We start from the raw sequence: 144179 nt of genomic DNA, 5'->3' as shown, positions 1-144179 counted from the left end.
TTCTCTTTTAACCCTATTTATTTTTTTGTCTGCATATATTATCTCTATCATGCTTGGGTCCTTAAAGACAAAATCCAATGTCTGAAGAACAGTGTTCTCTTCTGTAAAATGGGGATAATGTTATTTACCTTTTGCTGTGATTTGAATATTTTTGTTCCCTCAAAATGTATGTGTTGGAAGCTTAATTCCCAATGCAACAGTCTTGGGAGGTAGGGCCTAATGGGAGGTGCTTGGATCATGAGGATTCTGCCTTCATGAAGGGATTAATGCTGCTAATTAATTTCCTTCATGAATTGTAAAAAGCTTGTGTGAATGGATTCTCTCTATTTCAGTCTTCTGCCATGTGAAGACACAGTGTTCCTCCCTTCTGGAGGATGCAGTGTTCAAGGAGCCTTCTTGAAAGTGAAGACCAGGCCCTCAGTAGACACTAAACCTGCCAGTACCTTGACCTTGGACTTCCCAGCCTCCAGAACTATAAGAAATAAATTTCTGTTTTTTATGAGTTACCTAGTCGCAGGTGTTTTGTTATAGCAGCACAAAACAAGCTAAGATACCTCTAGAGATTTCATGAGAATTGGATGAAATAACACACATGGGTGCATAGCACAGCGCTTATCATATTGTAGATACACATGATGATTAGCTAGTCCTAATTCCCAAAACTGGTGGACGTTTATTGAGTGTTTACTATGCACCAGGTACTTTGCAAAGCCCTTTTTTATGCTTTCTCATGGAATCCTTTCAACCGTATTTTAAAGAAAGTAAGTATTCTCCCTCATTTAGAAATCAGGAAATTGAGTAATGTCACATAGTAAGTGATAGAGTCAGGATTTGAGTCCAGAACTGTTGACTCTACACCCTGGTTCTGAGATGGATTTTCACTCTTGTTGCCCAAGCTGGAGTGCAATGGCACCATCTTGGCCACCTCCACCTCCTGGGTTCAAGCAGTTCTCCTGCCTCAGCCTCCCGAGTAGCTGGGATCACAGGCGTGCACTATCATGCCCAGCTAATTTTCGTATTTTTAGTAGAGATAAGGTTTCTCCATGTTGGCCAGGCTGGTCTCAAACTACTGACCTCAGGTGATCCACCCACCTCGGCCCCCAAAGTGCTGGATTACAGGCATGAGCCACCGCACCCAGCCTTACAGTCTGGTTCTTAATGGCTCTGCTAGAGCACACTGCACAATGAAGTCCCTCAACCAATATTTGGTAAATTTGTATAAGGAATAAAAGCTTTTGGCTCCTTGAACCAAGGGTCATAAGCTCCAAGCCAACTCCAGTCAGGTAGATGATGTAACTGAAGGTCAAAGGCCATGCTAAGGAAACAATCTCCTCACTCCTTAATGTAAATTGGTCAAGTAAGTGTGATGATAAATGGCAGGTGACCTTCACCTCAGTGTCAAGAAGGAAAAAGGACAGATGGAGACTTGGGAGCTGGAGAGCACATGGCCCATCTTAAGGGGCAGAGGTCCCAGACTCCAGCCAGGATACATGGACGTGTCCACCCCTGTGGTTCCTGCCTGACATCTGTTCTGATTGGACAACACCAAGCCACATGTAGTGTTAAAGATTTGGAGTCCGACCTCTGGGAAGGTTGAACCAGTGTTGTCAGATCTGATTTTTCTAATAAAACCGGATATCTAGACTTTTATGTGAAACCCTTGATTTTTAAACACTGGCAAATAATTTATGTATTTTTAAAAGAGATACGAGCCAGGCATGGAGGTGGGGAGGAGGCAGTAACTAGATTATAAGTGCTGTCCTAAACTGTGGAGGTAAATCTTGACTGTTTCTTGCTTTTTGCTTGTTTGCTAAGTGAATACAGAAACAAAAGAGGAAGAAAAAAGGAAGAAGGAAAGGAAGGAAGGCAAGAACGAAGGAAGGAAGAGAGGAAGGAAGGAAGGAGGCTACTGACCATTTGAGTCTTAAGTAGTAGCTAAGGTGGCAGATGGCTTTCAGCTGGGGAGGGAAGAGAAGAGAGAGCAGAGGCCCTTGGTGACTAATTGTCCCAAGGGTCAGGGCCTCCAATGGGAAGTCCCTTTAACCTCCCAATTCCTCCAAGGCCAACCCAGCTAATCAACTTTTTATGATACTTTATTTTTTTAAATCACCTTGGAGGCCCTTTCTGTCTTTGTTCAGCTGTAATCTTTCTTAATTAGATAATTGAAATAATCATCCAATTAAGTTGGTTCCCATTGCCCCCCTCACTTGAGTACTAGCAGAATCCAGCTGGCTTCTCATTTACGCTGACTTCATTCTGTGCCTCATGCAGGGTCTGAAACAGGTTTCAAGCTGTTTTCTTTCCTCTTTTTCAGTTTGCCGTTGCAGTTCATAGGAGCTACAGCAAAATTTCAGTTCTGGCTAATGTCAAAATAGACTCCATAGGCAACTAAAAGCCAAAAGTTGTAACTGGCACTAACACAGTGGTAGTTGAGAGTTTCAGATCCACAGGATTTCAATCCCAGTTCTGTTGCTTACTAACTGGGGTGATATTGAATGCACCACACTGACTTGGAGCTACAGTTTCCTCATCTGTGAATTGGGGTTAAAAAGAAGACCTACCCAAGATGTGTTGGGAGATAAATATGTTAATAGAGATAAAACAAGTGAGGCCATCAGCCCTAGGCCTGGCATACACAGAGCACTCACTCTCTGAGCTTTGTAAATGTGGAAAGGATGTATTCCTAAGAGCTCAAATAGTTGATATCATTTATTTGTTATACACATGGGGAAAGAGAGGTAAATCATAGATATACCTAAGATGTAAACAGTTCTGGACATTTTGGCTGTTTGTTGCATTTATTTGGTGTTTATCTCTTTATCTAGTATGTCCATCCAGCCTTCCTTCTAATTGGTTCACTCTAGTGCCACCTGAAAGACTTAGAGACAGCAGGCTCTCCTTGGGGTGGATTCTCTGTGGATGAAATTTCAGTATTCCTTTCCTTGCCCACCAGAATGGAAGGTCCCCATGGTCAGGGCTGTACCTGCTATTGTCTCACAGTATCCCTTGGAATTTACCAAGGAATAATTGTTAAATAAAATGTCACACATGGAGGAACTGTTCTCTAAAAGGACATCCGAGCCAGTTTTAAGTGATAACAATACTTAAGACAAGGATATTACACATTGTTAACATGTTAGCTAAGGGCGGAGAAAAATCCAGAAAAGGGCTAGTATTCCCAGGATCACAGAGTAAAGCAAAGGTCAGTTGTGACTCCAAAACCCAAGTGTCCCAGATCTTACCTGAACTTGCTTAAAATGCTGATCTCACCAGGAGCCAGGCAGCCAGGAACTGCGGTGGATGCTGTCGGCCCAACCTGAGCTGCATTTCATTCCTCAGCAGGACCACAGACTCCCAGAAACTCAGCCTCATCTTCTTTTGTTTCAGAAGAGTCAGGTGTTAGAAGAGAATGGCAGCAACTCAGAGCAGGGTGTATTTTTCCTTAATGCTTTTTCATCCTATAAAACTTACATAAGCCATATATCAGTTTTTAAAATGAGAAAAATGCCTTCAAGTCGAAAGTGAAAATGAATTTAAAATGATGGTTTTTTAGTGTGTGTGTGTGTGTGTGTGTTTTTTCTGGAGTAGACTTATTAAAAGTGGTAATCTTAATCTCCTAGATAAGGCAACAATGTGCTTCCTATACAGTCCATTTCTCATGCTGGCAAAAACAAAATGTTTCCTCACACTTCACTCTGGAGTTCAGCAATGGAAAGAACTTGTAAAGGCTCATTTTGCCAAATGTGCCAGTGGGTCACTATTCTCCAAGACTGGATGGCTGGACTTAGGCTAGAGAGGACTGATTAGGGCTAAGGACAGAGGGAAGTCACTAAACATTCCAGACAAACTGCTCAATCACTTGTTCTCTGAGCACATGCTCCCTATTTCTGCCTCTGTGCTTTAGTGACACTCAGTGTGGGCGCCAGCCTCCATGATGGTCCCCAACGAGCCCCACCTCTTTCTATTTGCAATTTGTATAGGGCTGACTTACGTAATAAATGGGATGTTATAGAAACAATGGAGTGTGCTTTCCAAAGCTAAGTCATGAAAGTCACTGCAACTTCCGCCCTGCTCTCCCTTGGATCTCTTGCTCTGGGGGAGGCCAGCTGCCATGTTATGAGGAAGCTCAAGCAACCTGCAGAGAGGTCCATGTGGTGAGAGGCTCTGCCACCAGCCACCCCAATGAGCCATCACGAAAGCAGATCTAGCCCCAGAGAAGCCTTAGCTCAGCACAGCTCCGGCCAACAGTGTGACCACAATCTCGTGAGCAACCCTGAGCCAGAGCCACCCAGCCAAGCCACTTTCAAATTCACTATCCATAGAAACTGTGGGGGTCATATTTATTTTTGTTTTAAGCTCCTAAGTTTTGCAGTAATTTGTTATGTAGCAATTAGAAATTAATACATATATCCTCCTGTCTACAAAAGGTTACTCTTTTCTTCTCCAAATCACTGTCCCTCAAAATTCACATCAAATTCCTCCTTTGGCTTAGATTCTCCAGCCCAGAGGGATCACTATTCTCTCTAAGCATCATCACCAGGTTTGTACTTTTTCTTTTTTTTGAGGTGGAGTATCTCTGTGTCACCCAGGCTGGAGTGCAGTGATGCGATCTTGGCTCCCTGCAACCTCTGCCTCCCTGGTTCAAATTATTCTCCCACTTCAGCCTCCCAAGTAGCTGGGATTACAGGCGCCTGGCTAATTTGTGTATTTTTAGTAGAGATAGGGTTTCACCATGTTGGTCAGGCTGGTCTCGAACTCCTGACCTCAAATTATCTGCCCACCTTGGCCTCCCAAAGTGCTGGGATTACAGGTGTGCGCCACTGCACTCAGCCTTTGCCCTTCTTCCTTGGTGTTAACCAGAGCTAGAAGGAAGGGCTGTGCAGGCAGACCTGACATCTGTATATCATTATTAATAGGTGACCATATTATTCGTACTGAGGCATTTCTGAGAGGGGGAGTGCTATTAATAATAATCATGAAAATCAGCAAAATCTAGGACAGTTCCAGGACAAACAATAGTATTCAGCCACCCTACCTATCTGTAAGAGGTACCTACGCCTCCCAAAAAATGTAAGAAGAGGGAGAAAATTGTTTAGCAGGGATGTGGCTTTATTTGCCCAGTGCTTATATATGCAAAGAAAATGTAGCTTCTGACTGGGCACTGTGGCTCATGCCTGTAATCCCAGTACTTTGGGAGGCCGAGGCAGGTAGAGCATTTGAGGTCAGGCCACCTGGCCAACATGGTGAGACCCTGTCTCTACTAAAAATACAAAAATTAGCCAGACATGGTGGTGCACACCTGTAATCCCACCTACTTGGGAGGCTGAGGTAGGAGAATTGCTTGAACCTGGGAGATAGAACTTGCAGTGAGCTGAGATCTCGCCACTGCACTCCAGCCTGGGCGACAGAGTGAGACTCCATCCCAAAAAAAGAAAAAAAGAAAATGTAGCTTATTTTCTAAGTATTATTATTATTATTTTTAGATAGGGCCTCACTCTGTCACCCAGGCTGGAGTGCAGAGGCCCAACTACGGCTCACTGCAGCCTCGACCTCCCAGACTCAAGTGATCCTCCTGACTCAGCCTCCCAAGAAGCCAGTGCACACCACCATGCCTGGCTAATCGTATCCAGTCTCTGAGACCACCCAGTCATTAAGTGACTGAGGAGGGGGAGAAGTACGATCAGAGCTCTGAATCCCATCTCCCAATTCTCATCTCCTCCCAATTGCCCTCCATCTTTTTATGATGGTACCTAGGCATGTGCGAATTTGGGGTAAAATTTGGAAGTGGAAAGAGAAACAGAATCCACCCAGGCTCTGAGGAATGGCTGTTCTGAGAGCCTCCGTGGACTGACTGGGGACTATCATTCCACCCAGACTTTTGTAGTGATGTCCTGGAACGAGTGTCATGTCTAAGTAGTGTGGGAGTTATGCCCTCTCTGAGGGTGTCCACAGAGGAGCTGAAATCTAGCCAGTGCTTTGCCATCCAAGCCATGAGCCCATGGGGCTGTGTGAGTCAGAAGAGCAAGCCTTTTCCTCATTTGCACAAAGGCATCCCATGGGCTGGGGCAGGCCCTGGCCAGCAACCAGATTCCAGGTCATTTGCTTCTGGCCTTGCATTCCCTGCCTATGTCAGCCTGTTCATCCTGATCACCGGCCAGCGTTCTTTTGGCATCTCCCTGGACCCAGCCCAGGCCCATGGGAAATCTGGTGTCCCCCACAGTCCACGGACAGACCATGGAGGGCCAAGGCATCTTTCTCAGATTCCTCTACCCACATTCTTGCCACCACCTGCATTCCATTGCTCTGGGCCCAGGGAGGCATGGTGCTTAGCCAGAGGTGAGGTTCCCTGGGGCTGGCAGACTTCCTCACGCAGTACCCTTCGATGTGATCCACTTACCTTGATGTTCTCAAATTTTCCCCATCACTTCTTGGATGATTCTAAATTTCCCCAGCTCCCTAAAGACATCTGACTTTATGAGTGGCCTTGAGATTTTCCTTCTTCCTACCATCCTCCCAGGGTAGCATGAGTATGTTTGGGGTATTCCTGCAAATGGCAAAAGTCAAGGATCTCGGTCAGTTCTTTAACACCTTTTTCTTTTCTTTTTTTTTTCTTTTTTGAGACAGAGTCTCACTCTGTTGCCCAGGCTGGAGTGCAGTGATGGGATCTCGGCTCACTGCAACCTCCGCCTCCTGGGTTCAAGCAATTCTCCTGCCTCAGCCTCCCGAGTAGCCGGGATTACAGGCATGTGCCACCATGCTTGGATAATTTTTGCATGTTTAGTAGAGATAGGGTTTTGCCATGTTTGCCAGACTGGCCTCAAACTCCTGACCTCAAGTGATCCACCTGCCTCGGCCTCCCAAAGTGTTGGGATTACAGGTATGAGCCACTGTGCCTGGCCGACACGTTTTTTCATGGAGTGGCAAACGTAGAAAATAATAAGGGCATGATGCGCTCTGTGGCCTAGAGGGGATCTGGAACCTCAGTGGAGGCTATACCAGAAGACTAATGAGATCCCCTACTGCCCAGATCCTGCCAGGCTGCTTCAAGGACAGAGGGTATCAACTCTCTCAGGGAGTGGTGAGTCACTCTGATTGGGAAAGCTCTCCTTGGAGCTTTCAACTTGAGTTTGCTAGAAGGGATCTGGGGAGTTGAGAAATACCTTTTCTCCTCCATAAAGCCTTGCTTTCAAGGCCCTTGTCCCTCCACAGAGGTCAAGAATGTCAGCCTGGAGACGCTAATGCTGATCAATGGCCTCTTTATTCTCTGCTCTTTCTCCTTCCCTTAGGCAGTAAGCCTCTTGGCTCAGCCCTAGAGCTGGGACGTGGCAAAGAGGTACAGTTTAAAGTAGGAAGCAAAATTACTTGTAGGCATAAGGTTGGTGAAATGGGATCCCCATACAATTGTGATGATCAGAACTCCTCTGGGAGTGGAGGTAAGTATGGTTTTGGGGTTGGGGGTGAGACCCCAAGGCAGCAGCACACTTGAGTGCCAATAAATTGTGGCTTAACTGCCTTCTGGAAACACAGGTTCCTGTCACTTCCAAGAGCATTTGTTTTGCTGAGTAGTTTATGCAAATGTGGAACCCTCTGGGTGGCGTGCTGGGTGATGAAGAGGGAACTGGCACTCCTTCTCAGCCATCCCAGAGGGCTCCCTGGTACCTCTTCCCAGTCAATCCTGGTCACCAGATTAATTTTGCCCTTTTTTTTTTTTTTTTTTTTTTTTGAGACAGAGTCTCACTTCATTGTTCAGCCTGGAGTGCAGTGGTGCTATCTCAGCTCACTGCAACATCCGCCTCCCGGTTCAAGTGATTCTCCTGCCTCAGCCTCCAGAGTCGCTGGGACTACAGGCACACGCCACCACGCCCGGCCAAGTTTTGTATTTTTGAGTAGAGACAGGGTTTCGACATGTTGACCAGGCTGGTCTCGAACTCCTGACCTCAAATAATCTGCCCTCCTTGGCCTCCCAAAGTGCTGGGATTACAGGCGTGAGCCACCACGCCTGGCCGTTATATGTTTTGTTTGTTTGTTTGTTTTTTAGAAAACATTCTTGCTAAAATAAGTATGTTTGTTTCTCATAAAAGTAATACATGTTCATTTAGAAAATGGAACATCCAAAAATGCAAAGCTTTTAACAAGTCATCATCAATATATTCAATTTCGTAATTGGCTTTTTTACTGAAAATATCATGAGCATTTTTTCATCCTAACCCATGTGGAAGGAGTCTTATCCTCTTTTTAATTCCTTTTGGCCCCATTCCTTGTATAGGCTGTCAGCTAATATTTGCAATGATTCTGAGGTTTTACCCAGGAGAGACCTGGAGACAGCTGGTCACCTACCCCATCCGCCACAACCTCCCAGACAGCTGCGGGCTGTCTAATGTGAGAAAGCGCTGGGTCGAGAGGGCAGAGGCCTCCCTCCTTCACACACTGAACTATCACAAATGGACCTAACAGAGTGGAAGGACAGGCTGCAAATTGAGAAGAGAATGAGGAGTACGGCAGTGAAATTGGAAAACAGAGTGATAGTCAAGAGGAGGCAAGCAATGAGTTTAGAAAGCAGTGTCGCTACAGCCACTACAAACGTCTCGGACAGCTCCCCGTTGCGCATGAGCTGTTGCAGTGTGTCGGTTCAGGATCCACAGATTAATGTTATCCAAAAACAGAAAATTACAGGACAGAGATAGAACTAATGGCTTCTCTTTTCCTCCTACTCTTAGTTCATTCCAAATATTAGCAAACTTGGCCAGGTGTGGTGCTTCATGCCTGTAATCCCAGCACTTTGGGAAGCCAAGGTGGGTGGATCACTTGAGGTAAGGAGTTTGAGACCAGCCTGGCCAATATAGTGAAACCCTGTCTCTACTAAAAATACAAAAATTAGTTGGGTGTGGGTGGTGCACGTCTGTAATCCCAGCTACTTGGGAGGCTAAGGCAAAGAATCAACCCAGGAGGTGGAGGTTGCAGTAAGCTGAGATCGGGCCGCTGCACTCCAGACTGGGTGACAGGGAGACTCTGTCTCAAAAAACTAAAAACTAAAAAATATATGTATTGGCAAACTTTTCTCAATCTTTTGCTAAAACTCATTTTTGCTGATTATATTTGCTTATAAACCTAAGTATCTTGAAGTACCTCTGTGTACTTCTGTTTCTTCATCTGGAAAATGGGGTGAATAATAATCCCTATCTCTGAGAGCGGGACTTCTCATCCTGGGTGCTATTGACAGTAGGGCCTGAATAATTCTTCGCTGTGGGACAGTCCCAAGCACCATAGGGTATTTAGCAGCATCCCTGGCCACTACGCACTAAATGCCAGTAGCATCCCGCCTAGTTGTAACACACAAAAATGTCTCCAGACATTGCCAAATGTCCCCTGGGTGAGAGGCAAAATAACCCCTAATTGAAAATCTCTGGTCTGGGACAGTGGGTCATGCCTATAATCCCAATGACTTGGGAGGCTGAGGTGGGAGGATCACTTGAGGCCAGCCTGGGCAAACGTAGGGAGATCTTGTCTCTGTGTGAAAATTAAAAATTAGCCAGGCATGGTGGCTCACATCTGTACTCCTAGCTACCTGGGAGGCTGAGGCAAGAGAATCACTTGAGTCCAAGAATTTGAGGTTACAGTGAGTCACAACCACGCCACTGGACTCCAGGCTGGGTGACAGAGCGAGCAACCCTGTCTCTTAAAAAAAAAAAAAAAAGAAAGAAAGAAAGAAAGAAAGGAAAATCACTGGTCTAGAGTTCTAGAGTTCCTGTAAGTATCACATGAGATGATTCAGGTAAGGTGCTTAGAAGAGTACCTGACACCAAATAAATGCTCAGTAAACCTCAACCATCAGCATAGATGAAGAGGCCCTAGAATGGTAGGGACCATGGCCCGAGCTACTTCACAAACTGATTTGTTTGTTTACTTTATCATTACGGTTTTGTGCATCTTAGGTTCTCCCTTCTTGAGTGCCATGGTTTAAAAAGCTCTTTTATGAAAGATGCCTTTCTTTGTAGGTACAGAAATAAAGCTCCGAAGTACTGGCATTTGCAAGTGGCTTTTGAAACTGGAGAATGTCAAAGAAATGTAAATCATACTCTTTCAAGAGCACAAGAATGTATCTTTCTCTAAAAGCTTTCACAACTGTTAACTCGGTGGCTACTGAGACAAAGTGTTCTAGCGGGGGAGGCACCTAAACTGAACCCTGAGTTTGTGGAAGGACCATGCTGGTGAGACCACAGCGTCAGTTCACACAGGCATTTTGTTTCTGGCTGATGAAGAGAGGAGACTATTCTGTGAACAGCAAGGACTGAGAAAGATAGAAAATGAGGAAGAGGGTGAGATGGTGTCATCCCTTCAAGCAGGTATTTGAATGACGCGGGCGGGGTTGGTTAGGGCCACCTTACAGGAAAATGCTGGGTAGGACCAGAGGAGTTGGGGACGGCATCCTCACATCAAGCCCCTCTGCTACAGACACTGTCAGCTCCAGGAACCTAGGAGCTGGGTACATGTGGTTTCAGGTCACCCTCATGCCAGACCCCACTGCCACCAGCAGCCACAAAACACCAAGATGTGTGATGGAGACCTCTTCCCTAATCTTTTTTCAGGCTCCTCAGGGTCCATGGCCCAAGTAGGTACAACCTGTCGCTGCCTTTGGCTCAGTTTCCTCCGACTCTGCCGAAAGTTCTACTGGCGTAGAGGGACCAGGAGCACGAATCTTTGAGTGATGCCACGTGGTCACTGAGATGAGGCCAGTTAGCAGCTCCTCCTTTTGTTACAGCTACTGCTGTGAGGCTGGCGGCCACGGCCATGGCCACAGCCCCACTCCCAGCTACAGACACAGCCACAGCTTCATAGCCCAGCAGTCCCAGCTACGGTCACGCCCACACAGCCACTCCCGTGACTGTGGCCACCACCGTCCCCGACCCCCCCATGGACATTCCTCCTCACAGCTGCCTTCAGCCAAGTGGCTGCCACCAAGTTCCTGAGAAATGACTCACAGGAGATTGCTAACTTTGGGGGAAATCTCGTGCTTGCTTTGTTTGTATGTTGCAAAAACCGATATGATGACGGACCAACAGATTAATACCTAGATTCCAGACTTTTCGGAACTCTACATTCAACGTTTTTCATTTTACTGGCTCCTGAGCCCCCTCTGTGTGAGTGCCTAGGCCTGGCTCCCTCTTTGCTCTCTTGGAGGAGGAGACAGACCAACGCTGAGTACCCTGGCACTGTTGTCTAGCATGGCATTTCAGAGAGGACTCAAAGGACCACAGGACCTCCAAACTGATCTGTGCAGCCCAATAAAACTTAATTTCCCATTCTGTCCCTCTGTCCCTGGTATCCTCCCTTAGAACAAGCTGTTCTAGAGCCAGTTTAGCCCTGAGAACCATGCCATACTGCCTTGAAAGACCTCAATATCCATTGGGACTGGCCGACCAGCTTTTTCCCTCCAGAACCTGAGTTCACCGAGGTCACAGACTGTGTCTGATTCACCCTTGTTTACAAGACAATTATGAGCCTACAAATGTTCATATTTCTTCTATTACCCCACCAGAGGCAACCTTGTCATTGACAGCCCATCTCTTTCTTCTTGCTAAAGAGGAGGGATTTGTTTAGGCTGGTGAGAGACTAGATTGATCTGTATAATAAAGAAATGGAAGGCCGGCACGGTAGCTCACACTTGTAGTCCCAGCACTTTGGGAGGCCAAAGCAGGCAAATCACTTGAGCCCAGGAGTTTGAGACCAGCCTGGGCAACATGGTGAAACCCCATCTCTACAAGAAATATAAAAATTAGCTAGGTATGGTGGTGTGTGCCTGTGGTCCCAGCTACTTAGGAGGCTGAGGTGGGAGGATTCACCTGAGCCCAGGGAGGTCAAGGCTGCAGTGAGTCATGATTGCACCACTGCACTACAGCCTGGGCAACGGAGTGAGACCCTGTCTCCAAAAAAAAAAAAAAAGAAATGGAGAGAGGAGGAGAGGAGAGTGTATCAATGAGTGATTCTTAAACTTCACGTGCATCAGAGCCACCTGGGATATTGTTAAAATGCAGATTCTGATTTGGTAGGTCTGGGGTGAGGTTTGAGGTTCTACATTTCTAGCAAGCTCCCAACTTGCTAGTTTAAGTCAATTAAACTTCTTTTCTTTATAAATTACCCAGTCTCAGGTATGTCTTTATTAGCAGTGTAAGGAATGGACTAATACATTATGATACCATTTCACCACATTGAAGCTGAACCCATGGGCATGCTGGTTTTATACAGATTACATTTGGAGATTATAAATGTTGCTGGTCCTCAGAATACATTTTGCACAGCCGGGGTATAAAAGAGTGGATGCTGGGTGAGGTTTGCATATAACTGTAGAGACAGATTCTGTGGAGCAGCTTCAGCGTGTGAGAGAAATGGATAGAAGAGAAAGGGGGATTTTTTTATAAGTGTTGTCATAGCCTCAGTAGTTGGCTGTCATCATTCTCAAGAAATGCAAAGACCTTTGTTGTTTGTCATCTGCCCAGCTGCTGGTCCATCTTCTGCTACTAGCTCTCCAAATTGTCTAGTGGAATGGTTAGCCAGGCCAGCCCTCCCTCCCCAGCACATGACTGCCAGCAAGGCCAGTGGGGGCTCCCTCCCTGAAATCTCAATCATGGATTCAGGCCCAAAGCAGAGAACATTTGGAGTGTTCTCATTCCAGCCACAGCAGCTCAGTGAGATTGTTGAGCATTTTCTGCTGCCAAGAACCTTCTGGAGATGGTGGGTGCCTAATGGCTCCAAGCCTGACTCTTTAGCCATTCCTTTGCTCTAGCATGCTCTCTAATATCCTTCCAAGAAATTCCCGTTCTGCCTAGATCAGCGGAGGCAGTTTCTGTTGCTTGCAATCAAAGCACCCTCACAGATATAGCCAGTATAATATTTTGAGCTATTTTGAAATAATGTTTCATTTCCAGATACACTGTGTGTGTGGTGTGTATGTGTGTTGTATGAATTATGTGATATGGTTTGTCTGTGTCTCTGTATCCCCATGTGTCAAGGGTGGGGCCAGGTAGCGATAATTGAATCATTGGGGGCGATTCCCCCATACTGTTCTTATGGTGATTAACAAGTCTCACGAGATCTGATGGTTTTTTTGTTTGTTTGGTTTTTGTTTTTTTGTTGAGACAGGGTCTCACTCTGTCACCCAGGCTGGAGTGCCGTGATGTGATCTTGGCTCACTGTAACCTCCTGGGTTCAAGTGATTTTTATGCCTCAGCCTCCCGAGTAGCTAGGATTATAGGCATACGTCACCACATCTGGCTTATTTTTTGTATCTTTGGTAGAGATGGGGTTTCACCATGTTGGCTAGTCTGGTCTTGAACTCCTGACCTCAAATGATCTGCCCGTTTCAGCCTCCCAAAGTGCTGGGATTACAGGTATGAGCCACTGCACCCAGCCTGATCTGATGGTTTTACAAAGGGAAGTTTCCCTACACAAGCCCTCTTGCCTGCCACCATGTGAGACGTGACTTTGCTGCTCATCCACCTTCCACCATGACTGTGAGGCCTCCCCAGCCATGTGGAACTGTGAGTCAATTAAACCTCTTTCCTTTATAAATTGCCCAGTCTTAGGTATGTCTTTATGAGCATACTTTATGAGAATGACTAATACATTATGATATCACTTCACCACTTTGAAGCCCCCATGGGCATGCTGGTTTTATACAGATTACATTTGGAGTATATGCTTAACACTGTACCTGAGAGACACACAGTAGGTACTCAATCAATGGCCACAGAAAGAATGAGCAGTCACTTTACAGAATCTGTGCTGAGCCCCAGCACCTGTCAGCTCCCCCATGCCCAGGGACACTTTAGATGTCCATCAAGCACTAAAATAGCAACACTTATAGGAAAGCATGGGCAAACTTGTAATAGCACTGGTGAGTACACTTATGACCATTTCCTCCAGTTTCCTTTCTCCCTATATATTCTTTAAAGCAAAGGGTTGCAGAAGGTCAGAATGGAGCATGATCTTTGTTCCATGAATATGTTGTGCTTTGATTAAAATATTCCCAGTTACAGGCTCGGTGAGGTGGCTCACGCCTGTAATCCCAGCACTTTGGGAGGCTGAGGTGGGTGGATCACTTGAGGTTAGGAGTTCAAGACCAGCCTGGCCAACATGGTGAAACCCCGTTTCTACCAAAAAATACAAAAATTAGCCAGGTGTGGTGGTGCACGCCTGTAGTCTCAGCTACTCGGGAGGCTAAGGCACGAGAATCGCTTGAACTTGGGAGGTGGAGATTGCAGTAAGCTGAGATTATATCACTGAACTCCAGCCTGGGTGACAGGGTGAGACCCTGTCTCAAAAATAAAAAAAAAATTCTCAGTTACATGAGAAGCAGGCCAGTATTTCCTTCATGGCATTCCCAGTTGAAGCACTCATCCCTAAGGAGTGACAAACTCTATACATACTATAAAGGTTAATAGCTGGCCAGGTGTGGTGGCTCACGCTTGTAATCTCAGCACTTTTGGAGGCCGAGGTGGGGGGATTGCTTGAGCCTGGGAGTTCAAGACCAGCCTGGGCAACACAGTGAGACCCTGTCTCTATAAAAAGTAAATAAATAAAGAGTTTGATAGCCCAGCCTGTGGAAGCAAGATAATTTTAATTAAAATTCATCCCAGCTGCTTTATGAACCAGCTGTTCTTGGGACTTCTCAGAGCCTCAGCATCCTCATCTGTAAAATGGGCATGGTATTAATAGCTTTCTCAGCAGCTGTTGTGAGGATTTAAAAAAGCAATGAACATAAATGGCTGACATTCCACCAATGCACACTGAGTAAAGTGCCTAGAACATTTTCGGCCCTCAATAAATGTAACCTATTAAAACACATGTTCTACTGAAGCCAGAATCTATGATTCTTCCCTCTCGCTCTTAAATAGATTTTTTAAAAGCATTTGATCTAATTATGATAAAAATATATATACAAGGGGAAGATAGAAAGAAAACATACTGTGATCTTTCCTGTTTGTCTATGAGTGTGACGTTATATATAATTTTTATTTTCTTCTTTCAGGCCTCTTGTGTTCCAGATTCTTTTGCACTGAGCATATATATTAGTTTTACGACCAGAAGATAAGCCTTGACAAATGCTATCTTTAAAAGAGAAGAAAATATCGAGGCAAACTACAGCATGATTTTATGGAAATTCAGTGAAAAAAAAAAAAATCCCAGCTAGATGGAGAATTAGATGTTTTCTGGTCAAGAGCTTATTGGGAGGGAAATGACATCAATTTGGGTTCGCATCAGCTTGAGTGAAAAATCATAATGCAAAATGAAAGTACACGGGGTGGGGTGGGGGAGGGGCGCTGAACCCACGCTGGAATTTTGCCATGTGAATCATCAAGCTAGAAATGACCTCAGGAGGGCGTGTGGCCCCTCCCCCACCCCTCACCTCGGGAAGGTTGCCCAGCGACTTTTCAGGACAAATGAGCAATGGTCCTATTTATAAGCCCTCTAGGAACTAAATCTACACACATTTCCTTCCTCCTAAGCTTCAGGCAGGCTTGATTTAGCTTTTGCAGGTGCCCTCAACTAGCATTCTCCAACCTAGTTCTCCTTCTGCCTGGAAGAGGCCTGGGAGTTGTCCCAGATCCTTCCTACCTACCCCTGAAGGACCCTGGGTCCTTGAGCAAAACCAAATCCCCCGGAAGTCAGTTTTGTCAGCTATAAAATAGGGATAGGAAGGATTTGAAGAATGCCTAGCTGGGAGTGAAAAGGAGGACTTACAGTGCCAGAAGTCGTGTCTTGAACCATGTCTATACCTCCCTGGTGGGAAAAGGCAAGACACAAACAGAGGTAGCTTGTTTACAACAAAGTGACAGGAACTTGGAGTTGGGGGTGGCAAACTTGTGAGAAGGAAGCCAGGGCCACGGAGATGGGAAGCAGGAAGGGATTGAGAGGAGAGGGTCCAGAGAAAAACAGAGGCAGCTCAGGAGAGCAGTGATAAGCAAGGACATCTCTAGAGCAAGAGAAGTCCCAGGTGTAGGGACAGGCCAAAAAACTTAAGAACCAGGATGCTATATTGCTTTTTAAATTTTTATTTATTTTTTACTTTTTAAAATATTTTGAGATAAAGCCTTGCTCTGTCACCCTGGCTGGAGTGCAGTGGCACCATCCTGGCTCACTGCAACCCCTGCCTCCCAGGTTCAAGTGATCCTCCTGCCTCAGCCTCCCAAGTAGCTGGGATTATAGGTGTGCACCACCATGCCCAGCTGATTGTTTGTATTTTTAGTAGAGATGGGCTTTTGCCATGTTGGCCAGGCTGGTCTCAAACTCCTAACCTAAAGTGATCCACCTGCCTCCCAAAGTGCTGGGATTACAGGCGTGAGCTGCTGCACCCAGCCAAGAACCAGGATGCTATGTTGCTGTAATTGACCAGATATGCAGGACTGCAATACCCCTTCCGTTATCCACAAACACTTTTGGGAACCAGCTTTGTGTTCATGATGCTACGAGGCATAGCAGATGTGAGGTGGTCCAGGGTAACAGAGATAGGGAGAGAGAATGGCAGCTTCAGGAACAGGATGATGGCTAAGGACCAGATGACAGTGGTGACCGAGGGTGTAACCCCCACTGACCAGGAGAAGGCATGTTTTTCTGGAACTCTGTGGAGTTTTTGAAGATGTGTCAGAGTGCTGCAGTGGGGCTGAAACCATTTTCCTTGTTTGTTAAAGAGTGATTACTGAGTTCTGAAAAACCTGGGGCTCTCCAGGAGGGAGGTATCTGGGTGACAAGTATTAGCAGTGTTAAAATGAGTATTAGTGAAGAGCATTGCTAGCAGTGTTTTTTTTTTTTTTTAAGACAGAATCTTGCTCTGTCACCCAGGCTGGAGGGCAGTGGCAGGATCTCGGCTCACTACAACCTTTGCCTCTTGGGTTCAAGCGATTCTTGTGCCTCAGACTCCCGAGTAATAGCTGGGGTTACAGGCACATGCCACCATGCCTGACTATATTTTCAGTAGAGACAGGGTTTCACCATGTTGGCCAGGCTGGTCTCGAACTCCTGGCTGCAAGAGATCTGCCTGCCTTGGCCTCCCAAAGTGCTGGGATTACAGGTGTGAACCCCGTGCCCAGTCTGCTAGCAGTATTGATGTTGGTATTGTATTAGTATTAGCATCTGTCTTAGTCTGTTTGTGCTGCTATAACAAAATACCACAAATTGGGTAATTTATCAATTTATTTCTCACAGTTCTGGATTCTGAGAAGTCCAACATCAAAGCACTGGCAGGTTTGGTGTCTGGTGAGGCCTAGTCTCTGCTTCTAAGATGGTGCCTTGAATCCTGTGCCCTCCCACGCAGAAGGCAGAAGGAAAGGCAAAAAAGAACCAAACTGCCTCCATCAGGCCTTTTTATGATAGCCTTGATCCATTCATGAAGGCAGAGCCCTCCTGATCCAAATACCTCCCCAAAGGTTCCACCTCCCAAAACTATTGCATTGAGGATCAAGTTTTCAACATATGAATTTTGGGGGACACATTCATATTACAGCAATATCCATATTCTTTCCCCTCCCTCAAGTCCTGGATGAGCTCCTACATGTATTCTCCTAGGGCCAAATCAATGAACCACTGCTCAGACCCTGCCTCCCTGCATGTTGATGAGAGTGGCATGTGGTATTGAATTAAAAGCCCTCCAGAGGCGAGGAGATATACTTATTGCTCCCTTATCCACATGCCAGGTCACTTCATCATGAGAGGAAATTAAATTGGCTTGGAATGAATTGCTCCTCCCAAAGCCATGCCGGTTCCTAAACCTTCCTAGATGGTTGCAAAGCTGAAGGGTTGATTTTGTCTATTGCAGCATAACAGATTTCTGCTCAATTAAATAGCCCAAAGTAACAATATACTCACAGTTTATTCTCTCACACAGTTTATGGTAGGCAGGAAAGAGGGAGTGGCTGCATTGCATGGTTGTGGCTTGGGGTTGCAGTCAGGAGGTCACCTGGGGCTGTGGTCATCTGAAGTTCTGGGCTGGAGAATCTGCATCCAAGATGGCTCACACATGCTGGCAGGTTGACAGGGAGGCCTCTGCTCCTTACTTGCAGGACCCCTCCATAGGGCCACTTGAGTGTCCTCATGACATGGCAGCTGGTTTCCTCCAGAATGAGTAACCCAAGAGAGAATAAGGCAGAGTCTCAATGTATTTGTATTAGTTTACACACTGCTATAAAGAACTGCCTGAGACTGGGTAATTTATAAAGAAAAGAGGTTTAATTGACTCACAGTTCCACATGGCTGGGGAGGCCTCAGGAAACTTACAATCATGGCACAAGGTAAAGGGGAAGCAAGGCAAGTCTTACATGGCAGCAGGAGAAAGACAGCGAGAGGGGGAATTGCCAAATGCTTTTAAACCGTCAGATCTCAAGAGAATTCACTCACTATTATGAGAACAGCACGGGGGAAATCACCCCCATGATCCAATCCCTTCCCACCAGATCCCTCCCTCAACAATTACAATTCAAGATGAGATTTAGGTGGGGACACAGAGCCAAAGCATATTAGTATTTGATAACTCAGTCTCAGAAGTCACGTGCTGTCATTTCTGCAACATCCTATTGGTTCCATAGGTCAGCCCTCCTCACCATGGAAGGACAGGGCATGAATACCAGGAGGTGGGAATCATTTGGGGCTGTCTGACAAGGGCCACCTCCTCTATGCTATAATTCTCAGAACCACTGTTTTTTCTTCTTTCTACATGAGTATAACATTGGCCAATTTTCAGCTACTTAAATAGTTATAATAATATTCCCTCTTGACATTTGTGCACCAATTTCATCTCCTCAGAGCGATTACTGCCCCATACTGCAGATGAGAAAATGAAGGCTTAAAGAAGTTAAATGACATCCCCGAAGTCCCACAGTTAAAAAGGTCTGCAGGGCTGGGAACCATGTTGTGGTTCCTAGTTTTGTCCTTTCCATCACACCTCACAGCTGCCATGAAGCCACAAAGACACCCCATGCCTGCTTATCTTCCAGGGCAAATGGGAATTAAAAAGCAGCTGTAGTGTAGCAAGATAAATCTCACTTTTCTTTAGATTTTTGTAGTTCACAGGTGACCCATACTCACTATGGAAAAGCTATAAGATAGAAATAATTGAGGGTTAAAGAAAAAGAAACTAAGAAAAGCCATTCCCCCATACTTCTCTCACCCAGATCTACCACAGTTAATATCTTAGTATGTGCCCCTAAAAACAAAAGACATGGTTTTAAAATACATTACATTAACAGCATCTCCAGGGCAAACTCTGAAGGAAACCCCATCCACTCAGCTTCGCCTGTGGGGAGGAAGGATGTGAAATATGACCTCGAGCAGGCAGTAGGCTGTGCATCTGTGTGCATGTGCAGGTGTGCACACATGTGTACACGCCTGGTGCTTCTCTGCCCAGATGGAGAGAGGCTCTGCACATCAGCAGTTAGCCAAGTTGAAGGAGAATTTATTGCAACCTCAGTAGAGAGTGTTTCTTCAAATGAGAGGCAGGGCAGTTCTGGCTCCAGGTGGCAGAAATAGCTTGCCCTCTGGTTTGGTTTAAGTTCCTCTAGGCAGGGAAAGGTTAATTAAGTTTAATTCAATCCATTTGGTCTTCTGAGCTGCCTGCTGAGGTTGGGTCCTTGTGTGCCCCCTTTCATCATATGCCTTACACATGAAATGTCTTGTTTGTGACCAGCTCCCCTGGCCCGCCATGCCCCAACCAGATCAGCCCCAGAGAGGGGGCCTCATCTGCCTTGTTCACCTGTATCTGCCTCTCAGCACCTGCCTCAGAGTCTGGCAGCTCATACTTCTCAAAACATGTTTGATTGAATTGAGTGCACTGTTTGGGGGATTGTCCACAAGAAAGTTACTAGGGGCATCCACAATTTGTGTCCAGAAGGAACTAGACCCCACTCAAGGGGTATAGTCAGGGTCCCAGGCACCTTCTCTGTGTCATCTATTTGTAACTCGGGAACCCCAAGGTCAGGTTGCCACCACCTGGAGACAGAAGAGCTAGGTCCACATTAAAAAAAAAAAAAAAAAAAAAAAAATTACAAGAACTGCAAGGACTATTTCAAAGTTTTGGGCATCTGTTTTGTCCTGAACTAGAGAGATGAAATGAAATTCACTCCATTTCATCAATCTCATTCAATTTCAGCTTCTGTGGATTCTTTCCAAGTGCTGGGTGTGGAGGCAGTGAGGTAATATTAAGTGTGATGAGCATCAGATTTGGCATCAAATGCCAGGTCATCTACATTTGAGCTGTGTGAGCTGGGGGAGTTTATTTCTCTGAGACTCAGTTTCCTCATCTATAAAACAGGAATAATAACACTAAATTTGCAACATTTTGGTGCTTGAATGAGATAAAAGTGACAGTCGTCAGCATGATGCCTTGACACAGTGTGCCTAAGAATATGTATATTTTTCTCTGGGAATATCTCCCTTAACCTTGAAAATCTGAAAGCAGTACCAGCCACACGACTCCCAAGGTTTCTGCCCATGAACGGCCTCCCGTGAGATTAGGAGATGATGGAGCATGACTCGAGGCAGTGGGGCACGGAAGCCCACTGAGAAGTCCCAGCAGCACAGCACCAGCATCAGTCAGGCCTGGAAAGGATACCTGGGCCCTGAAGGGAGAATGTGGGTAGGAGGCAGCTCCGGACTCCGCCTGGAGCAGGGTCTCCTTTCTTCTCCTGCTTGGGTGGTAACAGGGGGTCCTTCTCTAGTAGGAATCCAGGTTTTGGGGTCTGAAGCTGACATCATAGGAAAACCAAGGTTTCAGATGATGATCCAAGGACTTGGACATTATCAAATGGGTTAAGTCTGTCTCCTGTGGCTCCCTGCCAATCTCCTGCTAGACTTCTTCCTTCCCTTTTGGCATCTTTCTCATCAGAGTAGCTCTTGGTGCTTCAGGCTCTCTTGTTGCAACTTCTTTCCCCATCAAAATGCATCCACTAGCACTTTGAGAATGTCCAACTCTCTTGAAATCTAATTGCTTTGACAATCAGATCCAGGGTCACAGTTTGAAGTATGTGACAATTTACAATTAAGTGGGATGCTTTCTGAAGATACAGCCTGCATGTTTTGGGCTGGAGGACCAGTAATTACTCCCATCTGGCCTCCAGGATCTTCTGTCTTTCCACAGCATCTGAGAGAGCAGTGACAAGGACTAGGTATTTGTCATCTCTGATCTAGACCAATCCAAAGGCCCTATTTTTGGATAAGAAATCTAAGGTTCTGAGGGGTGAAGTAACTTCTCCAAAGAATCTTGGTGACTTTGTGGCAGAACCTGTGGAAAAGAAAACCACAGATCTCCTGACTTCTTTCCTACTGCCTGTCCCTCGTTCCAGAACTTTCCATCTCAAAATGTGATCTGTAGACCAGCAGCATCGATGTTACCTGGGAGCTTGTTAAAAATGCTGATGCTAAAATCCAACCCCAGCCTGACTGAAACAAAATCTGCATTTTAATGCAAGATCCCCAGTTGATTCACATGCACTTCAGAATTTGAAAACCACTGGTCTAGAACTTACATTTTTCCCTCTTGTTTCGTTTCTTATCATTACTTCAACCCCAAGGGTCTATGAGCCTCCCAGGCTGAAATTAACCCAATCTCAATATATAATGTCCAAGGAGTCCTGGTATCATTAAATACAGTGCAGTTTTCCCGGAGAAAAGATTTCTGCCCTGTTTTCTGACATTTTTTTTTTCATTTTCCGTAATTTCAAATTCTAAAAAGAAAAGCCTCATTAATGGAGTCATTTTTAGAATGGACAGGAGAATCCATCACTTTGAACTTAAGCAGACAAGGTATCATAGAAACTTAATAAATAATCAGACCTGGGTGGTGAAATGTAGGTGAAAGTGTGTGGTAAATTATAAAGCCGCGCACAAATGTTACTTACAATTTCCAGGCTGTATGATCACAGAATGGTATCCTTCATAAGTCCATTCTGGGTGAAAATGTTTCTCAGGAATATTATGTGAAATTTAAAGTTTTCTAATTATTCTCATTTTATTAGCTATCTAAGGAGCTAGAATAGTGGTTATCAACCCTGGTTATGCGTGAGAATAACGGGGGAACTTGGTTTAAAAATACATGAGCCTGGGCCCTGGACCTAGATTTTATTTTTTGAGATCCTGCGGGTCAGAATTGGTGAAGGGTATATTTTTAAACACTCCCAGGTGATTCTAATACAGAATGAGATTGGAGAGCCACTGAGCTGCAAAGTTGTTATTTTCCAGGTTTATAGTAAATATATGTGAGTGAGAATTTTATCCATATTGATGATATATCTGATGTCCAAATTTTCTAGTTTCTGAATTTTAACAATAATCAGATCACTGGGAGATATCACCTGAATTGAAATACTAATGGTTGCTGATTCTAAATAGTATTGATATGGCAATGACAATTTTGTTAATCATTCGCTCTTTCAAAATTTGACATTGCCCAGCTACTACCCATGGTATCAAAGACTGACCTACATCTAACAGTGCTGCATTTGTGTACAGGCTTATACCCTGGTGTCAACAACTGAATTCTTAGATTCCATATAGTATTTACTCTAATGATTAGAAATTTTTGACCACACAGGCTTGAAAGAATATTCATGCGGACCTAAAAGCCCTAAGTTCTAGGTAGCGCTCTTTCCCTGAGTTGGCTGACGCTGGGTCAATTTCCTGCTCTGAAAAATGACAGTGCTGGCCCAGTGGAGCTCAAATCTGGCTGACCATCACATTCACCTGGAGAACTTTTCAAAGCTGCAGATTTCAAGGTCCAGACTTTGAAGGGGAAGGGGGAATGTTGGAAATCTGGATTTTCAAAAGAATCCTTGGAAGATCAGCTGTGTTTGGGAGCCACTGGACAAGACAAGCTTCCAAGTACTTTTCTGCTCTAAGAGTCTATGGCATTAGATCCACTTAGTTAAATTCTTATATAAGAAAAAGCTGATCTGGGAGCAGGTCTGCCCAGCGGGCAGAGACAGAGAGAGAGAACAGAAAACAGGAAAAACAGCAAAAGTCCTCTTCTTTGACTCCCTCCTCTGTGTGTCTCAAGGTTTTGTGTTCGTGTGGTTTCTGTTCATATCTTTTCATCATAGTTATATTGCTAAATGTTGAACTGTCATTTCATCACATGATCTTTAAAAACTGTTGGAAATCCTGTTCTCGGAGGCAATAATCAGTTTTCCTGCCACCCATTTCACCTCACTTCCACTCCAAGACTAAGTCTCAGTAGGCAAAAGAATCTCCCTGGGAAGATTGTTCAAAATACAGATTGCTTCCCAGCATGGTGGCTCGTGCCTGTGATCCCAGCACTTTGAGAGGTCAAGGCAGGCAGATCACTTGAGCTCAGGAGTTCGAGACCAGCATGGGCAACATGGCACAACCCCATCTCTATTAAAAATACAAAAAATTAGCCGGGCATGGTGGCATGTGCCTGTGGTCTCAGTTACTCAGGAGGCTAAGGTGGGAGGATTGCTTGAGCCTGGGAGGAGGAGGTTGCAGTGAGCCGAGATCACACCACTGCATCCAGCCTGTGAGTCACAGCCAGACCCTTTTTTTTTTAAAAAAAAAAAAAAAAAAAAAAAAAGACAGATTGCTGGGCTTTCCCATGATTCTAATTCAAGAGATTTGGAGATTTGGAATTTGGTCCAGAGACCTGCAGTTTTACAAGCATCCTAGGTATCCTATCTGCTTTTGATCTCCCTGTACAATTTAGCATGCAGCCTTTCCTAAGTTTCCTTTATGGTAAGAATCCCATAGACCCATCAACAAATAAATGAATAAATAAAATATGGTATATCCATACAATGGAATATTATTCAGTCATAAAAAGGAATGGAGTATTGATATACAGGACAATGGTAGATGAACCTTGAAAACATTATGCTAAGTAAAATAAGCCTGACACAAGAGGCCACATATCAGATGATTCCACTTTTATGAAATATCCCGAGTAGGCAAATCGATAGAGACAGAAAGTAGATCAGCGGTTGTCAAGGGCTTGGAGGGAGAGAGGAATGGGGGTGACTGCTAATGGGTATGGGTTTCTTTATGGGGTGATGAAATATTCTCAGATGGTAGTGGTAGTTGTACAACTTTGTGAATATACTAAAAACCACTGAAGTGTATAAAAGGGTGAATTATATGATATGTGAATTATACGTTAATTTTTTTTAAAGGCAAAAAAAAAAAAAATATTTCCCTGGGCAATTGTTTAGAAAAACAGATTCCTAGGGCCCACTGAAGCCCACTGATTTACCACTTCCAGTGGAGGAATACAAGAATCTGTTTTTTAACATCCACCCCCCACCAAGTGAATCAAACGGGAAGTTTAGGAAACCGTATCAAAAGGGAAGTCTGGCACACTGAAGGCCTGAGCCATCTTTCTGCATGGACCCTTCAGTCCCATCAGTGCCCACTGATGGATGAATGGATTTTTAAAATGTGATATATACACATGCCTTAGTCCATTTTGTGCTGCTATAACAGAATGCCACAGACTGGGTAATGTATAAAGACATTTATTTCTCACAGTTGTGGAAGCTGGGGAGGTTAAGAGCAAGGTGCTGGCAGGCTTAGTGTCTGGTAAGAGCCCTATCTCCACCTGCAAGATGGCACCTTGACTGCTGCCTCCTCTGGAAGGAAGGACCACTGTGTTCCTCACATGGCAGAAAAGCAGAAGGACACAGACAGAGAACCCACTCCCCGAAGCCCTTTTTAAAAGGCACTAAACCCACCCATAAGGGTGGAGCCCTCATGGCTTAATCACCTCTTCAGGGTCCTACTTCTTCATACTGTTCCAATGGCAATTACATTTCAACGTGAGTGTTGGAAGGGACAAACATCCAAACCACAGCAACATACAATGAGCTATTATTCAGTCTTAAAGACGAAGGAAATTTGGACACATGCTACAACGTGGGTGAACCTTGAGGACATTATGCTAACTGAAAAAAGCCAAACACAAAAAGACAAAGACTGTATGCTTTTATGTATATGAGGTCCCTAGTATAGTCAAATTCATAGACACAGAAAGTAGAATGGTGGTTTCCAGAGGCTGGGGGGAAACAGAAATGAGAGTTGTTGTTTAATGAGCACAGTTTCAGTTTTTCAAGATGAAAATTCTGGAGGTCAGTTGCATAACAATGTGAATATATTTAACACTATGAAAGTGCATACTTAAAATTGGTAAAGATAGCTTTCTTTCTTTATTTTTGAGATGGAGTCTCACTCTGTCGCCCAGGTTGGAGTGCAGTGGTGTGATCCCAGCTCACTGTAGCCTCTGCCTGCCGGTTCAAGCAATTCTCCTACCTCAGCCTCCCAAATAGCTGGGATTATAGGTGCCCGCCACCATGCCTGGATTAATCCCAGCACTTTGGGAGGCCGAAGTTGGTGGATCACCTGAGGTCAGGAGTTTGAGACCAGCTTGGCCAACACAGTGAAACCCCATCTCTACTAAAACTACAAAAAGTAGCTGGGCATGGCGGCACACACCTGTAATCCCAGCTACTCAGGAGGCTGAAGCAGGAGGATCTCTTGAGCCCGGAAGGTGGAGGTTGCAGTGAGCTGAGATCATGCCACTATACTCCTGGCCTGGGTGACAGAGCAAGACTCTGTCTCAAAAAAAAAAAAAAAAAAAAAAAAAAAAAAAAAAAGATTTTTTTTTTTTTTTTTTTTTAAAAAGACTGTGGCTTTCATCTCGAGCTCCCTCACTCTGTCTTGCTGTGCTTACTCTGTTGTTCACTGGCTCTCTCTTTCAGATCACCAGCTGCCATGCTGGGAGGACACTCAGGCAGCCTGTGGAGGAACTCACATGGTGAGGAGTCTGCCAACAATCAGATGGGTGAACTTAGACATGTATCTTCCCAGGCCTGCCAACATGTGAATAGGCTGGGAAGTGAATCTTTGACCCCTATGTTGAGCCTTCCACCTCAGGTCATTAGGCATTAGAGTTTCATAAGGAACACACAACCTAGATCCCTCTTCACGCTCCTATGAGAATCTAATGCTGCTGCTGATCTGGCAGGAGGTGAAGCTCAGGCGTAATGCTCACTTGCCCACCGCTCACCTCCTGACCAGTACCAGTCTATGGTCCGGGGATTGGGAACCCCTGTCTTGAAGTATAGGTACCCAGCTGAGCTGTGGAAGATTCTCAACACAGGGAATGTGTAGAATAATGAAGATTTATTGTTTCAAGCCACTAAATTTTGGAGTAATTTGTTATGCAGCAATAGGTAACTAATACACCATCAAATACATTTTGCTCAGTCAAATTGCAAGGCAGACCCTACTACAGCTCCAGCTGCAACTCTGTTTTTCAGGATATAAAAGTATCTATATTGTGGTAGACCAAATAATGAGCCTCCCAAAATGTCCACATTCCTAATTTCCTGGAATATATTGTGAGTTACACCACAAGACAAAAGGGACTTTGCAGATGTAATTAAAGTTACAAACTTTAAAATACATTAGCTTAGATGAGCTGAGTGGGTCCAATCTAATTACCTGAGCCCTTAAAAACAGAACTTTGGCTGGAGGGAGGAGAGATTTGCCAGAAGTGGAAGTTGCAAAGATTCAAAGTGTGAGAGGACCTCACTGTTGCTGGAAAAGGCAACATGTAAAGCATGAAAATTAAGATGGGCAGCCTCTAGGAGCAAAGACCCCACCCCAGTTGACAGCCAGCAAAAAGACGGGGACCTGGACTCTGCAACTGTCAGGAATTGAAGCAACCCGAAAAAGCCTGAAAGTAATTCAGTGCTGGAGTCTCCAGAAAGGAATGCAGCCCTGCTAACACCTTGATTTTGGCCCTGTGAAAGCCAGGGAAGAAAAAGTAGTCGCGCCAGCTGGGAGTTCAGAGCTACGGAGGTCTAAGATAAATAAATTTGTGTTATTTTCAGTTCACTAAGTTTGGGGTAATTTGCTGTGGCAGCAATAGAAAACATATCTATATATGATATGTATTGGTTTTCAGTACTTTGCAACCAAGTATCATTGCTATGCAGATGTTGCACAATGCTGTTTATCATTTTCCACGTATTCTGCTGAAGCAATCATTCACTCTCTTAGCGTCTCTGAGTATTGCAGGGTTGAGTGTTCCATGCATTGTTTTTAAGGCTCTCTTGGAAAGACACTTCTTCTTTGGGAGCCTGGCGTCTGGCTGGAGAAAGACTGAATGCCTGCTGGTTGTTTACGAGGCTACTAATCAATACTTACCATTAGGATGACAACTCCATGCATCACTAAACTTTGACCTTTGGGCCCCAGAGCAGTCCCAAGATGCCAATTGATGTACGGGCGATATACATATTCCATGAACACAATACCCCTTTCATAGACTTTCCTGAATTAAGTTTTAGAGGCGCTGGCAATGACAAAATAATGTTGCTAGTGCACCAGCAAGCTCAGGATCTTTAGAAAGAGTGCTTAGATTAAAGTAACAGTGTGATTTTTTAAAAGATCTTTTGGATGGATACTTTGTTTGGAATGCTGACTAGATGTCCCTGTCTTCGGCATAACAGGGTGATGTTGGCATCAAGTGTCCCTTAAGCCAGCCTAGAAAACAAGCACATGCCTATAGGCCCAGGAGCTGAAAGCAAGCAGGTTACACCCCCCCTCAGAAATCAGAAAGCAGGCCCCAAAGAACCTTAATTGCACTTCTCCTTTATCTACAACTTTCAGGATTTTATTTCCCCCAAAGTATGCATGTTTCAGGGAACTCTTCACAATGGTCTATCATCATATAACACTGTGGTATTCCCAGTAAAAGGTGTTGATACTTCTGTTTTCCTCGATCTCTTCAAATGGGATCAATTGCCAAACAGCCGTTTGGACTAAAACCAAATGGTTAATTTAATTAGGCTTTCAAGAGGCAGTTATTTTGATTAAAGGGACCATATATGAATGGCCTTTGGCAATTTCTTAGAGCTAGTCAGTGAGGTCCACACACTCAGCCCTTGTGTGGAACCAGTGGTCATGGATAGCTCAAGTCAAAAAGGGTTTATCAGAAAAGAAGAGGCATGGAGCCCCATTAAAGAAAGCGTAGCCGAGACTCATAGGAGTTGAAAAACCATTAGGAACAAAGGAAGGCTATTCCTCCCATCTCTTTCTCTCTCTCTTTGTAGCTACTTAGCCTCTCATCATTGCTTTCCCCTGGAATTCTCTGCTTCTTAATGCCCAGGGCTGAAAATTCCATCAACTTTGATTTTATATCACTTTCAACTCTGTGGAACTGATTCCACAGACTAACCTCATTCTGAGTCTGAATTCATTATTTAGTTTTCATTTATTTATTTATTTTTGAGATGGAGTCTTGCTCTGCTGCCCAGGCTGGAGTGCAGTAGGGCAATTTTGGCTCACTGCAACTTCCGCCTCCCTGGTTCAAGTGATTCTCCTGCCTCAGCCATCCAAGTAGCTCCACCGTGCCTGGCCTGACTCTGAATTCAAATTCACCCAATTTTAAATTCCCAGGAGATAATCTGGTTGGCTTAGTGTGATCTGGTGTCTACGTGTGGTCCAATCAGCTGTATCCAGGATGAGTCAGGGGACATATGACATGGTGGGAGTTGGCTATTCCAAGTGACAGATGAAGTAGGGAAGAGATGACAGAACACCTCCAGAATATTTTCTGAACTGATAATAGCAGATGCCTCTTTGCTACTTCTATTTTTCACCCATCTGCAAACCTGTTAAAGGGAAAGAACATCTTTGTCTTCACTACCATACTGAGCTCAGTGCCTCAGCCAGAGAAAATGCTCAATAAATTTTTAAAAAGATATAAAGGTGGTCATGTCTTTTTCCAATCATACATACTATTTTTTCTTTCTTTTTTAGGAGTCAGGGTTTCACTCTGTCACTCAGGCTGGAGTGCAGTGGTGTGATCTCAGCTCACGACAGCCTCGACCTCCAGGGCTCAAGTGATCCTCCTGCTTCAGCCTCCCTAGTAGCTGAGAGTATAGGTGCGTGCTATCACACCTGGCTAATTTTTTTTTTTTTTTTTTGTAGTTTTTTAGAGACAGGGTTTCACCATGTTGTCCAGGCTGGTCTCAAACTCTTGGACTACAGTGATCTGCCCACCTCAACCTCCCAAAGTGATGGAATTACAGGTGTGAGCCACCACACCTAGCCCAATCATGTATGTTTCTAATAGTGCTAATCATAATCTAACTTGGTATTGAGGCAAAAAAAAAAAAAAAAAAAAAAAAAAAAAAAAAAAAAGAAAGAAAGAAAGAAAAGGAAAGAAAAAGAAAGGGGGTCATATATTTTGATCACTCCTGAGTTCTTTCTTCCAGCACAGCTTGGGTTAATAATGGCTATTATTTACTGTTCATTTTCCACGGGGCAAGCATTGCATAAAGTGCTTTATACGTTATTATCCCATTTATCCACTACAATAATCCTTTGAGGAAACCAGAGCTCACAGAAGTGAGCTCAACTTGCCTAACTACACACAATTCCAAAGTACTGTGGCCAATTGTAAACCTAAATCATAGCCCAGTCCTCTTAAGCACTGTATTGTCTTTCCTCCAGTGCTATGAGGAATTGTGAACGAGGCTGAGAGATGAGGCTAAGAGGAGAGGTGTTGGCTGGGTCAATGCCAATTTTGTGGAACTAAACAAAATTGTTCCGTTCTAACAGTTTTTGAAAGCATTTTGAACATGGCCTTGGGCCTTTCATGGTTCTGAGGATTTCCTACAACTCCTCTTAATTGAGTCTTTCCAAGCTGAGCTGCAGGATTTAAGTAATTCAACAACCAAAAAGTTCTCAGAATTTCCCTCCTTTTCCTTTTAGCTGAGTGAGAATGTAACCTCCACCTTTCTGCTTTTAACCAGTGAAAAACAATCTGGAAATCTGAGTCAAGACCTGGGTCAAACCTGCCGTTTTTTATTGTACCTTGCACAGTGAGGGCTGAATCGAGCCTGGCCTCCACCCGCCAAGTCATGTACTCTGGCACAAGGCTGTCTGGCCCAGGGGAAGAGATGCTGTGTTCTAATTTACATCCTAAACCACCCTGTGGGTGCCTTGTGGGCTAGGGGCAGCCTTGGATGGATATAACATTGTTTCAGATATCCCCTGCTTTAGATTTTGATTATGACTTGTGACATTCTATTTCTGGATAATATCTCCAATCTCTATTTTGGAGAGAGGAATCCAAATTCTGGAAGTCATTCTCAAGGGAAAGAGGGGCTGATATTGGTACCTAGAACTGGGTTTTCGCATGCTCACGGGGGGGTTTTCTTCTTGTCACCTCCTGGCTTGTCTCCCATATACCCCTAGTCCCATCCACAGAGGGCAATCTGAGCAGCTTTGGGAATGGTGGGGAAAGAAACTGGAACTTGGTTTAGTAAAACAACTCAGTGAAGATACAAACTAAGGAAATCCAAAGTTATTCCTGAGAAAGCCTGATTTGTCTTAGAGGTTTTTCTCTTTTTTTTTTGAGACAGAGTCTTGCTCTGTAGCCCCAGGCTGGAGTGTAGTGGCGTAATCTTGGCTCACTGCAACCTCTGCCTCCTGGGTTCAAGCAATTTTCCTGCCTCAACCTCCTCAGTAGCTGGGACTACAGGCGTATATCACCATGCCTGGCTAATTTGTTTATTTTTAGTAGAGACGGAGTGTCACCATGTTGGCCAGGCTGGTCTCGAACTCCTGACCTTGGCTGATCTGCTTACCTCAGCCTCCCAAAGTGCTTGGATTACAGGTGTGAGCCACTGCGCCTGGCTGTCTTTGATTTCTTTCTAAGGAAGGTGAAAATCCTCTATCCAACCCACAAGACACTATGGGCACAGCTAAAGTGTTACACAGTATTTTGTTTCTAGGTACTGTTAAAATGCCTTTCCAACATGCTGCCATGATTTTAATTATGTATGTGTGTATACAAAATGGGTATATACATTTTGGAATATATGTGGAATGGAATTTGGATTTTAAGGAGACAGAAAAACTGAATTTTAAGATCTCCTTCCTTCTGCCCCAGGTGTTCATTTGATACCTAGAGATATTTATGCATGGCAGTACCTAGGGAGTACCTAGGCAGTAAAGTGTAGGAGTTAAAAATGATCAGTCTGGAGGGACAGATCTGGGTGGGTTCAAATCTCATCTCTGCCACTCACTAGCTGTGTCTCCTTAAACAAATTCATTAAACACTCTAAGCCTCATTTTCCTCAACAAAGATGGTAAAAGCTTCTTCTTCAAAACTTCATTGTGAGGTTCAGTGAGCTGATGCATGTATAATAGAATGCTTAGCATAGAGCCAAGAACATAGCACCCAGAAATGCCAGCTCCTCTTCTCAGAAATTGAGATGCAAACCTCAACTCTGGTTGGAAACATGTTGAACATCCAAGACAGTTTTTGTACCCTTGTTGGGGGCCCCCTGTTTCCTCAGTGTGAATCCCCTCAGAATTTGTTCACTGTCCCCCAAATCTCATCTGTGTGACTGCTCCAACCAAGGAGAACCTCTGGTTGCCATGGCATGCATTTATCCTGTGAGCGTGCTTAATGATCTCGTTCTCCAGGTCCCTGGAGTACAATGTAAGACTAGTGAGCTTGTTAACAAGGGTGCAAAGCTGGTAAGAATGGGCTGCCCAATGTATTTGCTCTAGTTACAAAGTTGTGTGGGAAAACAGAATTGCTGAAAACTCAGGACACTCCTAGAGAATGCTCATGGCAGCAGATTTTCCATTCTCACATGCAATTGCTTCCACCTCCAGGGTATAACAAAACCTTCCAGCGACTTCTTTTTATGTAGGAAGATAGCAGAATGTAGTCAGTATATGTGCTGAGGTTGGGCTGAGAGAGCTGTGGGTTGGCTGCTGCTAGCTGAGAGAGTGGGCAAATTATTGGACCTCCGTACACCTCAGTTTTCTCCTCTGTAAAATGGAAATCCTTCTGTAAAATAGCATCTATCTCACTTGTGTTTTGAGGATTAATTAAGATAATGAATATAAAGTGCCTGGCACATAGTAAGCGATCAATAAGTAAACTTTATCATCAGCACCATCTTCATAATTACTACCTAGCTCTTGGCGTTACTGGATATAGAATATAAGCTCTGCAAAACAATCAGCCTTCTGTCCGACATTGGTATGCTATTAATGGTGGATATTAGAATGTTTCTGCTGTGAATATCAACTACAGAAGCAAATTATTCTTTTTGAAGCTCTCCAAGGGCTTGCCTCATTCTGTAAGGCCTCTGGTTTGCCCTCTATAGCTTGCTCTCAACCTATGAAAGGATGATTTCCTGCGGCAGACACCATTGGTGGCCACCCCCACTGCAAGTTCCCCTTCTTCCTTGTGAACAGAACACAAATTTTGCTTACGCAGCCATGTGCCTAGCCCCAGGGTAAAAAGCCTGATTAATGCAAGCCATTTATGGCAGTCTCATTCGGATTTACCTTAGTTGTTCTAGGTGAGGGCATGTGAATGCATTCTCGCCACTGAGACATAAGGGAAAGTGTCATAATAAAAGGAGAGAGGAGCATGAGGTGAGCCTCATCTTGGTCCCTGCCCTCTTCCTCCCTGCTTTAGCTACTGTCATGGGATGCTTGGAGCTGCAAGTTGCTATTTTGGGACCATGAGGGAGGTACCAGCATGAGGACAAAAGCCAACACTGCTAAGATGGCAGAGCAGAAAAATAGGAAGAGTTCAGATTCTTAATGACATTGCTAAGCTGCCAAATCAACTTGGAGGCTGCTGCTCTCCAGACTTCTTTCTTAGTATACAATAACTGTTCTTATGATTTGGGCTACTGTTAATCTGGTTTTCTACTAATTAATCAGTATACTCCTTTTCTGTTTGCCAAGCCTGGAAAATGACTGCTATTCAAATTCTGCTGAGATATAAAGACATTCTGTTCTTATTTTCTTCCTCTACATTTGGGTAGTCAAGTGTCTTTAAATAAATTCCACCCTCACTATTAAAGTGAAACTGTTGTTGAAAAGGTCATCAATGACCTCTTGATTGACATGTCCAATAGCTCCAACTGATTTTGCATTCTGCTGAACCTCTATTCCATTAAACAGCTTGACCATGTTCTCATTCCTAAAGTGAATCCTTCCCTCAGCGGGCCTCACTGCTCTTTCTTTCTACGTCTCTGGCCCTTCCTCTGTGGACCGTTCTTTCTGCCTCCTTACCTACCTATGAACCCTGACATTCTGCCCTTTGCCTTCTCTTCTCTCACTCAGCACTTTCCCAGCATGCCGCCTTCACTTCTAAGACTTTGGTTACCATCTGTGGGTGCTAGCAATGGTCCCATTCATATTTCATAGGCAGATCTTTTTGCAGCACCAGAGGTGAGCAGAACATGCCCAGTTGGATGTCCTCATAGAACCGTCAACACTGCATTTCCTAAACTGAACTGTGTCCCTTTACAAATTACTTCTCTATAACACACTTTACCACTCATACTAGCCCACAGCTAGAAACCCCAGAGTCATCCAAAGCAATTCCTTCTCTTCCAATATCCAATTAATCACCAAGTATAAAAATTTCTCTATTCTCAGGAGTCTATTGCAGCTTCCGCATGTTCACTGCAACAGCCTCCATTTATCATTTCTATAGTGCACAAGGCTTCACCTGCCTCCAATCTCCCCCTCTCCAATCATCTGCATTGCTGGTAGAGTGGGTTTTCTAAAAGCAAATTGAATCATTTCACTGGTTTAAAAAATTTCCAAGAGGGTATGTGTGTATGTGAGGGGGGTATGGTTTAGAGACTGTATTAGCTATCATGCCCTCCAAATAAAGTCCACATTTCATAGCACAGCATAGAAGGCCCTCTAGTCTCTCCGAGTACACACTAATTTTTGTATTTCATCTCCTATGACCTCCCCTCACTGTCCCTGAATCCTGAGCTCAAGCTCCTGTGAATTCCTCTTTCCTTCCACTACTTCCTCTGACTAGATGGTGGAGATCAATTCCCGGCACTCTGAACTCCTGTCTTCATTCAGTTTTCAAGTCAAACTGCACTTCTTCCCAAAAGCATTACCTGACCCAAGGACCAGACCTGAGTTTCTCAACCTCAGCACTACTGGCCTTTAGAGTTAGATAATTCTTTTTGTGGAGGACTGATCTGTGCCTTGTAGATGTCTAGCAGCATCTCTGGCTTCTACTTACTAGATGCCAGTAGCAACCCCGCCCACCCGTGTGACAACCAAAAATGTTTTCAGACACTGTAAATGTCACCTGTGGAAAGTAATTGCCCCCAGTAGAGAACTGTGAAACTAGACCAGCTCTCCTTCTTATCATCCATGGCTTCCTGGTCTTCCTTGATCACCACACTTACGGCACATTTTTATTTTATTTTTTGAGACAGAGTCTCATTCTGTCACCAGGCTGGAGTGCAGTGGTGTGACCTTGGCTCACTGCAACCTCTGCCTCCCAGGTTCAAGCAATTTTCCTGCCTCAGCCTCCTGAGTAGCTGGGATTATGAGCACCCACCACCATGCCTCGCTAATGTTTGTATTTTTAGTAGAGACGGGCTTTCACCATGTTGGCCAGGCTGGTATTGAACTCCTGACCTCAAGCGACCTGCCCACCTTGGCCTCCCAAAGTGCTGGGACTACATGCGTGAACCACCACTCCCAGCTCGTGCCACATTTTTGAAGTGACTTGTCTGATTGTCTCATCTGCTTCCAAAGGCTGTTATCTAGGAGGGCACCTCCCAGGGCATGGCACCCAGTAGGCATGCAGCCTAGCTTCATGGAAGAGTGGGCTTTGTGATGCAAGCAGCTGTCATCTTCGTCATGATAGCTCTAGTAGCCAGCGTGGTGCTGGCACATAATAGGTGCTCAGTAAGTATGTGTTGGATGAAGGAATGATTGAATGCTCCCATTCAATCACTTCTTTCTCTCTAACCGAAGTATCCTAGTCAGAGTTTTGAGCCTTGTCTTCTCTTCCCCCATAATATTATCACTCATGGCCCTGTTCCCTAGTACTTAGTACACTGGATAGCAATGACAATCAAGACAATAGGTGAAATCATGTTTGTGGGAAAAAAATAATGCTCTATCTTGAGGCCTCTGTCTAAAAACAGAAAAACCAAGTCCAGTGCTGTGCCCAGCAACCTCATGGTCTAACTTGTCCCTCGACTGCCATGCCTGCTGTGCCCCTGGCAGCTCTCAACCACACCCACCACACACACACTTACCCGAAGCAGAGGAATCACTCAGGGCTGCTGAGATTTGAAAGCTCACTTCCACTCCAAAGCATCATTGTGCCTCGCTCCTCGCTCACTGTAACCCCAGCCTCCTGCACTGCATTCTGCCAGGGGGTAATTACATGGAACTCACTTGCAAGCCTCTCCTGGGCATGGGAACAGTCCTTTCTGCAGCGTGCTTTCCACCTGATGACCTGAAATGAAGAGGCCAGTGAGGGCTCCACGGCAGAAGGGAGTCGCGATACAATTCAGGCAAACAAACATTAAAAAACGGTTGGTAGAAAGGAAATCTGCCTGCTAGGGAGAAGAGTCTGGTACTCAGAGTAGAGTTGGGTAGCTCTTCATGCACAGTAGATGGTGAATATGCATCCTTTATATGCATCCTTGAGTCACAAAGCCTGCGGAGAGAAGATGCTGTAGTTAATATTAATACTTGGCATCCAATCTTCCACATAAATAACAGCACCAAGGACTGGTGTTTGGTTTAAGGTCAGCTCCGTTTAAACAGCCTGGCCAGGTGCAGACACACATTCTGGACCTTTGAACTCTGTGTGTTGTAATCCAGATGTTTGGTCAAGGTGATGAACTCGGGTCACTGACGGTGAGAGAGTGTGTGCTGCTCTCTTCTAGCATCTTCCACAGGGAGCACTGGACAGAAGGCCTGGCCCCAAGCCCACTTTCTTCGCCAGAGTCAAGAAACAGTAGCAGCTGCAGTTGTTGCTAGGGATGAGGGATCATCCACTTGGGAGTTGAGATAGCCGGGAGGGGGAGGTGGGTAGCAGGAAGGAGGTCTTGAAATTGACCGTGCTTAGCTGCTGCCCACGTTTGGATTACTCGGAGACAGTCTGCAATGGGGAAAATATTAGGCTTTTAATGACAGCCCTGACAAACACGATCGGTATGACCAAATCAATCTCAAATGCAACTGCTAGCATTTATTAAAGGAGGATTTGCCAAGTTGCACGGTTCTCCTAGAGTTTTCCTAGTCCCACGCTTTGCCTCGAACACGTACCCAGAGCGAGGGGTTTGAACTTTCTGAGTTTCATGCAAAGCACGTATGTTGTTTGGGTTTTGTTTTGTTTGTTTGTTTTAATTTTTGCAAAATACGTTATATAAGAAAGACGCATATGTCAATAAAATGGTAAATACAAACCCTCCAAAAAGATGTAACATATTTCTAATGAAAGGAAACAAACACCTTCGCTTTATCCACAAAAAAATGTAAAAGGATGAAGAGGGGCCATTTTCATTCACAGATTGTGGAATCCTACTGTTTACTGCTCTCTAAATGAGTATTTTTGAGGCATGACTTCAATGGGGATTCTCAAAACGAAGCAGCTCCTGGCATAGCGAAGAGAACACTGATGTTGGCAGCCAGGCAGTTTGGATTCCGGGCTTGACCACTGACCCCGGCTTCCTGGCTTCCAGCCCCAGCACTCCACTCAAAGTGTTCTTGTCAAGGGTACCAGTGATCTTCTAATTGCTAAATCCAAAGGGCATTTTTCAGTCCTCTTCTGACCTGACCTCTCTTCAGCCAGATGACATAATTGCCCACTCTTTCCTCCTTGAAGTTCTCTTACCCTGTGGCTTCAATGACACCATGCCATCCTGGCTATCCTCCAGCTTTCTCTATCACTCCTTCTAAGACCCTCTCCTAGGCTGCTCTCTTTTTTCCTCAACAGCTATAGGGTAGCAACTGTGGACTGAAGTTGTGCTTAGGCTTTGTATGCATCTTCGTATCAACAGTTCATAGCATTCCTGAGCTTATTGGTTCCATTTTAAAGATAAGAAAACTTCAGGCAGCGATGGCTCATGTCTGAAATCCCAGCACTTTGGGAGGCCAAGGCAGGCGGATTACTTGAGGTCAGGAGTTCGAGACCAGCCTGGCCAACATGGTGACACCCCATCTCTACAAAAAATACAAAAATTACCCAGGCATGGTGGTGTGAGCCTGTAATCACAGCTACCTGGGAGGCTGAGACCCAAGAGTCACTTGAACTGGGGAGGCGGAGCTTCCAGTGAGCTGAGATCACGCCACTGCACTCCAGCCTGGGTGACAGAGTGAGACTCTGTCTCAGAAAAAAAAAAAAATTAAATTATTATTAAAAAAAAGATAAGAAAACTAAGGCTCTGAGTGATTTAAGGGATCCTCACCCAAGGTCACATAGCTAATAAGTAGCAGGAATGGGAATCCCAACCTAGGTCTGTTTGAATCCAGAGTCAAGTTCTCAGCTATTAAACTCTAATGTCGCCTTCTCAAGTAGCCCCTCCCTTAAATAGAGGTGTTCTCCAGAGTTCTGTGTTTTGCTCCTTTTTCTCCTCTCTGCCCCTGTCTCGGCTAGGGCTCCTTCTCAGCCTTGCCTGCAGTTAACTCTTCTATGATATCTGCAGCCAAATTCTGTCTTCTGATGCTGGTTTCCAACTGTTTTCATGCTATCTCCATTTGCATGTGACACAGCCTCCTTATAGAGGTGGGGTGGTGGACTCCCCAACTGCCGTTTCATTCCTGATGGTTGGCTAAAGCCAGTGATTATTTTAGGAGCGAGCTCATGACCCACTTCTGCCAGTAAGACATGAAGGGGAAGATTGCTGGGGACGTCTGGGAAAGGTTTTTCTCCCTCCTAAGAAGACACATGAAAAAATGGTACCTCTTGTTCCTTTCAATGCTGAACCTTGTAGTATTGGAGTGGTGACAACTGTCTGCAGCCATGAGGAGAACCAATGTCAGGTTGAAGCCGTAAGAAAAGGATGGAATCTGTGTGCTTATGAACAAGTTGATTGTACCTCATCTAGGACTGGGGCTTTAGACTATGTTGACTATTAATAATACATTTTCTCACGGTTTGTATGGGTTTATTGTTGCTGTGGTGGTTGTTACTTGCAGCCACAAGCGTCCCAAATAACACATCAAATTCATCACATCTATAACTTAGGTCAATATTTCCTCCTCTAAACAGCCTCTCCTTCTGTAACTCTATGTCTGTTAATAGCACTATGATCCACTCAGTCACCCAAGTCGGAAACCTGGGTATTATCCTTGACTCCTCCCTCTGCCTTATCCAGAGTGTCCAATCATGAATTAAGTCCAGCAGCTTTTACTGTTGGAAATCTCTTCATTTTTTCCAGTAACCCTTTCCCTGTCTTTTTCAGTTATTTGTCATTTTTACTCATCTTCTCTTCCCTTTCTCACTTTGACCCAAGCTACTACTATATGCATTGTTCCTAAAGACATTTTTTTTTTTTTTGAGATGGAGTCTCGCTCTGTTGCCCAGGCTGGAGTGCAGTGACGCAATCTTGGCTCACTGTAAGCTCCACCTCCCGGGTTCACACCATTTTCCTGCCTCAACCTCCTGAGTAGCTGGGAGTACAGGCACCCACCACCACGCCTGGCTCATTTTTTTTTTGTATTTTTAGTAGAGATGGGGTTTCACCATGTTAGCCAGGATGGTCTGGATCTCCTGACCTCATGATCTGCCTGCCTCAGCCTCCCCAAGTGCTGGGACTACAGGTGTGAGCCACCACGCCCGGCCCCTAAAGACATTTTAAAATTTCAATGTAAATTCCATAAATTTCCCGATTATAGTCTGTGAATAGGCCATCATTGTCTTCACAATAAAATCCAGCTATAGCTTGTGAATAGCCCACTCTTGTCTTCAAGATAAAATCCAACCAATCAGCATGGTTCATAAGATGCTTCAAGGCAGAGCTTACCTCTCTGGATGCTCACATCTACCAATCCACGTGCACTCCAAGTTCCAGCACACTGGTTGCCTTGTAGTCTACAAGACTCCTCTCTTTAGTGTCACTGCATGTGCTGTTCCCTGACCTTGAATGCCCTTCCTGACTTGTTTCCCTGAACCATACTGGTTGGCCAGTATGTTCCCATGTACTTTGGTTTGTGTATCTTATAATATAGCAGGTAGGAATTTCAGGCATGCCAGAAATGTCTTACCTTATTGTTCTCTCTCCTTGATTTTTATTTGGAACCCATATCCTGACTCAATTTCAGTGCTAAGGGGGTTATCTATCTGGTCTCAGGGCATGTGTTAATCACAGGTTGCCATAGAGATATCCCTAGTTTCCTCTTCATGGCCCTTTCAAGTCCTGGAGTTGTCTTGGCAATGCCCAACCCAGGCTAGAGATCCTGGAAGCTATGCACAGTGGCCTCTGCATAGACACAACCACTGCCACTCCTGCTTTGGGATCCGGCCACCTTCCCAGAGCCCATTTATAGGCAGGCTCCCCCTGCTCTCTGGCCCACAGTCCCCTCTACCTTATGAACTCTTCATCTTCTCTCCTTCCGCAATGCCTAGAGGAAGCACTCCCGTGACCCCACTTCTTCCAAACATTTGTCTATCCCCCACCTCCTCTCAGTTCCCCTACCAGGGACTTTGGGAATTTAGAATTCAGGGAACATGAGAGGCAGGGATTGACGGGCCTTTTTTGCTTCTCCTCTGCCACATTTCCTAAGACAGGGAGATCAACAGTCAGATGGAAAAAGGGGAAAATACCGGCAGACAAAAGAACATAGGGTGACAGTGACCGATCACCTGGCCACCTCTCTGTTCCCGTCACCTGCTCATGTGCCTCTTTCTCCCAGACTATGAGGCCTGCTGTGTCCGTGATCCTTGTATCGTCAGCATGCCGTATCTGGCTCATAGTAGGTACTTCATAAATATCTGTCAAGACTAAAAATAAAAGTAAGAAGAGAATGGAGTTGGAGTCAGGAGACCTGAATGCATCCCGCCAACTGTCTTCCTAGTTGTGTGACCTGAGGCAAGATACCCTACCTCTCTTCTCTTGGCAGTAGCAACAGGGAGGAGAGGCTCTGAAGAGGAGGTGAGGGATATGGCACTCTTCAAAGCTCTGCAGTTGGTACTTCCACCTCTTCCCAGACTTCTCAGATTCTGGCTCCATCTTACCATCTCCCTGTCATGCTTCAAGTGGCCCAAAACTTCAAGTGCCTCTTCCCCTTGCAAAGCTATTTTGTGCGTAAATAGATTTTTGCTCTTCCTCCTCCAGGTGGGCCCCTTTCCTTCCTTCAGTTAACAACTTTCAGGATTCTTGCATTCCAGGGATTCGGTTTGTGATGAAGTACAAAGAACTGGAAATTCTGGTTCTGCCACACCCTGGCTGTGGGTTGGACCAGTGTCTAAGTCTTCGTTTCCTCATCTGGAAGATAGAAATGGTCATAACTGACTAACTGGTTCCTTCAGAGCCTGGACTCTGGAGCCCAAGCTGCCTCGGTTCAAGTCTCAGCCCAGTCACTTTCCAGATGTGCGACTCAGGGTAAGTGACTTAACTTTACTGCTTCTTAACTTCCTAATTTATAAAAGGGGCACTGTAATATAATCTACCTCATATGCTTATTGTTAATATTCATTGAGTTATCAGTTCTTATTTAACACCTGAAATGCTTAGCACCTTGTCTGAGTAAGCACTCCGTATACGTTGGTTATTATTATCTCATAGGCAGCCTCTCTCTTGGGTTTTTGTTTTTGACAGGGTCTCACTCTGTTGCCCACGTTGGAGTGCAGTAGCATGATCTCAGCTCACTGCATCCTTGACCTCCCTGGCTCAAGCAATCCTCCCACCTCAGCCTCCTGAGTAGCTAAGACTAGAAGCTTGCACCACCATGCCTGGCGAATTCTTGTATCTTCTGTGGAGACAGGGTTTTGTCATGTTGGCCAGGCTGGTCTTGAACTCCTGAACTAAAGCCATCCACCCACCTCGGCATTCCAAAGTGCTGAGATTACAGGTGTGAACCACTGCACCCGGCCAGGGCAGCCTCTCTTTAGCTACCCACAAACTCATGATGTATGGATAAGTTTGCTAGGTCTGCTGTAACAAAGTAATTCAAACTGTGCCACTTAAACAACAGAGATTTATTTCCTCACATTTCAGGACCTAGAAGTCCAAGATCAAGGTGTCGGCAGGTTTGATTTTTCCTGAGGCCTCTCTCCTTGGGTTGCAGACGGCCACCTTCTTGCTGTGTCTTTATGTGGTATTTCCTCTGTGTGTGCATTTGTCTTCATTTTTCTTTTCTTTTTTTTTTTTTTGAGACAGAGACTCGCTCTGTCACCCGGGCTGGAGTGCAGTGGCCGGATCTCAGCTCACTGCAAGCTCCGCCTCCCGGGTATACGCTGCCTCAGCCTCTGGAGTAGCTGGGACTACAGGCGCCCGCCTAGTTTTTTGTATTTTTTTTTTTTTTTAGTAGAGACGGGGTTTCACTGTGTTAGCCAGGATGGTCTCGATCTCCTGACCTTGTGATCCGCCCGTCTCGGCCTCCCAAAGTGCTGGGATTACAGGCTTGAGCCACCGCACCCGACCTGTCTTCATTTTTCTATGTAGAGTGTCTAAATTTCCTCTTCTTATAGGGATACCAGGCAGATTGGGCTCACCCAAATGGCATTATTTTAACTTAATCACCTCTTTAAAGACTCTATCTTTAATACAGTCATATTCTGAGGTAGCCAGGATTAGGGCTTCAACATATTGATTTGAGAGTGGGGGTGGAGACACAGTTCAGCTCGTAACAATGTGTACATAGACCCTAACATTATTAGATGTTCCTGTGGGTAAGTCTCTTTCTTAATCTTACTCTTCATGAATGTCAGGATATTTAAGTTCTAGGGATTCCATTTGTGGCATAATAGAATCTGCAATCAGAAAAGCAGGTTTTGAAGTCCAGGTACAAAACCTGGTCAGTTGCAGGAATGAACCTGGATGAGCTACACAGGCTGCCAGTGTCAATGGCAATTCACACAGAGGCAGCTGTGGGAGGCAGCGACGTATGTGAAGGCCCTCTGTGATCTCTCTGCTCATGGGTTTTTGCCTCTGAACTAAGACAGTACTAGATGGATGGTCTTAACTCTTCATTCCATCTTCAACATTCTATGACTCTGACTCTAAGGGTGGAAATTCAAGTATCAAGGATAAGCTGCCAGTAGCCGAGCCCAGTGGTGTGTGCCTATAGTCCCAGATACTAGGGAGGCCAAGGCAGGAGGGTCTCTTGAGCTCAGGAGTTCGAGACCAGCCTGGGAAAAATAGACCCCGTCTCAAATATAAAATAATAATAATAAAAGAACAAGCTGCTAGGGAAGCAATTTCTGGGTCCAGGGCTTTAATAAACATTGCAGAACTGGCTAGGTGCAGTGACTCACGCCTGTAGTCCCATCTCTTTGGGAGACTGAGGCAGGTGAATTGCTTGAACCCAGGAGTTTGAGACCAGCCTGGGCAACAGGGTGAAATCCCGTCTCTACAAAAAATACAAAAAGTAGCTGGGCATGGTGGTATATGCCTGTAGTCCCAGCTACTTGGGAGGCTGAGGTGGGAGGATCATTTGCGCCCAGGAAGTCAAGGCTGCAGTGAGCTGACATCACGCCCCTGCGCTCCAGCCCTGGGAACAGAGTAAGACCCTATCTCAAAAAACAAACAACAATAATCACAATAACAACAGAAAACACGGCCGGGCATGGTGGCTCATGCCTGTAATCCCGGCACTTTGGAGGCTGAAGCGGGCAGATCACCTGAGGTCGGGTTAGCCTGAGAAACATGGAGAAAACCTGTCTCTACTAAAATACAAAATTAGCCAGGTGTGGTGGCGCATGCCTGTAGTCCCAGCTACTCAGGAGGCTGAGGCAGGAGAATTACTTAAACCCGGGAGGCGGAGGTTGCAGTGAGCCGAGATCACGCCACTGCACTCCAGCCTGGGCAACAAAGAACAAAACTCTATCTAAAAAAACAAAAAACAAAAAACAAAAACCCAGAAAAAAGTTATAGAAAAAACGAAGGAAATCATACCATGATAGGGAACCACTCACCTGAATATTCACAAGGCCCAAACTGGAACAGTGCTAAAGCTCATCATCCATTTCCTGGGCTCTGGCACGCGTGGCTGGACTGCTTTGGCAAAAACTCACAGGCCCACAAACTAGGATTGAACAAAGGAAAGTCCCTGTCCCAACAAATACTACATTCTACTGGATGAACCAGGCCAAAACACACACACACACGCACACACACACACACACACACCCCCCATCATACAATGCTAGGCCATGCTAAGGGTGTAAAGAAAGATAAAACAGGGTGAGGGTGGCAGTGACTGGGGGTTATGCTATGTAAGATGTCCTAGTCAGGGAGGTCCTCCCCGAAGAAGCGGCATTTAGCATCCACCTGGACCATGAGAGCAATGTAGCTGTGGGAATATCTAGGGGAGAGCAGGCAGAAAGGCCTTGAGGAGGGGCTGGGCGTGGCAGGAAGCACCAATGGGCTCGAGTTCCTAGAGCTCAGCTGGAGGTGAAGAAGCCAGGGGTGGATGAAGTTAGCAGGTCTTGAAGGCCAGGGTCAAGATTCTGGATTTTCTTCTAAATGTCATGAAAGTCATTCGAGGATTTTGTGCAAGTGAGTCATCAACATCTTGAAAGGATCTCTTGACGTGGTTTTGAGAGAAGATTTTAAAGAATCATGGTAATCACAAAGCCGATGGCCAAATATCTCTTGCTGTCTACCTCCTGGGCACATACTGGCTTCCTGTTTATGCTTCCTGTCATGGCAGTGTGGCCATGAAACTCTGACCAATGAGTTGAGAGCACAGGTTACTGTGTCACTTCCAGGCCAGGCAGCTGATTGCCAGAATGTGTGCCTCCAGAGCTCCTTTACAGCCACCAGTGATGTTCAAGCCAGATGCAGCTCAGAAAGCCTGGGTCTTTGTTTGTGCTGCTGTCACAAAGTACTCAAGACTGCCGGGTAATTTATAAAGAACAGAAATGTATTGTCTCACAGTTCTGGAGGTAGGGAAATCCAAGATCAAGGTGCTAGCATTCATTGAGGGCTGCTCTCTGCTTCCAAGGTGGCACCTTGAACACTGCATCCTCCAGAGGGGAGGAATGCTGTGTCCTCACATGGCAGAAGGCAGTAGGGCAAAGAGGATGAACTCCCTCTGCCATGCCCTTTTATAGCAGCATTAATCCATTCATGAGAGTAGAGCCTTCACGACCTAAACACCTCTGCAAAGGCCCTACTTCCCAACACTGTTGCATTGGGAATTAAATTTCCAACACATGAATTGTGGGGGACACATTCAGGCCATGACAGCCTAGGTCCAAAGAGTGAAGAGAGACAGGGTGGAGGTGTTGACCTGCAGATATGTGGTTTCAGCAAGAAATCCCTTTAATCACTTTGTTGGTATAAATCACGAAGATTTGGGAGGGTTACCATAGCATAACCAAGCATATCCTGACAGTACAGAGTGCAAGAAGAGAAGACTAGAAGTCCTCCTCTTTTCAGTTAGGAGGCTGAGAAGTAATTCTGTGTTGGACTGGAGTGACAGCAATAGAGATAATGGGAAGTGGTCAGATTCAGGATATATACTGAAGGGCAAGTGCAAAGGCTGGACTGATGTGGGGTATAAGAAAAAGAGAGAAGTCAAGAAAAACTCCAAGGATTATGGCCTGAGTAATTGGATAAATTACTGAAAAGAAGAATACTCTGGAAAGGACAGGAGTATTCACAGTGCCAGGCACACAGCAAAGCTACAAAATGCTAGGTCTTATGGTTATTACTTTAAGAGGGGAAGGAATATGGAATGTAGATGCTTAGGTAACTTTTCAGTCCAGAGTTATTGAGATGTGACTTACATACAGTAAAATGTACTTATCTTTTTTCAGAGACAGGTTCTTGTTCTGTCTCTCAGGTTGGAGTGCAGTGGCGTGATCATAGCTCACTGCAGCCTCGAACTTCTAGACTCAAGCAATCTCCCTGCTCTGCCTCCTGAGTAGCAAAATTTACTCTTTTTGGTGTACAGGTCTGAGTTTTGACAAATGCATTCTATCTTGTAAGTACCTCCATAGTAAAGATGTAGATAACTTCCACCCCCCGCATTCTTTTTTGCTGCCACTCCTTTGTAGTCAAATACTCCCTCCACCCCTAATCCTTGGCAACCACTGATCTGTTCTCTATCCCTCTAATTTTGCCTTTTCCAGAAAGTTACGTAAATGGAACCACACAGTATGAGACCTTTTGAGACTTTGTTCTTTCACTTAGGATAATGTATTTGAGATTCATCCACATTGCATAGATCAGTGGTGTGCTCCTTTTAATTGATGAGTAGTATTCCACAGTATGGATGTGCCACAATTTGTTTATTGTATCGCCAGTTAAAGGGCATTTGGGTTGTTTCCAAGTTTTGGTGATTATGAATAAAGCTGCTATAAATATCTGAGCACAGGTTTTTATGTGAACATATGTCTTCATTTCTCTTGGTAAATCCCTAGGAGTGGGATTGCTGGCTCATATGGTAAGTGTATGTTTAACTTTATAAGAAACTGCCAAACTGTTTTTCCAGAGGAACTGTACCATATTGCACTCCCACTGGCAATGTGTGAGGGTCACTCCACATCCTCCCCAGCACTTGGGATTGTCAGGTGTGTGTGTGTGTGTGTGTGTGTGTGTGTGTGTGTGTGTTTTGCCATTCTGATGTGCAGCGGTGTCTCTTTGTGGTTTTAATTTGCATTTCCCTAATGAATAATGATGTTGAGCATCTTTTCATGTACCTATTGTGCATTCGTGTATCTTTTGGTGGAATGTCCACTCCCATTTCTTGTTCATGTTTTCATTAGGTGGACTGTCTTCTTATTGCATAGTAAAAGTTCTTCGTGTATTCTGGATATAAGTCCTTTATCAGATATGTGTTTTGCAAATATTTTCTCTGTCTTTGAGTTGTCCTTTCATATGCTTAACAGTGTCTTTCAGAGAGAAGTTTTTAACTTTGATGGCGTAGAAGCTATCAACTCTTTCTTTTATGGATCATGCTTTTTGTTTCATATCTAGGAAACCTTTGCCTACCCAAGGCCAGAAAGATTTTCTCCTATATTTTCTTCTGGAAGTTTTATAGTTTTATAGGTTTAGGTTTCACATGTTGGTCTATGATACAGTTTGAGTTAATTTTTGTCAAGGGTGTGACGTATAAGCCAGGACAATTTTGACTTGTGATATTTCCTACTATAGAAGAGGCAGATCAATGAAACTTCACATTTCTGATAAGCACGTGCACAGATGACACTGTAAAATGTCACCAGGTTGCAAAATCTGGTGAAGGTTCAAAGCAGATGGTCAGGGAAGTTCCATCTCGCTCTGACTCCAGGAGAGCTTCTTTAGAAGTTAATCTTATCTTCTGCATTAGTTTCCAGATGTCCCTAGTGATACCAGCACAAGCCTGAGGCTTTAAGTGAAATGAGCTGGGTTCTCCCCAGTTCCTAAGACCCTCCAGCTCCAGGTAGGTAGTTGCTCCAAGCAACAGTTTTCTCTCTTAAGCCACTGAAGGAACATTATGTGCAAAGTAGGGCATTAATTCCTAGCGATTAGGATTGACATTTTAGCCTTTCTGGCTTCACTCCTTCTTGGGTGGCTTTTTCAGTCACCTCGTGATACTGTTTTCTCCCTCCTCTTCCCCTCAATCACACATAACTCAGAAAGCTTCATTAAGATCATTTAGGTCTTGGTGCCCTTAAAACTTAAAGGATAAAATCAGCGAGGGGAGAGAATTGAGAAATCAACACCAGATTGCCAACTAGTGATTTGGTCAATTCAGGACATTTTAGGAAAGGCAACTACCACATACTATCGCCATCATTCCATTAAAGAAGGGATGCTTAAATTACCCAAACCTCTGAGGAAAGAAAAAAGGGAAAGAACGTAATCTCAGAATAAAAACTAGTCTTTCCTAAGAATCAACCATTGGTAATTTATCTCGTCATAGGAAAGTACTCATACATTTACCCCTTATTTTTCTCATTTCACAGCAGATTGTTGAAAATGTCACCCCAGATCACGGTGTGGGACTCAGACCATAAGGAGGTGTATCATGGGTGGGGCAGAGGTAAGCACTGAGGTGTTTGCAGCAAACATTTTTTCTCTCACTTGTTTATAATACCTTCATTGGGGATTCCTAAGGTTCAAAGTCCTAGGCTTAGTGAGTATTCAGGTTTCCCTCTGGGGAGTAGCACTTGCAAATTTAACGGCAGGAGGAAGTCTGAGTTGATAACTTTCCAGCCCTTCCCATTGGCAAGCCTCAGTGGCTTTCACTTCTTTCTTGAGCTGAAGATAGGAGGGAAGCCCAACCAAGCTGCCCTTCATGGTCTGAATCTGGGCCATTTTAAAGGTCCTTCCACTACCTCCTCTCCTTCAAGGAGTCTGCTTCTCCCAGCATCTAATTCATTAAGGCAGACACTGACAGTTCTAAGTAGACATATTCTTGGTAAACTCATCCATGGCTTCCATGGCATTCAGGATAAATACCTCACTCCCAACTCACTCCCTACCCTGCCATATGGATCTATCCAGCACCTGCCTCTCCAGCCTCATTTCTCCTCTTTTGTGGGACTCTGGCCACAGCTGCTTGCCTTTAGCTCCTCCAAAGCGCCAGACACCTGACTGCTTTTGCCTTTTTTTCTTGTGGGCAACTTAACTTTTTCTGGGGAGCTTCCCAGTTCCACCGGCTACATCAACACCCTCCCTCTCTTAGTACCCTCTCACCTCTCATCTCGTATTTGGTCTTTGTAGCAACTGTCACAATTGTGATTACTTGTATAATGTCTGGCTCCTCAACTAGGATGTAAACTCCAAAAGATTAGGAATGAAGTCTATTTTGTTTATCTGATCTTCCAGTCCCTGGCACGAGCATGATAGCTAGTTGTTACTCAATATATTGTTAATTGAAAGTTTTTTTCAACGAATGTACACTAGTCACTGTTGGAGGCACTTGATATATACCAGCGGTGGGAGGTGGTGGGGGAACACAACAAAAAGATAAAATCCGTGCCATCATGAAGCATGTATTCTACTGGGGCAAGGATCTGCTTAAACAAGATAACTGAACTGTGGGGAACGTTAGAGAGAAAGTCTCCTCATTATAACAGCCAAATGTAGGGTATGCTAAGGAGAGAAAAGTAGAGCAGGACAGAGGGACATGAGACATCATTTTGTGGGTTGGTGTATGAAATTTTTAGATTGGGCCGGGTGCAGTGCCTCATGCCAGTAATCCCAGCAACTTGGGAAGCTGCGGCTGGAGGATCACTTGAGCTCAGGCGCTCCAGACCAACCCCAGGGAACATGGTGAAACCCTCTCTCTACTTTAAAAAAAATACAAAAATTAGCTGGGTGTGGTGTTACATGCTTGTAGTCTCAGCTACCCGGGAGGCTGGGGTGGAAGGATTGTTTGAACTCAGGAGGTTGAAGCTATAGTGAACCATGATTATGCCACTGCACTCCAGCCTGGGTAACAGAGCAAGACTCTGTCTCAAAAAAAAAAAAAAAAAGAAAGAAAGAAAGAAAGAAAAGAAAAGGAAAAGGGAAAAAACGAAACAAAACAAAACACATGTAGATTGCGTGACCAGGGAAAATCTCAGTGAGGATGTGACTTTTGCGTAAAGACCCGAAGGAATTGAGGCAGCTGACAATGAATGTGGGTATCTGCGCAAAGAGCATTCCAAGCCAAGGGAGCAGTAAGTGCGAAGCCTCTGAGGCCCTGAAGGTAGGGAACTGTTTTAGGAACAGCCAGGAAGCCGGTGTGAGTGAAGCGAATGAGGGGAAGAAAGTCAAAATGTAGACTTCGAATGTGTCTTTTGTATCTGTGGAAACAGTTATACAGGACATTTCTTGGCCAGTGCTTCTAACCAGCATCTACACTAAAACCATGGGTTTCAAACAACTTTTTTTTTCTCTTTTACACAGAGGCTTACTCTGTTGCCCAGGTGAGAGTGCAGTGGCGTGATCTCAGCTCACTACAACCTCTGCCTCCTGTGCTCAAGTGATCTTCCCACCTCAGCCTCCCGAGTAGCTGGGACTCTGGAGCACACTGTACCAGAAGTAGTCCCATTTGGCTCATACACCTACACGGAGACTTTCAACAGACATTTGCCTCCAACATCTGAATGAAATTACAGCCTCTAAAGTTACAACCACATGGTGATCCTTAGGTCTGATAAGTTCCTAGAGATTAGTTCTCTACTCCAAAATTCTTTTTCTTAAACACTTTTTTTTTTTTTTTGAGACCGAGTCCTGTTCTGTCGCCCAGGCTGGAGTGCAATGGCGTGATTTTGGCTCACTGCAACCTGTGTCTCCCTGGTTCCAGCAATTCTCCTGCTTCAGCCTCCCGAGTAGCTGGGATTACAGGTGCCCACCACCACGTCTGGCTCATTTTTTTTTTTATTTTCAGTAGAGACAGGGTTTCACCATGTTGGCCAGGCTGGTCTCAAACTCCAATCTCAGGTGATCCACCTGCCTCGGCCTCCCAAAGTGCTGGGATTACAGGTGTGAGCCACCATGCCTGGCCCTTCTTAAACACATTTTTAAAAACTTTTACTTTTTTGAAAAGATAACACAAGATAAAGATACAAAAAGATATACTAAAACAGTCAGTCTCCTGTGGATAAATTACAGTGTATTTGCAATGGAATTCTACACACTTAAGCAAACAAACAAAAATGAACTATTGATGTAGGCAACAACGTGGATGGTTATCACAAATATTATGCTGAGCGAAAGGTGCCAGCTAGACACAAGAGTACAGACAATATGACCCCTGCATATGACCTTAAAGAACAGGCAAAACTAATCTTCGGTGACAGAAGTCGGAATTGCGGTTACCTAAGTGAGGGATGACTCATTGGGAGGATAAAATGTTTTATTGTTCTAATGGTGGAAAGAGGGGTGTAGATGTATGCACTAAGCTGCAGTGTGAAAATCTGTGTATTTTATTCTATGTATGGAATAATAATAACAAAGTCTCCTTTCCACTACATATGGCTCCCAGCTACCTCCCCGGAGGCCACTCTTCCAGTGGGGGTTTCTTAGTGCCCCGTTTCTTTCACGACCTTTATGCCAGGGGCAGAGTCCTGGGAGCATGCCAGGGAGACACCAGAGGCCAAGGCTGCTCCATGGCGCAGCTGCACTGGGCCATGGCTTGTGTACATACCCTTTGGCTTTCTACGGCTCTTTTACCCCTAGAACCCTTTCTCTCTCTCCTCCTCTTCCTTCTTTCATCCCTCCCCTAAGGAGGCAGCTGTGGCATTGAGGCCTTGAGAGGTTGCTGATCCTTGCTAAACAGTGTTGCTTCTCCTGGCCCTCCTGGGTGCGCCTGCCTGGAGAGGACACTGCGTGCTGATCAAACTTATTGTTGACACATTCCTTCTCTCTTTTATTCTCTCCCTTCTGATACCTGGACTGATCCCTAGGACTTCCTGCTCCCTGGGTGCTCAGTCTCAGTGAGCTTCCCTGGTCGCAAGCCCTGATATGCTTCCCTTCCACGGGGCAGTCTTGATAACAATCTATTTTGTATTTGCACATAAACCGGGCTGAGGGTCTGTCTTATCTCCAACCCCCCCATCCCTGGGGCCCAACTCCTAGCAGCATTCTAAGATTCCGTCCCTCCCCTAACCTGGGGCTTCAGCCCAGCCCCATCTGTGTCTTTTATCTTATCATCTGGGGTCCTCCTCCTACCAGATCTCCCGGCCTGAGGACAGAGGTCCTGAGTCACGTTCAAGACAATTTGGCAAGCGTTTTTGGAGCAAGGCAGAAAGTGAAGGGCACTACCCTGTTCCTCGACTTCAAAAATCGAACGCGGGAGGAATGGTGCACAATTCAGGCCCAGTTATAACAGCTCCTAATACCCAATATCTTGTTTTGGTCCTTCGTGAATACCAGGCATCCATCAGCGAACCTTCCATGCATGATTTCTCTGCATTTTCAAAACAACCCTGTGAGGATTAGCCCCATATTGGAGATGAAGGAGCTGAGGAACGAGGTTTTAAAGCGGGCATGTGGTCGCCAGAATTTGAATAGCAACTTCCCTAAGGAAACGCCCTCTTTAGACTCCAGGGGAGAGGAGGATCCCAGTAGGAGTCCGCCAGCAGGAGCTGAGTCTGGCCTGGGGCATTTAGTTATGCCACACCCTTTCTGCACAGTTCTCTCCCGCGTCAGGGGCCTGACAGGGAGGGGGGCTTCGGGCTAGCGTCTCGGCCGGAGGCAGGGACTTCAGAAGAGGCAAATACAAAGCTCCGCGTGGCAGAGGAACAGAAGGGCGCGGGGGAAAGCGGTCCAAAGGAGGACCTTGTCGGCCCCCAGGGCACTGCAAGCCTCGAGGCGCTGCGAGCGGTGAGGTTGTTGCAAGCTCCCGCGGCGCGCGCAAACTGCGTGGAACTACTTCCCCGGGGCGGCTTCGGGGCCGGGGTCCCAGCAACAGCCTCACGGGGCGGCTGTGCGAGGCCCGAAGCCAGTTGCCAGCTCCCGGGCGCGGCCACGTGCGCTCCGCCGGGCTTGCACGCTCCGCCGCGCCGGGCCGCGGGGCCACCGACAGGCACGCGCGCCCCCAGCGCGCACACACTCCCGGGCACGCACACCGACGGCCCGGCCCACGTCCGCCACGCCCCGCCTTCCCCCGCGCCCCGCCTCCGCCCTCGCGGCGCCGGCCGCCGCCCTCCCATTGGCCGCACGGCGCGTGACGCGCGGCGCCCGGCCCCGCCCCTCGTCAGTCACTCGGCGGAGGCGGCGCTGGCGGGGACTAGTCTCGTCCGGAGACTGGCAGCGGCGGCGGCGGCGGCGGCCGGAGCTCGAGCCCCAGCGGCTGAGGGCGGGCGGGCGGGCGCGGGGGAGGGAGGGGGGCCGGTCCGCGACGACTCCCCGGACGGCGTTTCTCCTCCGAGCGGCGCCGGTTTCGGCTTGGGGGGGGCGGGGGTACAGCCCATCCATGACCATGGGCGACAAGAAGAGCCCGACCAGGTACCTGCTCCGAGCGGAGGGGGCGGAAGGGGAGGGAGGGCTGGGGGCGGGCGGGGGCCGGCAACGACTAGGCCCCGGAGCCACCCGGGGCGGGGGGAGGCGCTGCTAAGATGGAGATCCGGGGGCGGGGGGAGGCGGCGGGCGGTGGCGGCGGCGGCGGGAGGCGGTGTCGCTCCCGCTCGGGGCCGGCGGCCGTGCGCGCCGCAGCCATGGCGGCTCCTCCTCAGCCGCCCTCCGCCGCCGTCGCCGCCGCCGCCGCCGCCGCCACTCCTCCCAGACAAAGGGAGATTTAACCAGGTGGGGAGGGAGGGAGGGCGCGAGCTTGGGAGGGGAGAGGGAAGGAGCCGGCCCACTCCCCGCCGCCGGCCTCGGGCTGCCCCTGCGCGCCCCCTCCAGATCCGGCCCGCGGCTCCCCTCCCGGCCCCCCCAGCCCCACGCTCAAGTCCACAAGTCCGCCCGCTTCCTGCGCCCGCCGCGGCCCTTCCCGGGGCGCCGCCGCCACCGCCTGGTGTGCAAGGCTATCCGGCCTGGGCCCGGGGCTTGCAGGGTGCCAGTGGGGGCGCCCCCTTCCCTTCCTCGCTCCCTCTTCCAGTCCCCGGAAAGGGTGGGTGGGTGGTCTCTCGAGCGAAGTTTCCAGCATTGGATTCCTGCGAAATTACGACGGCTCACCCGCGCTTGTGTTTTGCTGTCTCTCCCCCGTTTTCCTGCTCCCTGCCTCTGCCCTCCCTTTCCCCCCACTCTCCACTCCTCCGAAGGCCAAAAAGACAAGCGAAACCTGCCGCAGACGAGGGGTTTTGGGATTGTAGCGTCTGCACCTTCAGAAACAGTGCTGAAGCCTTTAAATGCAGCATCTGCGATGTGAGGAAAGGCACCTCCACCAGGTACTTGAAGATCTGTGTTACCTTTTGTTAAAGGACTTTTTTTTTTGTTTGTTTTTTAAAGTGAGGGAGAGGGTAGTGAGCCTTACTTTCTGTCCTCTTTCCAACTTGTTGATTAAGGCTTTTTTTGCATTTGGGGGTGGGTTGTGTATGTTTTTGGGTTGAGTGTATTATGTGTTGGGTGAAAAGCCTTGTGTTCACTAAATGATTTATGGGAGGGAATTTTCCCAGGTTTTCATCTTATTTCAAACAGACACTGGATTTATTTGACACTTGTGTCTGTTGGCTTATTGGTATTGACTGGGGAAGAGAGGAAGCAGTACTATCGCTATGGATTGTAGGACATAGACCTTTTATATTTTTGCCATGTGTAGAGTGGTTTTAATTTGCCTGTCCCGAGTTATTTTTCTCTTGTCTGAGAAATTTAGTGGGGGTAGTAAGGCTGGCTGTGCTTTTCCTGTATTGAGCTGCAAATGTCTGTTACTTTCTTGCACTGGAAAATAAATGTCGCTATTTGATAAAGTAAGTGCATTTTGTGGGAGGCTGAGCTGTCAGTTTTGTTTTGTTTTGTTTTTTTTCCTTTGACTAGCTTATGTGGCGTGGTGATGGGGGACGATTTTGTACAATGGTGAAATGGGCGTAACTATATGGAAGTTTGTGTTTAAAGCTGTATTATGATTAAAAGAATGTTGAAAGAATTCCTTTCCATTTTGATGAAGGTCGTAAACTGCATGTGATATTAAAATGAGTTGAACTACTTTAGATTTAACATTCATAAATACTTGGATAAAATGTCAAGACTGATTTTGTAGTCTTCCGGTCATGTTATAATTTGTGTCTGGAATTTGTTTCATTGACGTTAGAGTTTGAAACTGTTCTTGGTGTCATTTAGTGAACAGGCATTGGCTTGTGTGAGACAGAATGAGTTTTTGGTGAATCCTTTAAAACATTACAGTTGATTGCCAAAAGTCTCATTTTATCAGGTACTGTTTTTGAATTGGTGACATTCCAGTATGACTGTGTAGTAGTACTTCACAGTGCCAACTGGATATTGTTCTTTGATTAGATGAATATGTCATGTTAAGATTTCATTGGTTTATTTATACCTGGGATTAAATAGGATTACTGGGCAACCCAAAATAATCTTAACTCTGGGATTAATTGGCCTAATTATTGTTTCTGTGAATTGCACTCTTTGAATAATGAGACCTTTGAATAAAAATACTCAACTAAAAATATTACCCCATACGTTGTTTTAAGTGCATTTTTGTATTATCATGGAATATATCTAAAGTAAAAAACACGCATCAGTAGTTTCATAGATTTTGTTTTGCTGTCTAAAATAGGGAATTCCATCAAATGGCATGAAAGTTTTTAGAAATGTATTTGTTACTTAAAGCAGTAGTGATTGTATATTATTTATGAGTAATGTTTTTTACATGTAGAATCCCTCAGAGGCCAAACCTCTTTATTGTGGTTTTGCTTTGAGTGTTACCGTAGATGATGTTCAAGTAAATGACTAGGAAACTCCTAAGAACTTGAGAATCTTACTGGTGAAGAGAAACGTAAACCAAATTCAAAAGTTTATGTCTGATTTATTGCTGGGAATGATTATCTCATAATGAAATGCATTTCAGTTTTTAACATGCATTTAAAAAAACCTTACTCATCAATTTTTCGGAAGCACATGGAAGGTTTTGACTTTTGAAAACAGTATATATGTTTAAAGTTTTTTTCAGAGCCACAGATGACAGTTGAAACTTCGCTTACAAATACTGAATTATTCACAGTGAAAATATTTTAGAATCTATTCAGGAACAAGGAAAGGCATGTACTTTAAGGGTCTTCGAGTAATTTTCTGATGCCATTTAATAGGATTTGAGTACAGATTTAACAGGTATGAGGACTGAAAACTGTGTCCATTCATGACACTCTTAACTGGCCACAATTTGTTTCAATTTGGTTATTGTCAATATTTTGGTGTTCTAGAGCTATTCAGAAGTCATCATTGATTGGAATACAAATAACGTTTTGGTTTTCCTACATTATGAACAGGTTTTATGTGGAGAAGTGAGTTTGACAGGTTTTCATCCTATCCTGTCTCGTGTGTTAACTGTTGGTTAATCTCTTTGTGATACTGGTTACTGCCATGTTTTTTTTTCTTGGGCTTCTTGTATTTTTTTTGTACCTCAAAGGTTTGAATATGAACTTGACATTTTCTGTCTTGTGTAGTTTTAATCAGACTTGGTATTGAATGATGGCAGTAGAAAACTTGTGTTTTGAATGCTGGATAATAGGCAAATATTTGTGATTTTTAGAATAATTTGTTTCGGGGCACAGAAATTGTGTTTCATTGCTCTGAGCTGGTGTTATGTATTTTAAGAATTCTAGCTAGTTGGCTAGCCGGTGGTTATTTGGCAGTTTTTGATCATTCTCATCACTGATCATCTACCAGTCAACCAAGGAAACCACCTATGACTTAGTGGTAGGCCGGTATGATAGAGAACTATATTTGCCCTTTGAGGGTAGAGTTGATACTGCTGATTTGATCGGGAAAATACTGCCATTCGTCTAAAGAACACTTATTAAATTCGTAGGATATGAAAGATGCTGCTGAAGGGATTGGAGAGAGTCGAGGGGAGTGTTAAAAGGTTGATAAACCATGTATGGGAATGACCATAATTCCAATTATAAAGGCTCTACGGAAGGAGGGGTCTGGCTTAGGGAATCAGTTAGAAGGATTCCTTCTTCTCCATTTCTTTTGGACAAGGATAGTTAGTTTTTACAAAATCACCTGGCCCCATTTCACTGTTACCATGTACATCAGATATTTTTAATTCTGCAGGTGGAAGTGTTAAGGTGATTGAGAATGAAGTCTTTTTTCTTCTTTTTGGAGCAGCAATAGAGCCGAATGAACGATGAGATGGTCTTAAGGAATCTGTTAAGGGAAGAAGGTGACCTAGGCTGTGTGGAGGTTCAGGGGCAGCAGGAGAGATCTGTATGTTAGATGTATTGTCAATACGTGTTGGGTTTCTTTGGTTCTTTGATACACTTGTTTTTCTAACTAGACTGTCTACTCTTGATGCCTTTCTGGTTATGTATATCCTTTTTTTGGAGACAGGGTCTTGCTCTGTCATCCAAGCTAGAGTGCAGCGGCTTGATCGTGGCTCCCTACAGCCTCAACCTCCCTGGCTCAAGCGATTCTTCTACCTGAACCTCCTGAGTAGCTGGGACTATTGGTGTGCACCACCTTCGGCACATTTTTGTATTTTTTGTGGAGACAAGGTTTCGCCTTGTTGCCCAGGCTTGTCTTGAACGCCTGACCTCAAGTGATCCTCCTGCCTTGCAGGCGTGAATGATAATTTACTTATAACACCCATTATAAGTGTGCAAATCAATGATTTCTAGTCATTTTGAAGAGTTGTGCAGCCATCACCACAACCCAGTTTTAGAACATTTCCATCATGTCAAATGGTTTCCTCATATCCATTCTGTAAGTCTTTAACACAACAGAATGGAGACGTCATGGGCAACAGGTGTTGTTTCCCTACCATGCTGATGTACTCTGAGCCTTTCAAGGTAGAAAATAAAAGAGTGTATGTTAGAATGTGTGTGGAAGGTGGCAAGTGGCTGGGGGAGAAACACTATCCGTTCCTTAAATGATAGCTAAAGTAGTATTTCCCATCCTGCTTTGCCAGTCTCAAGAAAGAGGATACCAGCTTCCAAAAGTAGAAAAAAAACTGCAAATGAATGAATGTACCCAACTGTGTTTTTGTTTTGTTTTTTTTTCTTTGTATTTTCTACCTTCCTACAGTTCCAGCTAATTTTTTTTGTTGTTGTGGTGGTTTTTTTTTTTTTTTTGGTAGAGACGGGGTCTTGCTGTGTTGCTCAGGTTGGTCTTGAATTCCTGGCCTCAAGGGATCCTCCTCCTTTGGCCTCGCAAAGTGCTGGGATTTGCCCACCCCCTAACTGTTGTTTTGTTAAGTTGTATTTCTCAAGGTTGGGCAGAGTAGCTTCTTAGACTTGGTGATTTAATTTTACTTTTGTGGTCTTGTTATTTCTCTGCATTCAATGTTACCTTAATTGTAAAATAAAAATTACCAAGACATTGCTGAATATAGTTGTTGATTAGTGTTCCCTTGATAGTAGTCCTGCATTTTTACTTTCAGCTACTGCTTAATCACAGTCACTTGCAAAATTGGAAAACGTTTACTTTGGCTAATTACCGTAGGTTTAGAACTTTCTGGTCTTCAACTCCAGAAATGTATCACTGTATTGAGATCATGTTTTATTTCATCCTTGTTTATTTGAATACTGCCGCTCTGAAAAAGTTGGCTGTTTTTGGAGCTTTTGTAGACAAGTATGAGTGAGAAAATTAGGTGTAGAATAAAATTGTGTAGAAATAATTATCTTTGGAAAAAGTTGGTATTCAGGATATTGAATTGCTTCTTAGCAGCTGTTTTATATGTAATGTTTCCCTTGTTTGAGAACTTACCAGTTTTTCGCAGTTGTAACTTTGGACTGTCCATCCCCCCCTTAAATTGAGATACCCTGCAACCCAAAATCTCTTGAACAGTCATGAAGTACTTTAGAAGTTTTATGGAAAAACATGACATAGTTATGATCTTTGCTGGAATCTTCAAAAAGGCATCATCTTGTGATGCTTTTTAGGTAGAAAAACTCCCAGAATAAGATAAGATACCTGCACTGGGCAAAGCCAAGCCTCTTACTCATGTTTCCTGGTAATCCACAGCAGTGGTTTTGCTCCTTTCGTCATATTGTTTTTGTTGTAGTGTTTGTCTTTCATAAAAATTCTCCATAAAAATACGTAAAAATTACCTGTCTTCCAAATGAAACTTTATCAAACCTTTCAAGCTGAAAACTGGTACAATTTTAAGATCATTCTTACCCAGGAACAGAGTAATAATTTATTTTGTGTTTACTGTTGCATTGGACTTACTGATTTATTGGTATGACTTGATCTTATGTGTACTTGGTGACCTTAAAGTAAATTACCTGAGTAGTTGTGGTCATTTGACAAGTTTTTATTGAGCACACAGCCATTTGTGCTCTTGGTGTACAGTGGTGTAAAGACAGACCAGGTCCCTGTTCTTATGGAGCTTAAAATACTATGGACAGGAAGAGAAAGTAAACAAATGAACAGAAAAATAAGAATTTCAGCTAGCGACAAGTGTTATGAAGAATTTAGAACAGGATAAGGAACTACACAGAGTGATGAGAACTGGGTGGAGTGACTGCTTTATAGACAGTGTTGAGATAATGCATTTACTTTTTTAGGAAAAAGTAAGGCTACTTCCTTTTGGAGCCAGGGATAATTCTTAAGTAGGTTTACCTGTGCCATTTAGCTCGTTTGGTTGGGGGGACGGACAGCTTTTAGATTTGGAGCCCTTGTGCATAGGCTACTAAACTGGTAAACTTAGTTGCATGTTGTAGACTAAGCCCAGGCCAGCTAATTTACTAGTATTTTTATTAGTCATTAAGGTGGAAGATTATGAATGGATTCACTTACATATTATTTATTCATGTGGCATATATTTGTTGTGTATTTCAGTAAGTGCTGAAGAAAATTCTAAGATTAAGAAAAACTTTCTCAAGTAGCTGTAGTTTGCCAAAATAGTTATTAGAACTAACTCAGTTCATTAGTACTTTCAGTAAATAGTAGGTCTCTCGTGTCCTAAATGACTTGAGCTAATACATTCTACAGTCTTTCTGGCCCTTGTTCTCTCTTTTGCCTCATTACCCATGCTTTTTCTCTTTGTGGCATCTTTTGTGTTACTTTTCATAACTAGTACTCCCACTTCCCTTTTTACCTGTAGGTACAAACTTTTCCTACTGTAGCATACACAGAAGTGCACAAGTAAGTATAAGGATTTGATAAACTTTTGCAAAATGAGCACACTTTGCAACTAGCACCCAGATAGATTTTTTTTTTTTGGGAGACAGGTTTCTGGCTCTGTTGCCCAGGCTAGAGTGCAGTGGTGTGATCACAGCTCACTGTAGCCCCAACTTTGGGGCCCAGGTGATCCTCTTACCTCAACCTTCTGAGTAGTTGGGACCATAGACATGTGTCACCATGCCTGGCACATTTTTAAGAGCTTTTTTTTTTTTTTTTTGTTTTTTTTGAGCCAGGGTCTCCCTATGTTGCCTAGGCTAGTCTCGAATTTCTGGGCTCAAGGGATCCTCCTGCCTCAGCCTCCCAGAGAGGAGTTATTATAGGCATGAGCCACTGTGCTGGCTTGCACCTAGATTCTTAATCAGATTCTTAAAGAGAACCTTACTAGAACATTACTGGAAGCCCCTTGTACATTGTCCCCTGTGGACCACCTCCCCCACCCCCATCCTGTCTTTTAATACTAGAGATCAGTTGTGCTTGTTTTTGAACTTTCTGCAAGTGGAGTATACTATGAATACAGTACACAGTAAGTACTGTATGTACCACTGTGTATATATGTATATACAGTATACTCCACAGTGAGTGAAACAAGCCAGACTCAGAAGTGTATATACTGTATGTACCACTTTGCTTAGTAGCCACAGTGTATGCACTGTGGTACATACATATACTTCTGAATCTGGCTTGTTTTACTCATGGTCAGGTGTGCAGGATTCATTCATGTTGTTGTGTGCAGTTCTTGCTTATTTTACCAGTGCTGTTCTATCCTAAGAATATCTTAGGCATTCAACTCTGCATGCAGACCCTTCCTTACACGTTCTAGAGGGAGGACCTGTCTTCACCCTGTGTTTATTACCCACATACTTGAACAGCTGTCTCCTCCAGGCATCATTATGCAAAAGGAATGAAACACGGTGTGTACAACTTTCTAGAGGACGTAAAAGGAGTCAGCTTTTGCCTCTCATCAATAGTATTGTTTATCAGTCATTTCTTTTTCGAGGCATTGGTTGAATAAATGGGAAAATTCCTGCTTTCAAGGAACTTAGCAGACCTGTTGACAGATGAGACCATAAGAGGAAAGCCAGTGAAGCACCCAGTGATGTGAACGCTATGGTAGGCATGGAATGAGCAGGTACATAATAGAGACTGCAAGTGCTTTTTAGAAGTTAGAGATTCATTCTCTGGGGCTTCATCGGGAAAATCCTCACTGAATCTGGGATCTAAACTGGGCCTTATGATTCTTGGATGTAGGGTTTATTGTATAGGTTAATACAAGTTACTTATTAATAGTTGTTTGCCCACTTCCCTATTGACTATCTTCAGGTGACAACATCCACATCTTCCCACATCTCCCCAGGAGCTGGTGATTCCCAGATACTATTCGTTAACTAGCGTCACCACTCCCATGCACACACAGTACAAACAAATCCAGCTGCTCCCTGGCATCTCTACTTGACAACTTAAAGGCAGTTCAGATCCCACAGGGTGAAAAGCTGAATTCATCTGTCAGAGTGTTTTCTAATATCCCAAATTGATTATGTCCCATTCCTGCTTAAAATGATCTCCTGATTCTCACTGCCTTTTGGATAAAATCCAATCCTGAGTATCATAAGGGGCTTGTGATTTGGTCCTTTTCTGTGTTGTTCTTTAGAATTTCTGGAAGCAGCCTATCATCGCTCCATCTGCCCTCCATACACAGCGTTTGTGTGTGTTACGCCAAACTGCTTGGTGTTTTCCAGTAGTGGACCATGATATCTCACTTCCTTACCTTACCTTCTTATACTTTTCCTCTGTGTCTTCTTCTGAAATGCTTCTTCGTTTTGTCCAGGCCGACTCCTGTTTGTCCTTCCATGTGTCTCAGGAAGCCTTTCCATTCCCCTCCAGTCATTCATACCTCTGTCATAACACATAGACTGTATTTTTTATTTGATTTCCAATCTGCCTCTGTTAGGTTGTCACCTTTTTTGAGGGCAAGACCTTTTTGTTGCATAGCTTTAGTTTGCTGTGTCTGTTACAATGCCTGGCATTTGGTAGTGGTTGAGTAAATATATACAGAATAAATGAAGACTGGGAGAAGGAGTTCCAGTTAAGAGTTCTAATAAATAACTGTTTTTTCAAAGTCTTGGGGCTTTCATCTTGTGTGTTGAAAGTTACTGGATTAGGGGAAAGTTGTCTTTATGAAGTGTGCCCTTAAAACTAGTTTTCCTGTTTTTCTGTTGCAGTTCCCACCCCCCATAGCCCCCAAAAAAACAAGTACTAGAAGTTAAACATGGAACTGTAGTCTTGGAGGCTGTAGGCAATGCATTTAAAGTACTTCTGGAGTGGTTTTGAGCTTCAGAGCATTGACACACTTCCCTAAATAACTGTGACAATTCTATTTGCTGTTGCCCATTGGTGATTTCAGTGGTCAGTAGTCATATTGGGAAGTCTAATAATAAAGCGGGGGATCAGTCATGTGCCAAACCAGTTGTGGGGAATAAAAAATAAGATGTGATAAGCAACTACATTCCCATTTGTAAACTGGCATCTACGGCAGTTTAAAAATGGTGGCAAAACCATTCTGAGTATTGTTGGAAATGTTACGTTGTCTGTTCTGCCATGTTAATATACCTTTAAGTTGATAGTTGCATCCTGTACCCTTGGTAGTCATACTTTGTACGTTGTGTATGCCACTATCCTCTTGAGTAATTTGGATTAATTAGTTTGGTTAGATTGAAGTCTTGACTCATTCACTTCACTCATTTATTTAGCTGTATTTTCAGTTCCATGCAGTGAGTGACACAGACTATGGTGCCAAAAAGGAATTCTCAGTAAGGGCAATGCACATAAATTACTGTGTTACTCAGAAATCATGAATAGTTGAAATCACAAGGTAAATGGTGAAAATTTTGTTTTCAAATAGGATTAGATATGACTTTCTTCCCTCCTTTCTTCCCTCTGTCAATTTAGAAAATCTACTTAAATTATCCTGTGGTTGGGAAAAGAAACTAGTGGAAGGAATATGTTAAAAAAACCTCTTTATTAAAATGTATTGAAAATATTTTTCTCTACAATTTAAGAGCATTAGCAAATACAACCTAGGATGAAACTTTAATAGCCTTTGAGAGGGACGAGAAATGAAATTAAGGGTGATATATGATGCCAGTATCATTGATGTATTGGGTCTCATAATACATACAATGCATGGTAGTTAGTCATAGGGAGAAAACAAACCTGGTGACTGGTTTTTAAGAACAAATCAGATTTCTTGTGTATCTATGTGGTTTAACTGTTCTTGTCCTTCTTTTACAAAGAACCTTAAACCTTAAACAGGTTTAATATCGTAAGTGCTACAAAAATAGTCAAGATTGTAATAATTAGGAATCTCGCTCAAACTACCTTAGGTCAAAAAAGCCAAAAATGTACTGGCCACGTAGCCAATGAGAGAAGGTTGATGTTTGAACTCAGGGAAATGGGAAGAACTGCAAGAATCAGGACTCCTGTCACTTGACTAGTCCCTAGATTAAAACAGAAAAACAAATAAACCAAGCTCATCCATCATCCCGCTATTCAGAATTATTTATTGAGCAGTTTGTTCATTGGACCTCACATACTTGAGTAACTACGGTTTTTTAGGTACTTTGCTTTTATAATGATATTTCATTGAATTTTCAAAGTGATGATTCCCTGTGGGAGTGGGAGAATTATGCCATGTGTTATATGAAACAAATTGAGTTTGATTTTTAAAGGCATGTATTCTGGCTTGTTGGTTGATAGAGTTCATTTTGGTTTCTTCTTCTAAGGGAAAAGTTTTATGAACACTTAATGGTTTTAGAGTTCTAATTGTAGAAAATAAAGATAAAATCTAGATTTCTTTCAGGATTATTTTCATTTTGGGAAGAACCAAAACATTGGATTCTTATAGTATAGTTAACTTTGCCCAAATCTTCCATTAAAGAATAATTATGTATACAAGGGAACTCAGACTTAATATTTTTGTTCTAAATTTGTTTAGAGTGCTGGTTCTCAAACTTTTAGCATGTTATCAGAATCACTTGGAAGCCTTCTTCAACACATTGCTGGGTCCCATTCCCAGAGGTTCAAAAAATTAGATGTTGGATTTTTTTTTTTTTTTTTTTTTTTGAGACGGTCTCGCTCTGTCACCCAGACTGGAGTGCAGTGGGGTGATTTTGGCTCACTGCAACCTCCACCTCCTGGTTCAAGGGAGTCTCCTGCCTCAGTTTCCTGAGTAGCTGGGACTACCGGCACCTGCCACCGCGCCTGGCTACTTTTTTGTGTTTTTAGTAGAGACTGGTTTTCACCTTGTTAGCCAGGATGGTCTCGATCTCCTGACCTCGTGCTCCGCCTGCCTCATTGTCCCAAAGTGCTGGGATTACAGGCGTGAGCTACTGCGACTTGCCGATGTTGGCATTTTCAAAGTAAACTTAAGTGGTCAGCATTTATAGGAACCATGTTTTTGGCATTTGAGGTGATTCCTTAATTGATGAAAACATTGTGCAAAGTATAGGCGTGTTTATAAATTAGGGAACCATATCAATTAAATTCGTATCTTTTTGCATTCTAAAATCATCTATCTTGCATTATTAGCATTTAGGGTTGGATTTCAGATATGTTTTAAAAAAATCTCATTTCTGGCTGGAATGTGGTGGTTCATGCCTGTTATTCTAGCACTTTGGGAACCTGAAGCAGGAGGCTTGCTCACAGTCAGGAGTTTGAAACCAGCCTGGGCAACAAAGTGAGAACCTGTCTTTACAAAAATAAAATTAGCTGGGCATGGTGGTGCACATCTGTAATTCCAGCTACTTGGGAGACTGAGTCAGGAGGATCCCTTGATCTCAGGAGTTCGAGGCTACATTCATCTATGATTGTGCTCCTACACTCCAGCCTGGACCACAGAGCAAGACCTGGTCTCAAGAAAAAAAAAAAAATCCTTTTTTTGTGTGTGTGTGTGTTGCACAGTAGAGAGATGGAACCAGGTCTTATAATCAGTAAACAATATTCCAGTAAAAAGCCGGCAAAGAATGCAAATAAGTAATAAAAGAACTACAAATTAAGCCAGTAAATATGAAAAATGTATAGCCTTCCCATTACTCAAAGATTACAAAATAAGATAACCATTTTTTTGGCAAATCAAGTTTTAAAGATTAAAAAAAAAAAAACTTTAGTGAGACTGAGAGATAGGCATTCTTATAGACTCTTTGTGAGTATGGGAGTTGATTTACATTTTCTGGATGCCAATATGGCAGTTGGTATCAAATGCCTTTAAAATACTTGTACCCTGTGATCCAGCAATATAACTTCTAGGAATTTGTTTGACCTGCACATAAAAATTTCTGTTAGGAATTACATCATTATTATAGCAAAAAATTGAAAATGACCTTAATAGGGATCATTAGGGAATTGCCAGAATTATGGAACCACCATGATGGAATATTTTGCAGCTATTAAAAATGTTTTGTAGGTTTTCATGCCTGTCTTTTTTTTTAAAAAAAAGTTTTTCAGATCTGCCACACACTGCTGGCAAGAATGTAAAATGGTACATTCCACTTTGGAAAATAGTTTGGCAGTTTCTTACAAAATGAAACATATACTTACCATATGACCTAGCAGTTGCCTCCTGAACATTTATCCCAGAGAAATGAAAACTAATGTTCACAAAAAACCTGCCCACAGCTTTGTTTGTAATAGCCCAAAACTAGAAAAAACGTATGTGTTCTTCAGTTGGTGAATGGTACCTTCATACCATGGAATACTATTCAGCAACAAAAAGGAACAAACTATGAATACATAGAATAACTTGGGTGGACTCCTGGGGCTTTATGCTAAGTGAAAAAAGCCAATCTTAAAAGGTCTCATACTATAGGATGCCATTAACATTCTTGAAATGACAGAATTACAGAGATAAGAGAACACATTAGTGGTTGCCAGGAGTTAGGACTAGTGGCGGGAGGGAGGGAGATGGATATAAATGTAAAAGGGCAGCAAGAGGAAGATCTTTGTGGTGATGAAGTAGGTCTGTATCTTGATTGTGGTGGTAGTTACACGAATCTAAAGGTGATAAAGGGGACATGCATAACTACCAGTGTCAATTTCCTGGTTTTAACATTGTGCTATCATCAAGAAGGTGCACATGTTGGGAAACTGGGTGGAGATTACATGGGACCTCTGTGTACTAGTTTTGCAACTTCCTGTGAATTTATAATTATTTTCAAAATGGCTAAAAATGTTGAGAATATGTGATGAAGGAAAAGGTTCATAATCAGTAAAAGTTACAAAATGATAAAATTATATGAAACAAATATTTCATACCATTCATCCTAATACATATGCCTGGAAGGAATGACTGATAAAAACCTTAACTCTGAGATGATGGATTCTTTTTTGTATTTCTGTAGTGTATGTGTAGATGAGTCTGTATCACTTTCATAGTTGGAAGAAAGCAATTTTCCTAATAGGAAATTTTTAGAATTAATCTGGAATATTTAAGTGACAATGTGTTTTTACATTAAGGGATTAAAATTTTTATTGGGCACACTACTAACTTAGTATTAAAACAGCTGTTAAGATTGGAAAGTATCTGAATGTATTCTTTTAAAATGTATTTGTAAATTTAAAATTATTTTGTACTCTTCATATGTATTGTAAGATGTATTATGTGATGTTCTAAATCAGTGCTATCCAAAATAAATATATTGTAAGCCACATGTAATTTTAAACTTTCTAGTAGTCACAGGAAGACAGTAAATTAAGCAAGTGAAATTAATTTAAGAATATGTTTTATCGAACCAATTATATCCAGAGTGTTATTTTAACATGTAATCGGTATAAAATTACAGTGAGACAGTTTACATTCTTTTTTTCAAACAAAGTTTTTAAAATCTGGTGTACATTTTAGGTTTACAGCAAAGTTTGGTTTAGACCACATATCAAGTGCTCAGCCACCTGTGGCTAGTGGGTACCATATTGAAGAAGAGGATGAGTAGTTGGGAGTGAGGGCTTTGATGTCAGACCCAAGTTTGAGTAACAGCAGCTCTGCCATTTGCTCACCTTGTGACCTTGGGTATGTTACATGAACCTGTGCTTTCATTTTTCATTTATAAGATAGGGATAATAACTTCTCCATAGTGGTATTGTAAGGATTAAATGAGTCAGTGTAGGTAGCATGCTTGGCACAGGACTGGGCACAGAATATGTAGTATATGTAGTATATATGTACTATAAGTAGTATATGTTATACAGTGGTAATTTTTAAAATTCCAATATATTGTGTACTGAATTGAAGGACTAACCATTCTAAAAGTGTGACTGATTTCTTAACAGTAGTAGTGAGTAAATATATAAGCAGTTCATGAAATAATCTTTACTTTTTACAATTAAAGTTTTGGGTCCTTTTAAGTTATGACTGATCGAATGGACAAATGTTTAGTACTCATGTGCAAAATATGGTACCAGCCACTTGAACATTTAGAAGGTAGGTCTTAAGATGGTATCCTCAGATAGTGTATATTTACGTAAGTAACTTTACATTTTGCATGCCACTTTTGTGTCTTTTTTTTTCAATGTAATATTCAAAGTCAGGACTGCTCTGACTTTAACGGTTGAAGACGTTGAGTTTCAGAAAAGTAGCTTACTTGATGTCATACCCAGTTAGTAGAATAGAAGACAGGTGATTTAATTAAATGGACAATTTAATATGATGTTTAAAGTGTTTCAGCTACACTCCTCTGATTCTTTCTTCCAACTTTGCCATCATTTCCAGGAACATTTAAATTAGAGGAGGACAATATGATGTCACTTGAGGAGTTACCTTGCTCCAAATTATCCTGAGGTTATTAACCTATTCAGATAATCTATAATGTAAAAAGTTAACATAAGCCTGCATAGATTAGATGATTTATTTTGCTCGTTGCAGTGTTTCTCTTTATGAAGTTGAGTATTCTTCATCCTGTCTTTTGGATACATATACCTATAAAAACGGGCCAAGAATATGCGTTCTGTGCTGACTGCCTTAAAGTTGGATTCTTTGAAGTGTGGTTTGTCGCTTCACTTATTCAGAAAATTACACAATTCTTTTAAGGTACTGCGTGCCACCATTAAAATCGCTAGTGAAAGGCAGTAAGTTTGTGAGTAATTGACTTTCCCAGGGCAGGGGTGCAGTGGAAGGCACTTGTTACCTGGGCAGAGTTAGATGGAGCTATTTCATTAGGTGTTCAGGCTCTGTGTTCTAATATGTAGATTTTGTTTGCACTGTATGCGTTGCTGGCTTTATTTCCAGTTTCTTCTCCAGTTAAAATATGGAGGAAGTCACAGGACATCCAGTTTGTTCTTGGGTACTATGGGACAAAATATATGACAGTAAACTATCAGCTCTTCTTGGCAAGTACTTTCGGTATGGACCACTGAAGCAAATTTGTAAGAAGGGAATTATATTTTGTTGCTTAGGATGGGAGTGATGATAGTTTCAAAGATTTCTATTTTGGAAGAGGGATCTCAATGCCTAGGATTTCTGAAAAATTTCACTGTACACAGTTTCTGCTCCTGCATTTATGTTATAAATGCTTTAATTATAAGACACAACTTTATGTATGTAAAGATGTATATGCTAGGTTGAAATTTAAAACCTTGGGTTGCAATTAAAATAAAAGATTCCCTGAAATTCATGGAACTGGACGATGTCTTTCCTTCTTTATGTTTTTTAAAGACAGAGTCTCACTCTGTTGCCCAGGCTGGAGTGCAGGAACATGCTCATAGGCCACTGTATCCTTGAACTTCTGGGCTTAAGCAGTCTTCCCACTTCAGCGTCCCAAGTAGCTAGGACTACAGGTTTGTGCCACGAGGCACAATTTAATTTGGTTAATTATTATTTTTTTTGGTAAAGATGAAGTCTTGCTATGTTGCACAGGCTGGTCTTGAACTCCTGGCCTCAAGTGATCCTGCTGTCTTGACCTCCCAAAGTGTTGGGATTACAGGCATGAGCCACCGAGCCTGGCCAGAACTAGATGATGTCTTTGTCCTTTCCAGTTCTGAAATACTGTGCTATGTCAGTTTGGGCAATTTATCATACAGTAAGATGACTCTTAAAATTTTACAATGCCAAATTACTTGTCTGAAAATCTATAGAGAAAATAATTTGTCATTTACTCTCCCACAGTGTGTTGTATAAATATTCATGCATTTGGGGATGACTTCTTTTTCTTTTTCTTTCTTTCTTTTCTTTTTTTTTTTTTTTTTGATGGAGTCTCGCTCTGTTGCCCAAGCTGGAGTACAGTGGTGCGAGAGTAGCTGGGACTACAGGCGTCTGCCGCCACGCCCAGCTGATTTTTTTATTTTTAGTAGAGATGGGGTTTTGCCATGTTGGCCAGGCTGGTCTCAAACTTCTGACCTCAGGTGATCCACCTACCTCTGCCTCCCAAAGTGCTGGGATTATAGGCATGAGCCTGCGTGCCCAGCCGCATTTTGTGACTTCTGAAGAGGAAAGCTTTATCTTAAAATTTTTTGGTAGTGTTATTTATGTGTAGCTGAATGGTTTTATTTAAGTTATAATTAAGGTTTTAAATTTGAAATCTTCATTCAGGGGTTAACAAATCCTTGCCCCATTCTAAGAAATTAGACTCAATGCCGACTGACCAAAGACCAGATTCAGTGAATCTCCTTTTCAGGATCTCTGAGATGAGGGCTTCAGGACAGAACACCTGGTGTGGAAGGCTAGTGTTTTCAAGTAGAAACAGGTGTACTGCAGCCCTAAGGCTGTTCTTACTTAGACCTTGGTTATATTAATTAAAAGAATGACACTGATAGATCTTTTTTTTTTTTTGAAAAGTGTTTTTATTACTGAAATTGTTAATACTGAATCATGCTCCACAGCAAAGCTGTTCTAATAGAACAGGGTGTACATTGGCTGTTTTTCCTGCTTAACATTTATTGATAACCATTCCTAGTATTCAGTCTGACACCAAGTTCTGCTGACTTTGTCTAGTATCCCTGCTGCGATTACCTTAATTTAGGTTCTCATTATATTTCATTTTTTATTTCAATTGTTAATTACAAGCCTGTATTGCCCAGACCTGTACCATTGCACTAGTCTTGAAACTGTTCTGCCAAGTCTAGTCTGTTGTGCTGCCTAGAGGATACCTCTAGAAAGCACATAGATCATGTAGTGTGCTTAAAAAACCTTGGATACTGCCTCATTGCCTAAAGAGGTATTGCCCTTCTTAGCATGCACTTTCTGGTCAAACTGTTCAGTGATCCCTGAACATGTTCTTTTATGCCACTGTGTTGCCTGCCACATGTGTTCCTAGAACTGCTTGAAGACTTACCTCTTTGCTACCTGGTAAATGCTAGCTTCTGCTTCAAGACCCAGCTCATGTTAACTCTTAGGGGAAACCTTCCTTGATTCTTTTGTTTCTGTGACAGGATCTTGTTCCTTTGCCCAGGTTGGAGTACAGTGGCATGATCAAAGCCCACTGTAGCCTCAGAACTCCTGGACTTAGGCAGTCCTCCCACCTCAGCCTCCCAAGTAGTTGGGACTCTACAAGCATGTGCCACCATACCTAGATAATTTTTTTCTCTTTTTTTGAGAGATGTCATCTCCCCCATGTTGTCCAGGCTGGTCTTGAACTCCTGGCCTCAAATGATCCTCCCACTTTGGCCTCCCAAAGTGCTGGGATTACAGGTGTGAGCCATTGCTGGGCCTTGATTTTTGTCTTTTGTGATCATTGAAGCACTTTGTGATACATTATACCACACAGTCATTTTGTACTAGAATTTCTTGTTTACATTTGCTGCTCCACATCCGCCCCTGTGTGAGGCTCTCAGGGATAGAGACTGTAACCTGATGTTGAATCTTCAGAGGCAGGGTCTTACTGTGCTGCTTTTGTGTTCTTCAAATGTATTTAGAGTGCATTCTGTTCTTCTGATTTCTTATTTAAAATGTTTTCTTTTTAAAATAATTGTGTAATATATTGGTTAACCCCCTCTGCAAATAGGTTTATTCACTTAAAACCTTTGGGAAATGCCTTGGAAATACTGCTACACTATTTCCCTTTTCATTTCAGTTTCCAGTTTTACTCTGTGCATCATCTCTGTTGTTACTCTTAAGATGGTTCCCTTGATTATCTGTCTCTCTTTCAAGTTCATGCCTACTTTTCTGTTCATAGCTGATACAACAGTTGATTGCTAAATAGGATGCTTCTGAAGCAGGGTCTGTTTTAAAACGGTGATCCCTCTTAGGAGGGCTCCCATAGAATGCCTTCTGAAGTTCTTTTCTGCGCTCTGCTCTCTGGCTGAAAGTTTTAGAAACAGAGCGACTGGAGTGGTCTAGAGTTAGAATACAGTGTAAGGAAGCAAAGGGGATGAAAATTGAGAAAATCGTGAAGTCTGTATTCTTCATGAGATTTTGCAGCTGAATAGGACTCAGAATAGTTGTAGTTCTCTTGGGCTAGATAATTGTTTGAACTGATAAATAATTTAGATACTGGAATTTTTTCTCTTCTTTTTCAGGAGCCACCTCCTAGATAATCTTTCTCTTCAGCTGGTACTGTTTTATAAATAAATGAAGCCTCTGAATTGTTCATTAGTATTTTCAGAACTCTTTGATCTAGTAAGTTTTATGAGAGAAGACATTTTTCCTGATGAATTGGAATGTTTCAATCAAACTTTTTTTTGTTTTAAGTTAATTTATTAGACATTAGTAAGCATTTACTTTTTGGGGCACAGTACGTGTGGAGACTATGCTCAACTACAAAGTTAGTTTCTCAGTAGATGCTATGTAGAAACTTCTGTAATCTCAGTACCTAGTTTAAAAAAAAATAAAATTAGGAAATGTTCTATATAGAAGTGAATAAATTTAGTACACAGTGACCAGATTGATCCCTAGATTGGGGGTTTTTGCTAATTTAATATTAGATTTAATCCTAATAGTTAAATCAACTGGTGATGCCATGAATAATTTTGATCCTTTTGTGGTTTTGAAAGATGTATTTTCAGAATTAATTTTATTACCCTCATAACATGCTCAGAGAACTTTGGTGTAAAGATAATGCGTTGTTTTTCTTGGTGGCCAATATAATCTTTTAAAATGTAGTTTTTAGTTTAGGTATCCCTGGAAGTTTTTGTTCTCAGTTTAATGATCTTGTCAAGTAAATACCACCTAATTATTCCTATTCCACTATCATTTATCCAGGCAAGAGAGTTTTATATTGAATAATGCTTTAGGAATGAGCAATTTATTTGTAATTCCTGTTCAGCTATCTTGTCTATAAAGCAAAATTCATACTTACAGTAGTTTTTATTCTCTAACTTCTCAGTTAATAGGCAGCGTGCTGAAATTGAAAAACCCTGCAAAGTAACACAATGAAAAATACATCTTGGATATTTTTGTGTAGTTCTCTTGTCATTTTAACTTTTCTAATCTGCTAATGAATCAGACTTTAGAGGAAAGAGGAAGAGCTGACTTTCTGATGTCCTCCGTATAACTGAGTAAACCTATCTGGATTGTAGATTCCATTTCATTTTTTTTTTTTTTTTTGATACGATTTTGTTGCCCAGGCTGGAGTGCAATGGTGGGATCTCAGCTCACTGCAACCTTCACCTCCTGGTTCAAGCGATTCTCCTGCCTCAGCCTCCCGAGTAGCTGGGACTACAAACATGCGCCACCATGCCCGGCTAATTTTGTATTTTTAGTAGAGACGAGGTTTCTGCATGTTGGTCAGGCTGATCTCAAACTCCCGACCTTAGGTGATCCGCCCGCCTCAGTCTCCCAAAGTGCTGGGATTGCAGGCGTGAGCTACCACGCCCAGCTATAAATTTCATTTTTAAGAGAGTGATACTTGTGGTATTCTTGTGTTTATACATTTTTTCCTCTAAGAAAGTGGGCTTTTTGACTGATGACTTGTTCTTTAGAGTCAGAATATCTTTAGTGTATAGATAAACCAAAATTCTTCTATATTTCTGTGACGGAGGACATAATTTGACCTTCAGGTTAGTGAATATTTGCACTGAGTTGTGCATTATTTCTTCATTGTATATGAATGAACACATTTTTTATTCTTGTCACAGGCTATTTAGAATCAGAGGAAGCAAGGCTTGTTGGTCTCTGCTGCTTTACTGTAAAAGCAATGTGAGAGTGATGAATGCAGAACAGTTAGTGTAGCTGCCAGTTTTCAGTTGTCTTATATGATTGGAAAGTTCCTCATGTAAACACAATAATTTATTTTAATCATTAACCTTTTCATTATTTTCTCCCTCAAAGACGTACCCCTCCTCCCCCTATCAAAAACAAAAACCCACCCAAGCCCTAAAATTAAACCAAAAAAAGACTCTGGCAAATAAAGTTGATTTACTTTTCTTTCCTTACCTCTGGCCTTTCAAGATTCAGACTCAAAAGTGGTGAAACAAGTCACACTTTTCCCTATATCCTGCCCACAGAAACTTTCACATGACATGAAGCAAGAAAGGACTAACTAGATAGTTGACTTTTGAGTAAACTCAGGCTTTGTTTCTTCTCTGTCTTGTGGTAGATAAGAAAGACTTTGGACCAGATACTGGTATGAAGATAAGGAAGAAGAGTAGGATTACTTTATTGTTGGGAATATGGGAAATATATTCAAAATATATGAAGCTGTGTTCCAGTGTAGATATGCTAGGTTGATTATCTCTTCCAATCACCACAAAAACCACTTCATGCCTTGGTGAAACTGGCAACATGGGTTATTTCTGAAGAGATGCATGTTATAATTTATGGGGTGCATTTTTTGTGTATGTGTGGGTAATGATAATGATGGTATTCATACCAAATTTACTGCTACAGTGTTACAATCTATTGCCAGTTAAAATTACCTGGAATGAAGATAGAGCATTTTGAAAATACAAGTTTGTGGTAAAATACTTTGCTGTACAACAATAGAATTTTTTTTTTTTTTTTTTTTTTGAGACAGTCTCACTCTGTCACCCAGGCTGGAGTTCAGTGGCTCCATCTTGGCTCACCGCAAGCTCCGCCTCCCGAGTTCACTCCATTCTCCTGCCTCAGCCTCCCAAGTAGCTGGGACTAGAGGCGCCTGCCCCCACGCCCAGCTAATTTTTTTTTGTATTTTTAGTGGAGATGGGGTTTCACCGTGATAGCCAGGATGGTCTCAATCTCCTGACCTTGTGATCCGCCCGCCTCAGCCTCCCAAAGTACTGGGATTACAGGTGTGAGCCACCGCACCTAGCCTACAAAAATAGAATTTATTTGTTGTATTTCTATACTACATCATCAAATAATATGAAACAATTAGATTTTATCTCCTGATAAAACTTGTCTAAAGTAAATGCTGTAGACTATTGTGTAATTTTGAATTAGTCTCTGTGTTTAAGAAAATCCAACAAGTATTATACTGCAACCATCATAAAAACACAGCATTTGCCATCCTCATTTAAATTTTTTCAGGTTTATTAAAGTGTAATTGGCATGTAAGTAACTTCACTTTTAAAATATTACCTGGGAAACTACCACCGTGAAGATAATGATCACATCTGTCATCCCTAAAAGATTTCTCCTGCCTTTTGGTAGTTCCTCCTTCCTGCTCCTTTGTCACAGGCGGCCACTAATCTGCTTTCTGTCACTATAGATTAGTTTGCATTTTCTTGAATTTTATATAAATGTAACAGTGTATGTGTTCTTTTTTTTTTTTTTTTTTTTTTTTTTGGTTTGCCTTCTTTCAGTCATCGTGGTTATTTGAGGTTGATCCGTGTTTATTTTGTTATTTTTGAGTAATATTCCATTGGGTGAACAATCTGCAATTTAACTGTCCCTTCACCTGTTGAGGGACATTTGAGTGTTTTTGCAGTTTCTAGCTCTTACAGATAAAGCTGTTGTATACATCCCTGAACAAGTCTTTGGACATATGCTTTCACTTCTCTTGAGTAAATACCTAGGAGTGGAATTGCTGGGTATTTTTAACTTTTTAAGAAACTAACAAGCTGTTTCTCAAAGTGGTTGTATCACTTGAAATCTTGCCAGCACTGTATGAACTCCAGTTTCTTCGTATCCTTGCCAGCCTTGATATGGTCAGTCTGTTTAATTTTAGGCTGGTGGCAGGTGTCTAGTGGTAAGATAGCTCATTGTGGTTTTAGCTTCTGTTTCCCTAATAACTAGTGATGCTGAGCCTGTTCTCATGTGCTTATTTGCCACCTGTATTTTTATTTGTTTATTTATTTACTTATTTTGAGACAGAGTCTCACTCTGTCGCCCAGGCTGGAGTGCAGTGGCACAATCTTGGCTTACTGCAACTCCCACCTCCTGGGTTCAAGCGATTCTCCCACCTCAGCCTCCCCAATAGCTGAGACTACAGGCATGCGTGACCATGTCTGGCTGATTTTTGTATTTCTAGTAGAGACGAGGTTTCACCATGTTGGCCAGTCTGGTCTCAAACTCCTGGCCTCAAGTGATCCGTCTGCCTTGGCCTCCCAAAGTGCTGGGACTGCAGGTATCAGCCATCGTGGCTGGTGGCCCCCCTGTATATTTTTTAAATGTCTTCATATTGTTTACTCATTTTTCAATTTGGTTGTTTGACATTACTGAATTGTCCTTTATCCTAGATTCATGTATATATTTTAAGAGTGTCTTTTGAAGAGCAGATTTAACTTTTGCTTTTTGTGTCATAGTTAAGAAATCATTACCAAACCCAAGAACACTAAGATTTTCTCATAGCTTTACCTTTAGAAGGTTTATAATTTTAGCTCTTATATTAAGTACTTGGATCCATTTTGAGGTAATATTTGAATACGTATTTCTAAGGGTGAGGTAAGTTCATTTTTTCTTTTTTAAAAACATACGGCTATCTAAATGTCCTGGCACCATTTATTGAAAAAATTACCTTTTCTTATTGAATTGCCATGGTATCTTTGAAACAATCAGTATATGTGTGAGTCTCTTCATTTTGTTTCATTGATCTTTCTTTACACCAATACTGTCACTTAAAATAATGTAGCTTTATAAGTCTTGAAAATTAGGAAGAGTAAGACCTTCAGTTCTTTTTAGAGTTATTTTGGATATTCTACATCCTTTGCATCTCCTTTAAAATGTTATAATTAGCTTGTCAATTTCGACGTAGAAGGGATGGTCAGGAATTTTTATTAGGATGCATTGCATATATAGATACGTTTGGGAAAAACTGACAATCCAAAACATTGGACTTAGTATTCCAATCCATGAACATAGGTATCTCTGCTTTTATTTAGGGCTTCCGTCAGCAGTGTTTCATAGTTTTCAGTCTCATTTGTTAGATTTATCACTATTTCATGTTTTCGATGCTGTGTAAATGTTACTGTTAAAATGCCAATTTCTGGTGGTTTGCAGGTAGTTTATATACAGGTTAGTTTTGTATATCTTGTTTCCTGTAACTTGGCTAAATTTAATAGGTTCTAGGAACTTTTTTTGTAGATTCTATAGAATTTTCTCCACAGACAATTTTGTCTGTGAATTGAGACAATTTTTACTTTCCTTCCAATGTGGATGCCTTTTCTTTCTTTCACTTGCCTGTTGGGCTGGCTAAACCCTCCAGTACAGTGTTGAATAGAAGTTCTGAGAGTGGACATTCTTGTATTAGTAAGTGTGATGTTAGCTGTAGTAAACATTTAAATAGGTGTAGGGAATTCCTTTCCGTTTTAATTTGCTGAGGGGTTTTTCTTAGTCTGGGTCTTGCTCTGTGGCCCAGGCTGGAGTGCAGTGGTGCAGTCACAGGTCACTGTGTCCTCAAACTCTTGGGCTCAACCTGTCCTCCTGCCTCAGCCTCTTGAGTGGCTGGGACTAATGTATCGCTATGCCTGGCTAATTTTTGGGGGGGCCAAGGGGTAGAGATGGGATCTCACTGTATTGACTAGGCTGGTCTGGAACTGGCCTCAAGCCATCATCCCACCTGGCTACAGCCTCCCAGCGTGCTGGGATTACAGTTGGGAGCCATCGTGCCCAGCCCACTGAGCCTTTTTATTAAGGAATAGAAGTTGGACTTTTGTCAAATATCTTTTCCTCCTGCATTTAGTAAGACAGTCATATAGTTTTCCATATAATGCTGGGTTACATTGGTTGATTTTTGATTGTAGGAATCCTAGACCAACTTGGCATTCCCGGATTAAATCTCACTTTGTCATGATGTATTTTCATGATGAATAATCCATGTTGGTTTGTTTTGTTAAGAAAATTTGCTTCTGTGGTCATGAAGAACATTGGTCTGTACTTATTTTTACCTTCTAGGCTCTTTGTCTGGTTTTGGATTCACGGCAATGTGGGTCTCGGAATGAGTTGGAAATGTTCTGCCCTCTTCACTTTTCTGGAATAGTGTGTGAGGAATTGAAATTATTTTTTTCTTAAATGCTTGGTAGAATTTACTAGTGAAGCCATCTGGGCTAGGATTTTCTTTCTGGGGAGGTTTTACTACAGATTCAATTTATTTAAAATACATAAAGGTATTCAAATTATTGATTTATTCTTGAGTGAGCTTTGGCAGTTTGTACCTTCCAAGAAACTTAGGAATTTGTTTTATTGAAATAATGTTCATGAGATTTCCTTATCTGTACCTGTAGAATCTGTAGAGATGTCACTTCTCAGTTTTCATTGGTAATTTATGTCTTTGTCTTTCGATGAGTCTGGGTTGTCAAGATTTTATTGATCTCAGCAAGCTTATGATTTCACTGTCTTTTTTGTTTTGTATTTCATTGATATCTGACATTTATTATTTTCTTTCGTTTATGTTGAGTTTCATTTGGTCTTCAGTTTTTAGTTTCTTAAGGTGTATGTATACTTTGCTCCTTGTTTTGAAACTTCGTTTTTTCAAGTGTGGGTGTTTGGTGCTAAAATTTTTTCCCTCAAGTTCTACTTTAGTTGTAACCCACGGATTTTGATATTTTTGTGTTTTCATTTTCATTCAGTTTCAGACGCTTTCTAATTTTTCTTTTAATTTTTTTTAATCTTATGGATTATTTAGAACTGTCATTTAGTTACTAGATATGTGAGGATTTTCCAAATACCCTTCCGTTTTTGCTTTCTAATTAAGTGATGTTCAGCTTTGTTACTTTGGTGCATAAACATTTAAAATTATGTCTTGATGAATTGATCCCTTTTTCATTCTGAAGTAAACCCACTTTATCCCTGGTAATAGTATTTGCTCTGAAATGTACTTTGGCCATTATTAATATAACCACTCCAGCTTTGTTTCAGATAGTGTTAGCATGGCATCCCTTTACTGTGTTTGTGTCTTTGTATTTGAAATGAGTTCGTTATAGGCAGTATGTAGTTGGGTTTTGTTTTTCTAATCAGATATCGTAATCTCTGCCTTTTAATTGTGATTTGTAGACGATTTGTATTTAAAGTGATTATTGACATGATCAATTTTAAATCTACCATCTTGCACTTTGTTTCCACTTTTGGAAACAAAACATATTTGTGTGGATATATGTCCTCCGGGATATATGCCTTGCAGTGGAATTGCTGAGTCAAGTAAGAACTGCCTTTTAACCTTTTGAGGAACTGCCCCGGTTTTCCAAAGTGGCTGTAGCATTTTATGAATAAATTCCTCCCAACAGTGGTTTCCCATTTCTTGCCCTCGTTTCAAAACATATTTTCAATGTGTATAAAATTTCCAGGTTCAGTTTGTTTCTTTTAGTTGTCTTAAAAGATGTTACTCTATTGTCTCCTGGGTTACGTAATATTTGATTATCATTCTTTTTTGTTTTGTTTTGTTTTGTTTGGGACAGTCTCACTCTGTCACCCAGGCTGGAGTGCAGTAGCGCGATCTCTGCTCACTGCAACCTCCCTCTCCTGGATTCAAGCGATTCTCGTGCCTCATCGAGTAGCTGGGACTACAGGCCTGCACCACCGCGCCTGGCTGATTTTTGTATTTTTAGTAGAGACGGGGTTTCACCACGTTGGCCAGGCTGCTCTTGAACCCCTGACCTCAAGTGATCCGCCGGCCTCCCAAAGTGCTGGGATTACAGGTGTGAGCCACCATGCCCGGCCAATATTTGATTATCATTCTATCATTCTTATCTTTGTTCTTTAAAATGAGTCTTGGTTTCTCTGACTGCTTTTAAGATTTCACTTAATCACTGCTTTTTTAGCATTTTGATTATAAAGGGCCTTGGTATAGTTTTCTTCTTGGTTGTTGGACTTGGGGTTTGCTGAACAGCATTTTGCCTTCTTATTTAAAGCTTATATCCTATTGGGAAATACATAGAATTTTTATGAGAATGTTAAATCCTCATTCATATTAAGAAATATGCCATAGCCTATCAGACCAAGAAGAGCTAGACTCTTTTAGATTGCCCTTGGTTGCTACTGTATCCTTCTCCTTGGAAAAATTTCTTTAAGACAGGTTTTAGAGATATTGTCCAACCATTAACTAAAATCCAGTGATTGGCACAAGGTTATGGAGCACATTAATAGTAATAGAGCCTGCACTGGACTCCTGGTCTAGCCTTGGGTCTTCCCATCAAATTACACCACCTCTCTGACAAACCAAGTACTAGGAAGATGACCAGAGATACTACTCTGGACCCTGTGAGTGTGACTGCTGCTGTGCTTTATCTCAATTTCCAGCTTTTTGATTTCTCCATACAAACACTTCTGTGAAACTATTTTTTGTTATAGTCCACAAACAATGATAACTATCTCAGACTTCCAGTTATGTTACTTTAGGAAGTCTATGATTTAGGTTGGCTTGCTATTCTCAAGCAGCAGTTAGCTTGACCAACTTTTTAATTTGGTACGATGGGCTTTGGGGTGTGAACTTGCTTTCTCTTGACATATGTTTCTGTTCTTCTGCCCACCTGATTTCCCCCTAACGGGCAGTATGTATGAGTGTGGGTTGGTGATTTTAAGTTACCATCTGTATCACATCCATAGCACTTCCTTTCCCTTTGTAAGATTTCCTTTGTTTTTAGAATCCTTTCATATTGGTTATTTGATGTTCTTTGTAGATAGTTGTGGAGTACCTGGAGCATTTTGGCTGAAGCGGAATGCTTTACATGTCTTTATCCTTTTTGAAGCTTATCTGATTGGTTGTACATTCCCATGCATTAGAAACAGATTGTCTAGTAATATGGAACATCCAGTCACCTTATCTTGCAGAGTTCAGGAAGTACATGTATCTTCCTGAAGTATCTTCAGGAGTTCAGGAGGAATTTTCTAATGGAAAACCAGAATGTTGTAATCGTGAGAAATCTTTTTAAAGTTACATTTATTGAGGTGTGATAATATAGTAAGAGTAACCCTTTTTGCTGTATAGGTTCTGTGAATTTTGATGAATTTAAGTCCTGTGATGACAACCAAGAAAAAATAATGTAGTTTTAATTTTCATTTCCCTGATGACTAATCATAAGCATCTTTCCCGTGCTTAGATGAGTCATCTGTATATTTCTTTGATGAAGTGAGTTCAGAGTTTTTGCCACAATTTCTAAACTGTGTTGCTTTCTTATTACTGAGTTTTTAGAGTTTTCTGTATATTCTGAATAATAGTTTTTAATTAGGTATTTGTTTTGCAACTGTTTTTGCTGAGTCTGTGACTTTCCATTTCATTTTCTTTTGATTTTGGCTTTCCATTTTCTTAATGGTGTCTTTTGAAGAGCAGAAATGTTTAATTTTTATGAAATCCAGTATATCAATTTTTCTCCTTAATGGCTTATGCTTTTTTAGTTCTTCTATATGGAGAAAGATATGGATCGAGGTTCTTAATTTTGATGAATGGATACCTCATTTTTTTTCTGCACCATTTGTTGAAAGACTCTCTTCTCCACTGAGTTAGATTGGCATATTTGTAAAAAACCTGATTACTATTAATATATATGTGTGAGTTTATTTCTGGACTCTCCGCTCCATTGACTCTTAAGTGTCTTTTTGCCAGTACCACGCTGTCTTAAAAATTGTAAATAGGTAAATCATGAAATCAGGTAGCATCAGCTCTTCAAGTTGGTACTTTTTTTTCTAAAATTGTTTTGACTTCTAGGTGTTCTCTTTTTCCATGTAAATTTTAGAGTCAGCTTGTCAATTTCTATGAAACTTGCTGGAATTTCGACAGGATTGCATTGAATGTGTAGATCAATACTGTTCAATAGAGTTATCTGTAATGATGGAAATGTTGTGTATTTACACTGTCCAGTGTGTGGTAGTCACTAGCCATATATGACTGTTGACTACATAAAATGTTGCTTGTGAGTGAGCGGAGATCGCGCTACCGCACTCCATCCTGGGCAACTGAGCAAGACTCCGTCTCAAAATAAAAAAGAAAAAAAAAAAGAGAATGTTGCTTGTGAAATTGGAGAAATGAATTTTAAAGTTTATTTCATTTTGATTTATTTAAATTCAAATATAGTCACATGTCACTAGTGGCTATTGGACAGCATAACGTAGATTATTTTGGGCACAATTATATATTATTTTGACTTCTGAAAGTCAGTATTAAGCCTTAAAGCCCACAAATGTGGTATATCTCCCTATTGAGTCCAAACATTTGAGATTGCAGCATACATAAAACATCTTATGGTATATATTTTGTTAAATTTTTCTTGGAGTATTTAATGATTTTTGGATGTCATTGAAAGTGATATTTTTTCTTTAATCTTTTAATTGTTCATTGCTAGTATGCAGAAATAATGATTTTTATATATTGACTTTGTATCCTGTGCATTGCTTAGCTTCACTTATTCTAGTAATTTTTTGTATGTTCTTCGGGATTTTCTGCATAGACAGTAGTGTAAACTGTCAGTAAAGAGTTTTATTTTTTCTTTTCAGTCTGTATGTGTTGAGTGGATATGTAGGAATAGATTGCTGAGTTATATAGTAACGAGATATTTTAACTTTTAAAGAAACTGCCACGCTGTTTTTCCAAAGTGGTAATTTTATATTACCACCAACATATGAAGGTTCCAGTTTCTCTATATTGTCACCAACACTTGGTATTTTTTTAATTATAGACTTTTGAGTTGGTGTGTTGTGAAACCTCATTGTGATTTTTAAAAATTTGCATCTCTCAAATGACTAATGATATTTAGCACCATTTCTTGTCATTAGCCATTTGTAGATCTTCTTTGGTCAAGTGTCGTCTATTCGTATATTTTACCATTTTAAACATTGGGTTGTCTGTCTTATTTATTGAGTTGTAAACAGTTGAGGAATGGGCTTTACCAGATACCAGATACGCTGGTGTCTTGATTTGGGACCTCCAGGGCTCCAAAATGTGAGGAGTAAATTTCTGTTATTTATAAATTACCCAGTATCAGGCATTTTGATGGACTAAGAGTTCATTTTATAATTCTATAGAAATGTGTTTTTCAAGAAGGTAATTTTATCAGTGAAACAATGAGGTATACTTCATGAGCCTTTTTTAGTTAGTTTCTAAAACCATGTTGGGATACTGCCTTGATTCTTGGTTTTTAGTTTTCTTATCCCAAAACGAAAAAACCATTTAACGTATTTGTATTTCTGTTCGGAACCTTCTGGATGTATACTAGTCTTCCCTGCCCCATTAGTGGGAGATACATTTCAAGACCTCCCAGTGGATGCCTGAAACTGTGGATAGAGCTGAACCCTAGATAAACTCTGTTTTTTCTTGTGCATACATTCCTGTGATAAAAGTTTAATTATACATTAAGTACAGTTAAGAGATTAACAAAAATAACCTCACTACTCTTGCATTTTGGGTCATGATTAAGTCAAATAAGGGTGACTTAAACACAAGACTGATACCACCACAGTCAAACTGAAATGGCTATTGACAGGCAGATGGTGTCTACAACATGGATATCTTGAACAAAGGGGTGATTCATATCCCTTGTGGGACAGAGTGGAACAGTGAGGGATTTTATCACGCTGTTCAGAACAGCATGCAGTTCACGACTTAAGAATTGTTTATTTCTGGAATTTTCCATTTAATGTTTTTTGGACCATGGTTAACTTCAGAAAGCAAAGTCTCAGATAAAAGGAGATTACTGTATTACAAATCTGTGAGAAGTTTTCATTGTATTACTTTGTAGTGAAAAGCAATAGATATTCTCTCAGCCTAGGCCTGCTCAGGTCTTTTTCTTGAAGAACAAGTAATCAAGCCACAGACTAATTTAAAGTTACAAAAAATAGTAGAAATTTATTTCTCACAGTTCTGGAGGCTGGGAAGTCCAAGATTGGGATACCGGCAGATTGTCTGGTGAGGGCTGCTCTCTACTTCCAGCTTTGTTGCTGTGTCCCCACATGGCAGAACGTGGAAGGGCAGAAAGGCCTTGCTAGTTCCCTCCAAGCCCCTCTCTTTATTTTAATTTTTTTATAGAGATAGCATCTCCCTATGTTGCCCAGGCTGCTCTTGAATTCACGGCCTCAAGTGATCCTCCCACCTCGGCCTTTGCAAAGTGCTGGGATTACAGTGCGCCCGGTCCCCCTTTTAGAAGGCTCTGATCCCATCTATAGGGCACAGCCAGAATGGCCTAATCACCTCTTAAAGGCCCTACCGCTTAATGCTGTCACCTCAAATGCTGTTGCCTTGGGATTTTCAACATGAATTATGGAGGGGACACAAACATTCACATCATAGTAGGAGTATACATTTTCCAATTCATACATATTTTTTGCCTGCAAAAGAAAAATTTTTCTTGCTTAAAAAGTAAAAAAGTAAAAACTCCCTAAACTGGTGGTTAGATGGGGAAAAAGTTAATAGGGATTTCGTTGGTGCTTTACTGCGAAGCTTCTTAAATGAGAACTCTACGAGGGAGAAAGTGAGTGACTTGGAGTGTTGGTGGATTCACATATCAGCTCTGGTGCAAGATTATTCACATCAGAGAATTGGCTATGCCTTTTTGGAAGATCTCTCTTTTATTTTGTATTTTACAGTTATGTGGAGATTCATGTAACAGATGAAGCACCTGCTTCATGCAGACATTAACTTAACACAATATTTTTCCAGCATAGTTGATGCACAGAAGTGCTAATATGGATAATAAGGACAGCGTTTTACTAAGCATGTTGCAATCTTTTAAACATACATTATCTTGGAGCTTGCCTGAAATGGATTTTGAGTGTTTTCAAGTCTTCTCTGGTGATGATGGGTACTGCTGAGTTAACCACAGTCTTTTAGTTAGGCTACAGTTAGTTAGCAAAGAGCTACATGTGGCCATGTAGGTAGTCTGATTTTGTCCTCTTACCAAGCACTGCCTAATAAACTGAATGGATTGTCCAAGCTGATTTGGATGTTTTCCCTCAGTTACAAACCAGGAAGCATGTTTTGCAGGCTGTTGAAATGTGGATAACAGGTGACTGGACTTGATTTCCTTCTTTAATTCTTTCCCAAGCATGACAGGTTTTGCCCTCATTAGCTGCATTTTCACTGTATGGTTTAATTACGTTTTCCTTACAAGATTCAGCACTAATGATGCTTTTTACTTTTCTGTTTTTGAAGCGTATTCTCTGACACTTTTGTTTATTAGTGTCTTTGGGAGTGGGGAGGGAGGGCATTTGGGGAAGGAATGCTGATATGACTGGGAGACTTGTGCTACTACCTCAGCTCTAGGCTGCTCTACTTCATGTGGGCATAATGTGTATAAAAAGGTAAACCTCCTGACAAATAATGGAATCTCATTTGGTGCAATATAAATGTAGTATCTCTTGTCTCTTATTCTCATCATTAGTATAGCTGCAAAAGAGGATTGATTGGAACCCTTCTGAATCTTTCGAGACTGATAAGAATAAACCAACTTCACTATTGACCTCCCTGCAGATCGTGGCTGTTAGTACATCTAAAGTGCATCTGTAGTTCTTGTCACCGATGAAATGGCTTCATGGGATATGGGGGATCCCATTTTTTTTTTTTTTAAAAAAAACATTGATTTCCATAGATAAACATTGAGATGGCTTCTTATAACCGATTTATGAATTGGCTGACCCATCCTTAATCTTTGCTATTTGTTGGTTTAGAACTTGTTATCTGGGCTAAAGTTGATTTCTCATTCTCTTTATATGTATGTAAAATGTCCTTAGGTTTGTGTTCTGAGATGTCTATATAGTTTATAATATACTTTAAAATTTCTGAATAGCTTAGAGTAAAAGATAAGTAATTATCTGATAAGGCTTAACAATTAAATTATTTGCACATTTTTATAGATTGTGGAAAATAGCATTACTGCTTTTGTAATCACAGTGAAAGTTCCTTACTGTTTACTAGCTTTCAGATAAGAGCACAAACCTCAGGACAGAGTTCTGTGTGTTCAGTATTTGGGTAACTGCAAAGAGTTCTTATACCCATCAGCCTTTCTTAACCAGCTCTGAGAGAATTAAGCCCTCCTGCTCTAAGACTTCCATTGTAGACAGTTACTTTTTCTCGTATGCATTCAGAATGGTACTGGTTATAATAGATACTTGGAAGAATTGAGAAAATAATCACTGTCATCATTTTTTGGGTGTTCCGTGGTTCAGACTGAGAAGGGTCATAGACCTAGAGAGTACACTGTGATATAATTATTATTTCTCATTCAGATTTACAAATGCAAAACAAAACTGGCTGCAGAGTTGTTCTTAGTACTTTGAGACATCACCTGGCATATGCTTTTGGCTTTTCAATAACCCAAATACTTAGTGAACTTCCTGTAGTCCTTTCTTTCACGGGCAGTAATGTGGTTTGGCTGCTCAAATTATTTGGAATTCCTGTACTTTTTATTTGTCTCTCACCTTACATAGGTTTTCTTCTCTGTTGGGGATGTTCCCTTTGTTCACCTAGTTCACTGAACTTGAAGAGTCACTTCCTTTGTGAAGCCCTTAGTCATCTGCCAGCACAAGGTTGGTATTCCCTCTTTTGTGCTGCAGTACCTGCACTTAAAATCATTACCTATCACATTTAAAAATAATATTTTACAGAATTGCCTCACCATTCCTATTTCTATCCATCCCTGGAAGGCAGGGACCGTTAGATTTGTTAACGCATAATGTGTGTTGGTTGAATGTTGAATGAGTGGTTGGTACACGTTTGCTGTATAAGGTAGGCATTTTACAGTAAAGTTTTGCAGTATTAACAATGGCAGTGGCCGGGCGCGGCGGCTCATGCATGTAATCCCAGCACTTTGGAAGGCTGAGGCAGGCGGATCACCTGAGGTCCAGAGTTCAAGACCAGCCTGGCCTACATGTTGGTGAAACCCCATCTCTACTAAAAATACAAAAAAATTAGCCGGGTGTGGTGGCAGGTTCCTGTAGTCCCAGCAACTCAGGAGGCTGAGGCAGGAGAATCGCTTAAACCTGGGAGGTGGAGGTTGCAGTGAGCCAAGATTGTGCCACTGCATTCCAGCTTGGGTGACAGGGCGAGACTCCGTCTCAAAAAACAAACCCCCAAAACCCAGAATGAACCATTCAGAGGGCACCAAACAGCAGAACACGTTGGCCTTTGTGGAGATAGAAATACCATCATGGCTTCATTAAAATACCACGCTCAACCCAGCTGAATCCGTAACCATAGCCTGACTGGGCATAAGAACATTAAAGCACATTCTGAGTGATGTAAAACCATAATACTTCAAATGCAGGTATGTAATTAATTGCAGTGAATGAGCCGGCATAGTATTTGATAGATTAGATAGATAGATAGATAGATAGATAGATAGATAGATAGATAGGGCTTCAAAGGAGGTATGTACCCAGAAGACCTAGATGAGATTGCCTGCATTGTCACCACCTGATATGTTGAAAGGTCACCACCATCTCTGGGCTTCTCATACCATTTTCTCATTTGTAAAATTGTTGTTTTGGGAGAGTTTCTTGAATATTTGAGCAAGTGTGTTGAAAGTGAGATGGCAACAAAATAGATGCGTGAACTGCAGTGAACAAATTCTAAGTGGATTGTTGAGAGGTTTCTATCACTTCTCTTGTCAGTCAGAGAGACTAATATATAAAGTCTGCCATATAGTGGATGTTCAGTAAATGTTTGTCGAGCCAATGAAAGAAGTGAAATTCCAAGATAGAATTAACAAGAATGACACTCCAGGTTGAATTGGGGCCCAGAAAGAGTAGTCTACGCAAAAGGGGCCTCTGGAGAATGTCTGGAAGTACCAGTGCTACATGGGAATGGATTGTGAAGTTAGTTAAAACCTTAGATCTGGCCTGTAGTGCATTGTGGTAACCCAAGCTGATACTTCCAAGGTAGCCCTACTTTGATCTGATGCAGGAGGTGGGATACTTACCATTTATTGAATGACCGTTGTATGTTAGACCAAGTACAAAGCACCTTATAGATGATTTTTATCTTGACAGCAGCTGAAGACACCTGTTTTTACCCCCATTTAAAAGATGAGGATAGAAATAAGCCATCCAGAAAATACATAGAAGGTAGTATGATACAGTAACTTAAGTTGCAGATGAAGTAGTTACATGGAAGAGAGAGGGGAAGAAGAAAGCAGGAGGGATGGTAGTTGTGGTGCTGCAAGGGTTGCCCTTCACACTGGATCTCTCAGACTTTGCCTTTACAGATTTGGTGGGGAACAAAGGTGAAGCAGGTTTTCCTTCTTTTGGAAACAGTTACTTGTTTTTGTTTTAATTATTTACTGAAGGATTTAGTCAGACTTTTACGTTTGTTCTGTTTCATTGAACATTGCTCATACTGTGAGGAAGGGTCACACTTGATAATGCTTATTACATATTTTTAAAAGATCAAGTGATGAATGAGTAGTAGCAGTGTATTGTGAAAGCTCTGAATTTGCAGAGGAAAATAACAGTTGAATTTTCTTGAAAGTTAAAGCTAAGAACTGTGTGTAGTAATTTAACTTCCCACGTCAGTAATTTAACCATATTAACCACCCAAAGAAGTAATGAAAATAAAACTTTTATTCAAATATTTGGCTGTATACATTATATCGTTTTACATTTCAAAGCTACCTTTATGGAATGGACAACATTTTTTTCTCTCACACTTCTTTACCTTCTGTAGAACAGATAGAGCGAGTCACTTGTTTTTAATTCCTACCTGCAAACCTTCTTCGTAATTACATGTATTTCTGAAATGCCTTAGAGCATCTTGTCAGCTTCCTCCCCTCGGCCCCAGAGATTTAAATCAGGTAGATTCATATGATATCAAGAAGTGTTTAGTTTCTTCTATAGAAAGTCATGATTTATTACAACATACTGCTATAACTGCTTTGCCAGTTCATCCACTGCGAATCCACTGACTGTACTCTCTAGTGTACATCTTAGTACATTTTGTGTTGCTATAACAATACCTGAGACTGGATATTTATAAAGAAAATAATTTTATTTGGCTCATAATTCTGAGGTTGGAGAGTCCAACATCAGGCAGCCCCTTTGGTTGAGGGTCTTGTGCTCCTTCGGTTCATGGCAGAAAACGGAAGGAAGCCAGCATGTGCAAGGAGAAGGAACAACCCACTCTTGGAGTAATGAATCCAGTCCTGTGAGAGCAAGAACTCACTGCCACAAGATGACATAGTCTTATTTATTAGGTATCCCTCCCATGACCCAAACACCTCTGACTAGGCCCCACCCACTAACACCGCCACATTGAAAATCAGATTTCAACATGAGTTTTGGTGGAGACAGACCACATCCAAACTATAGGCGCGTGCATCAAATATTTTTGCTTTGTGTGCTCTGAATATTTTGTGGTGTTCATAGGTTTAGCTCATAATCTCCAAAAGGGAAATTGTAATAACTTCTAACTTGTAATTGAACTGAAACCAGTATAAACAGGCTTATTACTTGTAAAAAAAAGTTTTAGGAAGAAGTGGTAGTTTAGTTTTTTAATCTGTATCAATTGGATGAAATAAAGTGGAGGAAATGGTTTAGAAGTGTGAAATTGCTGAGTTTATAGAAATAACATATGTACTGCATGAAAAGGAATGTATTTGAAAAAGATGCCTGATGTACGATAAAGCAATTCAGCAGTATTTCAGTCAGCACAGAGATTGATTTATAAGTTAATACTTTAATATAAAGACATACCATTGCTTTAATGGGGATGGTGGAGCAGAACACATTTCTAAGAATTCACCTATTGTTAAAACAGAGATTTCTATTGGAAGACATATGTAAGTCATCCTTTTTTTTTTTTTCAAAGTGTAACTGTGTTTGGGAAGGAAATAAAAATATGAATAAAATGTGTTTTAAATTATGTCATCAAAAGGTGGGATGTAATGTTCTTCACAGATTTAAAGAAACATTTCATGTATATTGGAACTTAGAAGTTTTGGAGACTGAAGGCATTTGCTAAGCATTGTTTTTCTTTTCATTCATTTAAGGCTCCGTATGGCATCTGTGTCAGGCTGACAAAATCACATGTGTTACAGAGTTCAGTCATGAGGCCAGGTGTGCAGCCGTTAGCTAACAGGTGGGATGAGCGTTAAGAAACCCAGTAACCTGTTCTCACATCTGTCTCTGTGTACTGTGGTCAGTGAAGACTGTACAAGTGTAGCTGTGGAAAGTTTGTGGACAGTAGGTGGGATAGGTATTGAAAGATATTTCTGGCGTTGATGGGAGACTGTTTTAGTGAAAAGCAACTTCAAACAATAGTGCCAGGATGGTGTAATTTACATTTGGCCCAGATTCACCTTAGTTCTTTGAGAGAACTGATTTTTCTCATTATGGCAATTGTAATTGGCCCTCAGAGTGGATCTGTTTTTAAAATAGAGAAGTGAACGTTACATTGCGTTTTTTACTTTTGAGATAAATTTTGGTAAACAAGTCTTGGTTTTTTTCATGTGTAAAACTGCCTGCTTAATGGTTCAAGTCTCCTTATGCTTTAATGTGAACATTTCTTATTAAAGATGTGCGACAGCCTGATGGTAAAAACAGATGCACAGATAAGTCCAAGTAACCAGTGAAATCTAAAACTATTCATAAAGAGAGTTTAGTTTTGAATTATTATATACATTAACCTGTGTATATAACCAGTATTGGGGGCAGAGTCCTATTGGTACAGATAACTAACACTGGCTATCAATTTTCTTATATAACAGAGCACAGGCTTTTCAGCCAAGGTGTCTCTACTTGTATTTAGGCAATTGTAATAGCTTAAGAGTTGACCTATATGTGACTTGCATTTGAATTCTTCTAACTGTAATATGCCAGGAACTTTAGGAGTAGTTTTGAGTGCAGCTCCTCTCTTCCAGTCTCTTGGAACCCTGCGTCTGTCCTTATCTATCAGATTCTCAAAAACTACCTGGGACACAAGCAAACCTGGGTTCTGTAGTTTCCCTTTCCTTTTTTCCTTTCTTGAGAATAGGGGAGAAACTTCTTTGTTGGACAGAAATCACTCATCTCATTTTTTTCTGCCACTTTATGGATTTTACACCATCTCCTACAGAATAGAGTTTTGATTAGAGTATTCAAGACCAAATTGCTTACTTTCAGGGTAGCTTTATTATTCCAGCCCAATACTGCACTCCCTACTGAATTTTTGATACAAACTTGCTAGTTTGAAAGGGTATGAAAACAGTGTGGTTCCTGAGATTTAGCTACTCAGATGGGGTGTAGGAGGAGACCGCAGGAGTTGGGTTAAATCTAGGAGGAATGAGGTGGGGGAATGTCTAGTGTTTTGAGGAAGGGCTGTGAGAAACAAAATTCTATTTTCTGAGAAGCTTGTTAAGAGAGTTGTACCTGAGGCAAGTAGTTCTCTACTGGGATTTCACCTTTCTAGAATCTCCTAGGGGGAGCTATTTAAAATACCTTTGTTTAGGTGGGCCTGTCTCCTACCCATTAAATCAGTGTCTGTTAAGGAAACAACATTTTACCTATTTAAACTTAGGAGTTTTAGAGGTTGAAGCCATTTACTAAGCAGACTTTGATTTTCTTTTAATTAATTCATTCAAAGACTTCATCTGACACTTGTGTCAGGGTGACAAATCTCCATTTGTGACATAGTTTAGGCTGGACCAGAACCTCATTGTTCTTTTAAAGGCTCCCCACCTGATCTAATGTGCAGTCAGATTTTTGAGCCACTGATCTCTAGGACAAGCATGGTTGAGAATCAATGATGTGATCTGGTGTCTTTGTCTCCCAGGTTGCTTATTTTTTAGTAGTGTGTTTGTATTTTGTTTAATCTTCAAGTGAATTTTAAGTTTCCAATTAGATAGTACAATAGTATGGTATAAGGGTTCATAGTAGCTGAGTACATACATGATCTGTAAGTAACAGTGCTGATCTGGCTCCTTGCCTTCGGTTCCTGCCTTGTCTTGTCAGCCCAGTCTTGCCAGCCCAGTCTCTTCAGCTTAGCCACCCTAGTCTTCTTTTAGTGTTAACTAACGTATGATTTTTCTTCCTACCACAGGGTCATTTTCCATGTTTTTCCCGACTGAGACCACCCATCCTTGGCCACCCCGTACTCCACCCCTGGCCCAGACATGGCCACATTTTTTGAAAAAGTCCTTGATGTTCCTGTCTTTTGGAACACTTCATTTGCAGTTTTCTATCTGTGTGTGATTATTTGCTTGTTTGGCTCCCTTATTAGACCAAGCTTTTTGAATCTGCCTATTCTTATCCATCTTTGTATTTCTAGCATCTCCTCAGTGCCTGAGATATAGCAGACGTTGAATGAATGCATAAATGAAAAGTACAAGGTAACTAGACAGAAATTCAATTAGTTGTATGTAGAACCGAATAGGAGAGCAATGCAGTAATGTAAAGGCTTCTGGGGCTGGAGAAATTATAATGGACAGGAATAGTCAGGGAAGGCTGTTAATCGGTGGTAGAAATAAGGAAGAGGGTAATGGTTGTCAGATTTGGGGGTGAGAAATAGTGGGAAAATGGGTAAAGTAACCAGACCTATTTGTTTAGGGTATAGGGATCTTGCTTGGGAAAGGCAAACATTAAATTGGTATCAAATTGAGGGGTTTAGTCTTTAGTTGAAAGACATTGAGGGTCTTAGAGGAGGGATTAAAGCAGTATTGTTAAAAGAATTTAACTTTAGGGTAGAGGCTAAAGTGGGAACGGTAAGGAAGGAACTGGAAATACTATGTGTGAGAAATGAGTAGGCTATAGGTTTTATTTTGGCTTCCTGGAGTGTAGTTTTGAGGAATCTGGAGCCCCATTTTCTGCTGTGTTTCCTGTGGATTTAGGACGGAGAGCATTTATTTATGCTTGGGTGTTTGTCATCTCTGGGCTTTTGAGAAATGACTAAGGATGAATGGTAAAGTCAGTGTGGGAAACCTTGTGGAGGAGAAATAGCCAGTGTTTATAAAGGGTGGTTATTTTTTAGAGGAATTGTTATCAGATGATAGTTAATGCTTGTTGTAGCAAAATTTAAGTAGTTTGGATTTCTTTGGGTTGATCTTTTTTTTTTTTTTTTTTAAATTAGGATAATCCAAACCTTTTTGAAGTTCTAAATTGGCAGGCAGACTACTTGTTCATTCTTTTGATTGTTTATTAATAGCAGATGAATCCCAGGACAGATTTTTAATATTTTAGAAATATATTTTCATGTATTTATGAACATTAAATCCAAGATATTTATATGAATTTTATAAGGAAGACAGTGTAACAAGATTTTTTTAAAAAAGCAAGACTACTGTACCCAGAAGTTAGCAGACACTAAATAGCAGTAAAACTTTTGGCAAATCACTTAGTATTTGCATTTCATCTGTAAAATACAGTAGTCCCCCATATCTGCGATTTCACTTACCAGTTTGTTACCCACTGTCAACTTCTATTGGAAAATAGGTGAGTACAGTAAGATATTTTGAGGTAGGAAGAGAGAGCAACATATACCATGTTCACATAATTTTTAATACAGTACATTATAATTGTTCTGTTTTAATATTGTTAGTCTCACTGTGTCTGATTTATAAATTAAAGTTTATCATAAGTATGTAAGTGTAGGAAAAAGCGTAGTATGTAGGATTCAGTACTGTCTGAAGTTTCAGGCATCCACTGGGGGACTTGGAACATATCCTCCGCAGATAAAATGGACTACTGGTAGAAGAAATTGGACTAAATACATTCTAAGTGGGAAGGGACAACAGAGTATGGTTGCCCACTATTTATTGTCTGGACTTACCCCACAGCTTAAAAGAAAACAGATCCTAATACAAGGAAAAATGGTAATCATGATTGGTGCTTTTTAATTTTTTCTGTAATTGTTCCTGTGTTTAATTGTCCTGGGAGTAAGATGCATGGGGATTGATTATCAGTGTTCTTTGCTAATGACTAGCCTTGCAGGAAGCCTAAGCCTATTTAGTGGCTAAGCTCATCCGAATGCATTGTCAAAGCCAGAATATCCATGGCAGTATCTTGAAGGCTTTTCTGTGATCCTGGTGGGCACCTGGTCGGAAAATTTTCCATGCAAAAGTTACCTTAAATGACCTGTGATGTACAACTTTGGGGAGTCAGTTTAGTATTGGTACATGTGCTGCAGTAGGCCCTCCAGATACCTAATGGCTTTGCCTTCCACTGTCTCTACTGTTTACCCCACAGTGGGGTAGGATGGCCTGACCTGATTTTAAGTTCCTTAATTTTTGCCATACTTCAGCGCCTATCTCTATACCTGGTTTCTAATATCTAGACCCCTTAGAAAATGTTTCCTCTACTGCTTTCTATCCAGCTTCTTCCCAAAAGTGGCAAAAACAAAAACAAAAACTTGCATTTAAGGAAGATTAGAGGCAGTTTAGTCCCTTTTCCCCCAGGCTGTCTTTCCTGAAGGATCAAATGGAGCTAATCAGAGGCTGCTGAACCCAGAAGAGTGTCAAACATGCAGGGACCCTCTCTTGTCTTAACCCTAAGAAACTTACTTGCTTTGCTGGCTTCTCTTGTGTCCCCATCGTTAATTCATCCCTGTCTTCTGTCCTTTTTCATCAGAGCTACCTGGAGTTCACCCAACCATAGCAAACATGTTGTATATTGTATATTTGTTCTTTTTGCTAGTCCCAATTTTCTATTAATAAGCACATTTAAAATATTTGTTTCCACTCTTTACTTTGAAACATCTAGGTGTTTTCTATCCCTGTCTTAAACCTACATTAAAATAATATATAGAATAGGTTTATTGGAAGGGAGTTGATTAGCCATGGAACAGTGCTAAATTTACTAAAAACTACATTTTTAAAAAAAGATTTCTTGTTATTGACTTCTCCTAAGGTACTTAATATTTTTCAGTTTTTAAAGAATTTTACTTTAGTATATACCCTATGTAAAGTACATGCACAACTTTAGACTAAATATGTCTGAAATTTTGAAGACTTTAAACAATTTATCAGTGCATATGGTAGTTAGATTCAAGCTGGATCCTTACCTGTTATCGGATGTGAAATATAGGATAATACTCTCAGCCACCAAGTATAGCCAAGCAAATTCAAGACTATGTATAATTTCACAATGAGCACCCAGCTCTGCATTTGTGGCAGATGTAACTTGATCCTTTTATTTTTCCTATGGGGATATTCAGGATCATAGATTGGCCCACTAGACTGATTCCAAGTGCTTTCAGTGATATTTTCACTTGAGAAATGGACATTTAATGGGAAGTTTTTATTGGGGAAAAAAGAATTCTACTGAGAAGATTAATGGGTCTATAATTTTAGAGACAGAGACAAAACACTGTTTTAAGACAAATTAAACAGGGGGACTGGCATTCCCTTCAGAAAACATTTCACCGGGTTCTTGAAAAGAAGAATTTTCCTAATATGAGAACCTAAGCAGTGGTGCATTTTCCAGACCAAAATTTCTTCTTGTCATTCAAAGGTTTCAGATATAATAAATTATAGCCCCGTCATGAAGAGGCTGAATGCCAGAGAAAACAAATGATGGAGCAAGGATGGCACAGCTAGTTACTATGCATGAGGGCCAGATGTTGGTCACTTCACCACCTTATTGTTATGAGGGCTAATTTAATCAGATTAACTTCATCCCAAGCATCTATTGGTTCAAATAAATTGAGTTTACAGAGCTGTGTGCTTTTTCTTTTTTTAAAAAAAAATATGAAGCCTGTAACCAAAGAATGTGATAATATCAGTAGTCAAAGGTAAATTGTATACTTGTTTGCTTACATGGGTCACCAGTATGTCAGCCTTGCTACTCAGACCCCTTACTTGCTTAATGATGGATATTTGCTAGGAACATTACCACCGCCACCCCTGTCTTAGTCCGTTCAGGTTGCTCTAACAAAATATCATGGACTGGATAGTTTATAAGCAACAGGAATTTATTTCTCACAGTTCCGAAGGCTGTGAAGCCCAAGATCAAGGTGCTGGCAGATTGAGTCAGTACGTGGTTCATCACAACCTTTTGGCTGTTCTTACATGCTGTAAGGGGAGAGGGGCCTCTCTCTATGAGAGCACTAATCCCATTCATGAGAGCTGTGACTTAACTACCTTCCACAGGCCCTACCACCTAGTATCATCACCTTGGGGATTAGGATTTCAACGTATGAGTTGTGGGGGCGAAGAGGACACAAACATTCGTATCACAGTAAGTCCATTTTCCCCAGTATCCTAACTGAAACAAATGTGCATTTTTCCAGTTTGACAGGATTGTATGTCTTTATTCTTTAGGGCTGTGTGGTTGAGTGGATACCAAATATTGTTAACTTGAGAATAGCAAACCTTACTCTCATGAAAAAGCAAGGTTTGCTATTCCAGGTAGCTCTTGTCATCTACACTCTAGTTGCCCTACTTACCCTCTGTATTTTTTGGGTCTGGGAGCTCAGGATGGTTTTTTACAGTTTTAAATGATTGTGTATGTGTCTACATAATATTCTTGATTTTGTTTCTTGGCCTAAAAGAGTTATTATCAGACCCTTTACAGAAAAAAATTGCTGATCCCTGGTCCAAAGGAATACAATACATGGCCAGGAACAGCGCCTCATGCTTGTAATCCCAGCACTTTGGGAGGCCCAGGTGGGTGGATCACCTGAGGCCAGGAATGTTTGAGGGTGTGGAAAGTGCATGTCTATTCATTGTCTGTTGCTGTGTAACACATTACTCTGAAATTAGCCACTTAAATATTATCTCACACAGATTTTTGAGAGTCAGGAATCTGGGAGTGGCTTAGCTGGATGATTCTGGCTCAGAGTTCCTAATGAAGCTATAACAAAATGTTGACTGGGGCTGCAGTCATCTGAAGGCTTGACTGGGGCTGGAGGATCTGCTTTTCAAGATGACTCACTTACATGACTGCTGAAGACCTCTGTTCCTTGCTGGTTTTTGGCAGGCAGGTCTTAATTGTTGACCATACGAACCTCTCCATAAGACTTTATGAGTGTCCTCATGATGTGACTGCTAGCCTCCACCAGTGACCCGAGGGAGAGCAAGGTGGGAAGCCAGGATTTCTTTTATATTCTAACTCAGAAGTCACTTATCTCATATTCTGTTAACTGTGATTCTCTAAGTCTAGCCCCACAGTCAAGGAAGGAGAATAGAATTAGGCTCCCTATTTTCTTCTTTTAAGGGAGGAGTATCAAAAAATTTATGGACAAATTTTAGAACCACTGCAATCTATTTCAGTGGTAGTGGTGGCAGTGGCAATGGTAGTGGGCTGTAGTATATATGCATTGGAAGGCATTGATGGATTGTATTTCTTTTAGGGATATGGTTGGGTTACATATAGTAGGTCTTGGTGACCTGCCTAGTCAAGCAGCAGAAGGGAGGCACATGAGCATGTATATTTTGGGTGAAATTAGGCGTGTTTATTTGGATGGTGTGTGTATTTTTTGTTGGTATCTTGATGTGTGTATGTGTTTGAAGGCATGTGCATTTGAGGGGTGTGTGCACTTGTGTGGGGATAGATTGCTTGAGGGGCATGGGCAGGTTTGTGTGTGTGTGCATGTGCACACATGTACCTCTCTGAAGGGCGAGTGTATGCTGGTGTGTCGGAGGTGAGGTTGGAGTAGGGTAACACTGGGATGCTGTGTTATCTGGAAGGAAAGTTGATTGGTGGGAAAGAATAGACTCCCCACTGTCATCAGGTGGGTTAGGATTTCATTTGGAGGCGCCTAGGAGAGGCCGTATCTCTACTTTTGGGGGCTGCTTTTGTCCTGAACTGGGATTATTTCATTACAAATACACATATATATGTACATACATACACATGCGAATTTTATATGGATGACTTCGCTGCACAAGCCTGTGGAATGCATCTCACCCAAGCCACCCCATTGTGGTTACCTCCGTCAACTCGAGGGTTTGCTTGAGGTATCTCTGGACTCTTAATTTTCATGGTTCCAAATTGGCCCAATGGATTTATCTGTGAAGGAGATTGATTAATATACAAAGACTTATTCCCTCCTATTGGAACATACCCCAGAGCATCTCTATTCTGAGAAGACCTTAAAGTGTGAATTTTAAAATCAGGCTATTGGTCAAGTGTCATCAGAGGAAAGAAACACAGTGGTGGTTGATCCTGCAATACCAGGTGTTGACATTCTTACTTACTCTTTGAGATACTATTTTCCAGAGGCTTGGGTTTTAAAAGAAAGAGTGAAAACTGTATTTCTTGATCATGAGGTACTTAAGATTTAGTTACGAAATTAAATACCCCAAAACTCAATTTAAGAATATATAAGCAAGTAAAAACAGAATATAAACTCTGTCAATTCTTCTGCAATAAAAAGCATTGATGGGGCTGGGGTGGAGAGGGAAGTTTCTTGGGTGTAGATATTAAATTGCTCCATGATTGTGTCACTGTGTAGATGAAAATATCTGTAGAAAAGAGGTAGACGGCATTTGTGTGTGGTCATTTTCAGTCAATTTAGCTATGTTTTCCAATAGTCGTCAAGGCATAATCCAATGTAAATGCTATGTTTTTTAGTTCTCATAGTTGATAACTTGAGAAAAATTAAAAATCAGACATATTAAATGTACTACCTGAGATTCTGTAGGTCCCACATGGAATCTTAGCCAGTCATCCCTATTGTTTGTTTTTTGTAAACGGGGATCTGCTCTACCAGACGTTCATTATTTGAGATCCACAAGGCCTCTGAAATTGCATGCAGACATTTGTGTGTGTATTTATTTCTGAGTAGGTTGAAGTTTCAACATACAGTCCTTTGTATTCCAGGTTTCACTCCTCGGATTCAGCCAACCACTTGTTGAAAATGTATTCAAGAGAATAAAACCAATAAAAATAACAATACAACAATTAAAAATAATACAGTTTGGTAATTTCCATAGCGTTTACATTGTATTAAGCATTATTAGTAATCTAGAGATTAAAAAGCATATAGGAGGATGTGCATGGGTTAAATGCAAATATGCCATTTTACGTAAAGGACTTGAGCACCCACAGATTTTGGTATCCATGGGGGTCCTGGAACCAGTCTGCACAAGAAAGATTTTGGTTGGCAGCGCCACTGTCCAGGCTAGTCATTGCAGCTGTTGGTCTGAGTGTGGATAGCTACTCAGAACTAAAAAATTTAGAGGGGGAAATCACCATATGCATTACCCTCCCCCACAATCAAACACTTACCACTTCTGTTTTAAACGTGTTCATAGTTAATCTGTGGGACAGTTTGTTCAGTTCTGCCAAAACCTTGTCAGCCGGGGGGTTTGTCATGATCTTAAATATTTCAGAAGGTTAAATAAAGTTAATTGTTATTATGCAAACAGATCAATTAAATTGATAATTATTGAGTATTTTTTTCTGTGCCAAGGCTTATTTTGAATTTTGTGCTTTTGGAAATATTCTTAGTTGAATTTGCTAATTCCTTCAGAGAAGATGGGTCATTTGCTGGATAGGCAACACCTGTTTTATGATTAAGGTTTCAGTGGTTAGTCCTGGTATGTCCTCACTTACATCCCTACCAATCCCAAATATATTTCCTAACTCTTGTTTGAAAAGCAATGGATTTAGCTCCGGTTGACTGTATTTGTTGTTCCCATGAGATGATACTTCGTATAAGAGACTATTGATGTGTTTGAGTATTCTTGAAATTTTTCTTACTAAATGTTATGTTTGGGATGTGGAAACATACTGAAATAATATGGTGTTGTGGGTTGCTTATTAAAAATAGTTGAGTATGAAAGGAAGTTGGTGGTTTTTTTGTTTGTTTTTTGTTTTTGAGACAGAGTCTTGCTCTGTCACCCAGGCTGGAGTACAGTGGTGCGATCTTGGCTTACTGCAACCTCCGCCTCCCCGGTTCAAGTGATTCTCCTGCCTCACCTCCAGAGTAGCTGGGATTACAGGTGCGCACCACCACGCCCAGCTAATTTTTGTGTTTTTAGTAGAGACGGGATTTACCGTGTTCTCCAGGCTGGTCTCAAACCCCTGACCTCAGGTGATTTGCCCGCCTCAGTCTCCCAAAGTGCTGGGATTACAGGCATGAGCCACCATACCTGGCCATAGGAGGAAGTTTTAAACGTGCTTTTTATGACTGATAAATTTAATGCAGGAATACCTTATTTAAGAGGGTAAGTCTCTTTAAAGGACACTTGGAGAAGATGCTTTGTTATTGGTCATGGATGGAACTCAAAATTGTGGTCTGCTTCTGAAACAATTATATTCTCAATTCTAGTGTGTTGCTTTAAATGCGTGTGTCTCCCATAATGAGGGCTGGGTGCTGGTGTGGAAGACACAATAATAGCAGGAACCATGGACAGCTGCTAGAGTAACAGGTGGGACACTGTCATTGCTGTAAACCATCAAAACAGTGGCAGGAGCTGTATTGCGTAGGGCAGCTCTGAATACTTCTTCAGGGAATCTCACCGTAATAGCAACCTAAAGTAATCAAAAGAAGAAAACATTATTTTCCATGTAGTATTAAATGATACAGGGTCTATAGAATACAGTTTTTAAAAACTAGAATCAGTGGTGGTGCTCAATAAATGTAGTGTGGCAATTAAGGCTTTTTTTCTTTTGGAATATTTTTTATGTAGCATCCACATTCTGAGGCATATATTTGTCTGAAACTTGGGGGAAAATATATTTTTCTGATTTCACTAAGACCAAAGTTTTTAAAACTTGAATTTGCTTTATTAATACGTATATACAAGTGTGTAAGAAAAACAAAATAGCACTTGTATACTTTTTCTTCCAAGTGTCTGTTTTACTGATTCCAACCTTTTTTTCCTCAATCATATTGATGAGAATGTAGGACAGGTATTTTCTTTGTTTTAGCAGTTGGGAAAACAAGCTGAAGGCTGTGGTTCGTTCTTACAAGTCATCTGCAAATTAATAAAAGAACCAGGGCTAAAATTCCATTTTCTTAACATCTGTTACTCTTTTCACTAGAGTTACATGCAGATTAAGAAATGCAAGGGCCGATCACGTGGGTCATCCTGGAGTCCCAGCACCTTGGGAGGCCAAGGCAGGAGGATTCCTTAAAGCCAGGAGTTTGAGACCAGCCTGGGCAACAAAGCAAGATTCTGACTATAAAAAAACAAAACAAAACAAAATTGGACACAGTGGTATGCACCTGTACTCTCAGCTACTTGGGAGACTGAGGGAGGAGGATTGCTTGAGCCCAGCAGTTCAAGGGTACAGTGAGCTGTGATCACATCACTGCACTTCAGTCTGGGTGACAGAGCAAGAGCCTGTCCTAAAAAAAAAAAAAAAAAAGCAAGCAGATGAGCTCTAAATATTACTATGATGTGAAATCTTGTTGTCTGATCTCAAAATCTATTATTCCAGTTCGCTGAACCCTTTCAGATTTTGGTTGTCTCATCCAAAGTGCAGCATATCCATCCATCTCTCCTTTCCAGTCTTGTCGTTTGTCTTCTGTGTTTACTTCCAATTCACCGATTCTACAAACCTTTATGCAGTGCATACACTCTTACTCATCTAGGTCAATGGTTCATTTTTAAGAGGTGGTTGATAGTACCTTCTTATAAAGCTGTTTAGCTTAGAGTAAAAAATACTTTATTCTATTACTCTGCGCCAAAATTTGACAAGTAGCTGTCTTTACTTTCATTCTCTTCTGAGTTCTTGTACCTCAATTAAGACATTCTTTGGGCATGAAACTCAGCGGGCTTCTAGTTTATTTTTAACTTTTAAAAATGGATATAACTGAAACACAAGAATAGAAATAATCTCCTTGTTCATCACCCAGCATCAACAGTTTGTATATTGGCAGGCCTCTTGATCTTCATAAATACTGTATGGGCTTATTGTTTGTGTTAAGCCATCAGCTTAACAGTGCACTTGTATAAAAGTGCATTCTGGGCAAAAAATTGGCTCCACACCATTAGTCATTGGGGAATTACAAATTAAAATCACATTGGGATGCTACTGTACACCCACTTTAATGGCTCAGATTAAAAAGACTGACAGAACCAAGTGTTGTTGAGGATGTGGAGCAATTGGAATGCTCATCCTTTGCTGGAGGGAATGTAAAGTAGTACAATCCCTTTGAAAAAGAGTGTGGCAGTTCATTATAAAGTTGAATATATACTTGCCATAAAGTTAAACATATACTTGCCATAGGCGTTTTAGCCAAGATAAATGAAAACATATGTCTGCACAAAGACTTGTTAATGAATGTTCATTTCAGCTTTATTTATAATAGTGGCAAGCTGGAAGAAGCCCAAGTATCCATCAACAGGAGCCTGGATAAACAAAACACATAACAACATGGATGATTCTCAGAAATACTATGCAGTGAAAGTAGCCTTACACATAAAGAAGAATATATACTGTATAATTCCATTTATGTGAAATTCCAGGGAAGACAAATCAAATCCATAGTGACAGAAAACGTCAGTGACTTCCTGGAGCTGGGAATGGGGATTGTCTAGAAGGGGCACCGAAGAGGATTAAGAGTGATGATTATATGGTTGTATATGTATGTCACAACTTCTTAAAACTGTACACTTTATTGTATGTAGATTGTACCTCATTAAAATTTACCCTAGGCAAACATTGGCCATGTCAGTAAACTGCAGCACCTATTCTTCTTCACCTTTTTTGTTTTTATTTTTGTTTGAATGGCAGGTAATCATTCACCTGTAAACAAGCAGGGTGTAATTTTGGAGGTACCTCTAGTCTTTAGTTCTATTCCAGCTGTAGGGAGGGCTGGATAGGGTCAGAAGTAATGGGATTCTTTGCTGCTTTCTTCTACTACAGGCTGTTTGGGTCTTCTTTGGAAGATGAAGCTTTGGCTCTTAAATCCTTATTCCTGGGCAGGATAGCTCCAGTTTCTTTCAGAGACTGAAATATTTTCCTCTCCCTTCCCCACAATCCCAGAAAAACATGTTTTATGTTTTAGAGAACACTTTGTCTAAACTAATGAATCTATCATTATTTCTCCTGATATTTCTACTTTTGGTCACAAATTGTTTGATGCTTAAGTATGTCTTTAGAACACAGCAGTTTCCCACTAGCAGAGGTATTCGATTAGTGATATAAATTAGTTTAAAACTCTGAGAAAATATATTCATAATGATATTCAGACATCCCACACCTAACTTTTGGTGTTGGTTGTGCTGTCTGGAATATAAGGCTGATTGGGATAGGGTATAATGATATATCACTTCACGTGACTTACTGATTAGAATGTTGTAATCCTTCTTTAGGTGGCCTGTAATGGTTTTCTTTGAGTACAGTGCTTAGGAATGTGAAAAAGTCCAAGAAACATTTGTTCCTAAAAGTCTTCTAGACTTTTAAGGGTTCAAAAAAGGATGAGGGCTTGTCGAAAGGAAATAGGGACTGGGTGCTGTGACTTACACCTGTTATCCCAGCACTTTGCGAGGCTGAGGTGGGCAGATCACTTGCGTCCAGGAGTTCAAAACCAGCCTGGGCAACGCAGTAAGACGCCCCCGTCCCTACAATTAATAAGCCAGGCATGGTGTGATGTGCCTGTATGTAATCCCAGCTACTCAGAAGGCTGAGGTAGCAGGTTCACTTGAGCCTAAATATTTGAGGCTGCAGTGAGTTTTGATCACTTCACTGCATTTCAGCCTGCTCAATAGAATGAGACCCCGTCTCTTTTTGTAAAAGAAGAGAAAATAGGAGACAGCCCGAAGGAGGAGCTCCTGATGGCCAAAGCTGGAACAATTTGAGCAAAAAATGCTCAAATGAACATTTGACAGTTTTCTGTTTTAACCTATAGGATAAAATAAGTATCCATTAATTCATATTGATATAAATAATTGAGTAAATATGGGAGAGTAGAGACAGCTCTTAAAGAAAAATTCCACTTAATAATTATAAAAGGAAAGAAGGAACTAGAAAATCACCATTAGGACAAAAATACCACCACTACCAACAGAAAGTTAGAGATTTGTGCCGAATCCACATTTGGATGCTAAAATTAATATAAAGTTTCAGGAGAAACAGCTTATTTATATAGTCTCAGTATCTCTGCCAGAATATTTATTTGAAAGACAATAACTTTAAGGTGGAGAAATATAAAACATCATCATGAACCCTTTGATGTGATACACTGAGGAGGGCACATCATTGCCATGGCACGACCTTCATTCTGATCATGAGAAAACATCAGACCCAAATTAAGGAGCATTTCTGTGAAATAACTGACCAGTCCTCGAGAGTTTCAGGTTCATAAAGGACAAAGGCCAGAAAAATATCAGGAGGAGCCCAAAAAATGAGAAATAAGAACAGAATGTGATGTGAGACCTAGATAGGATCCTGAAACAGAAAAAGGACTTTAAGTGGGAAAACAGGTGAGGTTCAGGAAAGGTTTAGTTAACGGAATTGTACAGATGTTAGCGTTCCAGTTTTGATCATTCTGTGTTTATATACGATAGTAACATTAGGGAGAACGGGGTGAGGGGTATATGAGAACTCTACTATTTTTGCAACTTTTCTGTAAGTCAAAAATTAGTTAATAAAGCATCTAAAATTTCTACTTCTAAAAAGGCATTTGAAAAATCTGTTTTGTCTTTGCAAATTAGTGAATCATTTTCAGCAAGTCTTTGCAGAAAGTACACTTACAGGGAGGGTATCTCCCTCCCTCTTTCCCTCTCTTTCTCCTAACAGGGTCTTGCTCTGTCGCACAGGTCAGAGTGCAGTGGTGCATGATCACAGCTCGCTGCATCCTTGACCTTCTGGGCTCAAACAGTTTGCCCACCGCAGCCTCCTGAGTAACTGGGACTGCAGGCATGTGCCACCACACCCAGCTAATTTTTTTTGTATTTTGGTAGAGATGGGGTCTTCCCATGTTGCCCAGGCTGGTCTTGAACTTTGGGGTCAAGTAATTGGCCCGCCTCGGCCTCTCAAAGTGCTGGTATTACAGGTGTGAGCCACCACACCTGGCTTCCTTCCCACCCCCCTCAAATAAAGACATTTCCAAGTCATTTATGGAACATACAGAATCCTCACCTTGTTGGAAACTTTTTACAGGTGATAAAAACTGGATTACACTGATGCCAAAGGTAGATAATTTGGAGTGGAGTACTAAATTGAAAAGCTTTTGTGTCAGAATGATTACGGTCATGCAGGTACTTCCACGTATGCAGTATACAATCCCAATTTTCAAAATATCCCTTTCTTAAAGCTAAGATTTTAGGTAAGTCTGTAATTGGAGATCTTACTAGTAGTGTGAGAATTTCACTTGATGCCACAATACTTGGGCTTGTGATAACGTAGTTTCTCTGAGGTTAGAAAAGCAGGCGTATTATGCCCTGCTCTGGGGACTCAGTTTTACTACCTATAGACCTTTTCTGTTTTGATAGAGAAACAGAAAAAGACAAAGAGCATTCCTAAAGGACTAGATTCAACTTCCTAAGAAGTTTGTCCTAGTTCCTTGTTCTAAGATTTTTAAAAATCATAGGCATTCTAGAGCAGATTGCAAAAGTAGCTTTTTTCATACCAGTATAGGTGGGACATGTTTTGGTAGTTGGGCTATTTGAGGTAGGAGGAAAGGTGGAGGGTTAAGGGGCATGTATGTAATCTGGTGAAGGAATTGGAAAAGAAACGCTTTGGAAGGATACCTTCCTGATTGCCAGGTTCATAGGATTGTCCTCAGGCCTTATTTGTTAATGCTTTTAAGATTATTTTTAATATTATTGACCATTCTTTCCTGGAAAATCTTCTTTCCCTTTTAAAATGGCATCTCATTCTCTTCATTTTCCCCTCTTTTACTGGCTTCTGTTCATCTCCCTTCCTTCTTAAGGTTTGGTGGAAAGAGCAGAAACTTAGGTTAAACTCGACTTGCACTAGTCTCGTTTTTACTGTTGGGTGTTTGGTTTATTTAATAACTTCAAGAAGTCATGAGGATAGTGAGAGGTGATGTATGTAGAATGCTCAACACAGTGCTTCCTCATAGGAAACTTTCATTACCTGTTAATTTTCTTACTTCTTCCCTCTTTTAATGGGGAGCAGTTCTATCTCTGGGTAGATCTTTATATTCATTGGGATCTCTCTTGTCTGTCTCTCTCATGTATCATATACATTGAGATCTCTCTCTCTCATATATATAGTATCCCCAAAGAGCTCAGTTCTGAGGCTCAGAGAGAGACAGTTAAGTGTATCATTATAATACAATGTTATGCAACATGCTGATGTAGCATCTGCTGTCTGCACTGCATTATACAGAGGACATACACTCCTGCAGCCAGCATTAGCTGACCTACTGGCAAGAAATTACTATTTTGAAGCAAGTTTGGGGAGTATACATAACATTGAAAAGGTTGGTACTGTCTCAGAGATGTTCATCATCTAGTAGGGAGACATAGACAACTAGGGTGATAAATTATAATGTAGAACCTTAAGTGGTGGAGGTATGTCACGGTGGTTTGGGGACACTGAAAACCTGGCCACAAACTTACTTGCCAGGAGAAGTTGGGAAAGAAGTGGCATTTGAGCTGGATCTTAAAGCAGGTATGGGTTTTATTGAAGAAATATGGAGAAAAAGGGCATTGCAGAAGCTAAGGAATAGCAGATAAGAAATAAAACAAGTGGTAAAAGGTATCTTCTGAAAAAGATAAGATAAAGTTTAGTGTGACTTGAGCTCCTATGAATGAGAGGCCTGGGACAGTGAGTGTGGAGAAAAAGCAAGCTGAGAGAAGTGTCTGAAGAAACTTGTGAAGAGCCTATATATCATGCTAGGGAGTTAGGATTTTATTCTATTAGCAGCAGGCAGAGTTTTAATCAGAGGAACAGGCAATTCACCTTTTCTCTTTAGGCCCTTTGGCCTTTAGCATCATGTATAATAGCTAGAGGGAGGACTAGAAAAGACCAGATAGGACCTTATGGACATAGGAAGATACTTAGGTCCTGAACTAGCACGGAGGAAGACAATGAAGATGAAAGGTGAGTATAGGAGATTAGAGAGTCCTTTCTGAGGTTTCCTTGGCATGTGAAGAATGAGGGTGAGGGGAGAGTTCACATACTGGAATATCCCCAGCAGTGTGTTCCGAACATAATCATCTTAACTAATTGATGCTGAATACATTAGATGATACACATTCTGATACATTTTTTAAAACATCATTTCACCACACTTGCTTGAAAAGTTCTTTGGAGAATTTTGCTTAGGTAAGAAAAGTACTCATGAGTGGGAGCTGTGCAGAATTAAGTTTTTATGTAGAAATACTTATTAACACCCTCTGGTTCTTCAAAATGAAAAGAGTACAGAATGAAAGAATTGGTTAAGATTTCCTGACAGATGTTTTCTTTAGTTAGAGTGGACTTTGATACTTGCATGATTAATTTCTTAGGCACTAAGATGTGCCTGCTTGGGTGTGTTAGGATGTAGTACATGACTGTTGATAGCCTTGAAGTTTCTCCTCTTTATTCAAGTTTCTATTCTTATGCAAATGTGTTCTGGTTATTCTGATAAATATTTCATCCATATGTAAAAAAATATGACCAACATTTTAAGTTCAAAGATCACTATTTAAGTTGACATATGAATTCTCATCTACCTGTGCCACTCTGTGCCCTCCCAGCCCCCAGAAAAACAAAACCATTTTTATGGAGTTGAAGGAATTATCAAGCTTGGTGCTAGTGTTTCTAGTAATAGACACTGGTAATTTTAGAGTCTTCTTCACCTTCACTCATACCTGATTTTTCAGCCATTTGACCAAGTAAATAAAGATACCCTAAAACTTTTCTTCCCTTACTCAAAAGCCATTTCCTTTCCTTAATGGAAATAAAGACCATGATTACCAGAAATGTTTGAGGTATAGATGGTATTGTCAGAGTTGTAATTGTATAGAGACCATCAAATTGTCTTTCCATCTGGCGAGAGAAGAGTGATCACACGTCTGAATACAGAGATAATATAGTATCAGTATACTCATTGTTCTTGGGATTCCTCTCCTTATGTCCTACCCTTTTATAGCCCCTACCAGTCAGAACAGTGAACACATATGCAGATGTCTTGTGCAGGCATCTTTTGATAAAACTGCACAAGAGAAGTTCTCTTTGTTCTAGATTGCCCTCCCATATTTGCAAAAGTTTCTACTCCCTTATATTGTATTCCTGTAGTTAAGGTTAGACAGTAGACCAGTGATGCTCACCTGGGAGTGATTTTTTTTCTTCTGGGGAACATTTGGCAATGTCTAGAAGCAAATTTGGGTGTCATAACTTGAGAGAGAGTGGTACTGCTGGCATCTAGTGGGCTGCTAAACATTCGCCAATGCATAGCACAGCTCCCACAACAAAGAATTATGGGGCCCAAAATAATGAATAATGCTCAGATTGTGAACACTGCAGTTAGTGAAGTGTTGAGAATCTTCTGAAGTGATAATGGGCTTCAAGAAAGTTTTTAATAACCAGTAATGTGATTTTTAACAACCACTAATAGAATTGTAAAGTATTAAAACCAATAAAGTTTTAATAACCAGTAATTATAATAGATCTCTTGACCATGAATGAATTTGTCAGGGCTGTTATTTTGTATTATTTAAGTTTTTGTTTTGTTTTAAAGGTTAGATTTGAGGGAAACCTTAAAATTTACCTTAGTTTAGTTGGAATCTTAATTTGATAGGTGAGGAAACTAACACCTGAGGAGGGCAACTAGTTAAGTATTTGTTAGACTGTGGCTTATCTAATAGCTTCTGTCTTTGGTAAGTTACTAATTCTTTTGTGTTTTGCAAGTACCCATGTTTGTGACATGAACTGTAATTTCAGAATCATTAAATGCATTTTAAATAGGATCTTTGACAGCTTTAAAGTAATTTGCAGAGCAGATTGGATTGCTTTAGTGTAATGTTTCTTGGAGAAAGACTTGATTTGTCACATTTATTTGCATCTGAAAATGGCGTTTGCTTAGAGATTCTTAGTTTCTGGGATTCATCTTCATCATTGACATGGTTTAGAAGGTACTTTTGTATATCATTTTTGGTGGGGAAGAAGGAACAGTCATGTCTAAGTCACTAAACCAACGATATGTAGTTTGTAGAAGGTTTGTAAAAGCATGATGTTTATTTCTCACTTGCATGAGTTACTAAGAACATAAACTGCAAACTTGCCTGCACCTCAAGAACAAATACTTTATTTAGTTGTCTTTATTAAATACTCAATACAAGTGTCTGAGCTAAAGGAACCTTATAGATCACTTACTGTAATCTTTTTGTCAACAAAGAAATTGAAGTTTGGAGAGATTATCTAACTCATCCAAAGTCACAGACTTAGGGTTCCAAGATAATATGAAAGCAAAAAGGGGGAGGTCTAGATAGCTCTTTCTCTAAAGGGCTGTGTCCCAGCTTGTATGACAGGGCAGACCCCATGTAAGACAAAGGTCCTCACCAGAGGTCTGGGCTGTTGGAATCTCTTGTGTTATATCTCAGTCGGCCCGTTGGAAAATGAACGTGTATTCACACACATCCAGAATGCACAGCACCGTGCCTCTGCATTTGCTAGGCACTTGGAGAAGTCTGTTGCATGAGTTTGAGAACGTTAGTCAAAATGCTGAAGGTGAAACTGAGATGGAGAGGAGGTGGCATAAGCCAGAATGCCGAAGATAGAGTTGAGATGCGAGAGGAGATGGCACAAGAAATGTTACATCTCTGACGCAGAGAGTAGGGTTGGATGTCCACGTAGGCTTTTGCTCCTTCCAGGGAGTCAGGTGAGAAGTTTGCCTCTACCTTGCCTGTAGTTGTAGTACCCGCAGCTGCTGTGGTGCTCACACTGCCTCAGATGGGACAGTGATCCTGCAACACTACTAAACCGGATGATCAGCAAGCAAAAAAAATCTTTTACCATAGAAGAAAGTTTGTGTTGAAAATATGGAATGGAGGTATCAAAAAGAAATGTAGCCGTTTTCCAACAAAAGTCCATTTTCAAAACGATTTAGGGAATGCTTTTCTTTACATGATACATTGAACTAACACATTCTTTGTTAGTGGGCATGTTCTTTGGAGAAGGGCTGAGGGAGAGCTAAAGGGACTATTTATAATGGGACATTTACTTAAAATATTTGAATAACCACAAATAAAATTCTGTTATAGGCACCACAGGAGAGAGGAAATGGAAGGAAGCCAGCTTTATAGTCTATGGCTTAAATACTTGAAGCCCACTTTTAGAAAGTTGTTCTAGTGTTAAATAAGTTTAAGATTTTTCTTTATTTTCAAAATGTTTCCAGCAATTGGAGTCAATGCTGCTTTTCACCTTTTTTTTGAGGAAAAATTTAAGCCTGAGAAGTTGCCTTCTCAAGACTGTCTCTTTCTTGACCCGTGGTGCAGTAGAGTCGCACAGTCCAATATTTGGCATGGTGCTGCGGTGGCCGTTCGCAAGTGTTTTGGTCAGAAGATCTCTTACGTTTCGTAAGAGTATTAATGACCCCAAGGAGCTTTTGTTCATCTTAGTTATATGTATAGATACTTCCCATATCAGAAATTAAAACTAAGAAATGTTTAAAACATGAAAATATACAAACTCTCAGACCAGTGACGTCAGATGTCATTGCTTTGGAAAGCTCCATTGTAAACTCTTGAAGAAAAGAAAGTGAAAAGGCAAGTAATGTTTTAAAATTATTATGGAAATAGTTTTGTTTCGTAGATCCTCCTGAAAGGGTCGTGTGGACACCCAAGAGTCTCTGGATCAACACTTTGAGGCCCACTGGGCTGAGATAACTGTTGCTGCCAGATTGATTTATAAAATAGGTCTTTTGTTTCCAAAAATCAGAACCACTTTTAGCTCTTTTTGTTTATTGAATATATGTTCCTGAGTTGGAGAAAAGTTATGGTGTTTTCACCTGTTGGTGCTCAGGTGAAAGTCTGTTTTCAGGACATAAGAGACATTTTAATATCCAAAATGAAAATTTAAGGTGAAGGAGAACATTTCAGAATCTGCTGTTAATTAAGGTAAAGATACTTGTTAGTCGTGTTGGAGCCAGTTCTTTCTAACCAAGCTGTATCTGGTGAGAGTTTGTGTAACACCATGTGTGGATATTGTACAATTGAAGTTCAGTGGCCTTCCCTAAAGGCATCCTCTTTTAAAAGGGATTTCTGCAAAACCAAAATTCTCTCTGAAATATGCAGAAAAACTGGTAGCTATGTTGGTGAGGCTCCTTAGTGCTGCTGTTGCTGTTAGACAGCATAATTAACTTTAGGATGCTAACATATGCGAAGGATTTATGTCTCTAGAACCATTTCCCAGGGCAGACTTACCAGCTTCTTTCACTTGTAAATCTTTCCACTTGCCTTCCAGTATATCTGAAGAAGGGTGGCAGACACATCTACGGCTGGAAAAGTAGTGTTTTGGAATGTATATATTATTTTTACAGGGAGTTATCTTGTGGATTATCTATCTACATGTCCTGTTACAAGAGCTAAGTGAATGGTACCTAATTTCATCCTCATTTCATCCTGACCTCAGCCCTGTGAAAGTAGGTGTGGCCTCATTCTCATTTCAGGTAATTTACCTAAGCTCAGTAGCAGGTCTGGATAAAGTCCAAAGGCTGTCTTAACTCCAAAGTCTATACTCTTCCTTTATACTATTCTGTTTCCCTATTACCTGTGAAGGTGACGGAAGGAAAGATTAGGAAGAAAGGGGATGACTTGAGTTGTGAAATTTTGATAGGATTAAATTTGAGGGAAATTTTTAGTTTTCTAATACAGAGCAGAGTGATTCTCTTGAGTCAAGGATGTATGTGGGAAAGAGTAACCTAGAATGGGACTAGGACCTCCTTCAGGTCACCTAGTAGCTCCTTGTAGATGGGCCAAAGGATTTGAGAAATGGAAGAAAAATGTTTACGTGAAAGAGGAAAGTACTATTTAAGAGACAAAAGAACTGCAGAAAAAAATACTGTTTGGGAAGCAGAGGGAAATTAATAATGTCCTGCAATGTATGATCTTGGTAAAGTGACAATTGGGTTTTTAATTACTCATATTATAATGATGGTTGGCTTCAGTCAAGTCATGAGGTCATATAGGTTCCTTGGTATATAAAAAATATAATGGAACAGAGTATATGAGTTAAGCGAACAGAAAACAAATTGTATTAATCATCAAAGCCAGAGACCAGTAGTGTTTACTGGACAGTGCTGTTGGGATAAAACAACTCCGATGCTTTCACACTTTAACACTGCTTTCCTTAGAAGTAAATAGATACGTTGCTCAACTTAAACATGGATTGTATTCCACAAACATATTTGCAATTTGGTTATTTACAACTTGGAATATGTTATCTTAGACAAGTCCAGACAAAGATTTAGCCTCAGTATGGCTTTAACAAGGTACTTTTGCAAAGAAGAAAAAAATCTTGTATGCAGTTTATAAAGCATTTTCACACATGTGGCCCACCTAGTTTCCTGCAGTTGGATTTTACTACCATTCCTATTTTGTTTTCAGAATGTTTTAGTCGGCAGGTGTTACAGAATAACAGCTGAGTTGTATACTTCGGTAGGTTCCAAGGTGGGATATATGCATTTTGGGACATCAGTAATATAAAAATTCAGTCATTATTGGATGTGGTAAAATCTGTCCTAGCCAACCCAGTCCACATGTGTGTGTCTATACAGTGTACATGTATATGACCTTCTGGATGTAGGGACAGGAAAACAGGTCATGTGAGAAGGCTAATTACAGTATCATAATGTGACCTATCATAAAGAATCCTGATAAAGAGTGCATTCAGTGGAGAGACTTGCCCAGAGTTGTTAAATTCTTGAAGCTGCTTTCTTAGACTAATAGATTGCCAAAGCAAGGAATGGTTAGGGGGAACATAAAAGCAGCATACAAAGAACTCAAGGGCTTGATGTAAGCTGATTTGATGAAGGCATTTTGTAGGTTGTAAGGAACTGTGTTAATTGTAAAGTACCTTTTGTTTGAGATGGATGGGTTTATTGTCTTAATTCCACAACCTGTGGGTATTTTAATTGAAAAGTGAAATGCCAGGTGGAATTCGGAAGGTGAGCAAAATGGACACATGGTTGATAGTTTATGAAAAGCTGGACACATAATCAAGGAAAGGATGCAATTTATTAGAGACTCTTCTTGCTCTTTATTGCCTGAATCACAAGATGGCTTTGTCATCTCCTTGCTTGTTGTGGTAGCTGAGATCCAGAGAAGTATGTGAGAAATGAGCAGTAAGATCTCACGTTGCACAAGAGGAAAAGGAAAAGAGTAGTACACAGGAAAAATGCCTCTTTAAAAAATAACTGTTTTACCTGTGCTCCCTGAAAGTGGTATCAGTACACATACCAAAGCAATCCAGGAAAGGTGTCTTGTTTTCTGTTCTCATTTGTGGTTGTGTACATTTGAACTCTCTGAAGTTTTTCCTTTCCAGACACTAAGGATGCCCCAGATAAAGATCTGCTTCACTTTTTATAGAATGGACTCTTCTGAAATGTTAGCTGCTTAAATGCAAATAAATATTTTCCTGATGATGTCTATTATTGTAGTTTCATAGCACATTTTCATTTATATGCTACTGAAATGGCAACAATAAACCTGTAAAATATTTCAAGAAGATACCCTTTTCATAAGAAAATACAGTCGTGAAGAAGACACAAAAAGCTTGTTTGCTAAATTTATGAGGGAAACTGTTTACTATCTTGAATCTCTGGTCATTTTTGTTTTGTTTTGTTTTGGAGATTGGTAGTGCTGGTGGTGGTGATTGATTGGTTTTAATTTGAGACTTAGACACCAAAAGCTGTAGGCCATGGGCTCTGATCTAACATTTACTGCTGTATTGTGAAGGTGTTTACCTGCTTGTTTAAGATTCGTTGGGGAAACTTGAATAATCTCGGAGACTAAGCTGTCAGCTTCGTATTGAAGAAGTGACTTGCCACAACATGTTGAAAGTTTTGCCCATTAAATGAGTGCTATTTACAGTGTGTTGTATGACACTTAGAAGACTTCATTAAGCAATGTGAATTTGTGGGAAGTCACTATTTCTCACCGATCAGCAGTGTTAAGTATCATAATATGGGTTCATTCCTTAGAATGTTCTAAAGGCAGTGGAAAGCAAGGAAAACAGTCTTGCCTGTTCCCCCGCCCCCTTCTCTTTTCTTAAAGACAACCAAGTAGTTCCCTTGCCAGAGTAAGGCATGGTGAGGCTAACAAAGGTGGCAGTGCTGTTCTCAGGGAGGAGTCTAGCTAAACGGTAACTTGGACCTGAGTTTTTCAGTCCCTAGTACTCTCATCACCCTTTTCATCTCACATTGCCACCCCTGACACACGCACGCCAGGCTGAACTCTTCAAAGGCATCATTGTAGAGTGTTTAAGGATACCTGAAGATAAGAGGAGTCCATAAAGAGTCCAGATGGAGCTGAACCTTGGATGAATTTCTTACTGTTTCTGCTCCTCAGTCTTCCTAATTTGTAAAATGGAGATGACAGTTCCTCCTTGAGGGCATGTTGTGCTGACTCTGACTTCTTGATGTGCCTGTCCTCTGATAGCTTTGAAAAGGTTCTGCCTCTCTCCCATGTTAGGTACATTTGTAATGTTTAACCTGGAGAGCCTGGCACAGCATCCTAGGAGTGGAGTGTGGGAGTGTGCATAGCTCTCAATGGAAATTGGACTTTCTCATTCTTCCACTTGCCATGCAGCGAAGAGAGTATTAGCCTAGAAGTGGGGAAGGGGACAGATTGCAAGAGCCGCCAGAACATCTCTGACAACGTAGCATCTTTATATGGGAGGGCTCAGCCTGGTGGCCTTTGTATTTTTCTGTTCATTCGCCTTCTAAAAGGCGAATTTCCCTACCTCATCCCCTGCTCCCCAACTCTAGGAGTACTGTGGCATTTGTTGGGAGAACTAGTTTGAAAAAGCAGTTACACTAGTTAAGATGATAAATGCTTGCCTGTTGTTGAGGGATTTGGGTGGGGAAGGGGGCCAAGTGATGGTTTAAGAGTTAGGTTGTCACTTAAGGACACATACAGGACGTTCGGAACACAGCAGTACTTTTCAAACAACACAGGTGGTTTAGCAGATGCCCCATTTTTCTTGATAATAACTAGATCCCGAATAGTCTTGCATCCTTTTCATTTGTGAAATTTTGGTTTGTTGACCAACAGAGGGAAAAACACTTCACCATACTAGTCAAACATTTCATTAGGAACGAGTGAGACTTTCACCCAGTTGTGCTTATATGTTGCATTTTAAGAGGACTTACGGCTGAAATTTACCTTTTGTACATACAGACTTCATCCTGTAGATAACCAGATTGTGTTGCGTGCACTGAAGAATTCTGAGTGTGCATTTGCTGAACTGTTGAATGATATCAGTGGCAGAACCATTCAGAGGGCACCTTACCTGTTGTCTACAGTGTGCCAATAAATATTCCTGGCAGATGGGCTGTGTTTTAGGGAATAAGCCATTTTGGATAAGCATGATCTCTGGGTAGTGGAGAGCTGCTTCTTTTAGGCATGCTATATTCATGCTATTAAGAGTAATTTGTGAGACGCAAGTAAATTTCCTTTTCTCTCTCGTTCATCACCTGCTCTCTTTTCTCCTATACTGTTAGTGCCTGCTACTCACCAAACCAGGCACTGCTTTTGATCTCCATGGTTCATTTAATCTCTTTTCTGATTTCTCATTTCCAAATTCTGCTCACGACCCCTACACTACCTCTGCCATGTTGCGTGCCTCCCTGGGAAGGGAGAGACCAACTGAGAGAACTTCCTCAGATTGTCATCTTTTCTAGTAAAAATGTCACTTTATCTTTACCTAGCATCCCTCTCATGTCTCAGTAGAAAGTGTCCCCATTCCTTTCCCTAGGCCTTTTGTTTGTGTTCTTTCTCTCCCTTTGACCGATGATTTAACCCTTCTGTCTTGCATGCCCTCCATCGTTCTCCCTTTTTGATTGTACAACATCATCCATGACACTGTTTCCTACAGAAATCCTCCTCAGTTTGCTTGGGTAATGAGCAGAGCAATCCCTTACTTCAGCATCACAGTTCTGAGGTGAGGAAGAGCTCCTGTGCTCTTCCTCTGACAACCTTCAGGCTCTTAATTCTTGCCGCCCTGATCCCACATAGGAGAGTGATCCCACTCTCCTAAAAGTCACCAGCGACCTCAATCTCCAAAGCTTAGGCCCTCTTTTCAGTTTGCATCTTACTTTGTCTTTCTCTGTGGTGTTCATTTATTCATCCAGTAGATAATTTTATTGAGTACCTAGCACTGCCTAATGCCATGATGACAAAGATGATTAAATGTGGTCTTTGCTATGGAGTAGTATACAGTTGATTGACAGGTACAGTGTAACGTGGTAAGTGACAACTTTTATAGGTTGTCCCGGAGTAAGGCAGGCTCCTCCGTCTCAGATTGGGTGGGCCTGGTGATTAGGCTGAGATTTCTCTGGGGCCAAGCACCTGGCTTACCTTTGCTTCTCATGTTTAGGATAGTCTTAAATTGGTGTTCAGGTGTCCTCTCTTGTTCTTGGATCGGATTTCTCTGGCGTAAAGTACCCATATTGGCTTAATTGAAACTCTTCATCAGGGTGTAGTTTCTCATAGTTTGAATGGTTTATTCACATGATTAACTCTGGCTACATTATTTCATTTTAACACCTGAATATTGGTTAATGTATGGTAGTTTATTTTAGCACCAATTTAAACTGTTTAGTAATCCCTGTAGACAGCTGATCTGTGTCCCCAGTGAGTGCATGTGCAATGTCTTGTAGTGGTCATTATTTTTTTAAGTATTAACACAATCATACTTCCTCTTTAAAAGGAGTAAAATGTGTTAGAATGACTACTGCTGCTGTTAGAATCTGTGAAAAAGGGAAAGTCACCTTTCACCTAGGGGGTCCTGTGTGTTTCTTGGAAGAGAGGGGCTTAGAGTAAGTACATGCCCCTTCTCCAGGGCGCTTTCACATGTGTTTGAATCCCTTGTCACTTGTGATCCAGGCTCAGGTAATACAAGGTTTCGTGGTATGCCATCCCATGACCAAAACTTGTGTTGCTAGAGACCAGTGGTAAGCTTGCTCTGAGCTTGCTCCTTTTTTCACAGTGTTTTCTTGCAGAGTCATGACCAGTTCTGAAACACTCAGAATATAACCAGTTCCTTCAATGCTCAGATTAACTGTGATACTGTCATGGCATGAGCATCTGTCCCCACCTCTCCTGTGGCCCCTGTCAGCTATATCATAGCCACTGCCCAAGAGGTGCTCCAGTCACCACACTTATGGCTTAGGGAGCCAGCATGTCATGTACCTAGTGGCTCTCATTTTGTTTCCTGGTAAAGAATAGCAAAATTGGCCAGGTGCAGTGGTTCACACCTGTATTACCCCAGCACTTTGGGAGGTGGAGTCGGGTGGATCAGGAGTTCGAGACCAGCCTGGCCAACAGTTTGGTGAAACCCCGTCTTTACTAAAAATACAAAAATTAGCCAGGCATAGTGGCAGGCACGTGTAATCCAACCAAGCTACTCAGGAGGCTGAGTCAGGAGAAGCACTCGAACCTGGAAGGTGGAGGTTTTAGTGAGCCAAGATCGTGCCACTGCACTCCAGCCTGGGCAACAGAGTGAGACTCCACCTCAAAACAAACAAAGAATAACAGCGTTAGGTAAGAATGCAGCAGCTATGTTTTGGGTTTTGTTTTTAGGTTTTTGTTTTCTAATCCTCCACCACTGACTCTCCCATTGATGAGTCAGACTTGGTCTGTCCAGTTATTTTTCTCCAGTCCATTTCTCCATCCTGGGGAATTGGAGAGGGAGCTATTGGATCTAAAGGAGACTGTTACATTGTGGTAGCCAGTTGTTTTACTTTGTTAATGAACCATTTCTATATTTGTTTTCCATCTTAAACTTGGAAAGTTTATTATATTGTAAGTATCTGTCTAGATGGGAATGTCTTGGAGAATTAATATTATGTAGAAATAAAGCATAGGCATTCCTCTCTCCCTGTCTCATTTAGGGCTGTGAATGGTCATGCATTGTGAAAGTGTTTGGCATCTCTTAGAATTTGTGAACAATAGTGCTAAGAGCCAGTGTCAGTTGGAGATTGGCACAGACATAATGGTTTATGGCACAATGAATGTGTCACTTGTGTAAGATTTTTTTTACAGTGACTTTCAGTCTTCACTCCCTTGGGAGCTAGTATGAGCTATAGTTACCCTTATTGCTCTATATATGTTGTCTGTGCCAATCACAGAGCTGCAGGGGAGCAGAACAAGTTGGAATAATTAGATTGAGGAGTGAATGTCACACTTCTAATTTCATTCTCTTTTCAAGGGATTACTCGTGTCCATTTAATAAAATGAGATTAACCCTCTGCAGCAGGAGTATTTGAAAGCTGTCAGTCAGTATAATCTTGACGGCTTGAAAGAAGTAGTGTTCTCAGCACTCTCAGAAACACTGTCATGTTTTATTGGCTCAAAGACTATTTTACTGCACAGGGATGTGTATGTTAGTGTTATCACTTGTGAATGTATCATTTCCTTTGAAAAAGGAAAAGTTTAGTATCCATACTAAATAATCCATACAAAATCATGCAGAAATAACACGAACCATATAATTTAGTTTTGAGTTGTCAGATATCAGTAATAAAATACCCAAGGTATTGTGAGACCAGATAAAAATGTTAAAAAAAAAATTATAAAGCAAATAGTGATATATATTTTTTGAACATTTTAGAAAACCTCGGATCAATTCTCAGCTGGTGGCACAGCAAGTGGCACAGCAGTATGCCACCCCACCACCCCCTAAAAAGGAGAAGAAGGAGAAAGTTGAAAAGCAGGACAAAGAGAAACCTGAGAAAGACAAGGAAATTAGTCCTAGTGTTACCAAGAAAAATACCAACAAGAAAACCAAGTAAGTTTCTGGTTAACAAAGTACAGGATATTACTTTGCAAGTGAATTCAAGATATCTTCTAAATGCCTGTTTTTTGTTTGTTTATTTTGTGTCTCCCTCATTTAGACCAAAGTCTGACATTCTGAAAGATCCTCCTAGCGAAGCAAACAGCATACAGTCTGCAAATGCTACAACAAAGACCAGCGAAACAAATCACACCTCAAGGTACTCGAAAGCTAGAATGACATACTAAATTACAGCTCTTATTTACTTAATCGTAATCATGAACCTGGGGTGGTTTTGTGCCTTGGATTTGTAGGCTAGTAATTTTACAGTGGTCTCAAACTTTGCTGTCTGTGCTTGTTGGATTGATTATTGCTAAAGCTGAGCAGCACACTTTGTAGTCGGCTTTGGCATGTGCGGTAGGCAGTTCAGATTCATTGCCACAGTGTCGTGAAGTCTTGTGTGTATTGATGACATTCTGCCAGAAGCTGTTTTTGATCCATAACTTATTTAATTGGCTCTTCCCCTGTGGTGTTGCTTCTAGGCCCCGGCTGAAAAACGTGGACAGGAGCACTGCACAGCAGTTGGCAGTAACTGTGGGCAACGTCACCGTCATTATCACAGACTTTAAGGAAAAGACTCGCTCCTCATCGACATCCTCATCCACAGTGACCTCCAGTGCAGGGTCAGAACAGCAGAACCAGAGCAGCTCGGGGTCCGAGAGCACAGACAAGGGCTCCTCCCGTTCCTCCACGCCAAAGGGCGACATGTCAGCAGTCAATGATGAATCTTTCTGAAATTGCACATGGAATTGTGAAAACTATGAATCAGGGTATGAAATTCAAATCCTCCACCTGCCCATGCTGCTTGCATCCCTGGAGAATCTTCTGTGGACATCGACCTCTTAGTGATGCTGCCAGGATAATTTCTGCTTGCCATGGGCATCTGGCCACCAAGGAATTTCGCACCCTGACGATTACTCTTGACACTTTTATGTATTCCATTGTTTTATATGATTTTCCTAACAATCATTTATAATTGGATGTGCTCCTGAATCTACTTTTTATAAAAAAAAAAAAAAAAAATCTGCTGTGCACAATTTTCCATGTACATTACAACTGGTTTTTTGTTTTTGTTTTGTTGCGGGGGGAGGGTTGGGAGGGGGAGGGAACTTTTATTTATTGTGTTCACAAACTCCATCCTTTCAGCATATCCTTTTAAGTTTAGTTCTTTCTTCCAGTTATACTATGTACTATCAGTTTTGATATAACTATATATATAAAAATATAAAATTATATATAAAGGGTTATTTGAAACCAATCCATGGCAACGCTGGTGCTTGATACACTGTGAAGTGAATACAACATTGAACAGTTACAGATCTGGGACAGTCCCTTCTATGAAAGTGCTGAAATTTAACTAAAATCAGTCTTACATGAAGTATGTTCCAATCCATGTGGGAACTTGACTCTCTCATCTGTCTAAAGAATACTGGACGATATAAAAATATATATTTTTTAAACAATGTGATCTCAAATTTAAAGACTGCTCCAGATAGCCTGCATTTGCAATGGAATAACTGACAAATCACAAGTGGTTTAGTTGGGGAGGGCTTTGATCATTCAGAAGTAACTAAACTAGCTCCAGAATGCCAAGTATTCGTGTAAATTATGGTTACATGTTATCATTTGCTGTTCTTACATAAGCACTCATGAAAATATGGTATTCTGTAACTCGAATTCCATCCTCCATTTTCCAGACCTCTACTCGTGTCTGAGGTAAATCTAGAAATTGTTTTAGTTTTAGGATTGAAGCGGTCTATAAACTGTATTTTTGGTCCATACAGGAAGCTGTCCCTTGTTTCTACTTTCTACATGACATTGCAGTGGTGGTTTCTGTAATTAAAATTTGTTTGCCTCATGTCCCTTCGTCTCATAAACCTTCACTCTACCGATTCAGTTGTGAGCATTCTTTGTTTTTCCTTCTCAGAATCTACTATGATTTGTTTTACTGAACAAAGGTTATCAACCACACATCTAGTCCTGACATGGAGCTTTTCAGTGTTTGGAGACGTTTCTCAATCTCCTGCTGTGGTAGGAAATCCAGTGGTGAACGGCTTGCGCGCCTGCAGCCAGAGTTGCAGGGAAAGCTCGTACTTACTGCGAGCAGCATGTAATCTTTTTTCTTCCTGGACGTAAAGATAGCTTGAATAAACTGTTCTATTTCATTCTCTTCACTCTTTTTACTGTCTTGCAAAAAAAAAATACTAATAACAATAGTAATGAAAGACCACTAATACAATTCCACCTCTCCTTATTAAAATAATTTTTTAAATTTTGGTTTTGCTGTTGTTTGGATGTGGGGTCTCTCTTCTATTTGACTTTTACATTTAGATACAGAGTTTGTAGTACTTCAGAGACATTTCAAGCATGAGAATTTGAGGTTACCTCTCTTTATTTGACGTTTAGGGACTCAGGAGGGCAGCCTAATTTGTAATGAAGCACCACATTTTGGTGTTAAAATCCTGGTTTGCTTAATAATAGAAGTAATTTCTGTCTGGAGGCAACAAATAAAAAAATTAACAGCTTGAATTGAGTAGCCAACAGGAAAGGTTCCTTTCACATTTACATTAAAACTATTCTGTAGTCACTAATGTACCATAATTTAAATTCTTTTCTCAAAGGTATAGATTATAAAGCAGTGCCATTTGTTGCTGTGGTCCTATTCTCAAATGCATGGACAATGTTCCCCCGTTTTTAAAATAATGCTTGTGTCTGGGATGCAAGCTACTCTTATCTTTTTAAATACATTTTTAAGGTATTTATTAATGAACCAAAGGAAATCAGATGCTTTCTGTAGGCATCAGAATATATAATACATAGTGATTTGACTATGAATTTTCAATCCACATTTTAATATTAGTGGGATATTGCAAAGACATTCCTTCTAAAGTTTTAATATTCCTTTTATTAAGGGTCTCAGGGAGGGTAAATTAGTCAGCCATATTTATTTTCCAGAGGTTTAAGGAATTGCTGTTTTTAACTTTTTTAAAAAAAAACTTAAATGCCACCAAACTCCTGTAGGTTGCACTGCTTTTTGAACCAATAAGTGTTGGTATGCACTTTGTTCAGACACACTGTGTACTTTTTCAAAAACTAGTTTCATGTAAAGTGATTGGACCCCATAGATTAGTGGAAAAAGCTGATTAACCAGCTACTCATAGGCTGCTAATTCATTCATGCCAATGTTTTGGTTTTTCAGTTTTGCCTCCGTGATAAATTAAAGAATGGGGAGGGGTGAAGGAAGGGGAGGATTGCTTTAGAACAAGTGGCATGAAATTACCATCTTCATAGAAACCACAGCTAACAGTGGGAGTTATCTAAGCAATCAGATGTTATAGGGCCAGCCCTTTAGTTGCTGTGGTGTATTCTGTTGGGTAGTGAGGTAGTAGGTACTTTATAGACTTTTAATTTTGGAAATTGATGACATCCCTCAGGCATGTATTCTGGAAATGGAATTCCTGTAACTTCCTGTGTCTTCAGTTTGCCCTACAATTAGTAGGCAGCGTGTAAAAACACTAGTGTAGATTATAAAGATATATATTAAAAGAGGACCAGAAATACTTGGTATTCAGTGGCACAGAAAGCAGGTTAAACAAAAAGCACAGTGTTATGCTTGCAAGTTTCCATTTGTTTTAATACCACGCAATCTTTTACACTGGTGCGTGTGCACGCACACAGAGCTTACCTGACTTTGCTCTGCTTGAGTCATGCAGTTAAAAAAAAAAAGACATCTTGACACCCACACAATATTCTAATCAAAACCTTTCAGTTTCAATCTGGATATTTAAAAACATTGGCAGAAGCTTCTGTGAGTTTAGTTCCACTAAGATGTTTCACCTGCCTTATCAAGACCATTCTCAGTCTACTTTTTTAAGCTACCGTATCTTAAATTATTGAAAATTTATTAATTGCTGAATATATAATAACCTTTGCTTGTATGTAACCGAAAATGGTTTAAGAGCCAACATTTAGAGTATGACAATGGAGCTGAACAGTTTTTAATGCGCAAGCAGTTCTGTTCTTGTGTATGACTTGTAACCTTAATTTACTGTGTAAAGATGGTTACATTATTTCCTTAGCTTTGTTTGTTGGAGACAAATAGAGAATGCTTGTTAAGTATGTCAAAACAATCTTATCTTGTGAATTTTTGTTAATGTATTATACGAGCTATATTTTTCATTTGCCCAGAAAGACAGCTTGTATAACGCTTTTGGAAGTTTCTGCTCTGTAATGTCTTTAGAGCTGACAGTCTGTTAGGTTTGTTTTTTTTCTTCATGCTAAAGTGTCAGTTGGTGGTTTTGTGAACTGGTCAAAAATTCACAGGTCTTAAATGTTTTGGGGGAAATTTATATTGGACACTGCTCTTTGTCTAGCAAATAAAAGATGTTAATATATTCCTGTTACTGGCATGTGCACGACTATGTTATTAGAAGCCACTTTATCATTTTCCTGCTTTAAATAGAAATGTCTATTTATGAATTCTGCTTGTAGTTTTTTCACAAATAAAATAGTAAAATTTACATTGGAAATCTCTATTTTTGTGTGTATAGATTTTAGCCTTTAGAATAATAATTTTTAACCTGTGGAATATTTCCAATGTGAATAGGGAGCTCACTTTGTATTTTAGAACTTGTTTATCAGAAGCTGAAGTAGCTGGGTGCTTAAGTACATGCCTCAACGATGCAAAAGAAGACATAATTGAGCAAAAGAATCACCAAAATTTGGAAGAAAATGGACTGCCTCCTAAGTGTAACCTTTGAGATAAATTGCAATAATGTAAAGGAAGGAAATGGGATTTAAGGAAAGAAAATGGAGATAATGCCAAAAATTGCTAATTGAGGACTGAAAATCCTCAGAAGACAACCCCTGTCTCTGGCCAACTGGAGTTTAGGTCAACTCTGTCTCAGAGATGTGAATAAAGAGTGTTACTAACCTAAAAGCCACACAAGCTCACTTACTGCCCCATGCTAGGGAGACTCCTGCCTGCTGCTGCAGGTGCTGAGGCACACCAGTCTATAACCTTCCAAAGAATTAAGAAACCACTTAAAACACGTCAAGATCCATCCCCGATTATTTTGTCCTGGGTCTGCACCTGAACTAGCGCCGGAAGGAAAAGAGTGTAGATAGCGCAGGATGTTGAGCTGAAAATGGGTCTGTTTTGATAAAACAGCAAGTTCTGTTCTTCGTCCTCATTTTTTAGTACTGAACATGACCCAGGTTTGGCCCCTCAAAAGTCTAGGAAAGGATCTGGAAGGGCTGAAGGACGGGGATTGGATGGGGTCTCTGATGTTTCCCATAGGCCATTTTGGATACAGACGTGCAATCTGCTAACCCCATGCCCCTCTGCTTGCTTTTGTGCCTGAGGAGTTCTCTGTGAGGGCCCCCACTGCTGGTGGCCCTTTGGAGGAGGATGGGAATTGTCTCCCTTACTAGGTGTGGGCCAAAGCAAGCACTTGGCCTTTACAGGGGAGGCACAAGGAAGAGTCATTTCTTACCAGTTGTGTGGACGGAAAGGGACGCAAAAAGGTTTTCTCTAGTCCTCAGCCAGACTCTAGTGTTAACGCCAAGTGTCCAGACCCTGTATTGAGAAATCCCATGGCTAGAATGTGACAGGATCATGGAAGCAGCTCTTGCTCAATTATTCTTGATCAAGGGTGGAGTGGCGACTTCAGCCAGCAAGGGCCCAGGCTTGTGCTCTCTGATTTCATAGCCATGCAATGTGGAAATGGAAACCAGCCAGACTCCACCTTGGGCAGTGAAGAGAACGTAAGGGACGTCCACGCCCCTGACCTCCCAGCGGTTCTGGAAGGCCACTCCTAACCTTCAAACCATAGCAAGGAAGGTTAGAGCAATCTTTGTGTTAGGATCAAAACTCCTGAGAAAGGTGTTTGCTAACCACTGAAGGAAGCCCACGGCCTGTCTTTAGGGCTTCTGTCAGGAAAGTACAATGGACGTAGACAACTAGATACTGCAGGAGGGCTCTGATTTTCCGAGACAGGATCCTAGGATGTGTCTAGAAGCCTGGGGAGTGAAGGTAGATATGCAGGTGTGATGTTCTGCCTGATAGTGCCTCTCTCCAGGCATTAACTACAAGGCTGGATGGGGGCTCACTACAAGACATCCAGTCCCTAAGCATGATCCTGTCACACTCTAGCCATGGGAAGCACTGGTGCAACCCATTTGCCAGTCCTTCCCTGGACGAAACCCACCCCAAAGAACTGGGAAACCCTTCAAGGCAGTTTTTAATGAACGCTTCAATTGTGGAACTGCATGAATCCAAGAAGGCCAGCTGAAAGGCTTGGAGGAGTCAGGAAGGAAGAAAATTAAATATCTAGCACCCAACTCTTCAAAGAGTTCAACTTCCTGTTGAAAACAGGGACAGACCAGGGGATTCTTAGGGAGGCCAGTATTGAGCACTGTAACTTTAAATGCAGCCCTGAACCCCAGACCTGAAGCCCTGCCAGTGTCTTACCCTACAGGCCAGACCAGGAGCTACTTGCCCAAGTTGTCCCACTGGTTCTGTCAACCCGGGACTCTCAAATAGCAGAGTAGAACATCACACGGATATGATTCCTGGAAACCACAGAACTAGGCGAGACTCCTACCTCTGACTGCCTGGGTGTCCTTGGGCAAGTCAGCCGACTGGGCCATTTCCCTCAGTTCTCAAATAGGGATTAGAGGTGTACGCGCTCCTGCTGTGTTCTCTGCTGCAAGGAATCATGGCGCAGTGCCCCCAGAGGTGGGTTGTGTGTTACCATGTTTTTAATAACGGGGAGCAAAAACTTTTTCTGAACTTTCATTCTGATGCTTCACTGATGACATCGGAAACGAAGAGAATTTGTTTTGTGATTTATTGTGTTTTCAAGTTTTAATTCATGAATTTTCCTGTACTAAAACAAAGAGCAAAGTTGGTTAAAGCCTGCATGTAAATAAAGTCCAGTGGGATTTTTGACAACTGCTTGATGTTTCTATGTCTACAAACAGTGTTGTAATGGATACGACCTTTCATCATTAAACATTCGATTTTTTAAAAATGACGTTTACTGTCCTGTTGTTATTGAAAAGGTAAAAGTTGAAAGTTGATGGGAGAAGTAGAGACATGCATGGTACCTGCCGTGATCACACAGTAGAAGCTTACTAAGCATTAATTCCTGGGTTGTGCATAAATAAATGTGTACGTACATACATGTATATCTTCTTGAGAATGGGATTTTTTCTCATTGTTGCATAAATGCCACAGGCTTTTTGCACAGAGAAGTTTGAGCTACAAACCCCTAGATCTGCCACAAATACACTCATGGAGTGAATTCTAGATGAGAATCATTTTTTCCAGCCTGAGTCATTCAACCATCACAGCAGCCTCAGAATGAGGAGCGCTCGGTGTCTGGGAGCCAGGCAGGTTTACAAATTGTATTCATTGCCTCTTCACATTAAAAGGAATTTGTACCCGTTTGGAGAAGTCTCCAATAAAGTTATCTTATTGGTTGGAATTAGAGCAATCTAGAAAATGTGTGAATTCAAGGCATTCCCAAGAGGCAAAAACCTCTAATAAATTATACTGTGAAGTTTCAAGCAACTCCTGCTTGTAGAAATCATCCTGACAATGCACACGAAGGCAGCAAACAAATAGGGGAATAAGAGGGAGAATTACAAGTGGCTTCCATCCATCTTAGAACAATCAGCGGCCTCCAGTGCTGTTAATGCTGTTAATAGTGTCGTGTCGTGGTGTCGCGTGTGGCCTGTGCTGGCCAGCAAGATGGGGACCACTTTGGTGGGCTGCTGAGCAGAGGCAGGAATGCCAACACCTCGGCTGGGCTCACCCCTCTTCTGCAGAGGTTGATAAATCCCGAGTGGGAGCTTAGGCCCAGTTGAGACTGAGTGAACTGGAAATGGAGACACACGTGAGGAGAAGTGGTGGGAACAACAGTTGACTCTACAACCTTTGTTTATGTTCCCAGCCCTCTGACAGTTATTCATTAGTGGTTTGTTTTTTGCTTTTTTGTTTTTCTTTTTTTTTTTGAGATGGAGTTTTGCTCTTGCTGCCCAGGCTGGAGTGCAATGTTGCAATCTTGGCTCAGTGCAACCTCCACCTCCGGGATACAAGGGATTCTCCTGCCTCAGCCCTCCAAGTGGCTGGGATTAAAGGTATGTGCCACCACGCCCAGCTAATTTTTTGGATTTAGTAGAGACAGGGTTTCACCATGTTGGGCAGGCTGGTCTCAAACTCCTGACCTCAAGTGATCCTCCCGCCTCAGCCTCCCAAAGTGCTGGGATTACAGGCATGAGCCACCGTGCCTGGTCAGTTATTCATTAGTTCTATGCAACATGGATTGGTATCATCATTGCAAAACTTACTGAAATAGAAAGAATGGCACATTTTATTGGTACTGTTTTAATAAGGCATTGTAAACACGTTTAATCTTCACAGTGACTCTATTGAATATAGCAAGGGTTGGCAACTACAGCCCATGGGCCTAATCCATCCCAATGCCTGTCTTTGCACAGCCCTCAAGCTAAGAATTACTTTTACATTTTTTTAATGGTTGAAAAAAATATTTAAAGAATAATAATTTAGGCTGGATGCAGTGGTTCACACCTGTAATGTCAACACTTTGGGAGGCTGAGACAAGTGGATCTCTTGAGGTCAGGAGTTCAAGACCAGCCTGGCCAACATGGTGAAACCCCATCCCTACTAAAAAAACAAAAAATTAGCTGGGCATGGTGGCATGCACCTGTAATCCCAACTACTCAGGAGGCTGAGGCAGGCGAATCAGTTGAACCGAGGAGGCAGACGTTGCAGTGAGCCAAGATCATGCCATTGCACTCCAGCCTGGCAGCAGAGCGAGACTCCATCTCAAAAAATAAATAAAATAAATAATCTTAATGATTATTAAGTGATTTTTGAAGAATAATTGTGATGTGAAAATTATATGAAATTCAAATTTTTGTGTCTGTAGATAAAGTTTTATTGGAACACAGCACAATTATTCATTTATGTATTGTCTATGACTGGCTGTTTTCCCCACCACGACAGCAGAGTGGAGTCATTGCAACAGAGACTGTGCGGCCCAGAGCCTAAAATATTTACACTCTGGCCCTTTCTAGAAAAAGTGTGCGAACCTCTGCAATACCATCTTAGTCACGTTCTGTGAGGTAAGCACTGATACAGCCCTCCATGTCTGGAGACTCAGTAAGAACTCAATAAATAGTTGTGGAAGGCAGGAATCCTAACTCCCTGCTTTACAAATGAGGATGCTTGGGCACAGGAAGGTTACCCAGCTAGTGAGTGGGGGAGTCAAGGTTTGAATCAAGGCTGTCTAATGTAGAGCCCTGGCTTTTAGTTTTCAAGAGACTGAATGCACAGCTTGCCCCAAAGAGTGTTCCTTGAAACATCAAGTAGGCCAGATGCCTAGCTTTGGTCAAATGTGTTTGGCAATGACTGTTTGACATAGACGCCTTCTTGAAGTTTCACAGTGATCATTAGCGTATCAAAGGCTCTGAGAAGTGCTGCAGGAAAGAGACCCATTTAACTTTCTTTACTATGGTGTTTTAAAAACTTAAAAAAATTTGACCTACCTTCCACCAACTTATATAGCTTGGGTGAAAGCTTAAGTGAACAGAGCGAGGGATTTGCAGGTAAGACATACTAGGTACAATTTGCATCTGTGACCTTGAGCGCATCATTAAACCTCTCTGAACCTTCATTTCTTTCTCTGTAGAACGGTAAGACAGTTGTAAGGATTTAGTGAGCTGATGAGGTCCTGGCTCCTGGTAGATGCCCAGAAAATGACAGTTCCCTCCTCCACTTGGGTACTAACTCCGATGTCCTGCAACCTGCTGTTTCCCACCGTAGGGGCCACTGTAGCTTTGGGAACCACTGTAGCTTTGCAAAGTGACAGCTCATTTCACGTTCAGTTCAGGTGCCTAGTGGTTACAGATAGGACCATTCAGAGCCATCAAATGCAATCCCAACTGCAGAAGAGGGAAGGTTCTGGCATCGTAATTGCAGACCGGAAAATGCTCCCGGAGCATCTGCATGCCAACAGCATGGCCCAGCCCGGCACCGTGGCAGGGAGCCGCACTCCCGCCTTGTGGGTTTCTCGTCCATCATTTTCTGGGAGAGATCTAACAGTGTACTCTGGCTGTCAGTAGCGCTCTTGAATCCGCTCTCATCTTAGTCACACTCCTGCTTAAGTGAGTCGTTCTTGACTCCCTGGACACCAGAAGCCTTTCTTCCTGACAGCAGGTGAGAGGCTGGCAGCCTCTTGACGTGACCATTCACTTCAGTGCTTTCGAAAATCCCCGGCTGCCCCGCGACCCAGACATCTGAAGATTTTGCTTAATAGACTCTGCTGCCAGAAGGTGTGTTGGGACTTGGCGAGCCCAGCCTTGGACTTACTCTGCCTGAGCCAGGGTAATTCCCTCATCAGTGCCTACGCTTGCCTTCCTGGAAAAGGCTGGCCCTCCCCAGGGGGAGAGAGGGAAGGTGGCACACCACCTGGCACACAGCAGGAGCTCAGCAGATGATCTCACTACCCAAATTATGGAGTTTGGTGAAATGCAAATTCAACATGTATTCTAAGAACAAAAGGGAAGAACTCAGAAATTTCCTGTTCTTAGTATACTCTTCTGCCCTGATGGCACTTTGGCTGGAAAGTTTGAAAAAGCCTGCTACCTTCCTACCTCCCACCCCACAGAGTGCCTAGTTTGGGGAGGGTTGGAAGGAGGGGGAGGTATGTATTTGACAAAGTATGAGTTCCCAGGCCCTCCCATGAGCAGGTGTTTTTGTTTGTTTGTTCCAGATTCCATGTGCATTTGCTAGTCTCTGGCAGTTGGCAGATTGAGCCAGCGGCTGTCTCTCACACATACTCCTGAAGGCCTCTCAAAAGCATGAAAATCAATCATCCCAGCACCCCAAAAAGCCAATGGAAGACCAGCATTGACTCTGTTGTCGTTTTTGTTGTGTTTTGTTTTTGAGCCAGAGTTTCGCTCTTGTTGCCTAGGTTGGAGTGCAATGGTACGATCTTGGCTTACTGCAACCTCTACCTCCGGCTTCAAATGATTCTCCTGCCTCAGCCTCCCGAGTAGCTGGGATTACAGCTGTGAGCTGTCACGCCCGGCTAATTTTTTGTATTTTTAGTAGAGACAAGGTTTCACCATGTTGGTCAAGCTGGTCTCGAACTCCTGACCTCAGGTGATCTACCCACCTCGGCCTCCCAAAGTGCTGCGATTACAGGCATGAGCCACCGCGCCCAGCCTCTGCTGCTGTTTGGATCAAAGGACACAGTTGCAAGACAGTGACATGGTCAATACCCTCACCCCCTTCTCCAGCTCCTCCCTGTCCTACCTCACCATCCTCTTGGGGAACAGGTGCTCCCGTTCCAGGGCCGCCCATCCTGCTGGGAGTTTGTATCCTAAGCAGCAGCAGGCCCTTCAGGAGGAGGGGAGCCAAGATGGCAGTCAGCCTTCCACTGTCGCTTTGAAAGGTGTAACATTTTATTCCCTGAGTTTTGTATGACTCTGCTTGGCTGCTTTTCTCTTAGCGCACAGCCACGCTGGAAAGCAGGTTTGTCTGATGAGAAGGGCTTGTATTTGAATATAAAAGCAATGACATCTCTCAATTACTACATGGTAGAGAATTTAAATTATTTAAATTGCTTCTCAATCTCCTTTCTTCCCTTTCTTTTTTCTTTCTTTCTTTTTTTTTTTTTTGAGACGAAGTCTAGCTCTTGTCACCCAGGCTGGAGTGCAATGACATGATCTCAGCTCACTGCAACTTCCACCTCCCAGGTTCAAGCAATTCTCCTGCCTCAGCCTCCTGAGTACCTGGGATTACAGGTGCCTGCCACCACGCCCGGCTAATTTTTGTGTTTTTAGTAGAGATGGGTTTTCACCATGTTGGCCAGGCCAGTCTCGAACCCCTGACCTGAGGCAATCCCCCTGCCTCGGACTCCCAAAGTGCTGGGATTACAGGTGTGAGTTACCGCGCCTGGTCTTTTCTTCCCTTCCTTTTTCCTAATGGAATCCCAGTGATTAGCCGGGCTGATTGCCTTCTGGGATGAAGACAACAGTTCCCAGCCTCCCTTGTAGCTAAGCATGGCCATGTGACCATTTCTAGCCAATGCAAAGCAAGCTGAAGTGCCATGTGTCTCTTCTGGGAAGTGTTCTCAAATGATGGGAGTGGAAGTGGAGAGACAAGCATCTTCTAGCTTTCCAGCTTGGAACTTGAATGTGATGCCTGGAACTCTATCAGTGATCTTAGACCATAAGGGGAACATTAAGGATGGAAGCCACACATTAAGTATGGCAAGAGCTGAACGACAGAAGCCCGGGTCCCAAGTGAACCATGAAGTTGCTGTTCCAGGTCGGCCCTCTCTAGCATTTGACCTCTTACAGGTGATATAAACTAACTTCTCTTTTATTTAAGCCACTATTACTTTTGAGTTTTCTTTCTGTTATATGTAGATGAAGTTGGTATTAACTGATTTTCAAAATTTCTAGTAAAACTGATGCTCCCCGCCCCCCAGAAAAAATAGGCCACATTTCTCCTGAAGCCTCCTGTAGCCCTGGGTTTGAGTAGCTTGGAACTATGGACAATGCAAGGGTTTAAGGTTAGTGGATTTTGGGTCCAAATCCACCTGTCACTTAATAACTAGATGACCTTGAGGATTTTTCCTATACAACCAGGTCATATTAATACCTTTTTTCATAGGGCTGCTGTGTTTAATCCAATATATATTTCTTGACTGCCTGCTTTGTACTAATTACCATATTGATCCAGAGCTGAATAATAGAGTCCCTGTCTTCTAGCGGAAACTGTCTTAAGTGCTAAGTTAGGTTTCAGCTAGCCGAGTTAGTCTCTGCTGCTGGGAGTTTTTGAAGATGAGACTGAAGTTAGGTCTTAAATGAAGGATTCATGAATGGCCTCAGAGGGTCTGTGACACAAGTTCCTTCTTGAAAATTTTCACAAAAATATGTGTGTGTGTGTGATGGCAAATGTGCATTTTTATTGGAGGCAGGGTTTGTAATTTTTTTTTTTAAAGACAGAGTCTCTCTCTGTTGCCCAGGCTGGAGTGCAATGGTGTGACCTCTGCCTCCTGGGTTCAAACGATTCTCCTGCCTCAGCCTCCCAAGTAGCTGGGATTACAGATGCCTGCCACCATGCCTTGCTAATTTTTGTATTTTTAGTGGAGACGGGGTTTCACCATGTTGGCCAGGCTGGTCTCACCCTTCTGACTTCAAGTGGTCTGCCTGCCTTGGCCTCCCAGTGGTGGAATTACAGACGTGAGCCACTGTGCCTGACCAGGTTTGTAATTTTTATTAGAGTCTAGAATGCTTCCATGGTCTTAAGTGGAAGTGCTACTGCAAGCTAAAAAGGATCCAGATAATCTTGGTATGGCTCTCACTTCTCTTCTGCTAAATGGCTTCTTCCTTGAAAAAGAATATGTATAATGCAGAGAATGTGAGGGTCACATAAGTTAATGGGGCACTGTTGGGCTGCTTCGAATGGAAGATATGCCCACCAGAATCAATCAGCTGAGGCTGTGTTTTGCTACTGTAACAAATGACCTCAAATCTCCAAGGCTAACAATAAAAGCTTGTTTCTCACCCATACCAGTGTATCTGTGCATTACTCTGGAACCCAGGCTGATGGAGCAGCCTCTCTCTGGGATATTATTGTCAACCTTGAGGCAGAAGGGATAGCAAACCATGCACTGGCTCTTCCACCTCTGTTTAGAGGCGACACACATCACTTTTGCTCACATTTTACTAGCCTAAGAAGTACATGATCACTCCTGACCACAGAAGAGTGGGATGTATAATCATCCCACCAGGAGGGTGCCAGAGGGAGAGGAAACACACATTCTGAGCATTAATCGATCTGCCACACGATTTTATTGGGATACAAGAACACAAACAGAAATTGATCAAAAATGAGCGGGAATTAAACCGAACCCAGCTTCCTCAATTTCACTCTACTCAACCCTCTGCAGCCAAGGAGACACGCTCAACAGAAAAACCTGGTTTTCCATTCTTGCCACATTGTTAAAATTGGAAGAAAAGCAAAACCAGGCAGAGGCACTTGGACTCTGGGAGTCTTTGTGATGGGCAAAAGAGAAGACTAGTAAAATGGGTGTGTTTAACAAATGTCTACAATTAACCAAACTTGGGACCTGCCTCTTTATGCCCCCAGTACTGGCCTTTATATCAGGATGATTTTAACACATAGTTCATGCTCCTTGGATGTACCTTGCTTAACATACTCATAATTTAGGGAATTTCCTAGATCTACACAGCATGCTAAGTGTAATGGATTGGATTGTGTCCTTGCCACCCAAGCTACCACCACCAAATTCATATGTTGAAGCCCTAACCCTGTATTTGGAGACAGAGCCTTTAAAGAAGCGATCAAGGTTAAATGAAGTTACAAGGGCAGGGCCCTAACCTAATAGGACTGGTGTCCTTGTAAGAAGAGGAAGAGACACAGAGGAATGGCCATGTGAGGACACAGCGTGAAGGCAACGATCTGAAAGCCAGGGAGAGAGGCCTCAGGAGGGACCAGCCCTGCTGGCACCTTGATCTTAGACGATCAGCCTCCAGAACAGTGAGAAATAAATGTCTGTTGTTTAAGCCACCTAGTCTTTGGTATTTTGTTATGACAGCCCAAGCATCACAATACATTAAGAAAAACATGCCGGGTGCAGTGGCTCACACCTGTAATCTCAGTACTTTGGGAGGCTGAGGTGGGAATAGTGCTCGAGCTGAGCCTGAACAACATCGTGGGACCACCATCTCTGCAAAAAAAATTTTAAAATTAGTCACGCATGGTGGAGTGCACATGTAGTCCCAGCTACTCGAGAGGCTGAGGTGGGAGGATCATTTGAGCCCAGGGGGTAGAGGCTGAAGTGAGCTGAGATTGCGCCACTGTATTCCAGCCTGGGTAACAGCGAGACCCTGTCTCAAAATAAAAGAAAGAAAGAAAAAGGAAAATAGCAGCCCCAATCCCCAGCCCTACCCTCTTCCCTTCTCCCCTTCTTCAGAGGAAACATTTTCTGTTGTGTATCATTATTTCTTTGGTACTTCTTTCCACATCTCTTAAGAATCATGCCTAGAGCTCCTTGCTGTGTTTTCCATCTTCAGTGTTTTCTCTTGACTTTCCACTATGGAAGATGAGATTTTAGCCCTTATTCCTTCTGCCCATCCTCATCCCATGTAAGCAGACTTTTCTCTCACTCCCTGCCCAACTCGCAATATTATTATACTGTATTTGGCTAAATCAATATTCGCTATTTCTATTGTTTTGACTTTATTAATGCGCATCATCACAGTGGTGTTTTATGGTAAAACTATGATATTAAGGTAAAACCTTTCCTACACAATTTTTTGTTTTCCTAGAGTTTATGATTTTTTTTTTGTTTGCTTCTTTATCATCAGTTCTACCACAAACACGGGCAGGGGGAGTTGGAGTCCTGGTTGGATGTAGCATTTCACACAGAGGTTTTAATCCAAGGGTTTGTAAATGAAGGGGCTGTTGAGAGAGGTGTGGACGAGGATGGAGAGGCACCCCAGGACTTCAGCAACACTAGGATGCTGTTGACAGTGCCAGGCCTGAAGGGCAAGGGAAGGAAATAGTGTTCCTGGAGCCTAGGAGATTGAGCTGTGGAGGGGATGCCTGTAGGAGCTGTGTTTGGGGAGGGATGACATAGCCACTGCTGAAATGGTGGTTTATCAGTCTGCTCCCATACTGCTATAAGGACCTACCTGAGATTGGGTAATTTATAAGGAAAAGAGTTTTAATTGGCTCTCAGTTCTGCATGCTGTACAGGAAGCATGACTGGGGAGACCTGAGGAAACTTACAATCATGGCAGAAGGTGAAGAGGAAGGAGGCACATCTCACCATGGCGGAGCAGGAGGAAGAGAATGAAGGAGGAGGTGCTACACACCTTTAAACAACCAGTTCTCATGAGAACTCACACACTATCACAAGAACAGCAAGGGGGATGTCCACCCCGACGATCCAGTCACCTCCCATTAGGCCCCTCCTCCAACATTCGGGATTGCAATTTGACATGAGATTTGGGTGGGGACACAAATCCAAACCTTACCAGGTGGCATCAAAGCAGTCAGGGAGAGGCATGGAATACACTTGGCCTCTCTCTTTTCTTCTGCTCGCATGTCTTTCCAGTGCCTCCCATTAGCCAAACTCAATCAGAACCCAGGTGAGGGAGCCAGGAGTTTCAATCCACAGAGACAGCCTCCTGGAGGCTGCCGGCCAAAGAAAGGCAGAAAGAGGTGGGCCATGGTGGAGACTCCCAGCACATTCATCCAGTAGTCTCATTTCTTCTCAGCAGATTCACAGGCTTCAGGTATTATAGCAGTTTCAGCTTTTGGAGACATGTCTCTCAGAGCAGAGCCTCCTGACCTGCTCCATCCAGGCTGGGGGGCCCTGCTGTCACAGCGGGATCTCCTTGATGGTCATCCTGGGACTCCCTTCCTTCTCTTCAGTGTTGTATATCCTAATTCCTGCAGGCTTTGTCTTTCTCCTTCTTTGCTTACTCCCTCATTTTGGTGGAGCTCATCGTGCAGTAGCTTCCTGAGAAAGGATGTGTGTGTGGGAGGTACATTCTTTGAGACCTTTCAAGATTAATAATGTCTTTATTCTTCCTTTACGTTTGACTGATAGCTTGACTGGCATAATCTCCCAGGAGGAAGTGGTTTTCCTTCCTCACAGCTGGTGACACTGATGAGAAAAATCAAAGCCCTCTGATTCCTGATTCTTTAAGTTTCTCTCTGGAAACTTAAAGAATCTTCTCTGTGTCTTCAGTATACTGAGGTTTCATGACTATGCTCTTTGGTGTGGGTCTCTTTTCACCACTGTGCCAAATACCCAATGAGCCCTTTCAGTCCTTCAGTGTTGGGAAATTTCCTTGAAATATTTCACTAATGACTTCCTTCTCTTCATTTTTTTTCTGTTTTCTTCCTAGACCTCCAGCTATTCAGGTATTGGATCTCCTCTAATTTTCTTGCAATTTCTGTCTTGTATTGTGTTGTCTTGTGTATCTCTTTATGCTTTTGTTCTTCTTGGAAGGAGAATTCCTCATGTTATGCGGGGGTTGCACTGTGCCTCTCCAGAAGATGTTGAAGTCCTAACCCCCATTGCCTGTGAATGTGACCTTATTTGAAAATAGGGTCTTTGCAGATGATCAGGTTAAGATGAGATCATTATTAGGGCAGGTCCCTAATCCAATATGACTGTATCCTTATACAAAGGGAAAATTTGGATACGGAGACAAACACACACACAGGGAGAACACCATATAAAGACAGATCTGGCAATAAATCTACAAGCCAGGGAATGCCCAAGAGTGCCAGCAACCCACCAGGAACTAAGAGAGGGGCAGGGCACAGATGGGCTCTCACAGCCCCAGGAGGAACCAACACTGCCGATTTTCACTTCTGGGCTTCAGAAAAGTGAGATGATACATTTCTGTTGTTTAAACCACTCAGTTTGTGGTACCTTGTATTAAGCTTAGCCTCTACTTTAGCCCAAAGCTGCGTCCTTACATATTTCAAGTTCAACCTAGAGGTTTCTCTGCACACAGTGAACGGTAACCCAACTGGATGTGGAAATAGACTGTAACCTACTCTTGTACCAATCACAGAGTTTTGGCCAATCACAGGCTGCCAGCTGTTCAAACCATGTTCAAATAAGGCAAACACCCAGGTGTAGCCAATTCAGCTGTTTCTGTGCCTCACTTCCATTTCCTGTACCTCGCTTTCCTTTTTCTCTCCATAAATATTACCCCACCATGTGGCAGCCCCGGAGTCTCTCTGAACATGTTCTGGTTCAAAGAGCTGCCCAATTGTCAAATTGTTCTTTATGCAATTAAACTCCATTAAATTTAATTTACCTAAAGTTTTTCTTTTCACATGTGTTATGGCAGCCCTAGCAAACTAATATACTCCATCGTTGCCTCTAGTTCTTACTGTTAAGTTCTTCATTTCTTCCATCATGTTTCAAATTTCCAAGAGCCATTCATTTGTACATATCCTTTTGGTCACCTCTACTTCTCTCTCTCTCTTTCTCTTTTTTTTTTTTTAAATTAGAGATGGGGTTTTACCATATTGGCCAGGCTGGTCTCGATCTCCTGACCTCAAGTGATCCACCCGCCTTGGCCTCCCAAAGTGCTGGGATTATAGGGGTGAGCCACCGCTCCCGGCCCTGTTACATCCTCTTCTTATTTCATGCCTGCAATATATTATTTCATTTCTCTGAGAAAATTAATGATGCATATATTCAAAGCTTTCTTTTCCCAGACTAGTCTCTGTTGTCAAGTTCCTTGTTTCATAGAGGATTTTCTCAGGTGTGTCTAAATCTCCTAAATTTCCTATTTAACAGTGAAGGAGAGCCGGGCACAGTGGCTCATGCCTGTAATCCCAGCACTTTGGGAGGTGAAAGTGGGAGGATTGCTTGAGGCTAGGAGTTCGAGACTAGTCTGGGCAACATAGTGAGAGCTTGTCTCTACAAAAAATTTTAAAATTAGTTAGGTGTGGTGGTGCATGCTGATAGTCCCAGCTACTCAGAAAGTTGAGGTGAGAGGATTGCTTTAGCCTGGGAGGTCAAGGCTGCAGTGAGCTCTGATGGCACCACTGCACTCCAGCCTGGGCCACAGAATGAGACACTGTCTCAAAAAGAGAAAAAGAAAAGAAAGAAGTGTGGAGGACAATAAAGGTGAAAACGCCAACCCAAGAGCAGAGGGCATTAAACTTAGAGGGATGTGGTTGGCTCTGTTTGGGGGAAACCCAAATATAAAAGTCTTTAGGTCTTCCCCCTTGGCCTAGTCAGCCCTTCCAGTCTTCTGCCTAGACAGCAGTCTGGAGTCTCAGTCTTCATTATGTAAAGTCACACATCCTGCCCTGGGGACCTCTGTGTCACCCTCTCCAGAGGGCAAAGCCCCACCTAGAGTGGATTGGGGAGGACAGTGTCCTGCAGCCTAGAGTGAGGGCCGGGACTAAGGAGCAGATCTAAGCAGCAGATCCATCTACTCTTTTAACAGCTTTAACCCACTCCTTGTTTAGTCCTCCCCACCCTTCACCTCCACTTCTGGAATTATAAGAGCAACAAATTCTTGAGCTCTGGAGGATTCCATTGGTTCTTGGATTTTACAACTTGGCTTAGGATTTGGCTTTCTCAAGGTAGTGCCTGCCTACCCATCTATTTTTAGCTTAAAATATTTTCTCATTGTCTCCTCTCCATTCTCCCAGTCCTGTGCAGTTTTTGTTTGTTCGTTTGTTTGTTTTTCAGTAAAGAAAAAAATAAATCCTTTACTCTAGTTTAAGTGGTTCCAAGAGGGAACAAAATGACCTGTGTTCAAGGGTCCACCTTTGCCTGCAAGTCCTAAAGTCTCTTTTTAAAACTAGCATTCACTTTTATGATTAAAAAACACTCAACAAATGAGGACTAGAAGGAAATTTTCTTAATGTGATAAAGGGCACCTATGAGAAACCTACAGCTGGCATCCCACTTAGGGATGAAAGACTGAATGCTTTCACCTGAGATCAGGAATGAGATAAGACAAGAAGTGCTCTTGCCATTTCTGTGCAACATTGTACTGGGACTCCCTGCGAGGAATCCAGGAATTAGGTTAAAAAATGACATTAAAGGCATACAGATGGAAAGGAAGAAGTAAAATTATCTCTATTTGCAGATGACATAATCTTGTATATGGAATATCCTAAGCAGTCTGCTAAATACCTATTATAGCTAATGAACAAGTTCTGCAAGGTTGTAAGATAAAAGACCAATATGCAAAAATCACTTGTATTTCTATACACTTGTAGTGAACAATCTGAAAATGAAATTAAGAAAACAATTCCATTTTACAATAGCATCAGAAAGAACAAAATACTTAAGAATTAGTTTAACAAGGAAGTGCAAAACCTCCTTTGTGTGGGTCTGTTTTTGGACTCCTTACTCTCTCTATCTGATACATGAATCGTTCCCTTCACCAATGCCACATCGTTTTGATTATCTTCCTCCAATTTTACTCTTCTTTGCAAAAATTGTTCTGATTATTCTAGTGTCTTTGCCTTTCCATACAAATTTTAGAATTAACTTGTCTACATCAGCAACAACAGAAATCCTGCTGGAATTGTGTTAAATCTGTTCATCAATTTGGGGAATGTTGACAACTTTACTCTGTACAATCTTCTGATCCATGAACATAGTATGTCTCTCCATTGCTTTAGGTCTTTGATTTCTTTCATCAGTGTTTGTAGTTTTCAGCATACAGATCTTATATGTGTATATTGTTATTTTTATAAATACATGTATAATACATATTATTTTTATAAATGAAATAAATTCAGGTTGAGTATCCTTTAAAATATAAAATAAAATAAAATTTAAAAGTACAAAACCTATGCTTTGGAAACTATAAAACATTGTTGAAAGAAATTTTTACAAGACCTAAATAAGTAGAAAGACACCCCATGTTCACCAACCAAAAGATTTAATATTGGTAAGATGGCAGGACTTCTCTGAATTGCTCTACAGACTTAACACCGTCCCTATTCACTGACTTCTTTGCAGAAATTGACAAGCTGATCCCAATAGTCATAAGAAAGTACAAGGGACTCAGAATAGCCAAAATAATCTTAAAAAAAAAAACAAGAAAATTAAGGGGCTCACACTTTCTGATTTGAAAACTTAGTGCAAAGCAACAGTAAACAAGGCAGTCTTGGTACTGACATAGACATATAGATCAATGGAATAGAATTGAGAGTCCAGAAATAAATTCTCACGTTTATGGTCAACTGATTTTTCATGAGGTTACCAAAACAGTGCAATAGGGAAAGAATAATATTTTCCACAAATGGTGCTGGGACAATTGAATATCCACATGCAAAAGAAGAAAGACAGATCTCTATTTCACATGGTATAAAATATTAACTCAAAATGGATCGAGATCCTAAATGTAAGAGCTAAAACTATAAAACTCTCAGAACAGCCTGGGCAGCATAGGGAGGCCTCATCTCTACAAAAAATAAAAATAAATAAATTAGCCAGGTGTGGTGGTGCACACCAGTGGTCCCAGCTACTTGGGAGGCTGAGGTGGGAGGATCACTTAAGCCCAGGCAGTTGAGGCTGCAGTGAGCTGTGATCACACCATTGAACTCCAGCCTGTGTGACAGAGTGAAGACCCTGTCAAAAAGCGGGGGGGAAAAAAACAAACAAAAAAAAACCTCTTAGAAGAAAACAATGATAAATCTTCATGGCCTTAGATTGGGTTTTTTACATTGTACCAAAACAAAAGCAACTAAATAAACATTGATAAATTGGACTCCATTAAAATGTAAAACGTTTGTGTTTTAAAGGATACAATCAAGAAACTGAAAAGATAACTCATGAAATGGGAGAAAATAGTTGCAAATCATATGATAAGGGACTTGCTTATGATAAGGGACTTGCTTATAGAACATATAAAGAACTCTTACAATTCAATAATAAAAAGACAATCTAATTAGATGGGCCAGACAATCTAATTAGTGTTGTGCACCTGTAGTCCCAGGTACTTGAGAGGCTGAGGTGGGAGGATGACTTTAGGCCAGGCTAGGCAACAGAGTGAGACCCTGTCTCAAAAAAACAAAAAACAAAAAGACATTCCAATTAAAAATTGAACCAAAGACCTGAACAGACAATTCTGTAAAAAATTACATACAAATGGCCAATAAGCATATGAAAAGATGCTCAACCTCATTAGCTATTCAGGAAATGCAAAAGACAGATAATAATAACAATAACCAGTGTTGCTGAAGATGTAGAGAAACTGGAACCATCATACATTGCTGGTGAGAATGTAAAATGGTGCAACCACTTTGGAAAATAGTCTGGAAGTTCCTCAAAATGTTAAACATAGACTTACCGAGGAACCTAGAAATTTCTGGGTATATAACCAAGGAATAAAAAACACGAAAACTTGCACACAAATATTCATGGCAGAATTATTCATAATAGCCAAAAAGTGAAAACAACCCAGATATCCCTCAACTGATGAATGGATACATTCAATGTAATGTATCATATAAATTCCAGTGTTGGGAATAAAAAGAAACAAAGTACTGATACATGCCACAACATGATGAACCTTGAAAACGTTCTAAGTAAAAGAATCCAGACACACAGCTCACATATTGCATGATTCTATCGACATGAAATGTCCAGAACAGGCAAATCTGTAGAGACAGAAAGTAGACTAGTGGTAGTTTAGGGTTGGGGAGGGATTTGGAGAGAAACACAGAGTTATTGCTAATGGGCACACAGTGCTTTTGCGGAGGGTGATGAACATGTTCTGAAATTGATTTTGGTGATGGTTGTATATTCTGCCATGAATATACAAAAATAATTGACTTGTCCACTTTAAATGGTTGAATTGCATTGTATGTGAATCATACATATATTAGTCTTTTTTTTTTTATTAAAATTTTTCCCTTTTGCTATGGTGCTGATGTTATTTTTTAAGCCTAATTTTAACTGTCTTGGCTTCTGTGTTCCGACTACAGCCCTTTATGTTAGCTTTTTCTTTTTTCTTTCTTTTTTTTTTTTTTTTTTTTTTGAGACAGAGTCTCGCTCTGTAGCCCAGGCTGGAGTGCAGTGGCTCAATCTTGGCTCACGACAAGCTCTGCCTCCTGGGTCCATACCATTCTCCTGGCTCAGCCTCCCGAGTAGCTGGGACCACCACGCCTGGCTAATTTTTTTATTTTTATTTTTAGTAGAGACGAGGTTTCAGTTAGTCAGGATGGTCTCGATATCCTGACCTCATGATCCGCCTGCCTTGGCCTCCCAAAGTGCTGGGATTACAGGTGTGAGCCACCGTGCCCGGCCTCCTTTATGTTAGTTTTTAAAGTAGTTGGGCTATGCATTAAAATTAGTATAATGACACTATAGATTTAGAAGGAGGATTATGGAAAGTGAGTCAGGTGGACCTGAGTGGATTCTGGCACATCTGCTCTTGTTTGCTCTACAGTTTTAGACAAGTAGCTTAACTTCTTTGGGCCTCATAGTTTCATAGTCTGCAGAATGAAATTACTAATAGAACCACAGGAAGGGGTTTTGTGTTTATAGGAGCACTGTGCTAAACACACTATTGGAAACACTAAGATGCTTTTAGCCTATCTTCCACCCAGGAAGAACATGTTAGAAGTATGTATTAAGCAAGACTCTTTGGTTGTAAGATACAGCAAAACAAAGCAGCTTAGAGAGAATGAATTGGCTTGTTACCTGAGAAATCCAGGGGTAGCTTCAGGCATGGCTGGATCCAGGGGCTTAATTGATGTCATCCCTTCCTCTTTCCCTTGCTCACTCTCTGGTAATGGTTAAGAGTAAAGACTCTCAAGCCAGACACCTGGGTTTGAATCTTACTTCTTATGTGACCTTGGGCAAGTGGCTTAGCCTTTCTATGCCTCAGTTTATTCATTTTTATAGAATGCGTGGTGGTAAGGGTGCTGAGGAGGAGGAGGAGGCTTGTGGGGATTCAGTGAGGTAATATGTGTAATGTGCTGAAAATAGTGTTAGGCACAGTAAATACTAAATTAGTCTTTGTTATTATCATTATTATTATTTATTTTGTGATCAGCTGCAGCCAGGAATATTCCATCAGGCCAGACAGTTGGTTCTTAGAAGCCTGAATCTATATCCCTATAGCACAAAAATGTAAGAAAAAAACAAAAGAAAACAAAAAGAGGGAAGGACTATTTTTACACACTAGCTTTGAATCCCTGGGAATGTGGGTTATGTGCCCATCCCTGAACCAAACAGAGGGACACAGCTGCGCTATGACTGGCACAGTTTGAAGCATGTACCCATGATGCCCAGGGTCTGGGCACCATAATAACAGTCTGTTGAGACCACGTGGAAACACATGGAGTTAAAGAGGGCAGAGGAAGCAGAAAGTAGTCAGATAGACATAAACCAGTACTACGTCCACCTACTGCAAGGAAGTTTCCAAGCATTGCTGGAGAGAACTGAATCTGGAAAGGCTGTGATGGGGCCATGGCTCTTTGGTAGAGCTTCTGGTGGGGAAGAGGCTCAGCCTTGGTACTGGAGGCCTGCTCTGCACCCTGCCATTCCAGTTATCTCTAGAAATATGAGGCCTCTGAGGCTTCCTTGAGGCTAAGGAATGCCATGTGGTATGCATTATCTGCCAAGTAATAGGCCACTTACCTTCCCCAAAGCCGGGGGCAAGCAGACCTAATTGGTGTAGCCACTGGAATATTGTATGTCTCCCACTGGGGTCCCAGAACTTGAGACCCTCTTACTTTTGCAACCAGGACAACATGTTGAAAAGATGGTGGTCTTTGTTCTAAATGGAAAAAGCAACAAAACCACATTTTAGATGGTTATGGGTGGTTTGAAGTGGTTTCTGGTTAATTCCAGCTCCATGGAGCCATCTGAGAGGTTTGCTCCATCTGGGGTCTGCTAGAGTGAGGAAGCGATTTTGCTAAGCCAGCCTGTGTCTGCATTCCCAAATAGGGAGCTCAAGGACTCATCTTGGAGAAACTGAAACAGAAGCTTCCAACAAAGGGTTCTTGAAGTCAGTTTGTAATTAACCTTTCTGTGTAATGTGAGATTTCTCAACTAAATAAAGGGGAGAAAAATAGATTCAATTTCAATAATTAACAGATACTTATATACAGGAGTTCCAGCGTGCCTCGCAGCATACTGGTTGCCATATGCTGTGGGTGTTAGTCCACAGCCACATAGAAACTGATCCGACCTATCTATTTTTTAAATTTCGGTTTCCCCTCTATGTGACAAGCAGGCTGGGCCTCCTCCGGCTCTGTGAGAGGCAGCAGTGCAGCTTCTGGAGCCCGGAGCAAGAACACCACAGCGAGGCCCAGGCTGCAGTCCCTGCCCTCATTTAATCTGTGACCTCACGGACTTGTCTCCAAACCATAATTGAATTCCCATTTGATCTGTTTGACCTCAGCCTCCCATAGTGCCGATTCCCTGGTGGACAGGGTGTGCTCTGAGAACTCTCCAGGCTGCAGGGGTTGCCACCTGCGCCCTCTCGGGCAGAACGTGGCCTCCAGACAAATCTTATTTGGCCTAGCCAGGGTCGAAAAACGCTTTTGAACGTGGATGCCTTTGGATGCTGTATTTGTTCCCTGGGGCTGCCATAACAAAGTACCACAAGGTGGGTGGAGTAAACAACTGAAATTGTCTCATGCTTCTGGAGGCTGGAAGTCTGAGATCAAGGCGTGGGCAGAGTTGGTTTCTTCTGAGGGCTGGAGGGGATGGATCTATTCTGCGCCCCTCTCCTTGGCTTGTAGATGGCTATCTTCTCCCTGTGTCTTCACACTGTCTTCCCTCTGTACATGTCTGTGCTTGAATTTCCCTTTTCTATAAGGACATTAGTCACACTGGATCGGGGCCCACCCTGATGACCTCATGTTAACTTGATTATCCTTGTAAAGTCCCCATCTTCAAATAAGGCTGCATTCTGAGATACCAGGGGTTAGGACTTCAGCATGTGAATTTTGGGGGGTAGAATTCAGCCCATAACACATACCACGGCACTTCATTTTGCCACAGTACCATCCACTTGTGAGTACCTTACACTGGTGCTTCTCCTCTCACTTGTTTATATTCCCTCCTGGCTCCTGTATATCTTTTTCTGGCGGATGGAGTCGCACTCACTCTGTCACCCTGGCTATAGTGCAGTGGCACAATTTCTGCTCACTGCAACCTCTGCCTCCTGGTTCAAGAAATTCTCCTCCCTCAGCCTCCCAAGTAGCTGGGACTATAGGCGTACGCCACCAAGCCCGGCTAATTTTTGTATTTTTAGTAAACATGGGGTTTCACTATGTTGGCCAGTCTGGCCTCAAGTGATCCGCCCGCCTCAAACTCCTGGACTCAAGTGATCCACCCGTCTTGGCCTCCCAAAATACTGGGATTACAGGTGTGAGCCACCACATCCAACCTCCTGTGTGCTTTTGGATGGTGACTCCTCCTCCCTTGTTAGTTCATAGTTCATTCATTCATTCTTCCATTCATTTGTTCAATCATTCATCCTCATAAGATTGTTGAAAAAAATGAAATAATGAGTAAACAACTGAAATTTATTTCCGTGTTAGCTTAATATCTGGCATATATAGGTATTCAGCAGCATTTACTTATTTATTCATTTACCCATATTTATCAAGCAAGCATCCACCAAATGCCAGGAACGCGGCAAAGCCAGACAAGGTCACTCCCCCGATGAAGTGTATAGTGAGGCAGGGGAAGAGCCTCGATCCGGTATTCACAGTGTAAATGTATGAACCAACTGTGATAAGTGCTCTGAGCTGCAAGGGGCAGCGGGAGGCCAGGCTATGTGGAGCCTGCAGCCCGGGGGAAGGCATCTGGAGCTTCCTTGGAATGTACCAGATGGTGAAATTGATAACTTATCAGCAAAAGGTGACACTCTCAGGGTAGCACTGGGGCAATCAGGTTGGAAGTGGGCAAGAAGGGATTCCGGAGACCTCGGGGAGGCTGCTGCAGATGCCCCAAGAGCGAGCTGGGAGTTTGGCTTCGAGGGGAGTGGAAAAGATGGAGATGGAGAGGGGTGGATGGCTTTGAGAAATTAGGGGTAGATTGGCAGGACATGGGGATGGGAGGGAGGTGCCAGGGATGGATGGACAGGCTTACAGGTGTGGCTGGGTGGTGTGGCTTCTCACTGAGAGAAGCAAGGGGATCTGGTTTACAGGGACATGTTGAATCTGAGGAGTCTGGACTTGATAAAGCATGGGGCATCACAGTCAATCGCCTACTCATTCATTCGACAATTATTTATGGGGCAGTTGGACATGGGCAAGCATGGTGTTAGATGTCAGGAATATTGCAGGAAGCAATGCGAAGTGTCTTATGCAATGGACATTCTAATGAGGAGACAGACAGTAGATAAGTGAGCAAATAGATAAGACTAGTACAGAGTATGATAAAAAAACAAGGCCAGGTGACGTGCTAAGGAGTGATTGGGGGTAAAAAGGGTGGGCTAATTAAGCTGGGGTGGACAAGAAAGGCCACTGTGAAGGGTTGCCATTTGAGCTGAAGCGTGAATGGTGAGAAAGAGCTGGATATGGAAGAGCTAGGGGATGGTCATCTCAGGTAGGGGGCATAGCATGTGCAAAGGCCCAGAGGTAGGAAAGGCTCAAAATGGGGTTGGTGTGAGAATCAGGGACCAGAATGTGCACATACTTACAGGCTGAAGTAAGGCATTTATACCTTTCCCCAGGTCCATTTAAGAAGGAAAGCCATTTAAGAAGGCCTTAAACCGGGGAGTGACAGAGTCTGCTTTCCTCGTTATAAAGATCGGCTCGATTTTGAGAAAAGACAAAGTGGAATTTTAGGGATCTTGCCCATACCTTTCTTTTT

At 41.9% G+C, this 144179-nt stretch overlaps 1 protein-coding gene across 1 annotated transcript; it reads left to right on the top strand.

Moving 5' to 3' along the window:
- The first annotated feature begins 51692 nt into the window (after positions 1 to 51692).
- RYBP (RING1 and YY1 binding protein) lies at positions 51693 to 121292 on the top strand. Its single transcript, XM_028844364.2, has 5 exons — positions 51693 to 51908; positions 52664 to 52789; positions 116542 to 116718; positions 116825 to 116923; positions 117246 to 121292. The coding sequence occupies exons 1-5, from the start codon at positions 51877 to 51879 to the stop codon at positions 117496 to 117498; spliced, it is 687 nt and encodes a 228-aa protein (XP_028700197.1). The 5' UTR covers positions 51693 to 51876; the 3' UTR covers positions 117499 to 121292.
- Positions 121293 to 144179: the final 22887 nt, after the last annotated feature.

Source organism: Macaca mulatta, chromosome 2, assembly GCF_049350105.2.
Source record: "Macaca mulatta isolate MMU2019108-1 chromosome 2, T2T-MMU8v2.0, whole genome shotgun sequence".
Lineage (NCBI taxonomy): Eukaryota > Metazoa > Chordata > Mammalia > Primates > Cercopithecidae > Macaca > Macaca mulatta.
Note: the sequence above shows the minus strand (reverse complement) of the source record. Positions and strands in the feature narration are given on the sequence as shown.

Bases quoted from the DNA above. Each gene is read 5' to 3' on its own strand.
- RYBP (XM_028844364.2), top strand. From the start codon at position 51,877: ATGACCATGGGCGACAAGAAGAGCCCGACCAG. The intron at 51,909-52,663 runs GTACCTGCTCCG...ACTCCTCCGAAG, and splicing joins GACAAGAAGAGCCCGACCAG to GCCAAAAAGACAAGCGAAAC. The intron at 116,924-117,245 runs GTACTCGAAAGC...TGTTGCTTCTAG, and splicing joins GAAACAAATCACACCTCAAG to GCCCCGGCTGAAAAACGTGG.